Source organism: Epinephelus moara, chromosome 13, assembly GCF_006386435.1.
Source record: "Epinephelus moara isolate mb chromosome 13, YSFRI_EMoa_1.0, whole genome shotgun sequence".
NCBI lineage: Eukaryota > Metazoa > Chordata > Actinopteri > Perciformes > Serranidae > Epinephelus > Epinephelus moara.
This window is the reverse complement of record NC_065518.1, coordinates 25,872,712-26,016,890: the sequence shown is the minus strand read 5'-3', so window position 1 is coordinate 26,016,890 and position 144,179 is coordinate 25,872,712. Positions and strand designations below refer to the sequence as shown.

Here is a 144,179-nt window from a genome sequence, read left to right as displayed (position 1 = left end):
AGTTCTGCAGCGGTGAAACAGGCTACAACGTAACAACTCTGAGCAGAAGTGTACTGTTAATTTACATCCATAAACAGTGCTTGTTTTTGCCACTGACGGGCTCAGGTCTGACAACATTATGGACAGGATCCCTACAGAGATAGACCTTTTTGTTGAAGACTCAGATCCTTTTTGTTAACTAGAAACAGCCCTAAAATTGCCTTCGCCAAACCCACCAGCATCCATTAAAAAACAAAAACAAAAAAAAAACAACAGTGGCAAAAAGATCCTGTCAGTGGCAAAAACAAGCACTTTTAGTTGATGGTGCGCTTATGCCCTGAGTTGTTGCATTGCAGACTGTATTGTGGCTACTGACTGGAGCCCTCTCACTCAATAAATGACTAATTTCAGAAATTGTTCTTTCCATCAGTCACTCAGACACAAATCACAGGAAAATAGGGTCCAGACTGAAAAATACCAAAGTTACCTTTAAGTGTTGTTAAAGGTTGCTGGGTGCAAAATACAATGCATAGCTCTGTGAATGTAATAGTAACTAGAAAAGCACTCAGAGAGTGTAGACCTCCGCCAAGTAGGTGATATTCCCTCCCCCTCTGCATCAGATTTTGCCCACTTTGCTTCAACTGATCACCACCAAAATTTTATCATCTGTTCCTTGTCCCATTATCCACCTTTCCTGAAAATTTCATCAAAAGCCATTCATAACTTTTTGAGTTATTTTGCAGACAAACAAACAAACAAACAAACAAACAGACCAACGCCGGCAAAAACATAACCTCCTTGGCGGAGGTAATAGAAGCACAAACTGGGGCTATAGCTAGACATACAGTAAATGTGCCGTAATACCAAAGCAGTTCAAAGAAGCTAAAAAGCTAAGCTTAGCTACAGAGTTGGGTTCAGCAGTTTGACATACTGATTCAGTCTTAATACAAAAAAATATGGATATTCTTTTGTAACTTCTAATTTTGAGTTAAAATACCAAATATTTTAGTTGACACTTACTTAGATATGAGAATCTACAGCCTTTCTCTACATTATGTAATTATCCTACATCAGTGTGGCCTAATAACCTCGTTCCCTCTCTGCCAACAGAGCTTAAAGCTGCTTGATTACAAATGAAGTTTCAAATGAGAATAGTGATGTCATACACTGTATCACTGGTGTGTTATTCTACATTTATCCCCCTATTAATATACAGCTCCTTTGTAACCCAACACCGTGCTGTTCAGCTGCTCCTTATGTCCCAGTTCACACCCAGACAGGCCTGGTTATATTTCTGGCCTCCCGTCAAGCACACTAGTTAGACAGGCTGACCAGAGCAGACAGGGTGAGAATTAACCACAGGCTCACTGCTGCGTGGAGAGGAGGAACAGACTGTGTGGGAGGCAAAGAAACTCAGTCTGCAAATCATTCATGTACAGTACATACGTGTTCTGCTGATCCTTGATCCAGTAAACCCAAACCAAACAGCGCCCAACAGAAGCATCTATTTTTGAATTTCTGGGATAGATTGACAGCAAACTCTGATCACATTTCCCCAGTCAGGTACAGTGTACAGACACCAGGGTGAGAATTAACTGCAGGCCAAAGAAATGAGACACAGTAGGAGTAGGTGATACTTTGCGTGTCTGGGCTCAAGTGTGTAACTCATACAGTATAACATGGACAGACCACAGAGGTGGGCTGTCGTCTTTTCCAATTTCAGGAACAATATCTTGTTTCAAGAAGTGTTGCGAGATCTCCGAAGCCTACAGGGCTGAAAGGGAATGAAGACTTCCTGTCTCAGGATAGTGCTTCTTCCAATGATTATTGGCTGCATGAGAGATTTGAATAAAATGTTAAGAACAAGTAGTACGCTGTCCTTTCTGTAGCTCCACTCAATCAGTCTCGCTTGTGTGTTTTGGTGTGTCGTTATTTTAGGCTTCCCACAGCCCAGATTTTGCTTTAGAGCGGCCTTGAGTTTTAATCGTCACCCGTTCCCATGAGACAGACTCGAGGATGGAAATGTTGCTGTGTTTCTAATCGTTTTTCTTGTGTTCTGGTTCAAAAGGTTTGACTTTACCTCCTCCAAATGGCGCCCAGATGACCCGCCGTATGGCCTTGACCCAGTCATCCATGTCTGTCTGGGAGTTTGCCATGAGCAGGAAGGACTCATGGCTGATCGGTGCCCGGTCCTTCTCTCCTGTTCCACCTGGTGGGACAAATGAAGGAGAAAGGAGACAGAAATTAGGGGTGAGTACACCTGAGATTTCATATCTTGATTTGCCAGAACACTGGCATTTATCAAAGAACTAATCGAGTGGTATGTTGATTAGCAGACATATGATAAAGTGTAGTTAAGTCATGTTTCAACGGCTTGAATCGTTTCCAAAATTTCCCAGGTCCTAGCTTCTACTACACAGTGAGCTTCAATGTCAAGTACCTATATTTATTTATTACCTTACTGTCTGGGACCTCATTGAAAGGGCAGCAGTATATTTGCACCCTGTAGCAGGTTTCCGCTGTGGCAGATAATTTGGGTTTGTGCAAGCACTTGTGAACCAGCATGGTCTGGGCTGCCCAGGCTAGTGTTCACGGACCTTGAGCGGGCAAGTATTTTTTACAACAAGACATCAAATCATAAAAACACTATAAAGATGCAGTCCAGAGGGCCTGTAAATTAGATCAGCATATAATTCTGCAAGTTTTAAGATGCCATACTCACTTGTCACTCAGTTTGTGAGCTTTTAATATTCAAGACATATGAAAAATGAACTCAGAATCAAGAAAACATAGACACCATCCCAGGTCTGCCATGAGAAAATTATAAGCCTGCGATTTTACTGGTTATGGTTGCTTTTGAGTAACAGCAAGTGAGGGGTAAAAAAATACATTTAAGGTAAGAGCGCTCAGTATGTGTGTTTGTTCATGGTATGATTGTGTGTGCTTTAGATGTGCTGTTGTTTTGCTGGCAATGTGGTAAGGATTGCATCAGGATCAGAAGGTTTTGAGCTCTGCTGTTAATTGGTGCTTGTGTTTTTAATGCAGTTTGCTACTTTGATTAATTGTGGTTAATCTAACATTCATATGGAAGGTGTTGGGGAAGCTATTTTGAGAGCATATCTATGCAGGCGTCCAGTTACTTCATACAAGAAGCAGCTGGATTACAGCAAAGCTGGCCTAGGGAGAAATGTAGTTTGTTTAACTGAAGCTACTTAGAAAACGTAGTTCAATCTACTTAAAAAAAAAATAAAATAAAATAAAATCGACAACTTACATGCACTCTAAAAACTGATTCATGGGGTATGTGGATAAAAATAAAGGGGTTTTCAGTGTAAAAATGTGTTTGTTACATGTAAGTGTTTTAATCACTTGACACCTTATTTTAAGAAGTTGGTCAAATTTAAAAGCATTTGTGACATTTTTGAGTAGAGTGGATTTAAAATGAATAAGTTAGAATGTCTTAACTAAAATTAATTGACTCAAACACCACCACAACTTTGGGATAAATATTAAGTTGGTTCAACCTAATTATGTTTTTTGAGGTCAAAGCAAATCATGGTAGTTGCACTAAACTAATTGACTTTGTGGGGTTATAAAAGACTCATAGGACTGACTCAATAATGCCAGACTTGGAACTACTTAAAAAGATGCAATCAAATTGTTACCCTAGTTTTTTAAACCTGAACCAGTAGATTACTTTTTAGAGTGTGTGAAATAAAATTATAACAAAATATAATCCAAAAAAGTCACATGGCAGCAAAAAATGCCACTTAACTGAGTTTATTGCACAAAAGTGTCCACTTGTTTAGGGGTCATAAATCAAAAATAAATAAACACATAGATCCCCACCATTCATGGGAACGTGCAGTGAAAGTCAGCTTTGGTTTTGTATACAATGTCTATCAGTCAGACGCCTGCCTTCAGAAACTAGAGTCCAGGTGGGAGTACTGCACCAAGCAGGATTACTCAGTTAGCCAGGTAACTTCTAAAATAGCCTGTAACAACTTCTCTGAACATTTCAATCAATCAATTTTTATTCAGAGGGCTTTACAGCATACGACATTCCTCTGTCCTTAGGACCCTCACAGCAGATAAGGAAAAACTCCCCCCCAAAAAAAACCTTTAACGAGGAAAAGAAATTGTCAATAAATAGTAATAATCAATACCTCTCAATAGTTGACACAATCACGTTTTGTTTTACTAATTCTGCCTGACTAATGCATTGCCTGAAAATGCCATCACCGCTCAGGATGAAAAAAATGGAGGTGGCTGTACTGGTCTAAGGGGATTCAGTTTCTTTCATGGCCCAGAATTGTTTGTATTTTTAGTAGTTAACCATAAAAATGGCAAAAAGGTGATTAAACTATTTGAATCACTGTGCAAATGTGAATGCAGCTGAACTACCAGCAAGCTACTGCAAAATGGAGCTATCACCACTTCTCAACAATGCATATTGGACCCATGGTTTTGGCAACATTCAAGACTTTGTCAGGGAGATAATAACATCACAGCGAAGGTGTGGATCTTGCATCATCATCAGACAGGATAGCAGCCCAGTTCAATATTTATATCAATTCACCAGCTGATGCTTGAAGATAGTGCAAGAATGTTATTAGCTAATGTGTGAAAATTACTTTTAATGACGGTATAATAACTGATTTAGAAAAAATAAATCAGATGGGGTTGACATCAGATTAAATCCAACGTGCTGTAAAGGTTTCTCACCACTAGATGGCACAGTTGTCCTGTTATTCATTCTCTGTATTTCTACTCTAACCCTCCTGTAATTAAGGCACCAGTTCACATTTCATTTAAGTACTTAGCACTTAGACACTGTGATCCACAGCAGCTTTTAAGAGAGTGCGGAAGTAGAATGAGTCTCATTTCCCAAATTCATTCAACCTCCTAAAAATTTGTGAGGTGTGCCGCGAAAATAAACAGTGTGAAACATGACCAACTGCTACATAAAAACACATTAACACCATAAACTGCAAATATATCTTATAATCTTGACCCCACCACCTGCTGTGTTTAAACTCTTTTCTTCTGTCACACATGTAAATAACTTGGAGAATATGTCATCTGTTTCCCGTTTGTCTGAGCCATTAGTGTTGGATGGTGTTGTTGCCACAGTCACAGTCATTGTTGTCACAGTCATTTAGCTGCGAGGAGGGAATCCAAATATAAACAGTGGAGCCATAAAGCTAAGTGCCATTGTCACCCAGCTTTGCAAACTCACACTATCATGATGAACAACACTGCGGTCTCTCTTCAGATGTGCTCCAGTGTCCTGGAAATAGTGAGGATAACTCAGCAGTTCATAGTGTGTGCATTAATATGTGCCGTAGAATCTAAATGAGACCTCTAGTTTACCCTCAGGAAAAAAGAGGCCAATTAAAAGAGTGATTAAAACTACAGAGAGGACACTCAGACGTTAAGGAGCCTTGGCACATCCAATACTTCCTCTTCAATGTATCAGGCCCTGATAACACACACACACGCAGAGCCACTTAAAATCAATCCCAGCATAGCCGACAGACACCAAAACTATTGGAACATCCAAGCCTGGCTGGATGAGGAGTACAAAGATCCCTGCTGGGGCCAATTAAGATAACTCTGACTGCAGGCACACGTAAAACTGAGTTTCCCTCTCAGGGTCTCAGGATCAATCTGATTTCCACGTGGCGATCATCAGGCAGAGGTTGACATTTGAGCCTACAGGAAAGCCGAATGTTTACAGCGTGTGTGCCTTTTGAGTGCCTGACATTTAAGAACTGAAGCTATAATTCTTCACTATTATAGCCTCAGTTTTTAAATGTCAGACTGCTTGCTGACGCTGGTGAATGGGAGATGAGGAGAGGAAAAAGAACAGGTAATTCTTACAGGGCTGAAATCCTTTCTGATGTCATGGTGTGAGCTTTTTAAACCGTCAATATGGAGAGAGAGATATGTTTACTCAGCATGAGAAGAGTCAGGTGATGCAATGCGCCTTTGAACATGTTGGATCGTCTTCAGTTCTTCAGCATCAGTCATCTCACAAGGGCAGTCTGGGTCCTTTTCTACTTTTCACTGTTGTCAATTAGCTGATTTAAATGCTACACTTTGGACTGGCTGTCACACTTGGTCGTCAACCTTGTCATTTTAAGAAATATGAAAGTGGTCTTGGTTGGCGTTCAACAGCCGTCAAGTTACTCGAAAAATGTAATTAACGACTCTCTACATATCACCCATTAAAATACTAAGTACATATCTCAACAGTAAAAGTAATTCATTACATTATTTGTTACATTACTTTCGTTAGCAACCAGCCTATAATTCAGAGGTGTTTACTGAACATCAACAGCTAGTTTAATGCTAGCTAGCCCTGCTAATTTCATGTAGCACTACAGTCATTCCGTCCTCATACACGTCCACCAAAAACTATAAAACTAGGTTTGTGATGCTTGCCAATGGCGAATAATGTTAGCAAGCTAGCTAAGAACACCCATCATAGTAAATTAGCAAATTTTAGAGTAACTAAAATTTGAGTAGAATACAGTTGCCTTTCCACACCAAGCTAACATGCCCCGACCCAGTCTGTCTAACACTTCTGAGCACACAGAGATAAATATCAACCCTCATAAAAAACAGAAAACAAGCCGATATATATCAAAGTACCAAGTATTACTGGACAAAGTGGCTTAAGTGTGTTCATTTCTGTGTCATAGAGTGCTGCAAGAATGACCTTTTTTTTGTAGGCCGACATGGACATTAGCGTCACCCTGATTCCCTCGTCAAAAAGTGAATGAGATTTTTCCATTGTATTTTGGATTGTTGCAGAAAATAAGTTGAGGCAAAGTGATACTTAGACGTTTTATTCAGCAAGATTATCTTCATAAATTATTTTGACTTTTATGATTTTTTTAAGCGGGGCGGCACGGTGGTGTGGTGGTTAGCACTGTCGCCTCACAGCAAGAGGGTTCCTGGTTCGATCGCGGGTGTGGGAGCCCCTCTGTGCAGAGTTTGCATGTTCTCCCTGTGTCAGTGGGGGTTTTCTCCAGGTACTCCAGCTTCCTCCCACAGTCCAAAGACATGCCGGTTAATTGGTGACTCTAAATTGTCTGTAGGTGTGAATGTGAGTGTGAATGGTTGTCTGTCTCTATGTGTCAGCTCTGCGATAGTCTGGCATCCTGTCCAGGGTGTACCACGCCTCATGCCCAATGTCAGCTGGGATAGGCTCCAGCCCCCCCGCGACCCTCAAGAGGATAAGCTGTTAGAAAATGGATGGATGGATGGATTTTTTAAGCCTAAATGCAATCGCTAGAAGTAAAAAGCTAACAGTAGGCTAGAAACGAACTACACCAAGGTTGCATGACGTCAACATCGCCATCACAGCAAGGCTGTAAAGTCATGTTTGGCGTAATGACTTTGTGTCTCATTTGGCTACTTGTTTGCAACTGTGTTTTTTAAAGATCCATAAAGGCTACAGAATTTATGAGTGGGGTAATGACTAACGTATTTTATGTTGTAGAACAAAAAGTCTCTTCAGCCTGTGTTAACCACAGACCTTAGTTCAGATATCTAACTAAAAAACCCATTCAAAAAACCCAGTGACTTCAAGACGAGGGAACTGGGAGTGCTAAAATGCTAACTTCCGGTTCCTTTGTCTGGAAGTCAGTGGGTTTTTAGGACTTAGGAGAGGTTTAGGAGTTAGATGTGCACTCAGAAATTGAACCGTTCACAAATTCGGAGTACTGCTGCCATTCAGAACACCACACTCTCGGAGCAGCAGAGCACACTCTGGGCTCTCTGTCTATGGAGACGGAGCAGCAGAGCGCCAAGCAGAGTGAATGTGTGGTTAACTTAATGATTTGTTATTCGTGTAGAAATAGAATGCTCTGTTTCTTTGAACGACAGCCGGCTCATTTTGGTGAAGTGTGTCGGACTGGATTTACGAACACACCCTAGGTATCAATTTTGTTGTGAAGGGGAAAAAAAAGCCCCTTCAAAAAAATACACATTGACACAAACATTTACAAGTCAGCCTTCAGTGATGCTTTTTCCGCAGAAATTTTCTAAAAGGAGTAGTTTAGCATAAAGTCGCTAAGAGTTAGATGAGAAGATCAGTGCCATTCTCATGTCGGTATGGTAAATATAGCCATGAGACAGTTAGTTTAGCTCGATGTTAAGACTGGAAGCAGTTGGCCAATAAATGGTCCAGCACATAACCAACTTTTTGAACAGAACATACCAATGAGATAACATGTAACTTGGGAGCTGTTAGTGCTACTAAGGAAACCTTTCCTTTTTCATCTCTGGATCTGCAAGTTGCTGAAGTCACATGCTGGGAACAGATGTTTTTTTTCTCTACAGTTTATCATTTAGCAGCTTTATGGAAGCACAGGTCTAAACCACACAGTAACCACTCTTCTGGCCTAGCAGAGGTCATGCACTTCATACACTGTTTGGTGTGTTGGAGTGTCTTATGTCCCTCAGGCCACGTCCTCTATTAATAATGTGACTGATGATTGGGCGCTGTGAATGGGTTGGGGATTAACTTTATACGACCTCTGTGCTGCTTATTATTGGCATAATGTATGAAAGAGAGAACAGACAGAGAGAGAGACTGGCAGAAAATTGTGCATGTGTAGTTTCACAAGCATTGAGGAGGACCAGTCAGTGCAGCCATAGTATTATAGCTTCTGTGTTTGGGAGAATTCAAACATTGTTGCCACATTGTGTTGCCAGTTAATCGACAATCAGTTTTTCAGGGTTTCCACTCAGCACCCACTTCAGACTGTCGAATGCACACTGTCGTATGTAACACCTAAATCCTCAAGCTCACAAGTCACTATTACATTTTTGTGATTATAGTGCTAAACGATTTGCAAAAAACAAAAGAAACAGTATGAAATCATAAAAAAATACCAGATGAACAATGAAAAATACACATACAATACTGTCCAGACTACAGGTAAACCTCCCAGTGACTGCACTTAAACTAAACCACAACCAAAGACACATTACCATCCACCTGGCCTTACAGCTGCTTTTCAGATCTGACCTCATGTTTTCTATCCAGCATGCACTGCTGTAGACACAACAAGCCCCCACCACAATATATCTACTGCAAGCGTGGCTGACACACAGTACAGTAGACACTGAACCTGACATACTGTATCAGTAACTGTGTGCAGCTGACCGGTCAGTCATGCAACTACAGCAACTTCAAAGAAAAGTAATTATTAGCTGCTTAGAGCGAATCTGTAAGTCACCGGATGATAGTAGGTTTGGAATCAGGATACTTCCTGCTTTGCTAATTAGATACAAATCACAAAGTTGCAATACTTTTTTTTCAGTTGTAAATTGTTAAGTTGTTAGATTAATTCATCCACTTCTGCATTCAAACATTTCACAGAAATAGCTTGGTAACTACAAAACTTTGCACATAAAGTCAGTCTGCGTCTTGCTGATCCATAGAAAATTTAAAATAAATCGTCCTGTAAGAGTAGATTTTGTTCAAATGTTCAATAGTCTCATTATATGATGTATCTTGCAGGAATGGAGCAGGAACAAGAGTCAGTACCTTTAATTCTACGCAAAAAAAGCCATGAAGAAGAGGTTGTATATCTGTATATTCCATCAGTCTCAAACTCATGCGTGCCACTTCACCCTCCACTACACCGGTTTAAAATCTCCAGCATCTGTTTCCCGTTACCTTGGAGATGTTGTTTCTTCAGTCTGTCCGGCTTGCAGCACACCGGCCCCATGTCTGAGTGAGCTGGGACTGGCTCTGGCCTAAAGCTGCAGCATGAAGCGGCTTCTCCGTCACCACTGTGCCCGTTTGGAAGCAGATCAGTACGCAGGTAGCACTGACGGCCAGAACCTGCCAGTGAGGCATGCTCGATGCCAACGGACACAAAACCCGTCAAACGAGTCCTACTCCTTGCCCTTCACTCATTTATTCTGTCCATTCATTCACTCTTTTCTTCCCGTTCCTTTCATTCAGCAGTGTGGGTAGCAGGTCCGTTCCCTCAGCCCCCCTGGGGAGAAGCAAATCCCTGAGGAGGAGTGTAACAAGGCTCTCTCTCTCCCTCTGTCTCTCTCTGTTTGAGTGTGTGCGTGCAGTAGCAGGGAGATGGGCTGTCCTCGAATCTTTGCCAAACAAACTTGTATACACACACTACACACACACACACACACACACACACACACACACACACACACACACACACACACACACACACACACACACACACACACACACACAGGGAAAGCAGACAATGCCAATCAATCTCTGTGAGACACAGGCAGTGCAGACTTTGGATCCCTCCGGTAACAAAATCTGTTTTGCCACTTTCCCTAACTGATATCTCTGACTCAAAGGTGATCCTGCTGATTACAGGGAGTGTGTTTGTGGCTCCATCCATTTCTTCAAAATGCCACATAAGCTAATAGAGTACAAGCACGTAGCTGAGTGCGCTTCAGATAAACTCCGGAATGCACACTGTACACTTCAGCTGTTTACTGAAAAAGATTGTTCTTGAAAACTACAAAATGAGACATGGTATCAGCTCATTAAACATGGCTCCAGCTTCATCTGAACTGATTAACAAGCACAGACACAACTTTCTAAATATTAACCAAACAGAGGCAGGAGCTGCCTGAGGTTGTTAAAGGCTCTTGTTGAATAATCTACAATCTACAGCATACTGTAGACCTTGTTCTTAGTAGCACACTTAATGATACAGCAGATATTTTGTTTGCCAACCATCAGTGGAGGGTATAATATATCGGAGAGTATAACCACTTTCTCCATGGTAACCTACCCATCTATTTAGTAGTACACCCACCTCATTACTGTAACTACCACCACACCACTGCCCACCATACCCGAATAAACAAAGAAATTCTGTATGTTCCACTTATAGAAATCCAACATTCAAGAAAAGCCATGACAGTCTGTCCTTCTCTGTTAGATTGAGAGGTAATCTCAGGGTCACTTAGCAACAAAGATGGAGGCTGTTTAAATAGGGAATAGAAACCTTCAGAATACATATTCAGATAGGTGTTAAGCATCTCTTATGTAGTGATCTGCATTCTGCTTCATAGTCCATGATGTCATCTTTGGTTTGGTGTAACATCTTCACCACCATCCTCAGTGTATACATTATACAGTGTGCGTAAAGGTGTTGTATTAACAGCACTGTATGTTTATTATCCCACTAACTCATATTTAGGGTTTGAGGTTGGGACCTACAGGTGTTGACAGTATGGCTGTCAGTGTTTGTATAGACTTTAAACTGGAGAGGTTAAGGCAGGCTAAAGGAAATTTGTTTTACCGATGAGGGGGGGGGGGCCCTGTTCATTCTAATAAAAGTAGCTTAAAAGCCAAGCATTTTGACTTCCCAGGTATAGAATTACCCGGATTTTCTATATTGTTGGGCCCACAGTGCAAGCAAGACTTTTGCCGGCCGAGTGGCTAATTTCTGGTTTAGCCCTCCACTCACCTTGTGATCTAATTTATTTGTGCAGCTCTACGTACTTCTATAGGAAAGTCTTTTTGGGCCAGATGGCGTCAAGTTACAGACCCAGAAGTTGCAATAATGTAAAATTGGCCTCGAAGCCAGGAGCTGTTCTGGGGGCTTGTACCATTCTCATGTCTAGCCCGTTCTCTCTCCCAGCTCATCAAATCCTGCCACTTTGTCAGTAATGTTGACATCAGATACCGACGCACAGAGGCTCCTTTTGCAGCAGTATGATATGCACCAGGTGCATCAGTTTTAGATGCAGTGGGCGACAACCCAACTTGACAAATACCAGCGCTTTGTTAGCGGATGCCAGCATCAGATGTGGACGCACAGAGACACCCTTCTTGGTGGTGTGATACGCACTGGGCAGTGGCAGTTTGGAACGCTGCTGTCAACTAGCATCACTACGGACTTTCACCTGGGAGTTTGCGGGAGTCCGCTGTTTGTTTCCCATGTGAATTTTACACCAGCCCATTATGGGGTTTTTTTCTAAACCTAACCAGTTTTCTTGCCTCAACCTAAGGAACCAAACCAAAAAAGTGTTTTACCTATATTGTAAGTTTATTTTGAAAAAGACTGTATGCATGTAACGAGCAGGAACGGTTCATTTTCAGTTAAAACAGAGATGTATTTTGAAAAGACGCTATGATTGTAACAAGTGTAAATTGACACAGCGTTCCAGAACATCCAAAACTGAGGCAGGAGGGTACGTAGTGTGTCATATTTTGACATGTAGGTCCACTGACAAAGCAGCAGTATTTGACAAGATGGGAAGAGAATATGTTCTGATGTCTGTATGGTAAGCATGGAGCAAGAGCTAGCCAGCTTAGCTTAGTTAAGCACAAAGAGTGGAAGCAGGGAGGAACGCCAAGCCCACTATCAATATGCTAACATGTTCTCATCCCAAATCGTCACATATTGCTGCTTAATCAGTGGCTTTTCGCGTCTACATATTAAGTGCTAGGTATCTTTTTGCATCTGCTGTTGATGCTCCAGGATGCGCTACCAAGCCAGGACGTCAACATAAGCACATGGTTAGGTTCAGAAAAAAAAAAAATCTTTGTTTGGTATTCCGGAAGTGAACACCGAGCTCCTGGGTAAAAGTCCGTGGTTTGTGGATCCATCCACCACCACCATTCCCACCCACCCTATTGGGACTTTCCAGCTCCTTATATTACATCGTTACCGGCAGCATTTCAGTATCAATTTTCTTATCTAATTTTCAGCGAGAAAGGGAAAAGTCTCTCCCAACATTCTTAGAAAAAGTGAGAATCTGAATTCATCTTATCTAACAAGAGAGTCTCAATGTGACATTTCCCTTTAACTTCTATATGCATCTTGCAGTGCTCTTTGAAGGCCATGGATCCAACACTGGTTAAAAATCTGACCCAATGAGGATTAATGACATGGCCAACATACATTGTGTTCATGTCACAGAGGTCAAAGGGTAAAGGTTACAGTGACTGTGTGGACTCTGCTGTGAATTTGTTGTTGCTTCTTGATAAAATAGATTTTCTAAACACAGAATAATCCTGCATGTTTTTGTGCATGCATGGACAGGGTGCAAGTGTGTGGGCTGCCTTAAAGACTAGTCCACCATAATGAATTAGCAGAAGCCGTCAAGTTTGCACAGGCAAGAGTGTGTTTTGTGTGTGTGTGTGTGTGTGTGTGTGTGTGTGTGTGCGTGCATGCGCTGTTTTCCAGATGGCTTAATTGCTTCACACTACCACAACAGAGGGCTTATAGCCTTGAGTCAGCCGTTAAATACAAAGAATATTTTAAAATGCCCAGTTATTTGCACATTTCCTTCATGCCTCCAGGCTTTGAGACAAGCTCAATTCAGATTCTGGCACATGACTGTTGAATCGGCTTTGTTTGGGTGCACTGCTCGCTCTGTCTGGAGTACAAGAGATAAAAAAGCATGGTGGGAGTCCAGTTTTTAATTGCTTGCACGCTAAACTACTGCTGTTATTTCACTCAAATGCCAAAAGGAAATTACAAGGATAAGCAGGATGACTTTTGTGCTTCTTTTGCTTCCACTGAGCAACATTCAGAAAGATCTGTCTGCCAGCATAACTGCACTTTGAATGTGCTGAAGCAGTATACATGTACAGAAGGCCTTTGCTGTTTTCCAATTTTGTGCCTCCTCGATCCTCGATCCTCAATCCTCCAGCTTGTGACCCAGAATTGATCTCCGCACTCCATCTTGAAGGATGTTTCAATTCCTATAATGCACCTGAAGGGTCGAGGATCGAGAATCAAGGAGGCTGACCTGAGGAGCTATAAGCGAGGATACACCAGTGTATCCTCTGCGAAAGTGTTTTCGGCTCCTGAAGTATAAAAGAGCCGTGACACACAGCTGTACTTTGTTTAGATAGACAGACATGAGTGTGTTTGCGTAAATATATGTAACTCAATCATATATATACAGTATATATGTCCCTCTGTTTATGTATTACATTTCATACAGACATTCCTAATGCTTCACACACTAAAATAAGGCTATATACTGTATGTATCGGGATGTAGCCTATATTAGTGATGCGTGTATCGGCTCTCACGCCATCTGAATTTGCATGTGCACCACCCACCCGAATGAATTATTTTCTCTGATCTGGAGTCCCCCCATCCGCGTGGATATTTCATCCCGTCCATGTAGAGTATGTTGCTTTTTAATAAATGAACATTTAAAGTTCTGTGAGTGCATGTGTATGTCCGTTTGTGTGTGTTAAATAAAAAATGTATGGCATCCCTACATTCTTGTAACATTATGCCACATCGTCAGTTGAATTAAAAGTAAACATGCTCAGACAGAGATCATAATTACAGCGGTAGGTTATAATGAAACAATGGACAGATGATGACATCTTTTTAAAATGACCGCTCAAAGGTGAAGGTGTCTCATTTTGTTGAAGGCGTGTTGCCTTGACTCCTCTCTCCTCACGCTTCTGCCTCGACTCCTCTACTCGCATCTCCTGTGGGCGGGGCTAAGACGCGAGGAAAGGAACTGAGGAGAAGAATGGAGGAGGTACAAATTGGGAAATGGGAAAGGCATATGGAGATTTTTATACTGACTATGACCCTGAAATTGTGTGACCATAAAATATTTGTCCTGAATGATGACTTGTCTTTCCCATGATGCCAAGAGTCAGTTTATGAGAAACTATCTTCAATCTGCTTCTGTAAACATAGACAAGGCCTGAATGTAAAGCCAGACCCATGGATGAGGACATGCACATTTTGCACACTTGCAACAGGGTGAGTACTCCATATCGCCACAATAAACATGACCAATGGATTTACGCTGTGGCTGGACAGACACACACACACACACACACACACACACACACACATAGAGTCTGACAAAAACAAAGCCCATCAGTCAATGATATGACCCAGATGAACAGCCAAGGTCCCTGGGCTCCTTTGAAGGACAGGGCTTCTATTACAGTGGACAAAGGAGTGCTGAAAGTGAGAGAAAGCCAGCAGTTTCATTTCTGGGCTGGTCTGACCTCAAATTGAGGGTTTATCAGTCTGGGAGTTCTAATCTTTTATAAGTCTCGCCTCTCAGATGTGCAGTTTTCTACTATTTGTATGGCTGCAAGGGGGAAGCTGCTGTTCCAGGCATATATATGTTAGAAATTGATGGTGCCTGAACTTGTGTGTTTGTCCATGCTTTTAAAGCATAACATTTACTAAATCGTTTGCTGTTCTTAAAATGAATAATTGTGATTCTGCTCCTACGCTGCATGTTTTAAAAGCCTTGTATATATTTGTCTTGAAATACCAATGAATATAACTGAGTCAATATTCCAAATAAAAGTCCTCACTTATTCACTTATAACAGAGAAATATCAAAAGCTCCATAAACATATATCAAACATTACGACTTTACTCAAACTACTGCAGAACACATGCACACACACTGTCAAACCTTTCTAGTGAAACAGTTAGTTTCTCAGAGTTTCTAGCAAGAAATGACAATTAACAAAAAACTGTCTTGCAAGGACATATGGACAGGAGAAGCTGAGGATCAAACCCTGTGAGATCCTGTGCTTTTTTTAACCATTAAGAGTTGGACATGTCCCTTAAGAACAGCTCTCCTCTCTCATCTGTGTGGCAGCTTTGTCACAGCGAGGACTCATTATGGTCTTTACTTTCCTTTTAGACGTGAATAGAAGCAGAGTAAGAGCGGAAGGCATTTGTGTAAAAGAGCATCGGTGCTTGTTGAGCTCATTGCTGATTAGTGTTTTGCCAGAGCTGGCTGAGAGTTTCCAATAAGCCGCTGTCTCTCCGTTTGAAGCTGTAAAAATTGGCTGCGGTTGTGAGGAAAAGCTGCAGACATGACTGGACACCATAATGACTGTTTTAAAAATGAGGGGGAAGAACTGTCCTCTGCGAAGCATTACTTTTAACTCGACGTGAAGTCTAGAATCTCCATTCATTTCATACAACAGGAGTGAATAAAGCCTTCATCTCTCTAAGCCGATTACAGAGTGGAGAAAGGGCAGAGTAACTCGTGGTTCTCCCCGAGGAACCAACAAATCTAATATGGTGTGAACAGAAGATGCAGCAGTTAAGCAGCAGCTGTTTTCATCAGGTTAAAGTCAAAATTAAATGCATTAAGTTAATCTTTCACCCTTATAGTATCTGCAAGATCTTACATACATCTCTCATTTCTGCTGGCCTGCCTCCTTCTCTTCCTACCTGTCTCCTTGCATCTTTCCTTCACCTCACTACTCTCCTCTCTGGCTTCTCGCTTTTCCATCTGCCCTTCCTTCCCTCCACTCTCTCTCAGGGTGCAGGCCTGTCCGTAGAAACGCATCGGGGTTCTCACCCCTCTGTTATGTTGACCGGCCATAAACAAAACACACACAGGTTCACAAGCCTGTCGGCCATTCTAAACACAGGCAGAGACCTCTAAGCAAACACTCCCTTAATGATACAGAGAGCCAGAAGGATGGACTGTACGACCGCTGAGCTCAGCTGCTGTCCTGCAGGTTTAACAGCAGGACTTGATTGTGAGGTTAAACTTGGTTTTTAAATAGTGATGCCTTGACAACATGACATCTACGCACATAAAAATACACTTCAAGACACGTACAAGTGTTGTAGCAATTGAGTTCAGACTTGAAAGGCTACATGAGGTCAGCTGAACCAGATTGTTCAGCCGCAGGCAAAGTCTTCCGTGTGTTAGCGCGACATGTGAAGCATGACGGCCCACTAACAGTCCAGAGATCTACAGACACAGAGCAGATTGAAGCGATGGAGAGGCCGTTGTATTTTCCATTTATTTTACGGTTCTTTTTGCGGGAACTGACTTTCATAGTTCGTGATATAATACCTGTACCTGACATGTCACCAGCGCTGAGGCCATGCAGTGTGAGATGAGACTGACCACTGTAGGAAGTAATCCTTGGCTAATAGTGCTCTCTGCTGTCTCAATACAGAATAGCAACTAGAGAATAAAGGTGATTATACTGTTTAACAACTGTTTAAATTCAGATCCCAGAACAGTGATATTGTGTATCTCTTTCTTTTTCAAAGCTGGTTTGATTTTTGTTTCAGCTTTGATGTGTTTTTTTAGACACTTATTGAGTAAATATTGCACTTTGTATCATGCTCTTACTTAAAAGACACATTTTTGGAACATACCTCTTTTATAGCAGCTAGGGTACTTTTTTGGACCAAATATGGTGTCACCCGTGTCCATTATTAGGCGCAATCCTGGCCTCCCTATCAGTTCAGGAACGTGACTGGCCTGAAACCCTAAGACCATTTACCGGACGTATACATTTGCTGCTGCTATGTATTTATATGTACAGTATACGGTTGGTTGTCTTTTTTTACCTCTACTAACTCAAAATCCTGTCATACTGAATGTATAAATGTCCTTTGTAATATGTTGTATGATGATTATTGACAATGCTGGCAGGTCTTGGGTTTAACTAAGTTGATCTAGGGATACATTTACAGCCACCACCTCCATATTAATATTCCATATCAGAAGTTGCCAAGTTCACATCTTACTGGTGTAAGAGCTACCAATATATCATTTTTTGAAATTATAATCACAATATCAACTTGTGTGATAAGGACATCACCAAAAGACGGTAATATTTCTTTTTTTTTTTTTTGAGTTAGTCAAAAGAGAGTATTGGTAGAAAACTTATGGAGACAGATTTGTCTCAGTATTATTTGTGTGAGGAGATCCACAAACTGTTGGTGTGTTGATGCGTAATCTGTAAATATAAAATAAATAAATAAATAAAATAAAAAATATTTGAAATGCATGAAAATATTTTGCAAATATAAAACATATCTGGAAATACACAATAAACTTCCAAAAAATAAAAATACATAGAATTTAGATTCACAAATAAAAACTGGATTCACACATATCTGTTTGAAGGTTGTTTTTCATTTAGTTATAAAATAATTTCATGTATTCACAGATTTTTTTTAAATCTATTTGTAGAATTTGCACAACCATTTTATATTTGCCAAATAGTTTTTGAGTTAACAGATTTTATTTTTGTATTTGTGGAAGGTGTTTACACATATACACACAAATTGTCAGTCTTTTGACTCAAATAATATTAAGACAAATCTATTTCCATAAAAACTGCACTTTAAAATGTTACTATCCCTCTTTTTTTATTGGTGCCATTTGCGTACAGTTCAATGTACAATTTATTCAATTAAAAATGTTGGAAATAATTTATTTTTATTAAGTCAATTAATTTAGAAAATAATTTGTTGTATTTTAACTCTATACAGAATGCAGCACAAGGGCAGAACTGAGCACACTTTAATATGTGTATCACAAGTAAAGTCATTATCGGCATATTCAACAACATTATGGCATATTTTCCACACATCGCACAGCTCTGGCTTGAATTATTCATAATCTAATCAAACATGTACACAGTGAGAATACAAGATACGTTGACAGATGAAGAGGATGCATGCTCTGGGAACCAGAGAAGCAATTTGTAGTGAAGGATTTATAGTGAAGAAGTAAAGGAAGAGGAGGAGGAAGAGGAGTTTGTGGATCTCACCTGGTACAATCTCAAAAAGGTGTCTTCCTGGTTCGTCTGGATTAGCTGTGAGCTCATTGACCTGGCAGCCCTGCAGAGGTATACAGCCCTGAAACAGAGAGAGAGAGAGACATTCAGATGTCAGGTTTTTACTCTTCTTTGTTTTTAGCCTCTTTCCCTATATCAGGGCAGTCCTTTTGTCCTCTGTCTCTTCTTTCTGTTCTTTTTTCACTTTATCATTCAGTTCTTCTTCTTTATCTTTTCTATTGAAATGGCAATCTGAAAGAGTCCTGTTTCCATGTTTGATTTTACATGGTTTGTATTGACTTAAACCGAAAAGGATTTGTTCATTTACAGCTGCTTGATTTCATTTTCTCCCAGTTTATAGGTCACTAAGATTTCTTACCATCTGCTGAGCACGTATGTTCAACATCTGTATCTGTAGAAAATTTTATGAGCGGATCTGTGACTGAAAAGGTCAGAAAAATCATGATAAGATATTTTTTAGATGGTTAGCCCTGACTAAGTGTCCTTCCTGCATGCCTTCTGGCCTTTCTCCTTCCCTCCCCCTTCCTTCTTTCAGTCCTTCCCTCCCTCCTTCTTTCTTTCCTATCGCTACACTCTTAACCCCTCTAAAATTTTAAGCAGCTACTCCTGTGATTGAACAGGGACCCACACAGATTATCAGAATACATTATCCAGATCAATACCCATTTAGCCCGGAGAACTCGGGCCAAGTGAGCTGTGAAGAGGTGCCAGCGTCTGTGGGTCGCCCTCGTTAATCTGCACGCACGCTGGCATCCTCCATCAAACGGAGGAGAGGAGTCTTCCAGAGCGCCTCAACCAGAGGGCCGGGCTGTCGCCAACATTAGTCGCCATGGCAACAAATGGAAGGGGTGGGAGCTGTGGATGGATGGAGCACAGGGGCAGGGCAGGAACCGGGGGGGAGGGAGCGCTCCCAAGGGTGCTATGTGCTCGGAATAACACGAGTAGCTGGCCGGGGATGAATGAATAAGGAGGCAACACGTCGCCCGAGAACACAAATCACACAGTCAAGCAGTGTGAGATGGAAATGTAGGATAGATAGCAGAGTTTGTCCTTTTCTAAGAAGGGCTCAGGTTCACAGCTGTGCCTGTGTGCATGAGCCTTTAACCAGATGTGGACACGCCCAGTTTAACCTGGTTTGCACATTAATACCAATCATCATCCAAGCTCACAAATATTACACAGTGCTATTGGCATGTGTGTAGGCCTTAAATTGCGGCACATAACTTCCTCCCTTTAACACCTAGCCAAGCCTTTCAGCAGCTGTATCCTCACATATAAACCTGTGCTGATGATCAGTGGTGTGGTTGGTAGTTGATGAGGTGGGTTACTGAGGAGGAAGTGGGTGTACTCTCCTATATGTTCAAATGGCTTTTGGCTGATAGGTGGGTTTGGCTACTGTAAATGGCCAGAGAAAGGGGTGGATATACCACATATTCCTGTGTATACCTTCCACTACATCACTGCCGTTACTGGATCCCTGTCAAAGCAGCAGCAGTAAACCATCGACCAAACCTGACCACACCAGACTCAATGTTCAGAAGCATCATACGAGACAGCTAACTGCAATGCTCATAATTTTTAATCAAATCCCCTTATCTCCTTAAGGCTGTCCATTGACCACAGAACTACATTTGACATTTTAGTCAATATCCCAAGTTTCTTGAAATACGATGCAGTACATTGGCTCTGAATTCTATTGGAATTTTTCTTAAATCAAAATTCTAAATGTAACAGACAGAGTTGAAAATGTTACCCTTGGATTCGGTATGCTTTTTAGATCCATTATGCTATACAGGAAGTGACGTGTTTCTTGTTTCTAGCTTCTTTAGTATTCATAAAGAAAGAACTGTTTAAAGGGATAGTTCAGATTTTGTGAAATGGGGCTGTATGAGGTATTTATAGTCAGTGTATTACCTACAACAGATGTCAGTCAGCACGCCTTCAGTTTGCAGATTAGGCAGGGGTACTACCATCGAGGCTAAGCTATGTATGTGGATGGGGACAATAGTAAAGCTTATTTTAGCCACCTAAAAAGAACTATCACTTTAAGTGCAAGCTATGTTGAGAATATTTTTACCAGTTTACCCCTCAGACAGCAATTACAGATGGGTAACTGAAACGGTTATCTGTACCCACCTAAAAGCTACCTGACTCCTTTGATAAAAACAGTAATTTTACCTTACAGAACATGGGAGTTGCTGGTCCACTGCTGCCTATTTGTTTGTGTTTTAAAGTGTTAGTTAGGACCCACCAAATTCACACAATAACACAAACTAACCAGAATGAGTCTGGTGGTTTTGAAGAGAAAGTAAATGGATATACAAGCTTCAGGATACTCAAACTGATCCTGATTTTATTCAGGTGGGCCTTTTGTTTGTTGGCTAAAATACAGTATTTTACAGCTTCTGCCCCTGTCCACAGTAGGACAAATCTTATCTTCCATGGCTGCACTCAACTACATAGCCCCACTTCAATAAATCCCTTTAACATGAGCAGTTAGCCACCATTGCTGAACAAGAACAGTGAACCCCCAAAATAAAACCACATCAACAGGTAACTGAAGGGAGAAGATGTCAAAGTCTTGCCCATGCTGTTTGATTGACAGGTGGTCTTTGTGTCTTAACATCATTTTACCAGCATTTAGGCTCTGTATCCACCAAAGTGTTGTTTTCCCAGCTAAAAATGTCACATGCTCCTCAGGAAACACCCAGCTGGGAGTGTTTGAGAGCTCTTTGGAGGACCATGTTTTCTCAGCTGAGACGTTTTGGTTGCGTCTGGTTGCTATGATATGGAATATCTGCAGAAGTAAACATGTTTGCATGAGGTAGAGTAGTTGCTTTGGCTGAGATGAAGCTTGAAACAAGGACGGCCTCGGTCTGTATAGGTTCATGAGAGGAAACATATATACTTAAGCAATATCACATCAGAGGTCGTGCCTTGTACTGTATATTAGCACAACCTTGAATGTGATATTGCTTTTATACAATAGTTCTATAAGCGCCATTTATCAACAATAAAAAGTGGCAACAGGTCAGGCAACAAAAATTGTTCGGCAGCTGGGCCGGGACTGGACTGTTGCCAAGCAAGACACAAAACACTCCTGCACACTAGCTTGCTACTTGAGCTAAGTCTACACACTGGCACAGACCAGCTACTTTGTATCATGTATTCTTCATCTGTGTGTTTCCATTTATTTTGCAACCGGTGAAATAAGTACGCTGACAGTCGCTTTGGTGGCATACGTGTGATGCTGACGAATTAACAGCTTAATCAGTACGTTGCATCGTCTTCTGGTGTCATATTAGGATACCTGGAGATTTACAGTGAAGTATTCCAGCTTATCTCAGTCCCCTTGTCATTATCTGACCATTCATTATTTAACTCAGATGTTATTTGTGGTAATATGTTTTATTTTGCAGTGCAAAGTTTGTTACGACTACCCTTGATGTCAGCTAATATACGATTAACACCTGAAAAGCGGAGTGATACATGGATAGTCCCAGTGCTGTTATACTGTATATCAGTACTCATGGCATGCCTCCTGTCCAATCAAAATTCTCGGTTGGAACCAACTGTTGTATAAAGTATATTAACAGATTTCTCCTTTGTTGTTGTTGTTCAGCACTTGTACATGTAAGATGTGACGATTTGTCGTAGTAGTCACATTTCCCATGTGACTATTTTTCAACTCTCAGTGCTCAGAAAAAAAACCCTCAACTGGCATTTGTAGCCCAGCATAAACATGGCACTCCCATTGCAAAGCACTGAAAAAATAAGCTAGTGGAAGATGCTAGCAAAGCAACATGTCTCTCCGTTTAAAGAATTACAACCTATCCTGCGTGAAATGAATTGCAGCTGACGACTCATTTTGTATTCAGAGCACTAATGATCCCCTCCTCCTCCACCCACCACCACCATCACCTCCCATGTGTTTGTCTGTTGTCCGAAACAGAAATCGATTATCCGATAAGTGAAGTCCATTTGTTCTGCAGTGGATTTATCCCCACATGATGAAAAGGAGAAGAAAACCTGCATAGAGGCTGCGTCTGTATTGCCTTCCCCTTGACCAATTATCACATCTTTTCATCTCAGTAGGGGGGATGGTTTTGTTCTGTTGCTGTGATTTGCCTACATACCCCCTCCTTACCCATCAACCCCCCCCCCCCCCCACACACACACACACACACCACTCCCTGCCTCAAATTTCCTATCGATTAGAAGATGAGAGGGAGCAGAAAAAAAAAAAGGCTGAAGTGACACTTTCTCACACATCCTGCTCTCTGGGGTGTGTGTGTGTGTGTGCATAGATGTGCATTCATCTGAGTGTATATATGTGTGTGTGCATTCAACCACGTGTATGACTTGAATCCACTGGGAGTTGCAAATCAATATAGGCTGGATGAGTATTGGCAAGCTCTTATTAAAGACAGTCTGTCAAAGCCTTCAGTCAGTTGTTCTCCACAGAATGGGGATGTATGTGTATGTGTGTGTGTGTGCACGTGCTGATGACAGTGATGGCAGACGGCTGCTGCCTACATTAAATAAACAGCAGTCACGCAGAGTGAAGACGGAAGAGATCAATAAAAGTGTCAGGATTTCAGCTAGGAATGTAAAGAGATGATTATTATGCTCTAAAGAGTGTGTGTATGGATGTGTGTGTGTGTGTGTGTGTGTGTGTCACAGACCTGCCCCTTCTGTCTTTTGTTGTTAGATTACATCACCGCCTCATGTTCCGACTTTGTAAGCCTGTCAGCGAGGTTGACTGTCCATCCTTACATTGTTTGCGTGTATGTGTGTGTGTGTGTGTGTGTGAGGTCAGACCAGGCCAGGCTACCGTTTTGCTTGTCTTCAGTCAGAATCATAATGGGAAAATGTGAGTCAGCCACAAAAGACGTCCCTCACCAAAGAAGCACTGGGATCGATTAGGGATTTTACTGTGTAAATATTTTTATGATGGTGTTCTAATGGAGGAGGAAACCAGGCGTCCCACAATGCTCCCCTGTTTTGTACTAATGCACTTAGATGTCCTATGAATGTGGTGAGTCATCATTGCCACTGTGTTTCCATTGTTCTCACAAATAAAGCACATACTGTAGCATTGTTGTAGAGTTTACTTAACCTCCTGAGAGCTCTGGTTTGGTATGCATATTTAATTCCTTCTAGCTATTTGGGATTAGTAGGACCTGATGAGTATAAAAAGTAAGCATTGTCTCTAAACAGTAAGTAGTTTTATTGTTTTTTGTAAATGATGTCCTCACACTGGAACAATGGGTTTATTTTTAATAGTCATAAGTGTGTAATAAAGTATAAAACAGTTTATTTCATTTCCTGAACACTGTTGTGCAAAACCAAAATTACAAACTATGGAACATGTGTTGAGTGTTTTACAGCTCTGTGGGTTTGAGGTCAGTGTTCAAGTCTGAAACTGTTCATTTCAATGCCTGAAGACAGCTGTGCAAAGACAAATAATGCAACATACCTAAAAGCCATCATTTGTTTGTTTTGTAGTTCTGTATGAATTGTATCGAAGTCCTTCAACCCCCCCCCCCCCCCCCTAAAAGAATATATTTATATGTAACCCCTTTGTAATCACCACATTTGATTTAGTAACTGTAAATTAATTACACATTTTTTTCTCAGTAAGTGTAACAGATTACTCCATTACATATAACCAGTTACTCCCCAACACTGACTAAACATAAATAAATGAGTTTCAACCATAACATTTTATCAAGTCGTGTCCCTTGTCCACTTTTATTTTGTACTGCAGAATGACTTGGCAAAGATGGCCAATTATATACTTTTTTTTATATACTTATGTTAATCCCTGAGGGGAAATTCCATTTTTTCACTCTGTTTGTCAATTACACACAGGTCCAAACAGGACCTATACATTCACTAAGTGGAGAGATGTCAGAGTGGGGCTGCCCATGACAGGCGCTCTGAGCGGTTGGGGGGTTCGGTGCCTTGCTCAAGGGCACCTCAGCAGTGCCCAGGAGGTGAACTGGCACCTCTCCAGCTACCAGTCCACGCTCCATATTTTGTTCCAGACGGGGACTTGAACAGGCGACCCTCCGGTTCCCAACCCAGGTCCCTATGGACTGAGCTACTGCCGTCCATTTTCACAAGTGTATTGTGCATGTGACTAGTAGATATGGCTTTTGCTCCCACTACATGGCACATAAGTAAAAAAATAACAATAACAATAACAAATAATAACAATAACAATAACAAATAACAACAGATTCAAGTTAAGCAGAATGAAGTATAAGGTGCATAAAGCCCAGTTTGATGTTTGACTGGCACCTGGCCAGAGAATTTGCACTACCCACTGCTCATCTCGATGAACCAACATTCATCCTAGTACTCACATAACAGAAGTGGATGGAAATGCACTCTAATTTGCGCTGTCACTTTCGTTTTCGTTTTATTCGTACTTCCAGCTGCCCACAAACGTCATTTGGTAACATTTGGTTGACTTTAGTTTGTAACATCGGGTGACCAAAAATCTATGTCAGGATAACGTCTAATGCCAACATTAATTTGATGTAGACCACTTATGACAGATGACATTTTGCTGGTTTTAAGATGTGTTGTTAAGTGACCAAAATCCAACTTCTCCCAAACATCGAATGCCAACCCCATCTTGACGTAGAATAACGTTATTTAGTCATGTGGCATGGGGAACAAAACCCAACGTCTGCAAACAACGTCCACACAATGTGACGTTCTAATATCATTAGACAGTGTTCATACAACATTACACAGCTAAACATCAAGCCAGCCATACAAAGGTCAGTATAACAGACACGTCTGCTTCATATTTCAGAGCAATGAACGGCAAATGAACTTGTTACAGTTTCTGTTGCTGAACTTAAACTACTGTTTTTTGTTAATTTTTAAGTGTTCTTCACAGATTTAGTTTTGCTCTTCTATCACTGTTGGACAGTGGAAGAAGAAATGAATGGGGCACACAACCACAGATTTTTTATCGCAAGCATTTTTCTTCCTGTCCAGGCCTCGTCAAAGCCTACGTTTCCAACAATGCAACTTGACTGCCGACAGCTTGGTCAGAGATTTTGGCGTGATATAATAGAAGCAGCTAATGTAGCCTTGAGTCGCTAACCTTAAAGAAAGGCGCATGGAAGGGCAGAGAGGTGTGCTCTTTCTGCTGTAAGGCTGTCCACGAAGGCGCGCAGAAGGGCGGAGAGTTGCCCACCTTAGGCTTTCTGCGTACGCCTGGAAAAGGCAGAGGTCCCAGTACAGAGCCATACCCCCAAATACAATACTGCAAATGGAAATTAAGATTTCTTTGACTAAAGTGGTCCTGACTGAAATGTAATCATGGACTGCATCTCCCGCAGGACAGAAAGATAGTTTGGAGAACATAATTACCCTTCATATTGAAGATGAATCAGATAAAATTATTATTGAATTTCCACTTCCTGCTCCTGTCTTTTGCAGCCTTACATTAACATGAACACCGTCCAACTCGTTATCCTGTAAAATTCCATCAGTCCTCCAGAGAGTGGAAAACGGCACCAGGGGGGCAAAGATAAAACACTTCCATTTAATTGTGTAAATATAATCACACAAGCCAAATAACAGTGTATTCCCGTGTGTGCATACATGGCCGCAGTGTTACCTGTGGTTTGGTTTCTTCCTCGTCTTTGTAGAAGAAGAGCTGGTCTGAGCGCAGCACGAACCAGCGGAGCTGCCAATTCTTCATGATGCTGCGCTGCTTCTTCAGCCAGCCAGCTTTCAGCGCCCCCTCCTGCAGGCTGGGGGAGGCCGGCCGGCACGAGCCCCGCGACACCTCACCCATCACCATGCTCTTGGACCTGGCTGCAAACACACATACACACAGAAAGCATTTTCATTCAGTGTATACACTGCAGGCAGAAAGCGAGGGGTTAGGAGGGTCAAAGGGGGATTGATTGGGTCGTTCTGCTGGCAGTATTTTTTTTCCATTTCTTTGGCTCGTGTCTTTTCATTTTTTCCCTAATAGAGGCTTGTGTTATCCCTTATTGTGTATGCTGTATGCACACACATGCTCTGCCGAGCTCTTCAGCTATAAACACACACAACCTTCTGCCCCCAGCTGAGACGCCTTTAGATGAAGGGGGAATGGGTCTGAAGAGACACAGCAGGCACAAATAATAACAGAATGCAGATAACATAGAGACTCCGGCGGGGGAATACACACACACACACACACACGCACACACAAACACACACACACACACACACACATAGACATAGCCTCAGGTGACAGGGATCCCCCCTTCCATTTCATAGGTCCTTGGGAGAGACTTATTGTGACTTGCTGCAGCCCAATAGAATAGTAGCGGCTTTTGAGCTGAGATAATAGGACCACATGGGACTGAATGACTGGCTGGCTGACTGAATCGTTCTCAGCAAACGTGTGTAACCTGAGCTCAGTCAAGGACAGGTTTAAAAGGGAAAGGATGGCAGCTTTATTGCTGTGTCTTAACGTGACAGCAGGTTTGTCCTCAGTGGGCTGCTCACGTTGTCCTTGTGTGACATCAGCTGCAGAAAAAATAGATTTAAGAGCGTGTCGTGTGTCATTTTTGACAATAGTTAATAATAATACAACATCAGCTGACACTTGAGCGTGACTTGTGTAAACCTAAAGACCATTGCCAAATATACTGTGTGTTTCAGTGTTGTATTTTTCATTATGATCCACCAGATAGAACATGTGATTAAAAAGGGAAGCATCAATGTAGAGCATGTGTCATGAGTTGAGGCTAAAATGTTACTTGACAAACTGAGCTAAGATTTCGTGGTCTTATACAGATGAGAAGAGGCCACAGAGCTAAGATTAGAGCTATATTCTGGTCAGGCAAACAAGGCCTTGCTGATGATAATGTATAATTTATAGAAATCAATTGTGCAGACATCCTCCCTGCTGCTGTGCGTTTTGTGCCACACACACACACACACACACACACACACACACACACACACATACAGAAATGATCAATGTTAGATGGCACAGAGGGAAGAAGGGGACGGATGAATGGGGAGGGGGAAGAAAATCAATGTTTATTCTTTTTTATTGTTTCATCTCTCTCCAGCATATGCAGCCTAAAGGACGGGGCTCACGTCACGTCACAACCCTTCCTGGCAGCTGGTAGAGCCTGTTGATCCTCAGAGATTTGTTGAATGATGGATGGACTGATTAATTCCTGAAAAGGTGTAGATTTTTTGTTGGATTTTCATATATGACACCTTTATTTTCGTGTGAATGGCCTGAGAAACAAGATAAATTTTCATTTGTGAAACTAATATATCAGTTTGTCAGGTGAAAATTGTCACCTGGTTCTCTATGAAATAAACAATGATAAAAAGAAAAAATATATACTCAAAATGTGTGTTAGTCACAGCTGTATTTTATACCTTGGTCCCTACAGTGCTGGTTAGAATTCTGTTAACTCCTCACATCAGATAAAAAACATTATCAGTTAGCATCCGACATCAATATGACGTCAGACAGATGTCGGACTCTTAACCTCTGACGCGTTAAATTTTGGTTGGAATGAAAATTGGTTTAACGAGATTTAAAATGTCTAACAACATCGGAATTTCATGTTGTGTGGACATCAACATTGTGACATTTTGCAGATGTTGGGTTTCGGTCTTCATACCTTATGACTAAATGTCGTTATTGTAGGTCAAGATGAGGTTGGCATGAGACGTTTGGAAGACATTCGATTGTGGTTACTAAACAACACAACTTAAAACCAACAAAATGTCATCTGTAGTACGTGTTGACAACCTAAATTCAACCAAATATCAGCATCTAATGATGTTGGTGGCCAGCTGGGTACAGTGGCAGCTTTATTTAAACAGAGAGTGTAGCTAGTTTACCAATTTGTTAGCCAATTTGCTGTGGCTCAGAAGGTAGAAGGGGTTGTCCACTAATCAAAAGATCAGCCCTCTGATTCCTGGTTCCTCCAGTCTGCATGTCAAAGTACCCTTGAGCAAGATACTGAACCCCAAACTGCTCCCGCTGGCTGTTCCATCAGTGTATGATTGTGTTAAAAACTGGTGGCACCTTGTACGGTAGCCTCAGCCACCAGTGTATGAATGTGTTTGTGAATGGGTGAATGTGACTTGTAGTGTAAAAAGTGCTTAGAGTGGTTACTATACAAATGCAGGTCCAAGCTAATTATGTAGTTGGCTAGATGTATTACCCTAAAGTAATAGTAGTACATGTTTCTGGATTAACTTTGAGTCCAGTATTTGTTCTTGTAGCTCTGTTTTTGGTCGCTACCAACTCCTGAGGCAAATATCTGGCTCTATAGCAACAAAAGGCTCCACAGTGGCCCGAGCTAACAACCAACTTTTGCTCTCTTCTGTTTGGTGCTGGGTAGGCAGGGTACAGTAGGTTTGTCCGAGGTTTTAACTGCCGAGTGCTGTGACTGGAAACATGATGGAAGCAGTGAGAGTGAATCAAAACAGTGAAGTGGCAGATGTTAAAACCAAAACAGTTAGCTTAAAGTTGCTAAAATGCTCCGTAGAACTGAGGGGAACTCCAAAGGTGGGTAAAAAATCCATGGTGGTTCACTATTATGACCAACACCTTTAACATTACACATAGTCATTTAATACATTGTCGATATAAAAATATAGATTAATGCAGATTTAAAGTGTCACCTTGAATTTCCACAGATCAAGTAGACTAGTAAGTTTTTTATCAGATTCCCTGGGTTATAATGTGATTTTGTGTATTATCAGGTCTATATTGCTTTAATGAATGGTTGTTCAGTGTGGTTCCATGGAAACATTACTTTTTCATTTCGTATTTCTCCATAATTTACTGTAGATATCCTGCACAGTGGTTTAATCCAGGTTTCCATTGTTTGTTGACCTAATAGATTTAACTGTCTTTTAGTCTTTTCCCTACACCCTGTATCCATGTTTTAACAGCCAGAATTTCTTCCCTTTCATGTTGTTGCCCTCTCCTGCTTTCTCCTACACCTTGGCTTTCCTCATTTATCCATCTTGTGTTAATTCCCATGTTTTCCAGCTCAGTATTTTCTCCCACCCTTTCCCGTCTCCCTCCATTTCTCTTACTTTGACTCGCTCTGATTCTTTTCTCCCTCCTTACGTTCAGCACTGCTGGTCCTGTTGAATCAAAGCTCTGTTATTACTGGGAGCGCTCAGGGCACATGCAACACACAGACACACACAGACACACACAAAAGAGGATCCTTGTTCTCATCACCGGCACCTCATTTGAGTCGTTTTTATGGAATAAATTAGTCCTTGGATTAGAAGCACATTTCCATTAGCTATTTTTAAAATATAATCATTTCCATTAATTCTGAGAACAATGTTAATAATTTATGCATAGCAAAGCAGTCTTAATTACTTTTTGCCAATGGGTAATGCTTTATAATGGTTTTATTTCTGCCTGTTAGCCTAAAATACTGCATGTTTGAATAAAAAACACTAACAAAGCTCTACGATTTTGAAGCTGCTGTTGTTTTTTTTCAATGTACCAACCATATTAGCTATAATCACAAGCATTACTAATACATTAATTGTACATGTAATATCTAACTATAACATGGCTTTGCTAGTGATTGGACTCCAGTTTCAATGAACTGCACAATTCTTGGTTTTCCAAGGGTTTCCCAGGTCCTGCATCTTTAACGGTCCAGTGTGTAAGATTTAGGGTGATTTATTGGCATCTTTTGGTGAGGACTGCAGACTGCAACCACCCTAAACTTCTCCTGGTTAGAATTCCTAACAATTACAAATCAGTGTTCCTCCTACGCTGTTTGCCCAGCACCTGCAATATGTGCTCACCTTTTTTCTCGGGTAACTTAAGATCCAGACATTCAGGAGCTTCTGGCAGGCGCCATATTATCCACAGAGGTCTCTTCCTCTCCAAAACAAATGGACCCCGTTATTTAAATTGGTAAAAACACTCAATAAAGCTGTTTCATGTTTAAAAAAATTAATGTTTTTTCCAAGCTTTCATCGCCAATAGGCTGCTAACTACAATGGCCGATGCAAAAACACAAACGGCCCTATCTAGAGTCTTTGTTTGGTTTGTCTATTCTTGGCTACTGTAGAAACATGGCAATGCAACATGGTGATCACCATAGATGAGGACCCGCTCCCTATGTAGATATAAATGGTTCATACTAAGATAATAAAAACACAACAGTTCTTATTTTCAGGTGATTATACACTAAAGAAAACATACTTATTATATTCCCTTTCCGCCAACATGTCCTCCTAAATCCTACACGCTGGACCTTTAAGATAGCCTTTTTATGAATTTAGAATTTAAACATTGTACATCTTCATCCCACTGCTGTGTAAATATCAAGGACGCACAGGGTCTCACAGCAGTGTGAACCCAACCTCAGCAACCTGGGTGTCCTTACTCTTTCCATCATATTGCCAGCTAAAAATGGCACTCACCTTCCCCGTCCTCCTTGACCCCTCTGTTTTTCCTCACCACATCACATCCCTAATGTCTTTCCATCAGTCCTCACCCTGCCAGTGTTAGCATAAAAGAGCACCACTGTTTAACACATCAGCTGTCTGGATCACGGACTGAGTGGAACATACACTGGCCGATGATTCACGCCTGAGTCACAACAACTGATTTTTGAGTGTGTGTGTGTGTGTGTGTGTGTGTGTGTGTGTGCCAGGCTCGACTACCCACTGCGCCAATTTGGACCTTCTGCTCAGGGTGATTCAGACCTTCCTTGGCTTGGGTGGAGCTGCTCTGTGGTCACTTCTACAACTATCAACTACGACGCTGAAAAGAGGCTGTTTTACTGTAAAAGTGCATTTTGTGCATAATCACTGCAATTCACCGAAACAGAGAGCGCAATTGTGGCTCATTCATTTACAGTAGATGGTAGTTAGGGAAGGGCTGAGCTAAATAATAGGGGCTTGATCTCATGCCTGACTCTGTGTGCAGATGTACAGTATGCCCACGTTTGTTGATCATGGCGTACCCCAGTGATAATTTATGTAAATTGGTCGGTGTCTCATGTGATTTCAGGGTCATGGATGAATAATTCTGAGTATGGAGCTGAATATCCAGGAACACCAGATGGGCTGGCGACTCATTCGGACATGAGCTCATACATGATATCATGAATGTGTGTTGGTGGGGAGGAGGGTATGATAAGCAGACTGAATACTATAGAACTATGTAGAATATTATAAAGTTTGAACTCAATATTTGCAACAATGCGACATTTTTAATTGAATTATGTTGACCAGTGGATTCACTTATGATTTCAACTTTGGTGAACTTTGACATACAAATTTGGGCTGTTTACCAATAGTTGGCCATCTTGACAGTGCTGTTGTCCCTGTCAACATATAACGTTAGCATGTGCGTTTCAGCTACGTTAGCATCTTCATTTTTATCCCAACTGAAGCAGAAACCAAACTGACAAGACATTACGCATTTTGGCAGCAAACTTGCTCTGACTGAGGCATGACATCAGTTGGAACAAACGGTTTCATTGGTCAAATCCGCTGAAATCAAAGGCCATGTGAATGTTTTTTCTCCTACACGAATGTTACACAGGAGTGTGCAAGCATTCATCAAAACCCACAAAATCAGTTTTTATTCATTTCCATGGAAATTCTTGGACGAAAATTTGTGCCAGATGTGAAACGACTTTCAATCTCAGCTGCCTGAGTATTAAAAGGCATAGTTTGAGTCAGGAGTCATGGTACAATAACCTTTGGTATAAGTGAAAAACAGTATTATCCCATTAGAGATTGAACTAAAGAGTTGGCTAAATGACAGTCACCTGCTGATGGTGGATAGAATATTAAAGACAAATATCTCAAAACCTGGGCGAGTTCACTCTTAAAATGATTCATGGGGTTAGTGGATAACACTTACAGTAAAATAAATAAGTTTTTCCAGCATAAAAAAATTATGTTTGTTTCATTAGCATGTTTTAGTCAGTTTGCAACTTATTTGTAGGAGTTGATCAAATTCTAAAACAATTTTTCACATTTTTCAGTTGGATGGAATAATAAAAAAAAAAGTTAGAACATCTTTGATAAAATATCTTGCCCCCTAAATTTTAACACAACTTTCAGATAAATACTGGTTCAATTTAAGTTTTTCGAGGTCAAACAAATCATGTTGGTTTTACTAAACTTATTGAGTTTGTCGGATTATAAGACTCATCGGAATTACTCGGTAATACCAGAGTTTGAACTACTCAAAAAGATGCATGCAAGTTGTTACCTTATTTTTTTAAGCTGAACCAGTGTGTAATTTTTTAGAGTGCAACCAAAGCTATTAGCATATTCAGGCAGTACTCGGGGAAAATGTTTTGTAATTTGGGTAAACTAACCCATTAAAAAGGCTGCATTAAGCAACTACCTGAGATATTTTAGATACTGCTACTTTGTCTGAATGTAATATGGTTAGCAATGTTCATGCTTGTTCTGTCACAGGCAGATGAGGAGTGCAAATATTGAAATTCAGACAGTCCCCTAAGGCACTCAGTGCAGATAATGTTACAAAGTGAGCAAATGGTTGTCTCAAAACACAAGTAGTATAGCACATGAAGAGACATTACGCTCCATTCTCTCTCACACACACACACACACACACACACACACTCTAGGACTCTATGATGTCACTTAATGCAGTTCGGAGTCATGTATTTATCATCAGCAGGAAATGGATGTATGGCTCTTGTGCTCATCATAGAGGAGCCTATCCATTAGCATGGCGAGGCGGGTACTCCACTACTATAACTGCACAATACTACACTGATGGTTATATGACATACACACACATGTACACACAAGTTTTCACACAGGGCATGTTGGAGGAATTCAATTTCATTAATCTGGTTGTGTGTAGTGATTTATGGCTTATGGAAAACAGCAAAGAGAGTTACAGGTGCATCAGTGCATGGCTTCCAGTTAGCCTATCACTGTTGATTAATGTGTTAACCGTTTTGTGTGTGTGTGTGTGTGTGTGTGTGTGTGTGTGTGTGTGTGTGTGGCAGCCTTCCTTGACAGGCTGGAGGTGTGGCCAATAATATACAGCCTGTGTGTGGAAACTGCAGTGGAGCGGAAATGATCTGCATCAGTGGGGGGTGCGCATATCTGTGCATTTCTGTGCATGTTATCATCTCCACATGCTCATTACCTGAGTGTGTCAGGGTGTAAATGTTTTATCCATGCAGCACATTGTTGTTGCTCACAGTATCTAGTCGTGAGGGTGTTCATTCATATGCCTCAGAAAGGCAGGGTGTCAGGGTGTTGCTACAATGCAGGACTTTGATCACAAAACCATGGTAACGCAGATCAAAAAAACGCAGCCAGAGAATGAAGCAGCTGATATGTGGGCAATTAAAGCTGCTACTAGATTTCTGGTGCCAGCCAAAGAAAACTGCTCCCAGAGCCCTATTACAGCTTTAATATGTCACTGGTTGTAGCAGTTACTGAAGCACAGCAGTCAGGTTTTTCTTTTATGGAGCAAATATTGTTGATGAAGTGATTCCTAGTCTGCAGAATTATTCTAATGCCTTGAAGCAAATTAGCTTTTTACTTGCACAAGCATTTCCAAAGGAAGGGTAATAGTTTAATTAGACCTCAGGGGCAGATCCAAAGAATCAGTTGGGTAAATATGTTTGCAATAGTTCCACATTTTGGCAAATAAACTTAATTGCTTTTTTGGTTTGATGAGGAAATTGATACCACTCTCACGCCTTTATGCTAAATATGAAGCTAGAGCTAGCAGAAGATTAATTTAGATTAGCATAAAGACAGGGAGCCGGGGGAAACAGCCAGCCTAGCTAAAAGTAAAAGAAAAAATTCTGCCTTAAACTAAAACTTGTTGATTTTACAGTTAAATGTTTGTAGTTAATTAACAAAAAAGATATAATATGTTAATTAGAGAGCAAAAAGTGCCCCTAGCTTCTGGTCTTTATGCTAAGCTAAGGATTTTTAGCTTCATATTTAGTGCATAGACATGAGAATCTCCTCAACTAAATCTGCAAGAAAGTGTTTCCTAAAATGGTAAATTAGTCTTTAAAAGTGGAACTCAGTGAATAAAGAAGCAAGAGGGGCAGAGGACGACATAATGAAACCTAGTTAGCATGTCACAATGTAGCCATTTAAGCTAACTTTAGATAGAAGACACGCTAACCTCACAAAGTATGTGCTTATATGCAGTATATCATGTCTACACATCTCCACTAAGTCTGACTGTACAGAAAAAATGAAGCCAAAATATCCTGGCTACGACCGCTGCCATCTTGTGTTAGTGACATCAATTGGAGCCAGAGTCTGTAGCGGTAGCAGTAGCAATCTACACAGTATTAAATTCTCACCCATACACCCATCCAACCTATTGCGAGCAGTGCCTTTGATCACAACAACACAATGATGTGAGATCCCCTTTTTATAGCAACCAATAACAAGTAAAGCCAGATTTATTAGAGAAACAAAGATTTGAACACACAGCAGCGAGATAAGAACCACCTTAAATGATGGAAACCATCTTTGGCAAAAATTTATTTGACACGTACTTTGATCTTTTAGTTTAGCCAACTGACAAGCCCCCAGGAACAGCAGCTGGCTTTGAAGCCAATTTGACATAGTGGCGAAAACGTGAAATTACAACTGGGATCATCACATGATGCCGTTGGGCCCAAAAAGCCCTTTTTAGAGAGAGTTACATTGGGAAAAAAAACAGCTGTAAATCAGTGGATACTTTTTTTTGAGCGTCACAACCTCTGCATAATGACTCGTTTCACCATTGGGATTTAATCCATTCAGTCAGATAACATTTTAAAAGTCTAGAAGAGCAGCACAATTAAATCATTTTATCCATGTTCAAATTAGCGGAGGGCTAAATCAGAAGATAGCAGCACAAATGGCATAAGTCTCTAGTGCACTTGTTCTATGGATGGTTTCATTGCTCTTCTGTTGCTAGGGCAAAAGCTTTCCTGTTCACTTTTATCCTTCAGGAAATCCACTTGGACCCATTCAGAATGTTTATCTTGTCAAGTTTGAAGCAGTCTATGGGCCCCATGATTTGCAAGATCCCGGCTAATTTCATACCCAGAAAGTCTTACTTTTTTAGCCTCATGCGTCATTGAGCAACTTTCATAGGAAAGAACGGGGCTCCGCTTCCGACACTGTATCCAGGTCTCTTTATACATCCATGATCACTGATTTTCCAAATTCAAACTAAGGCCATGTCCACACAGAGACGAGATTAGGTGTATCCGCAAAGGTTTTTTTATCGTACAGACCTTTTGTAAACACAGAACCAGCGTTTTAGGAGCCCAAATACACCAACTTTTGAAACGGGTCCCAGAATGAAAAAATCTGGAGACGCCACCTTCGCGTTTCCGTATTTACAACACAGTATGCCTCTTTTCTGAAGCGATGACGCAATTACCTCACCTCTCCCTTAACCCGCATGCGCTAGGCGTAATGGCAGGACTCCCAGTCAAACTTCTCCTGCAATTTTGTAGTTCTGTAATCAAGTGTGACCCTAAGAAGCAGCTCTACCTCGTCGTCAGACCATACAAAGTGGGCTCCTCTGGCATTTGTATTTTCCGCCATCTTCTTCCTTCGTGTTTGAGTTTTATGCGCATGCTCCATTTCTTATTCTCTGTTTTTGGTGTACTAGCGTTGCAGCACCACTTACAGGCCTTGCATATATACTACAGTGTTTTCAGTGGCTTCATGTTTACGTACACATATCTTGAGACGATTCTGTGTTTATGGAAAACTTTTAAAAAATGAAATCGGTTCTGTCTTCATGTGGCTATGGCCTAAATATGTAATGTTACTTATGCCTAAGCTAGGTTGCTTGTCAACTGACCTTCCAACATAATGAATGTCGCAGCCACGAATGATCAATAAAAAAAAGTCAATGCCATTTATATTATTGATTCATATTTTGCGTGTCCTCTTTGACATTCCACTTTGCCAGCGAGACCGGGTTCAGCCATGTTAAATGTCAAAATTTGCTCACTGGTTAATGTTGTGTTCCTTTCTTGACCTGCTTTAACCTCAGCTGAGTATCTACTACACCACTACATCTGTCACATACCCGTTTATTCATGGGCTCCATACAACAAATGTGATGCTGTCAGCAGCGAAGCACCAATTTGCAGAAGGCATGCAGAGAATGCTTCTCATGCTGGATCGTAGGGTCATTTTAATCTCTTCAATTTTCACCGTCTTAACGGAAACGCAGCAAGGGTGAGCGGCATTTCCAACACCTTAACTGCAAATAGACAGTTGTGTTTTGCCTTTTTTATTATCTTCTGCGTATTTGGTTTTCTGTAAATGCCCATGAAACGTCCAGATGTACTTAATGTCAGTCATGTTCGTTATAAGTATTTGACGCAGCCTAAACGTGATGTAATTAATTAAGTGCTACTTTACAAGATGTACACAGTGAATCACATCAAGCCAGCTGAATCTGTTCTTAATATGCAAATACAGATTTAATCCACTTTGCTACCAATTTCACGCCGCTCCAGCGAGGAGGATTTACACATCACTCTCCCATTCTTGGGAAGTATTCATTTCATCTTAATCAGATCCAGCTGTATAATTGCAGTCATGGAGATTAGTGCCAAGGAAGGAAGGAAGGAAGGAAGGAAGGACACACACTCGCATACATGGACATATTAATAAATCCATCCACGCACACAGACATACACTGTACATGAGTGTGAGCACGCGTACACACAGCAGCACTGGCAGCAGCTGACGGCAGCCTGATAGCGCTGAGCGTTGCAGTGATGAAACTAGAGATGCTGCACGCTCCTCTTAATAGAATTCACACTGGCAGCATCGGCCAGCTGTAGTAGAATGATAATGTATGCTGGAGCTTTCTGAGCTTTCCAGAGCTGCGGCTTCATTCAGAAATATGTGACCCAAGCAGGGGAATAGAGGGAGAGGAGAAAAAGTGTTTCTGCCTTCATATTCTTGTTTAAAATCAAAATTATGAGAGGTAAAGCACTTCTTAAAATGCAGTATATTTGTATAAGTGCATGTCAAACATCAATGACACAACCTCTGATCTGACAAAGTGTCATCATAGTCTCTGTTAGATATGACCTGATGTGTCACTACAGAGTTCTGGATGAATGAGCATCTAATGCAGATGTGAAGGCAAACAAACAGAGTCCTACCTCTCCTGGTCTGTCTGATCTTTGGGCTCAGCATGGCTGTCATCGCTCGTCCACGCACTCTCCTCTCGGCATGTTCGTGTACATCCAAGCACCCCACCCCTTGTCTCTCCCTCTGCCTCTCTGTGTCTCAGCTTCTCTCCTCCTCTTCTCTCTCTGACCTTCTGCAGTGCGGCCAGCAGCTAGGGGGTTGGGTGAACAGGGGAGGGGAGGAGAATGGAAAGAGAAGGGGGTGGTGAACGAGGAGGAGCAACTACCCCTCTTTTTTTTCCTTGCGCACACGCCCAGTGGCCTCCACCCCTCCCTGATACATTATTCATAGCAGTACATCCGCCTGGGGTTGATGGAGGAGGAGGTTTTTGGGGTGGGTCTTCCAAACAGATGCTTGGTTCTAAGTGTTGTTATTTCCAGCAATGACTGCTTTTCCATAAAGATCTGTGTGTTTATAAGGGGGCGTATAAGAGGAGAGGCAGGTGTCTCCTCCTTCTGCACCTAATTAAGATGTAGAGGTCCTCAGCTTGTCTCCACCTCCTTCCATTAATCACTCATTTCCCCCCATCCTTCCTCGGCTTTCTCTCATTTTCTTCCTGCCTCTCTCTGTATCTCACTTGTGCTATCTCCTTTCTTTATCTTTTCCTTCCCTTCTCCACCCACCTCTCTCGCCACAGCTCCCTTCTAATTCTACTGCACATCCGTCAATCTCTCCTCTCTTGTCTTTTCCTCTTAATTACTTTCCTTCACCATTTTTGTCTTTGCCACTCTCGGCTGTCTAAGAACGATGTTGCTGTCAATTCAAAGTTAGACGTGGGAAATTCCCAGCTCGTACATTAGGTCGTAATTACATCCTCCAGGCATTCCAGTGGCACAACTCAGGAAAACCAGGGGAGAAAAAATACCGTTCCCCCTCTATCAGACAATGTCATGTCGCCTCGAGCTACACTGGCCTGTAATTGACACAAGAAAGTGTGTAGGAGTGTGGCGGTGTGGTAGCAAGAGAGATCTGCAGCCAAGAGGAAAAATGTCACCACTGTTGATTTTGGCACCAGATTTTGATTTGGTTGCAGTTCAAAAATGTGTATCACAGTATCAGACTGACTTTTGCTAGTTTTATTTTTTTGCAGTAAAATTTAAGTCTTGCCTTTGTTGTGCATTTTAAATTTTTTATCATGGACACAGTGATGTTCCCTCGGCAAACATTTACTTCAGAGAACAATTTAGATAGCCGACAGTCTATTTTAATGAGGCAGCAACCTCTGGGCCTGTGAAGGAAAAACCACCACAGAAGTGCCAAAAACTGCAGTTCCCCAAATAGCCACTTGAGGGTGTCTTTCGAGTCAATTCCCATAAACACCATGACCACAGGAATAGTGCTGGACATTGAGGACAATTTTACACAGTGGCCAAAAGTGGAATAACACACTCCAGGTCCGTCATGTGATGCTATGGGGCCCAAAAAGACTTTTCCCGCAGACTAACATTTCGAAAAAGAAGTCTGTAAATCAGTGGATAAGTTCTTTTTTTTTTTTCCGCATCAAAACCCTCAAGAAATTAGTCTTTTACTATCTGTATTTGATCCACTTGTTCCAATAACATTTCGAAAGTCTAGAAGAGCAGCAGGCTTTAATAATTTTTATCTCCTTTTCAGTTAGCGGAGTGCTAATAGGGAAGTTAGTTGCCCGGGTGCCATAAATCTCTAGTGTGCCTGCTCTTTGGACCCATGATGCAGAAGATCCACGTAATTTCATACTTTGGAAATTGAGCTTTTTTGGACTTATGCACCACTGAGGAACTTTCATAGGAATGAACGGGGCCCTGCCTCTACTGCTGTATCCAGTTTTATTTTTACATTCATGATAGACACCCATGTTAAAATGCCTAACTTTCCAGCAGAAATAAACATGTTTGAAGCCTGGTAAAAAAAAGAATTCTCTGATAATTTCCCTTTTTATGAAAACTACACAGACAGGAATTTTTGTATAACACCCCCATTTACATTGTATTAAGGCTTAAAGTTATGCATAATTAAGGGCATGGCTGTTGTGAGTGACAGCTTCACAGTTTCATTGAAATTTGGTCACCTCTAGCTCCAAAAATCCATTATGGCAACAGCCAAAATGCCAAACTCAAGTGTTCAAAAGGTGGGTCCACAAAGAAATGGGTAGGTCTACGATTATAATCCTGAACTCAAGATAGAAACACAGATGATAGCCAACAGAAGGCAAAGTTTTAATCACATCCACAGCTTTTTATAATGATTAGCATTAGCTTACCTTTTTGATGAATGTTAGCATGTTGGGCAGCACTGTTTGTCCAAACTGTTCTTGTCTCATTTTTAGTAGGCCTGAAGACTTATTTAGTCCTTGTTACTCTGCAAAGTCAAATATATTTTGTTTTTTACCACATTCAATTTATTATGCCATAGAAACAAGGTAAAACCAAACAACAGTGCAGTAAACCACAGCTGGTTAAGGCTAGCCATAGCTAGCCTTACTTAAGGCTAATTTACTGACTTTTTCCTTCTTATTTCCTGTAACTGAAAATCAATTTGTATGCTCCAACATCTTAGTAATTGAGTTTGTTATACCACATAAATAAATCTTGCCATGATGGTAAAATAAGTAACACAGATAAATTAGTCCCGCTAAAAGCTAAGTAGCCTTGCTTAAATGTCCTTTAGATTGTCCACTCCAAACAAGGGTGACGTTATCTCACGGTGTTTTTTTGTTGGGTGTAGTTATCCTAAAAAGCCACTAAATTAAGGTTTTACTACCTATAGCTACATAGTGGTTGTTACACACTTTGGTTTAAAACTTAAATTCCTCTTTTCTTAGTTTTAATGTATCTGAATGCTGTCTGCCATTGGCTGTTTTTTTTTTTCCTTCAAAAACCAGTATGGTTCGCTAACGTTAACCACGTTGTACAATGTGTGACTCCATGTTTCATTCAGGTTGTTGACCCAGACCTTGTATGAATTAGTTCATCTATTCATTCGTCCATCTTTCACTATTTAATTGACTGTTTAGTTCGTATTTGTTGACCAAAACACTCATAGGCTAAATTTAGTCATAGTTCTCATTTTCAATGGTTATCGGCTTTGTCTCGTTTTTCATGTTAAAAAAATGTCAACAAATATTTTACAACATAGTCTTTGTAGGCAATATTAACTTTGAATATAAACTTTAAATGTCACCATGCAAATCCTGGAATAATAAAACTTATACCTGTTGCGAACCAACAAGTGTTATTTGAAAAGCTAGGAATTTTTAACAACTGGATAAAAAGCATGAGCTGTTACCACACCACCTCTACTGGTTTAGATCTTTACAAAAACCAAAAAATGACCAGCTTTTAAATCACATTTTGTCCAGAGGAGAAGAGTAAACAACAAGAAGCATTTGTTCAGTTTTTAAATGGGTTGGATAGGCTTGACTTTTCTGTATGACATTCTGCTTTGAAGTGGCTGTTTCTGTGTCTGATGTAGAAATTTCCTGCCCTCCTCCTTCTCTGGAAGGCAGCATCAGACCTGTCGTTGTTTGCAGCTGTGCTACAGCAGCCGGGCTTCCCTCCTCCTCTAGTGTACAGAGGATAATAGCCTTAAGTCCTGCACTGCAATTGAATCAGAGCTGGCCTCACGTCAACCACAGCTGCTCTTATTACAGAGCAAAGAGAGAGACACAGAGGGGGTGGAGGAGTCAGTGTGTGTGTGTGTGTGTGCCCGCCCACACGTAACATACATGCACATGTACACACATGCTAACAAGCTATTAAAATGGAACAGTAAATGCAAAGGTAATTCTACCGTTCACGCGCACACACACACACACAGAGTGAACCAAAATGGAGCCAAAATGAGGCTGACAGAAACAGAGGTGGGGTCACACAAGCTGAAATGAAACAGAGAGAAAGAGGACACACACACACACACACACACACACACACACACACACATGCACACACACACTGACAAGAAACCAATATGAAGCAGAGCGAGGGAGGAGTGACACACACATACAAATACACCATGAAGTCAAAAATGAGACAGCAATAAAAGCCTTCAGTGCCAGTGTTTGGGTTAAGACTGGGGTTGGGTGAAAGCGATGTGGCCACACCATGCTGGGTGTGGCTCTGGATGTTGTTTCCCTCCGAATTTATAACTCAAATCATCCTCATATTGTTCTGTTATCACAGAACGAGATGTTGGACAAAAAGGGAACAGACAGGAGGGTGAGAAGAGGAGGAAACATGAACATTTGAAGCCACACAGTGAGATGAGTGGCAGTGTTGCAAACCACCCAGTGTTCAACCATAGCTTTCCTGTTTTTGTTTAGCCATAACCACCGGGCTGCTGTCTGTGTAAACTTCACTGGCACTGTAACCCTGGTATAAACAAGCCTCCACACATATTTCAGGGCACCACATTTGCTGATTGCAGGCGCAGTAGTGTTGGCGCCCATGTGGGCAAAAAGTTGGGATATGTTTGTGAAAATATTTTGCATTCATATTAATCACGTCTTTGAAATATAATTCAAATATGTTTTCACAGGGTTTAGTGTGAGCAGTGAACGTCTAACCTCTCCTGTCCTCAACAGATTGCCATTCTCAAGCGCCTGCAGTTCCAACATCCAGGCAAGCGTAAAATTGTAAGCTGTGAATGTAGCAGGTTTTACGTTGGTTAAAAACTGACAGCATGAGAGAAATTATTTTTAGACTTGCAGTTTTTCTGTTTCTCTTAGAACTCCTGAGATCCTGCCTCAGATGCCCTTCACAGAGACCATAGATATGTGGTTTAGTAGCCTTACATTAGCCTGGTGGTTGCCCTCTCTATGACATGCCCACATGTTGTTACTGTGTCGGCCAGTTGACCATCTGCTCAGTCAGAGACTAGGAAACACCTACTAATTCCACAAGCACAGGAAAAGTCAATAGCTTTGAAGGCTCAGGATATGGTCACTCATACCTCTTCTCCAGCTCTAGTTCTTTGAAACCTTGGTGCTTTCTAGCAAACCAGCCTGAGTTTCCACCATTTTACGCAAAACCATTGTAATCAAGGATGTGTCATCAACGGAGGGCATTGCACATGCACTATGAAGGTAAACAGTAGTAGGAAGATGGAAGGTCACATTGAATACCTTCAAACTTGTGTTTTCTTATTACAGATATTGTCTTTTGTCCAAAAACAAGCATGGACCAACTATTAATAAGACCGCTGCATGCTCTTGGTTTCTAATATTTCTTGCCAGACTTTTCCATTGATGCCTTCTTCCTGCACTCTTTCCAACTTTTAGAATATGACACCCGAACTTATGTTGCCATGGTTCACACTTGAGGTTAAGAAAAATCTGCAAATTTTATGGTTGTAGCTGAGAACCAAATTTTCAGGTTCCAAACCAATGTATTTTTGGTGGAAATGCTCCGAACGGGTCAAAATTAGGTGCGCTAATAGCAACAGAACCTATTTCATGTTGAGAGAAAAGGGGGTATGAGTCATATCCATCCATCCATCCATCCATCCATCCATCCATCCATCCATCCATCCATCCCATATTTAGGATCAATGATCTGTCTTCTAATTTTGTAGACCCCTGAGAACTCAAAGGTATACTATGCAGGAATTGTTGGCCATTGTTTCGAAGCTTTCCTCTTGGGTGCATGGTCTGGCACCTGGTCACTACCTTTTTTTTATATAAAATCCTGATTTCACCTGCACCTGCTCATAAAATGAAGTGAAGAAACCAAAAGGCTCCACCATCAGTTGACTTGACATCATTTTCCAGCCACGTACATTAGCAGATAGCAAATAATAGTTATAATCCTTCACTTATCTTTAAAGAACATTGCATCAGTATCTTAATCATCTTAAATGGGATCTCTGGACATTCAGGGCTGAGCAGAAGGTTGTCCTGTCAGTCTTAGTTTGTTCATCAGACAATGTGAGACTGACAGTTATTAACAGGATCACCTTAAATGATATCTGATATCTTCAACGTTAATTGTCAGAAGTGATCAGCAGGTTGTCATTATTAGGCTGCTGTGAGTAGACAACTACATAGCCGTCAATACTAAATGTAATCTGATGGACGGAAACATGTTGGCACCAACCACGGGCAGATTATAAATCACTGGGCCCCTTGGCACAGACATGCAGAAGGCCCTATCAATTTTCCTACATAATAGACACACAGATTTTATTGTTGTTTAGCCTCTTTTTGTTGTTGTTGTGCATATCTTTGTAGTTGTAACGCAGCTGTCTGTTGGTTTGTGTCTCTTTGTAGTCATTTTGAGTCTCTGTGGTCATTTTGAGTCTCTTTGTAGTTGTTTATGACTCTTTGTAGCCTCTTTGTGTTGGTTTGCCCCTTTTCTTGGTCTTTGTGGGTCTCTTTGTGTCTCTGCAAGTGTTTTGCTTCTCTTTATAGTTGTTTCAAGTCTGTTAGAGTCATGACATTTGGAGTTTCTTCCAGGTTAGTCCATGTCCCCTTAGGTGGCATTGTGCTGGGGAAGGCCAGTGGGAACCCCTGGCACTATTAGCCCCAATGGCTAAATGAGACCACAGAGCGTCATCAGGTCGACCATGGTTTTATAGCCACACTGTGGGGGTGACGTTAAGACATGCGAGTGTGGTTTAGTTCATCTATAGCCCAACATTAGCTTTTTACTTCTGGTGGTTGCATTTACGCTTCAAAAATTGTAAAAGTTTTATTTTGCTTAACAAAACATGTAAGTATCATAAACATTTGTTGACAGAGCGTATTTTCAGCAATACTCCAAAATTCAGTGGAAAAATCCCATTGGCTTTTTGACGAGGGAACCAGGGCAATGCTAACCTTCGTCTCTGCCTCCATAAAAACGTCATCCTTGGGGCACTGTATTTGAGAACCAATACAACAGCAGCGAAAAAAAATAGGAGAGCAAGAGCTCATCAATTGTGTTCTTGATGTCACCGAGTCCTACTGGACTAGATGACCTGGGTCAAAGGGTCAAATTACAGTCAGTAATCTACAGAGGAGCAGAAGTGCACAAATTCCCCTGTATTGAATTAATTGTGTTGCCCCATTCTGCTCTGCTGCTGCTCCACAACAGAGGCACGGTTTACAAAAACTTACCAGTCAGGGGTCGATGATAAAAGTCTGTCTCTTGAATAAACTTCGTAAATTTATGTTCAGTTAGCACCCATTAGTAAGCCAGCTAGCTCAGAAAGCATGGTCCCAGCTGCAGCGGTAGTATTCAACATGCCATCACATGGTCATTGTTCGGCAAACTGTAGAACAGCAAGAACCTTTGCACAGACATGCCACATGTTTAGCATGCAATGTTGAAAACGCTGCTATTGATGTTTCTGTTATCAATAATTGTGCTTTTCCTTCCCCTGTCACCTCTGAGGTCAAATAATGTCACTGGGTGAACTGTGCCTGGAATGCTAACAAGTCCTCAAAATCCAGTGTTTAGAAAACCTTCTAAAATATTAATGCTGAGGTTGATTAAAATTTCATATTGGTGGGGATGGGTGGCTGCTGAAGGTGTGACTGTTGACTTAGCATTACTTATTGATCGCCACTGGCTGGCTGTGACGGGCCACCAGTCAGTCACCAAGAGCTCTATTTATATTAACTGTGCCTCTCTCAATATTTACATTAAAATAAGATTTTATTTCCATATACTATTGGGCGGTGGGACACTGTATAGCCTTAGATAAGGAAATTTTGTCAATCAGAGATTATTCCATACCATTATACCGATACATGATGATAACTAGATCAACTTTGAATTAGTGTTATAAAGTCCACAAAAATGACTTTACAGTAACAAGAGTAAATGTATTTTTTACCTCCAGTCCTGTATCCAAGTCTTTCTTAATTATTTCCCTTATATTCTGTTAAATATTTGATTTGGTAACCTGCCCTACTTGCAGTAACAGAATAATGTGTACACGTGAGAATGCTAAAAGAAGAAAGGCTTTTGTACCTACATTGTGATCTTGAACCATGTGGGGAATTTGAAATATAATGTGGCTGATGTGCAAGGTAAAACACTGCAGTAGCAACACTGATCAAAGTGTTTCACACATTCTGCTCATTAAAACCCTCTCTCTCTAATAAGTAACAGTCCAGTGACAGAAGCTCTCGTTTCACATCCTTTAATTAGAAGACAGAAAATTAAATTGGTGCTCGTTAAGAGAAAAGTGTGACTGACTAAAGAGACACACAGAAGAGAGATGTGTTCCCATGAGGTCTGTCTGTCTGTCTTTATGTCTGTCTGTCTCTCTCTAACCTGCTCTCTGCCCCCATTACCCTCCCTCACTACTCTGTCACTGACAATTAGCACAGGGCCATGACTTCATCCACTAATGGTTATGAGAGGGGCTGACAGGACAGCAGACTGTAACGTATGCAATATGGATGGAAGCCTTCTGCCTGTCTGACTGTGTTTCTGTCTCTTTGTCTAAGTTGTCTTACTCAGTCCTTTTTTCATATTAGAGTTGTTGCACATAAGCATTTTTCAGGAGACGAGCAGCTCTGACAGTAAAATAAAATTACTTAGGAAGCTAGTAATAAAATTCTATAGAGAGACGAAGCCCTGATGTCAAATCCAGACTTGCTGCTGTTCCACTAGCTTCTAGCCATTAGCTGGTAACTCTAATGCAATCCATCATTGTTTTTTGTTTTAAAAAGCCTTTGACTTTACTGAGACAGTGAAACGTGTTTTGGGGGTTTTCTATCCACATTTTAAGAAGATAACTGCAGCACTTACTATTTGAGATGGAACCAGTAGCAATACTAAGTTAAACATCAGTTTATTTGTTTGAGCTCCCATGAATTGTTCTCAGCACAGCAGAGGGCTTAATATATGTCACTGTAATTGTTTTGTGCTTATCCATGTTATCCACCTATGCTCAATTCTAAAGTCTTTTTTTTTTTTTTTTTACTCTTTAGTCGCAATTTTTCCTGTCTAAAGAGCAACAGCATTTGGCTCTTGCTCTCCATCAACCCAGTCTCCAGAGTAAATGTTGGCATTGTATGTTTCTGCAAACCACAGATATGTAACATTTGTACATTATTATGTAGCAGACATGTTGAAACTTATCATTTCAACAATGCTTTGGTTAGGGTGTCCTTATGTTTAGGCATACAGTAACATCACTTGGTTATGGTTAGAAAAACATCCTGCTTTGGCTTAAAATGCCAACTTTAGGTACAACAATTGCCGCTAGAAATGCAGCAATGGCTAACCAACAAACACCTGCTTTTGGCCTTTTTGCCGGTGGCAACACAGCAATAGCTTGCTAAAAACCACAATCTCCACTGGACATCCAGCAATGGCTTCCAAAAATCACTTACTTTCGGTGGCACAATCTCTGCTGGAAATGCAGAGATGGCTTGCTAAAAAACACCCGCTTTTGGTAGCATAATCTCCACTGGAAATCCAGCAATGGCTTCAAAAATAACACTCACATTTGGTGGAACAACGCCACTGGAAACACAGCGATGTCTTGCTAAAAAAAACACCCACTTTTGGTGGTGCAGTCACCCTTGGAAACACAGCGATGTCTTGCTAAAAAAAAACACCCACTTTTGGTGGTACAGTCACCCTTGGAAACACAGCAATGTGTTGCTAAAAAACACCCGCTTTTGGTGGTACAGTCACCGCTGGAAACACAGCGATGCGTTGCTAAAAAACACCTGCTTTTGATCGTACAGTCACCGCTGGAAACACAGCAATGTGTTGCTAAAAAACACCTGCTTTTGATCGTACAGTCACCGTCGGAAACACAGTGATGTGTTGCTAAAAACACCCGCTTTTGATCGTACAGTCACCGTTGGAAACACAGCAATGTGTTGCTAAAAACATCCGCTTTTGATGATACAGTCACCGTTGGAAACACAGCAATGTGTTGCTAAAAAACACCTGCTTTTGATCGTACAGTCACCGTTGGAAATACAGCAATGTGTTGCTAAAAACACCCGCTTTTGATGATACAGTCACCGTTGGAAACACAGCAATGTGTTGCTAAAAAACACCCACTTTTGGTGGTACAGTCACCGCTGGAAACACAGCGATGTGTTGCTAAAAAACACCCGCTTTTGATCGTACAGTCACCGCTGGAAACACAGCGATGTGTTGCTAAAAAAAAAACCTGCTTTTGATCATACAGTTACCGCTGGAAACACAGTGATGTGTTGCTAAAAAACGCCTGCTTTTGATGATACAGTCACCGTTGGAAACACAGCGATGTGTTGCTAAAAAACACCCGCTTTTGATGATACAGTCAACGCTGGAAACACAGCGATGTGTTGCTAAAAAACACCCGCTTTTGATCATACAGTCAGCGTTGGAAACACAGTGATGTGTTGCTAAAAAACACCCGCTTTTGGTGGTACAGTCACCGCTGGAAACACAGTGATGTGTTGCTAAAAAAAAAAACCCTGCTTTTGATTATACAGTTACCGCTGGAAACACAGTGAAGTCTTGCTAAAAAAAACACCACAATCTCCGCTGGAAATCCAGCAATGGCTTCCAAAAATCACTTACTTTTGATGGCAAAGTCACTGCTGGAAATTCAGCGATGGCTTGCCAAAAAAAAACACTCACTTTCGATGGCACAATAGCCGCTGGAAAAGCAGTGATGTGTGGCAAAAAATACAGGTGTTGTTTTTTTGATTTTGTACAGTAGTCTGCCGTCCACCACCCTCTCCACCTGACAAACTTAGCTTACGTACTTGTAACCACAGCTACATCACTTGAGAAATGTCAGTATGATATATATGAAACATACAAATGTAACTTATAGCTGGTGACATTTAGTCCGTGACTGTCTTGGGTTTATAGGGAATAGTGTTTATTTAAGCCTGCTAAAAACAGAAATATTAAATTAATAGGAATATTCTCCTTTTTTTCTGCTTGATTTGTGATTCCTGTCTAGAAATATTAGACTAAATTGTGTGACATACTGGTGAGCAAGGTTTTTTTCAAGGCTGGATATTAAAGCTGCTACAATTAATTTTAATTTAATTAGATGTATTCACACATGTACTCAGGATATCACTGGATATCTGTAAAGTGATGCAGCTGAATCATCGAGATCACCTATAGCTGTCTCTGAATTAATGTTGCCATTATTTAATTTTACATTAAATGACATAAGTGGTCCCTTTGTTGCATAAAAATGTCAATGGTGGCAGAACCTTTAGCTAATGGAAAGCTCCACAATGCATTTTTAAGCTTCTGGTTTCATTTCTTATAATGTAACAAAGTCCAATTGCCCTCTCTGTCTGCCAATAAAGGAGCCAGGACCTTGCAATCCAAATTAATTAGATTCTATTTGTGGCCACATTGCTTTGCCTCCGCAGCAATTCTGTTCCATTCATTCTGCCTGCCTGTATGTGTTCGGGTGATTGATGTACAGAGCGAGCGAGAGGAAGGAGAGACTGATGGAATGGCTGAGGAAAAAAAGCAGGGTGAAACAAAAAGACAGCACATCTATATGTGTGTGCATGTGTGCGAATTGATTTTCAATAGCACAGACAGTGTCCGTGTGTCCGGGAGCGTTGCCCAAAAAGCATTAGACTGTTCAGCTGTAACGGGCCTCCAGCTGTAGCTGCAACCAAGCGATCATCAACCCAAAAATACCCAAAAAACAGATAAAAAGGTGTCAGTACACAAGGCTTTTACTTCTGGTTGTTGGGAGAAGATGAATAAATGAGTTAAAACCCTTTTTGCTCCTGTCGGCAGTAATGAATGGCTTTGATTTAGCAACATTTTTTTTCTTTATTTCAAATGTTTGAGCTGTCAATCCTGCTGTCTTTCCCTCATGCTTTACAGAAACATTGCTCTCACTATACGGCTGAGTCAATACCAAGCTGCTCGTCTCTTAATGACTCTATCTGCTGAAATCTTAATCCAGTCCACTCAGCACTCTTCAGCTCAGCGATGTGGTAAAAACTGGATGACGTGAGCCTCTGAGGTTATTCACTGTTTTCAGATTGCATTGATTGTTTGTAAGGACGTAGTGAGGACACCGAGAATGGGGTGAGAAAGAGGATTGATCTTCATCTGGTAATAAGATAGAGAGGAATAAACAGAGGACAGAGCTAGGGCCTTTATCTTGTTGAAGCGACGTTTTCTAAGACAACAGCTGTGTTGCGTGGTGATTTTTGAGGTATAATGGGAGCCATTTGCCTCTTAGCAAGAAGAGGCAGGCAGGTGTTTGTCAAGGTGCCCTTGGTGAGACACTTGACCCATAATATGTCCTGAAAAGTGACTCATTAGGTGACAGTAGAAGACTATTCTCTCAGAGTGTAAATCTAAACAGCAACTGACTTTTTTTATAAGCACCGTCATGCTTAGGACAAACTGTTAAACCTTCGAAGGTTGTTGAGTATTGGCAGACCATCTATGGACAACAAAGCAGGTAACATAAGCAGCTTACATTTTGTACAGGATTTGAAATAATGAACAGAACCATGTGTCTGCTTTTCTGAAGCAACAGCCTGGTTTTCAGTGTGATTGCAGTGTAATTTTAGATGTATTTCAGGGTTTCAAAAGCCCATATTTAAACATGAAAACTAGAATTACCTCCTTGCGATTGTATACCTCCGCCAACCACTCAAGTTACAGTTTACATCCATGTCTGTCCAGACTCACATGTAGACATGACATTTGACAATGTTGCAAATGCGGGTGTTGCTGCAAAAAAGCCACATATTCAAAACATGGAGGCTTCACACGCGTCTCCAACCCGACAGCACAGATCTATACAATCAGCACAGCTTCAAGGTGAACACCCAAGATTAGTGTCACCAATTCAGTATCTGACCAATTCTGTTATGGCGTTAAATAATAACAAGAAAAGTGTTTTTGCAGAACATTATGATATCACAGTGAAGCTGACCCTTGACCTTTTGGATACAAAATGTCATCACTTCATCATTTTATCTTATTAGAAATTTGTGTGAAATTTCGTCAGAATTAACATATGAATTATTGAGCTATGGCCAAAACCATGTTTCGTGAGGCCACCATCAGTTTCTGCTCAGTTCATCCTTGAGTCCAAGTGGACGTTTGTGCCAAATTTGAGGAACTTCTCAAGGCATTCTTGAGATATTGTGCTCATGAGAATAAGAAGGATGTACAGACATATGTCAGGATGAACAGACAGAAAACCAGTGTTGGGGAGTAGTTAACTACATGTAATTTAGTAGTTTAAGTACATTTTACAGTAGCTTTCTGGTAGTTCAACTACATTCATATTTGCATAGTGATTCAAGTAGTTCAATAACTTTTTTTTTTTTTTTTTGCCATTTTTAATAAGTTGTTTACTACTGAAACTCCAAACAATTTTGGGCCATAAAAGGAATGATTTTTTTTTACATTTTTATTTTACCATTGCTTCTCTACTGTTTTTTTAACCCACTTTTACCACAATTAGTCATAAATACTGATTATTGCTTTTAACAAATGTTCAGAGAAGGTGTTGCATGCTATTGTAGAAGTTACCTGGCTGACTGAGTTATCCTGCATGGTGTGAGTGTGTGACGAATGGAAATTTTTTACAAAAAAATAAAAAATCTGGCATGCCTTACATATTCCCATGGATACTGGGGTATTAAAATTTGTTTGGGTTCATGATCTGTGAATAAGTGGCACTTAACAGGCGTTTTTTGGCTGGCATGTGACTTTTTTTATTTTGTTATAATCCCGTACCACACGTACATTGTCAATTTGATCAATTATTTTACAAAATAGTTCAAACTACCTTTTCTAAGTAGCTTTACTCAAACAAACTAGATCTCTCCCTGGTGTAGCTTTGCTTTATTTTTCTTTTAAACAGTTTATCACACATTGCTGTGACCAAGTCTGTATCTTCATGTTCTACAGTGAAGATTACATGTGATGTTCAGAAATCAGCACTGCCTTATTTCAACACCTTTCAAATAAACACATAAGCATCCATGGTATTGCCTACAGTAATGTCCTGATAGACTACTTTTAATTAAATTAAAGCTAATTTAACATAGTTTATTGTTAGAACATTCAGAATCAATGACAAGAACGTGCTGTTTGATGAACGTACTGATGCTCAGTGAGTATTTGTGGCCTCTGTTAGTCTTTGCTGCCCTCTAGGCCAAAGATATTGTCAATACATGTAGCACAGAACAGTATTTACAGTGCAGTCACAACCTGCATGTTGTTCACAATTATACAGCTGTCATCACTGATCACAGTTTTCTTTATGCTGCTTTAGAACTGTATTTTTACACTTGTTTACCTGAAAAATCAAGTGAAACCAGATTAGGTTTCTGTCATCAAAGAGGATATGAATCTAATTCATTTTAACAATGTTACCCTTTACTCTGAAAATCGTGACCTTTTAGTTATAAATGCAGTTTGAATAGAAAACACAAGTTATAAAAGTGATGACTGTCTTTGACTAGAATGCATTATGGATACCAGCTCCACAAAAGTCAGTTTGTAACTATTCATAACAGCAGACTGTGCTATAGTACTGTGAAGGTACAAAAAGGAATAATACTTAAGTAATCAAACATTTATATGCATGTATTTTTAAGTGAAATCAATCTCTGCATCTCCCTGTCATCCTGAGTCATCAAATTGGGTACTCCCAATCTTGGTTTCCTTTCTCCACCTTCTTCCTCTCAGTTCGGCACCTCTTCAGGCAGTCCTCACACAGGAAGCTGTCCTTGACCAGGTAAAGTCTTTCTGTTAGTACAAGTGACTCGTGGCCCAGTGCCTCCTCAGTGCGGATGGGGTTCCTGTCCAGGTTGACCCACTCCAACTTTTTCAGCCTCGAAAGGCAGCCAGGGACACGGGTTAATCGGTTGTCAGAGAGGCCGAGGTGACGGAGCTCCTCCAGAGTGCCGATGGAGGGGGGAAGAGTTTCCAGCTGGTTGAGACCCAGGTTGAGGGTGTGGAGTTTCTTCAGCAGGCGGAGCTCTCTGGGGAGGCTCGTCAGATGGTTGTTACACAGGTTCAAAACCAGCAAGTTCTGGAGACGGCCGATAGTCTCGGGGAGCTGCTCCAGCTGCAATAAAAACATTGACACATTCTGTGATACACAGCATAATGCCAAACACCAATGACAACTGTTTCCTGGAGTTTGGGGTCTACTTTTTCTTTAATTTTTACTTCATGCTCTTTTGTTTTAGTGTGTTTATCAGACACAGTGGCGTCCAATCAGACACTTATCCATTATAAAAAGGCAATTTGGCTGTTAAATTACTCATTAAACACAGTAACATGGACACCGTCACCAGGGGCATTGAACAAAATTTTGGACCCTGTGCGTGGGTATTCTTTATGAAACCCTCCCTACACTGACAGCCATTCATTTTAATATGTTTGTAGGCCCTCTTCATATGGGCCCTATATATTCAGTCCCTCTTGGGGGGAATCCTACGCCCCCAACCCGTCACACAACAAAGCTTCTTACCAACTGGGCAAACTAAGCAACTCTCCCAGGGCACCATGGGGTGTTTGTGGTAATTTGAAAAAATGCTAACTTGTTTTTGTTTTTTTAATCGTGTACACCACAAAAAGCACAATATAAACAGAAAGCACAGAGGTAGATCATTCTGTGGCCCCATCCTGTACAGGGGCCATGAGTTAAAGTCTAGATTAAAACATTAATTAATTCAGTTTATCTTGTGCTTATACTGTATGGCACATATTTCTAATAGAATGTGTGTTTACAAACTAATAAATATCTAACATATACACATGGACAAAGAGTGGGAGAAACAGGGTCAATAGGGGCCCCTAGAGGGTTAATCCAGAACTGCACAAAGCATGCAGTGGCACATAAACACTTAACATACAAAAGTAAAAAGGAAAATATCACTGGACCATCAAAGGACCAAGATGACTTTCAATACTCAATGTAGGTCAACCTTCAAAACCGCCAGATCCTACACTTCCCACAATGCAACTTAGAACCTTCCCTGCATACAACACCCATGTCGTTTAAAGTCACAGCCGTAGTGGGCAGCACAGGCTCTTGGTATCCAAGCTCAAGTCGACATTACATCTATGACATCATAGAGCCACGCAGTGTATGAAACAGCTAGTTTGTGTCACTCGGTTAAGAAAGGAGTATGGTCAAATGAAGTAAAGATGCTTCTTGGAGCCTTTGTTTTCTGTCATACTCACACAGTTGCTGTGCAGATCCAAAACCTGAATGCTGATGAAACTTTCAATAAAGTCGGGGACCTTTCTGATCAGGTTCCTGCTCAGGTCCAGTTCATCCACATTACACAGCTTCTGGATGCACTTCGGCACCACGGCAACCTCCTTAAAACTGAGATTCAGACGATGTTTACCATCCAGCGTCAACTCCAGGCAGTTCTGAACAACTTTCAGGGTGATGGTTTTACTTTTACCCTGTTTGGTTTTCTTTCTTTTGGCCATCCTGCTGCAGGGAGACACAGGACAAGCAATGTTTTGATTTAAACACATTTCTTGCAAATAATTTCATGATCAAGAAACTCTTACCAGCTTTAACGAGTCTGTCTTCTTAGATCCAGCACACTGAATGCAACTGCAACTATAGTGTCACTTGACCTATTGATCTCTTTCTTCAGCCTAAAACTTACACTCTACATCAAGATGCCACAGTTGTTGTAGTCAGACAAGGAAAGCGCTGACATGTGCAGACTCACTTGGCCTCACGAGGGATTTGTTGTCTTTAGTTCCCAGGCAACTGCTGTTTGCTCTCAGGAGACTTTATGGCTGTGAGTCGCTCCAGCAGGACACTTCATTCTTTGAGTGAGTATATTTGGAGGAAATTTTCAGAACAGTGGGGTAACTGTTTCTAGGATTATCCCTTTTAAAAAATAATAAAATCGCATAGATCTTTATACTGCTTTTCTGTTGCTTAGGCAACAGCTTTGGTCCCTTTTTGTGTCAGCTTTCATTAATCCAGCAGGAAATACCATTTAAAGTGTTTTGATGTCAAGTCTGAAACGGAGTAATTCAGTGACGCTGAAAACCATTTTTTCAAAACAAGGAAATTTATGTCGATATTTTTATGTACAAATGTACTGTATAACCTCCTGCACTGTGTCGCAAATGTTCCTTTTTTTCTTCACATCATTTGCCAAAAAAAAAAAAAATGTTGACCTAACATTCCTTCCCTCCTCCCCCTGATGAAACTGATAATGTTTCACTCTTAACGTTAATTGTCAACCAGGCACATGCACAGATAACCCTAACCTACACAAACATTCATTCATTCATCTTCTAACCGCTTCATCCTCTTGAGGGTTGCGGGGGGGCTGGAGCCTATCACCGCTTCATCCTCTTGAGGGTTGCGGGGGGGCTGGAGCCTATCCCAGGTGACATCGGGCGAGAGGCAGGGTACACCCTGGACAGGTCGCCAGACTATCACAGGGCTGACACACAGAGACAAACAACCATTCATGCTCACATTCACACCTACGGACAATTTAGAGTTATCATTTAACCTAGTCCCCAATCTGCATGTCTTTGGACTGTGGGAGGAAGCCGGAGTGCCCGGAGAGAACCCACGCTGACACGGGGAGAACATGCAAACTCCGCACAGAAGGGCTCCCACACCCGGGATCGAACCGGCAACCCTCTTGCTGTGAGGCGACAGTGCTAACCACCACACTACCGTACCGCCCCCTACACAAACAAATATGCAAATATTTTCACCTTTTATTTCAAATCTTAAATAACACTCCAGAAATTGTTATGTTACGTTGTTACGTTATGATGTACATTAGCAAATCAGCTGTGAATGTTTGACAAAGAAACCAAAAGCTACTTGAGAGAGGAGCTGCTGAGGACAGAACTTAAGGAAGAACCACCACCAGCCTTGCCTGAGCAATGTTATAGACAAATTTTGTCATCTTGTTCTTGGTTTTTTCAACTAAGCTTCTGACAACATCAGTCATGTCAGAGGAGGAAAAAAAAATTCCTACAGCAAAACCATGCTGAAGGTGCAGAGCATCACCCTGAAGCCAGGAAGCTGCCCACAGAAGTCCATGGTTGGCTTCTCAGCTTGATCGTCCATTTTGACCTTCATATTAATAAGTTACATTTTTTCATCTTAACAGGTAAAAATATAATGTCTTAACACGTCAAGTGGATGTTAAGACAAAAGAATTGCCCTGTTTACAAGTACATTTCTGTCATCTTAAGACATTTAGAACATTAGCTTCCATGCCATTGGTTGGCGTCAACATACCTACTGCTTTTTGACGTAGCGTTGGACTCTACTATGCCCACATGGTCATGTGGACTGACTTGTTAGTGGGTACGATTTGGCTACGTACCTATCACCTGTTATCTACGCAACTGAAATTTGGTATTTGGGACAGTCCACTTTGTGTGTGTGTGTGTGGGGGGGGGGGGGGGTATAAATTATATAAAAAAATATTCATAAACACAAATGTGGTGTTTTACACAGGAAAACCGAGCTTGGTATCCACCTTAGTCCTAGCCCCCATGAAACCTTGCGTGAATTAAGGGCACAGCTTAACAGCTGAACTGGAACCAGCGTTTTCCTATGCTAACGGTACTGAGAATATGCTACGCCTTTTTTCTGGAGACACTTGGAAATAAAACATGTAGAACACACCACCTGTTACACCTCAAAGCATTAGTTGTTTTCCTTTCTAACCAAGTGTGTTAGCGATTAGCCTGCCTTGCTCTGTTAGCATATTGTGAAATTTAACAGAGCCCGAGCTAGCTTACGGGAAACATCTACTCCTTCTAAAAAATGATTAATGATTTGTTACGACTCATGAACAGACAGCCCCCATGAAACCTTGTGTGAATTAAGGGCACAGCTTAACAGCTGAACTGGAACCAGCATTTTCCTATGCTAACGGTACTGAACGGTACACAGAATATGCTACGCCTTTTTTCTGGAGACATTTGGAAATAAAACATGTAGAACACACCACCTGTTACACCTCAAAGCATTAGTTGTTTTCCTTTTTAACCAAGTGTGTTAGCGATTAGCCTGCCTTGCTCTGTTTGCATATTGTGAAATTTAACAGAGCCCGAGCTAGCTTACGGGAAACATCTACTCCTTCTAAAAAATGATTAATGATTTGTTACGACTCATGAACAGACAGCCCCCATGAAACCTTGCGTGAATTAAGGTCACAGCTTAACAGCTGAACTGGAACCAGCGTTTTCCTATGCTAACGGTACTGAACGGTACACAGAATATGCTACGCCTTTTTTCTGGAGACACTTAGAAATAAAACATGTAGAACACACCACCTGTTACACCTCAAAGCATTAGTTGTTTTCCTTTCTAACCAAGTGTGTTAGCGATTAGCCTGCCTTGCTCTGTTAGCATATTGTGAAATTTAACAGAGCCCGAGCTAGCTTACGGGAAACATCTACTCCTTCTAAAAAATGATTAATGATTTGTTACGACTCATGAACAGACAGCCCCCATGAAACCTTGCGTGAATAAAGGGCATGGCATGGTATTTGGTTGAACTTTCTGAGCTGTGACTCAAATGTTCCTTTTTCTTATTCACATCGTTTACCAGAAATAAATGTTGAGAGGTTAAGTTGACTTAACATTCCTTCCCTCCTCCCCCTGATGAAACTGACAATGTTTCACTTGTAACGTTAATTGTCAACCAGGCACATGCACTAAGAGACCCCAGGTGGTGCAAGCACCTGTCATTTTGCCCTCTGTCTAGATAAGTGCCCAAATAACTCTCACTTATTCTAACCCTAACCTACACAAAACAAATGTGCAAATATTTTTTCAACTCTCCAGAAATTGTTATTGTTACTTCTTTTATTATCTTTCATAGAAAATTAAAGGGTTAGAAAATTACATACACTGAGCCTACAGCTGTGAGTTCAGGAGGGATTGTTTTTCAGATGTCAGAGAGGATGTAGGCTGAAAATAAAAAAAAAATCAAGAGGAGACCAAATCAACAGGTTCCAGGCCGGCAGATAAGGATGAGATAATTAAAGAGTGACTTGGATGTTAACGTTTTGATTTGCAGACAGCCGTACTTTATGATGTGTATTACCAAATCAGCTGTCAATGTTTGACAAAGGACCTAAAACTATTTGAGAGAGGAGCTGCTGAGGACAGAACCAGGGAGAACCACCACCAGCCTTGCCTGAGCTATTTTACAGTCAGATTTTGGCTTCTTGTTCTTGGTTTTCTCGACTAAACTTCTGACCGAATCAGTTATGTCAGGGGAGGAAAACATTTTGTCCCACAACGAAGCCATGCAGAAGGCAGGCGACCCCAAACGCTTTCCTCTAATCCCAATCAGAGGAGTTCCTCTCAGGAGCTTGATTGCCAACAACTGGGACTCTATCTGGGCTTTCCGTCCTGACCCCTCAGACCTCCTCATCGCCACCTACCCCAAAGCAGGTACTTCAGTTCAGGTCTAAGTAGATAATCAGATTTGGACAGGACATATTTTGCATCATATGTATTTTACTGAAGTTGAGTTTGTGTTTGCACGGTTATACATTTCAGAGCATGTGACAATTTGTGTATTGTCAGTGATCAGCACCACATCTCATGGTATGCGTTACTTTTCTATATGAGCCTATGTAGTTTTCACACAGCCCAGATGGTAAAATGTAACTTCAGTACTGGTAAGCCTGTTCGACAATAGTACTGGTTTTGGAAGGGTTGGTTTGAGGAGTAAGTTATTAATTTTTAGAAACAAAATACCAACAATAATCTAACGTCCACATTCTCTTCCCCTCTCTCTGTCTCTCTCACGCAGAAAGCAGCCTTTTTTATCAGCGCTGCTGCACTCAGGCTTTCTGTTACTCGGCTTTTGATCTGGAAAATCCGTTGAAGCCCAGACATATTTAAATTTCTGTGCTCATGATGTCTGGTAAAAAATATTTTCCTCTGCAAATAGGTAGCCTCTGTCCAAGCTGAATTTGTTAAATATGCACTTGTGGAACCTCATGTGAACAAAGCCCTGTACTTGTCAGCTTTGCGCTCATGGAAACACACCACTTATGATATCTGCTGTGCGCTTGAGATCCTAGGTCTACTTAAGACATAATCACTTAAAAGATGGTCAAGTAGACTTGCTGTCCTTCTATGTTTGTAGCCTATTTTTTAAACAGAAACACATTTTATATTTAGATATTTACTGGAAATGACATGCAGCCAACAGCAAGTTCAATCAATCAAACTTATTAAGTTGGTCATTATTAGTTTGGTCATTGCCAGAAAATTTCAGCTCCGGTTTGCAGGTTTGTGGTTGGGTTTGGGTCAATGATTAACGCTTAGGGGTTGGGCTGGACAGACTGGCTCTCATAACAGGCTGGGTAAACGAGCTTTAAAAAACCCTGACCCTCACATTACTGCGACCCACGAATGACTACGTATGTACATGTAAAGATATGTACTTAATGTAAGGTTAAAGTAAAGTTAAGTAAAGTAAAGTTAAGTAGGTTAGATTTATGAAAAGAAACATGGTAATGACATAGGTTTAAATAACTTAAAAGTTCCCTTGGTTTTGTATGTGACACTATCACTGGTTTGTTGGGGAAATCATTGCATGGATTTTAGGTCTTCATACTACTTTCATCTTTACTCCTGTTAGCACACTCGTCACATGATCGCAGCCTCCTGATTATGAGGGTTTTGCACCAAAAACTGGCTCATGATTACGTGGGTGATATACAAATTGTTGGGCATCATACAAATGTTGCATGAGAACAGCCTGAGTATTTCCACAATTCGCAGTTGCTACTTCAAGGCAAAATGAGTGAGATTTTCCTAGGAAAAATAGAACAATGTATAAACTAATACAAACCAAATCCCTCTCAGTCTTCACTTTTGACCAACTAGAAGTGTGCAGCAGTGCTTGTATCTGCAGAGACCCTGCCCTCTTTCCTCTGCCTTTATTTTCTTAATTTGCTGTGTGTTGGACGCTTCTTGGCCGCTACTGAAAGAAAGCTAGTATAACAGATCTCGATGAGGCCATCATGTAGCAAAGCTGACAAAACAAGCTGAAAATCAATGAAAAAGTTCATAAACTAAATGAATTCAAGCAAACCAGTAGGCACTCTGGGCTAATCCTCTTCAAGAGTGAACACTAGCATTTAAATTAATAGAATTTCTATAACAGAAAAGCGATAAGTCCTCAAGTCTGTATTCTTTCAAGGTGGTCATTTCTGTAAAACTGTCATATAGCAGAAAATTATGGGACCTGAGTCAATGTCTTGCTTATTGTGTTGTGGGTGTGAGATGGGATTTCTCCTCAAACTGTTGAGATTCAATACAAAACTGTTGAGATTCAGTACATGGAAAGTATCCTTTCATTTAACTCAGTGTTCATTTGTATTTTTGGACAAAAGGGACCACCTGGGTCCAAGAAATAGTGGACCTGCTTCTTCACAATGGAGATGCTGAGGCCAGCAAACGAGCCCCCACACCTGAGCGCAGTCCTTTCCTAGAGATCTGCTACCCACCACCCGTCCCCTCAGGTGTGTATTTAGGTGGTTATGTCTGTATGTTTGATTGTGTTTAGAGTTTTCATTAAGTCAGTCTTTAAGTGCACTTTGTGTCAAGTAGCTTTGCTAAAACTTAAGTTTAGTCAGGACAACTTAAGTCAAAGAAAACTTTATGTCCATTTGCAGTATTATTTTTGGAGGTAGAGCTCCGTTTTTGGGCCTCTCTGCCTTTCCAAGGCCTATGCAGAAGGCCTCTTCCATGCAACTACCTATATGCCATTCTGCATGTCTACATGAGAAGTCTAAGGCAGACAGAGTACACCTCTGCACCCTTCCACGCGCTTATGTGGAAAGCCTTAAGGAAGAGAAATGACACCTCTCTGCCCTTCCACGCGCAAACAAGGGAAGCATTAGGCAGAGAAAGCAAACATCCCTGCCCTTTCATGCGCCTACATGGAAAGCCTAAGGCAGGTAGAGCAGCACCAAAGAAGACACAGCATGAAAAGGAGAAGCTGGGGTGGAGACGGGTTGCAAAGCAGCTTGTGGAGGAAGCAGCAACAGTAGGCTGGTTGCATAGAAAGGAATCATGTGATCTGTCGTCTGCTCCTCCAATTGATTGGGCTGTTTGAGATCAGCTGATGTAGCTGGGATATGAGCTGAGCTTGACATTGTGTCCTCCCTGAACTAACGCTATGCTCAATTTATAATTTCCAAACAGGGCTACATCCTCCCAATAGGTCACAAGACACAAGTGTGTGTATGTGTGTGTCAACTTTTTCAGATTTTTTAAAGTATCCTTTTCCCTGAACTTATGTTTCAGGTCTTGATCGTCTGAAAAACATGGATCCTCCAAGAATTATCAAGACACATCTTCCTGTTCAGTTGGTGCCTCTTGGATTTTGGGAAAACAAGTGCAAGGTAAGACCCAAACTTTCAGATTCAACTGAGAACAAAATCCTGCAGTGAGTTTTATTGCTTCAAACTGAACAATAAATGTATGTTGATGTTTGCCCTGAGGGACAAAACCCAACAACAGACAAGACATTTTCTGAGAGTTTTCTTCATCCATTTTATTACATTCATTATTCACTTGCCATGTGAATGGTTGCTGATTGAAGAGTTGTGCAAAGGAGTTTCACACAGGTGCATTAGAGATTTACATTATGCAAGTAATTTCTATCAGCTGTGAATAGATGTTTTCCTTTTTCTAACACAGTTAATTCAGTAGAGTTTTTGGATCTTTCTATAAGATCTGTGTTAATTCTTTTGAAAATGTGTGAAACCAATTAAAACCTGTTAAGACATTGTGAGAGAAGAGTTTCGCTGCGCTAAGAAGGTGGTGATGAAGATCAGATGGATCCCGGTTTCATTAAGCGTGTCTTAGCGAATGAGAAAAACAAAAAACAACAAGGGACATTGTCCAACAGTACCTATTTATTGCGATTTGAGTCTCTTGAGCCAAATATTGTTGTGTTTTGTAAAATGTAGTGTTTCCTGAAATGTCTTTGTGTTTTCTGAAATGTTGTTTTGTTTTGTAAAATATTGTAGTGTTTTGCTAAATGTTCTGTTTTGTGAATTATTTTTGTGTTTTCTGAAATGTTGTTGTGTTTTGACCCTCAGGGCCACCGTAGGTTCATGATGCAATGCACGTAACAACACAGTGCTATACAACTGCTTCATACCCTTGTCTGCATTATTGTTGTAAATTCCTTTTCATATTTCCCTGGTCATGTGTGAAGACTATCTACGTGGCACGCAACGCCAAAGACAACATGGTGAGCTACTACTACTTTGATCTTATGAATAAGTACCATCCTGATCCAGGGCCCTGGGAGTGCTTCATGCCCAAGTTCATGCAAGGAGAGTGTAAGTAGATTAAATCATGTTCTTTAATGTCATTTTACCTTTATTCAGACTGGTTGTGTCTGTTTATAAAAGCTTCTAACCGAACCGAAATACTACCACCACACTGTAAATTTACGCGCTCCGCTCCAGAAATTCATATGTATTCTAATAAATTTACATTTGCCAAAGTGGTTGGTGACTTCTGCAATCCATGACACCTTAGAAAAAAAAGTTTCCTTACCCTGCTGGTTTTCCCAGTGAGAAACTTAGTATGCCTCATTGTTATGACGGATTAGCAGCACCCTGTACGACTTGGGGGAAGGTATCAAGTATTTCTAAGTCAAAAGGTTCATGTCCAAGAGAAGTCACAACTCAATGTTGTTTATGTCCAAGGCAATTTGCAAGTCTTTTTTGATTTTGTCCTGTCAAGTCTAAAGTCATTGAAACTTGTGACGCAAGTTTAAGAGAGTCCACACATCTGGTAAAAGTTATTAAGATGTTAATGATGTCTATATAGACTCTCTGTTCATCAGAGAGTCCTCTTGACAAATTAAAGAGCTTGAGAGCCAATGGGGCTTTTTACAACCTGGCAACCCAAAAGTCAATGACTTATAATTTGTCTATAAAGATAGTTACAATTATTAACATTATTTAAACATTTGTTAGAACTTACAAACCATCTAAAATTTGACATAAACCTTTTACTGAACTGATAGTGGTGTTTCTGTAAAAGATGCTCATTAAATTCTGTCTCTACAGTGTCATGGGGCTCCTGGTATGACCATGTGAAAGGTTACTGGATGGAGAGAGAGAAGAAGAATATCCTTTACCTCTTCTACGAGGACATGAAAGAGGTACAAAGCACAAATGGACTCGGTATTACCCAAAGCATATTGTACATACTCTTACCATAATATGTAATCCCCCAGAATCCGCGGTGTGAAGTGGAACGCATCATGAGGTACCTGGACTTGTCAGTCTCCGATGAGGTCATCAGCCGGATTGTGGAGCTCACGTCCTTTAAGAACATGAAGGAGAACCCGATGACCAACTATTCTTGCATGCCAACACATGTGTTTGATCAGTCCGTCTCCCCCTTCATGAGAAAAGGTGCATCAGTCTGCTTCTACTCTTGTCCAGAAGCAAAATATTGATCAGAATGATTAAAAAGTAGCAGGGCAGGGCATGTACCAGTTCCAAAGACCCAGGTTTCAAAATTAGGTCAAAAATACCCTAAATATCTTATTATGTAATGTGGTTAAATCAACAATATAAGCTTGACAAGGACAGGACACATAACTAGATTGTGTCACATTTTGGCTTCTTCCTGCACAGTGTCAATACTCAATACCTAATAGATCAGGAACAGAATATCCACAAGTGTGGATCACATATTGTTGCATATTGTTACAATGAAATTTTCACTATTTCATTTTAATTTTATAAATATCAGGGCGAATCTCATCTATGGTCTTATTTTATGAGTCAAATGTCAGTATATTATGTTTTCTAGTCCTCCCCTGCACGGTGCCCATGTATTATTCTATGAATAGTTTAAAAAAGACAAACCATAATTCTACCATCATTACTTTAACAATTCAATCACATTTTTCTTAGCTAGGGACCTTTATGTTCGTTATGGCCAATGTTATGTTGAGCAACCGTAATTTAGAGAGACATGCTAGCTGTTAGCCCAATGCTTTTTAGCTTCACAGTTTTTTAAAAGGCACCAAAATGAGACTCCCAGATAACTGTTGTTTTGTAACTCACATTTTCTAATATGCTTGTCATGGTATTTACGATAAAGGATAGGCCTGACATTGACGCTACTGATGTGCTAACATTACCCGGATCTCATGTAATTTAGCAGCTCATCACCTATCTTCCAGCTAGCTAGCCAGCTAGCTTATTTGCTAACCTGTGTGTTTTGTACTCCTTGGAAAAGTGTTAGTGTCTGTCACTGACTGAGATGCTTGGCGAAGTTGTTCAAGGGGCCAAACACATGCCACATCTTTAACCACCTGGAAAACGTGGGGTTATGTGCTGGGTGCTACTCTTGCACCTTTTTTTGCAGCAGGTTACATCTGAGGTTGCTAAGCAACCTTAACAAGTACCATATCATAGCCTATTTACCTGAAATCTTGAGTGCAGAGCTAGTCTAGGGCCATTTAGTGGCCATTTTGGTAAGGAACCGGAACCAGGGCGAGAGAGACAGGATCCGGAATTCGATGGATGCGCCTTTCCGTCAAAATAAAAGCACCAAGCTAATAAAAATGCAGTGAAACTTTTTAATTTAAAGAATATAATTTACAAGAAAAGCCCCAAGCCATTAAGTTAACCTTTTTCTTTTATTATAAATCGATGGTGGGCCAGAATTTAAAGTTTTACTTTGGTGAACACTTTTACTTTGGTGAATTTGGTGAATTCCGGATCCGCTCTCTAGACCGGAACCAGAATGCAGACAAAATTCAGAGTGAATGGAAACCAGGCTCTTCCCCATACGTGAAGAGTCTGGTGACGTGAGGCTAGTGCAGAGCTGATCTTCCTCCAGGCACTGTTTATAAGTGTATAGGCCAGTTGTCTGTGGGACAGATGTAAAGCCCTGGGTAGCCCTGCACGAAAATGATCAACTTATCCATATTTATCACAGACAGATATTTATGGAAGAAGGGAAAGATATTTGTCAGCTGCGATTAGTTGGTCCTTATCACATGACATGCAGTGTGCGCTGCTGAGTTCCAAAAGTTGAACTCGGTTTATCTTAGGGCACATCTGTTGCACCCTGAAAAACAGGTGCTCGGGAATACGTGCAAGCCGTGACGGTGGCGCTCTGCCATTTGAGGGAGCCTGCTACACATCTACATAAAGTGTTTCCTCTCTTGCACAAAACTGTTTTGTAGCCATCAGCGTTAGCACTGTAGTGTTAAACAAAGTACTGCAGTCCCACAGTCGACTTCAGCAGCCCATTTTGTTAATCAGTAGAAAGCATGGAGGTATTGTGTCTGAAGATGACACTGTGTTTTTGTCAGTAGTAGGCAAAATGAGGCAGAGGCATTGCTTCTTTCTCTGTATTAACGGGGATGAATGCACAGCCGTATGTCTTTCGACCATTAGACCGTACAAACGCCTGACGTGGTTACCTTCCTAGTACCGCTACCTTTAAACATTAGTTAAACATTTCATCCTCTCAACATGAGACACACAGTTAATACATGTTAGGAAATGTCAGGACTGAATCGTTTTTACAAAAAAGTATCTACATTTCGGAATATCTTGCAACACTGCCCCCTACTGTTCAGCAATACATGATTTTAGTGACAATGATTTAAGAGCTTGCATCTCAATACAAGTATAGCCTACAGTGATCGTTACTAAATCTAACACTTCTGCATTTTCTCTCTTTACAGGTGAAGTAGGTGATTGGAGAAACCATTTCACATTGGATCAATTAAAGACATTTGAAGAAGACTATGAAAAGCAAATGAAGGAAGTCAACATACCATTCAGGAGTCTCATCTAACAGATTGGGTTTTTCAAACTGATGCAGAAAGGAAAGACCGATGAGTTGCTACTGTGCAGCGCTCAAAACAGAGGGATACTGTCCAACTATTTGAGATGAGCTATATACCAAAACAAAACATCAATAAATTTGCTTGAGCCTGGATGATGAACACTATGATGATTGAGCCTCCTGATATGTAGATACGTTTGAAGGGGCAATAAAAATGTGCTCGACAATACAAATCCATTGGTCATTTGATGTCATGAAACCACCAACAGAGTCTCCTGACTGTATGAAGCCTATAGAGAGTGCTCAGAGAATGAGGTAACAACAGAGTCGTAAGTGCTATATCATAGGCAACTGGACTTACTAACGTTTCTTGAAGACATTTCGCCTCTCATCCAAGAAGCTTCTTCAGTTCTAAATGACTGGTATGAAGTTGCAGGCTATAAACCCTGTGTGGGTGGGAACCCCTGCATTTAGAACTGAAGAAGCTTCTTGGATGAGAGGTGAAATGTCTTCAAGAAACGCAAGCAAGTCCAGTTGCCTACGATATAGCACTTACGATTACCATGACCTGAATGACTGAGAATCTTCACCTGCAAGTAACAAGAGAGCTGTCAATAAGTTGTGGGCACCTTTCCTAAACTACCTTCCAAATAGCACAGCAGACCTAGTAAGCAGGGGACATAGCATTGTAAACTGGCGTCCTTTGACTACCTGTCTGTCTGTCCTTGAAGTATTTGATGCTCTGAACTTGCTCCCCCTGACCTGTGCAAGATATCCAGGCTCTGAGATCTCTATATAATGCTTTCCTATGTAATGTATATGCCAACATGCAATGCTGCTTCTTTCTGTTTGTTTCTTTTTACCAATCCCATAAGGTCTGTGATGTGCTCTTTTCTATCTCTGCTGTCATATGTTTTTGTTTTTTTTGGCTGTTGTTGTGTCATGTTCTGTTATTAAAACAACTGGGTGTAGACTGTTCTTCTTTAGATGAGATTATAGCGCACTTGAGAGAAGCAGGGAAAATGCCAGTCTGCATGGAGCTATAACTTTTTCTTCTATGTTATTTATGAAGCAATGGAAGACAGACTTAAACAATTTGGTGGGGATGGGATCAAGAGACCAGGTGGGAGACTTTAGGTGCTGAAGGAATGATGCATTATCCTGATTCTGATGTCATGACCTTTCCTTCTCTTAGGTTACTTTTTAGAAACCAGGAAGTGAGACAATGCCTATAAGGAGCTTCTTATGACAGATTAAATTTTGTTTTTGTAGAAATCTGATCTAGTTAACAAAAATCCAAGACACAACTTTAAAGAGCCAACATTATAAATAAATAAATCATGCATTCATACATTACATAAAAAGTACATTTAAAAAAAAAAAGAAGATTATTTTAGTACATTTTACATCGGTAGTATAGGTATTGTTAGTTCAAGATTTTAAAGTCTTTAAAAACGTTTTTTTCCAATATATAAATTTGTGAATTATTTTCTGGGACCAGGATGTTTTCTGGCAAAGGGCAAATTTAGAAGTTAAAAGAAATGAAAGCATATCAAAACATTTTACAAATCATGTTACTTTCATTTCTTATTTATAAATTCTTTAAAAAAATAAATGTTTGCCAACAAAAAAAGTTTATTTATTATTCTATATCCATTCACCTCTAGAATGTATTCATTATTCAACATACAATGCACAGAACTGTACATATTTCTTATGTTTACTCTTATTCTATTCTTGTTTTTTCTACTGATGTACATCTTGGGGGTAAATTTTCACACTCAGCCTCAGCACAGTGACAATATATATTATATTTTTGATATTTTTAATGTCTTAAGTACTAGCATTAAACACGGTAGCATAATGCACATTTATTTTTATTTTAATGCACATTTCATTTCTATTTTATTTCTTTATATTTACATACTTCTATTTCATACTTTTGTTCTTACTTATAATTCTCTATTCTTAACATTGGAGCGACTGTAACAAATCACAATTTGCCCTCTGATTATTTACTTATTTATTTTTGGTGGCACATGATTCATCCCAGTTTATAAGAAAGGGTTAAGATGATCAGTAATAGAGGCAGGTACATGAAGTTTAGGTTACATCTATGTAGTTCCCCTGAACTTGCCTCCTGCATTACATGTAGTTGGACACTAGATGGAGACAGAGACTGTGCAGGTGGATGCGTGTACTTGTATGCGCTGCATGTACCTGCCTATAATGTGTTTTTTCTGTGTTTCTTAAAGTTAAATGCTGTTTATGTTCTTTTAAGAGTGTTGTGTTTGACATATTATGCAGACATGCCTCTGCTGTACTGTCTCCTGTCGCAGAGCAGTAGTAGTAAAGTGGTTGTAAAAGTGTTGTATAGGAAGTGGGTCTGTGCGTCCCACGCAGAGGAGGGTTTTCCGGTCAAAGTTTCCTTTGTGATTCGGAAGTGGCGGTGTGATGCCAAAGCCGTTTATCCTTACTGACACAGCACACAAGTGGCGACCATGAAAAGTAAGCCTAAATACATACATTAAATAGACAGTGTGTCAGCATTAGCTAGCTTTCCCATCAGAGAGGAGTGTACGCTGAGCAGCTAGCTAGCGGTTAGTTGTAATGCCTGGCAGATAGCATGCTAACGGTAACATTAGCTAGCTAACTTGGGGTGTCTGGCTGTCTGTAGTCAACAGGGATGCCGAACAGCTTTCAGATGTAGCCAGCGACAGTAATAAGTACGATACTTTGTATTTTGTGACCGTTCACGTTCATTGTGTCGTTGGTGTGAGATTTAGCGTAGTAGCCTTAGTTTAACTTGCGTTTAGACTTCAGGTTAACTCCCACCCAGACATGCTAACAATAGCTTAGCATGTCTGTGTTTTGGACAGTGACAGCTGTAGGCTGCTGCCCCATGACATATGTGGAAAGGCCTCCTACAACGTGGATTCGTTTAGCCTCTATTACGAGTTTTCATTTTTCTTTTTAAACGTCTTTTACTCCATTAGGCTTTTTTGCACATGGCCTGGTTACACTGATACCGAAACTGCTGCTCATAATCCGCAGAGTAATGGACCAGTATAGAGAAAGGGTTTGGCTGGATAGAGATAAGATATCAGCTACTCTCTGCTGAAGCTCTGCTTTTTTATTTTCCTTTACAGAACAGTCTAAAGCTCCGTCCTGCTGAAATGGGAAAACGCCCCTCCAGGATTTAGATACACAGGTAAGCAACAAGCCTAGTTTCTGACAGGCCAGGTGGAGACCACATCCTTTACCTTGCTGCTGCAAACTGAGATGATGTGGTAATTGTTGGTGTTGGTTTTCCTGTGTCTGATGGTGAAACAAAGCGTGGTTGTCGGGACGTGTGTGCCTCTGTGTGCACCTGTCATACATATCTGAGAGGCTAGTGTGGGCGTGTAGAGAGGAATTGGTGTCTCTCTTCGATGCATTGCACCAGAACAGTACACACTGCATGTCTGAACAGCAGCCCTCTGTCGGGAAGGTAAGGATGAAGCAACTGATGTTGCAGTAAGCATCTCTGGAAAAACACCCATATGAGAAGGTGGGGTTGATTTACTGTGTAACCTGTAATATCCAGGTCACTGTGGAGTACTGGGCCCTGAAGATTGAAGCGTCACTGCATACACTGTAGATACATAAAACCACATTTACTTCCTGATTTCTTGTGAACAGAAGATAAGCATCTCTAAGTGATGTGTCACTGAGACAGTGATTGCATGTTGTCTTGAAGCCCCTACAAATGTCAAATCACTGTGGCTTGCACCCTCGTTGAGTATACAGTGTGTTAGTTAAGTTACTGGCTAATATCTCTCCAGAAATGTTTTGCCATACTGCAGCATTCTGACCCTTAATTCTTGATCACTCTCTGAAATCTAAGCACCACTGAATTTCACTGTCATGTTATTCCCTTTTCTTTCTAAACCAGTTTCAGTGTTTGTTTCTCTCAGCCTGAGTGGAAAAGCTTGTGACTCCCTTTGCTAGACCTGTTTTGGCTGTTAACAACTATAACATGTGATTTTGAGGTTGTAATATGATCAGGCTAAAATGAACATGCAAAACTAAGTGCACCTCGTTTGAAAACATTCAAGCGGTGCTAGCGGCCTCGCACCAGGCTGATAAGGATAAGCAGCCAAGAAAAAGACAGTGAGAATATTTGCTGACATCGTGTCAGATCGATCTCAGACCCCTGAATCTAATCAAATCGAAATCGAATCGTGGCAGACTTTGTGATGTCAGCAAATATCATATTGTTATCAATATGATATTGAACGTGTGGTTTACACCCCTGATTTCACCATCATGTCCTTATAATCAGTTAAAATCTTCTTTATCTCATAATTATGCTACTCTCAGATCCATAGAAAGAATTACTTTGGGACTAAACAAGCTCACAGAGGGCAGTACAGCTGGGTATTGAATCTCACTACTTGTTATGTCCTGTATGTAACATTAAGTAACAGAAAGTGTCAAGTTGGTATCAGATATCCACTATTTGAAATCATAATTTTGCCACCTGTACATTATTTATTATTCAGGGCAATGTTCTTATATGACACATTTGAAAAGTTTGACTTTTTTGTTAAATTAAAAATAGTTTTCTAATAAAAGCTGAACTCGTGTCAAAAACGCTCCAACAATTCCCTATAAGTCCAGAAAAGATTGCCTTAAATGTTTTAAATCTGACGTGCTAAAACTTGCAGACACCCCGAGGCCAGCATCATCAAGTATACATTTAGTGTGTCATGTGGTTAGTGTGCCGCTATTCAGACGTGTGCACGCTGGCATTTGATTGTGAGAGAGGAGAGTGACATCTCAGACAACACTGCCTCATTGTTTTGAGGCCCGCTGTGCACTAACGACAGAATCCCCATCAGAACCCCACGGATTGAAAACACATATTTGCCGAGAGAGCAAGAGAGGGAGATCAACACACACAACCCAGCAGCAGGCCCGCCTTTGTAAACAGCCATTAGGGATGTGCTGCCCAAGTTACAGGGCCTTTCAGTCCAGAGGAGTGTTTCAGAAAGGAAGATAACCAGTTACACCAGACGCACTCCGGTAAATCAGGACAGCCTGTTCTATAAAAGAGGTGTATATGGATTTGACCTGGGTTACAATAGAAACGTCTCCTTTCACACAAGTCTCAGACAGGTCTGTGTTCAGGCTTAGCTTCACTTCAAGCTAAATCAGTTTGTATTACAAATGTACCGACTGGTCTGAAACACAAAGGTCGTCCGCAGCAGTCCTTCATTACTGCTGCACTGTTAACACAAGTTTATGTCAAACTGCAACATGTTGAATTTTGACACAGCTGGTGTCATTTTCATGTTGTATAAACAGGGCTGGGCGATAATTCAAAATTAAAGGGTATCAAATTTCTGAACATGTTATTGCTTAACAATGTCATGTCCGCCAAAATTAATAACAGGCCTTTCTCACAGCTCACAGAGGACATTTGGACATGTTACAGCAGGGAAAGCATATAAAATGAATGATAGTTGATTCCCATTTAGCTGCTTCAGTTTCAGGGTTTGGGTATGGTGCATGCTGGCTCACTCTCACACAGTCATGCCTGGCTAGGACACTTGAATAGTACAGAGCCACTGTTAATGTTGTTAGTAACACCTGTGGCTATGACGATGCAAAATGTCTGCTGTAGTTGTGCCTATTCTGAGTAAGCTACTGTATCATGTAAAACTAACACAATTAGCTCTTTAAAGCTGATGTACGCAGAGATCTGGAAAAGGCTGTAGGTTGTCTGTAGCAGCGGGGAGTGAATTGGAGGAGACACTGATTTGGGGCTCTAGCTAATGTTAGCCACATTAAGGTGAACTTGATACTGCAGCTATGAGCTGGTTAGCAGAAGGCTAAACAGTTAGCAACATATTCTCTCCATCTCTGAAACACTGTGCTGATATTGACGCATTTTATTTCATTATTGTCGGGCTCTCTTTTTGATAGGGCCGTCTTCCTTTTTTGGGTTGCTTTGCAGCTTAGGCAGTTGTGGCCAATGCTAGAATAGCGACTTTCTCTGCAGGATTCTGGGCCATTGAATCAGACTTTTACCGAATGATGTGCATGCACATTTGCGATCGTAAAACCGCTAATAGGAACGCCATCTCTCTGAAATGACCTGTGATTGGCCAGAGTCTTTTTTTTTTAAGCATGAGAACAACACAAGATGAGGTGCAGAAGTCTAGTTTTCTCTCAGACCATTTATTTTACAATATGCTTAATTTTAATCATGGGATTCTTGCCCGTTTTAGCCAAAATTAAACTGCCTACACCAGCTTTAAATTTATGTGCGACACATACAAAGAGCTTGAGCTCACCAATTCTCTTACACTGGAGCACAGTTTATTGCTTTAAACATCAATTTATGTATGATTTTGCATGAATTTGTCAGATAGCAATATCAGAAGACATCCACATTTATATTGTGATAATGAAGTCTATTTTATCATTGTATGGAGGCTGTTATGTAACTTGTGTAAACCAAGTAGCCTGAGCTAAACCAAATGCAAATAATTTTGCTAACAGCATGTGTTGTGTGGTAGGGATCCCTTTTCAAAGTTGTTTAATTTCATGTTGGATCTTACACGTGTACATTAATGTAGGGTACAGAGGAAACTTCACATTACTTATTTTGCACTTGAGAAGAGAATGTCATTATAGAAGAGGGCTGTAACAAACTAAGAGTCTGTACTCACTAGTGGTCTATAACGTGCTGCTGAAGGCTCTCTGTGGCTTTGTTTATGTCAGTGGTTTGGTCATCTTACCTTCAATATTTTAGTCTTCATGTGTGGGTAAAATGTGCTGCTGTGTGATCATCAGCATCTTAACTTTAAGTGTCTGTTTTGACGCATGAGTTAGTCTGAACAGTAAACGCCATTTCAACTTTCAACTTGACCTTAATTGTCCTCAGCGGGGAAATTTGTCCTGCAGCTGGATGCAAAACAGAACATGCACAGACACAAACATGCACATCTTTTACAGCTTACTTCATGAAATACCTCCAGCTCTGAGGCTTTGAGGGTGAGTTGTTACATGGTTTAAATGTATGGAAATCACACTGAGGTTGCTAAGAAGTAGAAGGGGGAAAAATCCATAGACAGAGTCCTGCCTGTCTAAAGCAGCGGCCACAGCAACAGTTGTAAAAGCTCAAACATGCAAATTCTTCCCTGATGGCTGATTTAATCCCCTAGCCGACAGCCCTGCAGAGACACACACACAGACAGAGAGGAATAGAGACGTGCTCAGTTGTGTGGGAATAACTTTTTGACTTGTTGTAGCCTGTGAAAGTGCCCCAAGTACCATTTCTTTTTCTTTTTATTTCATGGTTTTATTGATTACTCAAGTCTGATAGGCCCCATTAATACAATCTGATGTAGCAGATTTACGATACTGTTTACTGATTAAGTGGCAAAACAAACCCTTTGTGGGAAAACGCATCAAATGGAACAAAGGAGCTCCTAAGGCTTCAGAGAATAGCCCCAAGGGTATATTTCCTAAACGTTACCACATTTTACACTGGAAAGCACTGTACATAGCTACAAACCGACTCGTGTGGTAGCGCCACACTGCTTAAGCTTGTGGTAAAAGTTTTATTCCTGTGAACTGCCAAAGGGTTGCACAGACACTACACAATGTAAATGCATAGAATAACTACAGAATGCTATTACGTGTGAGACAGTGATGACCTGATATTTGCTATTTTGCATCCAAGACAAACATTTGCCTGCAGGCTTGTGCGCTCACTAGCGAGATCATAAGCTGCTTACCTGAAAGATAATAAAATGCTGCATCAGTGCTAAAGTTTTTGAAAGTTAAAAGTCCCTTCATGCTGATGTTTAAATTAGATATTTAGATAAAACTAAACCAAATCCATAGCATGTGGTGGAGTTTCTATTTTAAAGTTTATTTTGGAAGAAGCAGTGCATCTCTGGATCAACAATGCCCGTTTTATTCTTGGTAGTTGTTGTCTTCATAACACATGGAGCCTTTCTGATGAGTCATTAAACTATTATTAACGTCCTATTTTTTGCTACAGGTCTCTCCATCACCATGGCAACGCTACACCCACAGAGAAGGGAGGAGCCAAGTCCCGGTAGCATGGAAGTCACCGGGACACCAGGCTTGGCCCCGAGCCCTCAGAGCGAGGCGGTGACCAATGAGCTACAGGAGCTGTCCCTTCAGCCCGCACAAGCCCCGCGACCTCTGCAGGAGAGGAAGAATGGTGAGACTGTGGTGCACACACACTTTCTGATCGTTCAGTCGCCAGCACTTTAATCCCACATTTTGGTAGGCATCACCCTGGCTCAATATGTGTGGCAGAATAGCCTGATCTCATCTGTCAAGCACTGTGATGACCAAAGAAATAGTGCAAGCGCATGTTTTTTCGGCTTCCAAAATAACACGTCAACAAAAGAACATGTTTTTGACCCTTTGCCTGTTCACTTATTTTACATGTTTACATCTCGATATACTGTCTATTATATACTATTTCTCAATGATGTGAAGATAGGATGATTTAACATTGTATTTATAGATTTTTTTCCTGGCTTTGGGGCCAGTGTTTGTCTGAGCTGCTGGGTGAATGTTCAGCAAACACTGCCATCACTCTGCAGACCTCGTAGGCCAGCGCTCTTGCTTCCAGCTCAAGTGAATATTTTGGTGTAGTACTAGTCATTCTTACAGAGGTGGCTCAAATCCAACATAAATTCCTCCAAGTTTGAAAAGTGAGCACGGAGAACATGTTACATAAGTTGAGGGTAAGTAGAAAGTGGAAAAAAACACTTAATCTGAGAAGCAGAAGTTAAATGTCAGACGTGTCTGTACGTCTTGTTCATTTGTCAGTGGAGAGCCTACCTCACTGCAGAGGGTGTTTTTCGGGAGGGAGACATGAAGATTTAAGTGCTTTGGTGAAACTGTGTGTGTGTGTACAAAACTGTGCAGTATCTCCTGAACGAACAGAGGGAAGAAGCTGCTGTGCGTAATTGGCTTGCTCCTCTGCTATGACCTCTTGTTACAGTAGATTAGAGTGTGCTGCACATTTGCTGTGTGGACTTAAGACTCCGTAGGCCTTTTTTGTTTCTGGAGTTAGCGTAGAGCTTAGAGCACCTGGCTCTCTGTGCATCAGCTTCCTTCGACTTGACTTATCGTGGAAATGTTTGACTCGCTGCATTTATGTATTAGGTTTGTTTAGGTTCACACTGCCAAATTACAAGTGAATCAGAGTGTATAAATTAAAGTCACAAGCACTCAAAGGTTTTTATTGGACAGTGTTGTTAATAAGTCTAACACTGGTGACAGGTTTGAATAAATCTGGTTCAAGTCTTTGTAAGTTACGCATAATATCCTTTTTTTGCTACTAAGAAGGAGTAGCAGAATATGGGCATATGGAGCTAGACCAATAAATCAATTTAGTCAATCAGCTATAACTATTTTGATAAACCACTAAATGTTTGTTGAAGTCATTCCTCAATCAGAAATGCAAACATTTGCTGACTCCAGCTTTGCAAATGATTGGTTTTCCTGCTTTTCTCTGGTTCTGGTCTGTCTGTCGCCCCAGTTTTTGTGGTGTGTCCTGCACTGTTGGCATTAGGCGGCTCTTGTCAGTCCTTTGACGGCCCTTGCCGCCTGTTTTTTGGCTGTGTGTTGAATCAGTGTCAGACCCAGTGGAGCTCATGAGCGAGTGAAATAACTCTGACTTGCAGTTCAGCTCATTGGACAAGAAGAAATATGAAGGTGATGAAAGCAAACATTCTGCTAAAGTCAAGAAGGCGTGAGATAAAAAGAACTTGTTACATAAAGTAAGATTATTTTTTCAGCCACTGAGCTCTTTAACAGAAACGGTTTGTCATTGTTTATGTTATTGTTGGCAAGTGTACGGTAAATATCATGTGTTCTTTCAATATCGGGTGGTAGGGCTCTCAAGTTTTGATCTCAGTTCAGAGTGAGATCTTACCCAGATACAGCAATGCTATTTCTGATTGGCTGATAGGTAGCTGTGTGTTATTTTTTGATTGGCTGATGGGTAGCTGTGTCTTATTTTTATTGGATGGAACGTGGCAATGTCTTGATGAGCTCTATGTTACCCACTGCGTCTTGCAACACATTCCACTGCATATACAGCGATGTAACTAGGTGGGCGTTGTTATTATAATTTTTTTTTATGCGTGAGAAATACCAGGTGTGGCGGGTGAGAGTGTGAAAAGCTTAAAATGTGTTTGTCACACTCTCAAAGCGTGAGACTTGAGAGCCCTGGGGTGGTGTTGTCAATGTGCTAACTGGCTAACTAGCATCTTGAATCCATCCTTTTGGTCTTCCAGTTTCCCTTTTTTAGTAATGACTATAGGTTACCACCACCTACTGGTATGGGGAGTTGTTCTCTCTCACTCAGGCGCAGAACGTACGTGCTAGTTGGCCGTTGACTGTAGTCTTTGCGGTGTGTTTAAGTGCAACATTATGGGTTTCTTGACAGTTGAAGATTAAGGCCTTACTTTGAGAAACAACCATGCAGTCCATGGTTCATGTTTTATTTTCTTTCCCCAAGTACCAGGCACTGCTGGCCTACATATGTAAATATCTGTCAACTTTATACCCATAAAACCTGTTTTGAGGTTGTATCCTGTTGTATGTTCTGATTATGTCATCACATCTTAAAAAAAAGACACCACAGCTGCGTTGACTTGGTGCAGCTATGTAATGCCATGTAAGATTAACTAGCATCTTTATCACCAGAGCAACTTCTACTAAACTGATGGGCTTTTAAGCCAAAACTATTACAGGTACATAGTTGCACGTTGGCATGTGCTACTTAACGTCTTCAGTGTAACAAAGCATCCAAATGTTTCTGCCACCAAGTCAGACACAGTCTGTTTGTTAAGTAGAGATTTCGGAGCGTTGGTCAGACTTGGGATCGCGTAACTGCTTCTTGCACACACACACTCACCTTGCATTATCAGAAGAGTCGGCCACAGTGGCTATTGTTCCTAGCTGGGTGTTGGTCACCCGGTTTTGTGGAGGCGCAGTGTGTTGACCTGCTGTTGATTTGTCAGGAGAGGAAGGTAAGGCAAGGTTGGACCAGTAAATCATTTACCATCCTAAGGGGGGTCCAACAGTGGCAGAGAATAATAACACACACAGTAGAAATGAACGGTAGGAAAAGACGTAGAGGCACAGTCCAGCTAACTTCAACCATAGACTGCAATAAAAGTGATTAAAAAAACATGAGAAACTTAATTTATGTTACATAAAAATAGTTCAAGTTATGTTTACATCATTTAAAGAATGTTTAAGAACGGTCCTGTGACTATTTGTCACAGGACCATGTTTACCTCACAGAAGCACACAAAGGCACAGACACTCTCACACAGCCTGAGGCCACCACTCCCGAATTTAAACAACCCCTGCTCTTGTTGGCCTCTTTCTTACACATTTCATTCTGCTAGCCAGAAGCAGGCATGTTGCTGCAGGCACTCCTGTAGCTAATCCTACATGAAGATGCTTTCAGAGCACTGGAGAGATGTGTTGCATGTGACTGCATATACAATTCCATGTGCATACATTTGTGGCAGTGAAACAGAATGGAATGCCCGCATAGTACAGCTTATCAAAGCTTTATCACTGACACCGGTTATGCAATCTGTTTATTGCACAAGGTTCCTTCCTCAGTCAGGGACATGCGCTGGGAGATTTATTGTTAAACACTCGTGTGTTTATATGCATGTGTGTATAGAGAGAGAGGTGACATGTTTTTCAAGATGAGGATCAGAGACAGATGTTAAAGTCCATATGCACATAGTGTGCTCGAGTGTATGTGTGTGTGTGTGTGTGTGTGTTAGAGAGAGTCTGCTTTGACTCAAGACATTAAAGGGCTGACACAACAGAGAAAAGCAATCAACATTTCCCATCATGTCTTTCCATCACAGACTTGCTTCCTAAATTGTTCCACGGCAAACCAAAGCGGTCATGCTATGATCATGAGCCTGAGATCATTCAAAACTTTGAGGCGGAGAAGCAAGTGTGGGAGTGTGGGCCGCAGCAGCAGCAGAAGACGGAGGAAAGGGAAGAGAAGAGAGAAGGGGGAGGTCATGTCTGAAATGGCAGTATTGCATAACTTCTCACAGAGGGAACAGAAGGAAAGCGAGGGGAAAGGGAAAGCAAGATAGTAGGGGGGGTGTTGCTTGTGCTCGAGGAGGTGAGGCTTGGCACCGGCTTGTTTTTGTTCTTTCGTTTTTACCTCTTAAACTTTCTGAGAGAGTGCAGAGGAGCGATCAAAAGTTCTTATTTTTTAATTACCCAGGAGCAGGAGTGAAACGAAGGTGTTGCTACAGAGAGAACAGAAACCTTTGGGTGGACCATACTGTTAGCCAAGGAGCAAAAAGGAGCAGACACGCAGACCTACACACGCCCTCTCTGCCGGGGCGTGCACACACTTGTAGACAGACAATCTAAGGAAAGGGAATGTGAGGTGCACTGCTACCTGTGGAGTACTAGCTGCCGGTGAGAGGAAAACGTGTTCAGTGTGGCTTTTTCTTTTTCTGGACTTCTCTTCAAGCTTCTACCGCTGTTGTGGTTTCTTTTTTACACTGTTATTCATTGTGCTTGTGTCGGGAGTATGAATCGTTAATCTTGCCGGGAGGGTGAAGCTTCCCTTCAGCATGGTCCAGAGGGATATGACTATCACGTCAGGTAAAGTACATTTGAGTACACTGCTTTCATGTCACTGTGTGTCTTTAAAAAGTGATGACAACGACTGAAAGTTACCTGTGAAGTCTACCTTAAGCTGAGCTTTGCTGACTACAGGTGTGGTGTGAGTGCTTGCATGTATCAGTAAATGCTAGCTAAGTGTTTGTGTACTGTACTTGTTTGTATAAGAATAGCTGCTTTGCATTGAGAGCTGCAAAAATGTACTTGCTAACCCTAGACATTCTTCTGTTCTTAAACACGTACTATTATTATCAAGCAAATGTGATACTGGATAAGGTTGGAAGCTGATAAACTTTATCAGTTTTATTGGAGGCTTGCATAATGAGGTGTATATTTTAACGGCAGGTTCAAATTCTGGTAAAGGAATAAATAGACTGCAGAACATCCAGATGTTACCAGTTAATGACGAAGAGTCTGAGTTAGTGGCAAATTGGCCAGACAGCATGTAGCGTGTAAAAGTAGTTTTAAGGGTGTTACCTCAGAGGGTCCCCAGAACAAAAGGGAACAGGCGTGGCATTGAGGCCGGCAGGTTTGCGAGGAACACCCCTGAGCCAAACTGGATGGCTGAGGGTGTCGAGGGGTCGAAAGGTGTGGTTGATGACTTGGGCTTTTCTCAGAAAGTGAGCCCCCCTACTTCCCTCAAAGCAGCTGTCAACTGTCCAATCAAGCCACCGCTGCTCCCTGAGGACGACTACAGGCCAGGGGCCAGTATCCTGACCGGGCTGGAGAGTTTAGGGGTTAGCAGAGGGAGGGAGGAGGAGCAGAGAATACAGCCTGGACTCACTGATGGAGACTGGAGCTGGGAGGAGGGGGAAGTAGGTTAGAGGCGTCACAGACACTGCTCCAGATTTAAGTGGAAATGACCCAGTCATTTCAGTCAGAACAGATTGTTCCAGATCATGACACGGACCACGGCTACTACTACAAAGACCAGAGAGTGGATTGTAAATGATAAATGCAAGCAGACAGTGTTTTATGCGTGCCAGCAGTGTCCTCAGGAAGCCTGGACAGTGATTTTTAATCGTGTGCCACTTGCAGCTCGAGAGTCTGCGGGGCTTTCTTCTAACCAAACACTATGGCAGCTGATTTCACTGATTATCGCACCTACTGTACAGGCAGTGAGAGGGAGTAATCAAAGAAATTGGCTGCTGTAGTAGTGCAGCTTGAATTGATTCTTCTAACTAGAAATGTGAGCAGAGACTGGGATTCAGACTTCATGGCAGTGAGGAGCTGGTGGACACTAGGTAAAATTCCGTCATTGAAATTTGGGAATTGTCTGATGACATCATCCAGGCTTGTAAACACACGAAGAGATAAAGATCACAACCCTCCCTGTCCCCACCCTTGCATAATGGTAATAGATAGACCGTAGCTCGCAGCCATGTTGTGTCATTAGCGCCTCACTCTGCTCAACAGGAGCCAGAAACGGTCTGTTTGCCATCAGAAATTAAAAATACTAAAGTAACCTGAACCCACAGAGACAGATGATTTGCTGCTGGGCAGTATTTAAGATAAAATAGCAAGATATATAGACTGGCTAAGGCTAGCCTAGCTCAGCAGTGATTCAGGGAGGCTGATGGTACTGTTATGTAACCGATTGGGAGGCTGCCAGCAGCAGAGGCCCAACAGCACTCTGTCAGGCCGAGAGTAGGAGGGGAGGAGAGAGGGAAGAATGAGATAGAGAGATGGATAGGTGGCAAGAAAGAGGAGGAATAAGCATGAGAGAAGGGAAGAGAATGAAAAAAGCAACTAAATAATTGAAAGATAAGACCATAAAAAGTACAGTCGAACTTGTAGAAGTGTAGGACACAGGGAAGGAAGGAAGGGGGGAGTTGTTTCAACCTAATCCAAACACAGCAGCTGCAGCAAACACAATCCAGCTGCATGTCTCCCCGCCTCTCTGCCAGCGACTCTGTCATGGCATTAGATAATCTCCATATTCCCAAGACGATCGAAGACATGACAAGGCGTTGTAACGACAGCAGCATGTTTTCGAGCCAGGGTAATTCTAGTTAAGTACATGCATGTCATTGAAAAAATTGTAACGTGTATTTTTCGATGTCTGCGTGTTGGAGCACATTAACTAGCAGCTCAGATCTCAGTTTTCCAGTGACATTACGAAACAGGCTGAATCTAAACAACAGGAGAGAAAATGTCATCCTTTCCTGTGAATGTAAACAACTTTCCGTCTAATAAACAGACATATTTATGCAACCGAGGCAAGTTTTGCGAGAGGCTTAAATCTTAGATGTGTCCAGCACTCCAACACACATACACACACCCACAGACTATGCATGAGTCACCAGTACACACAGACACACACTTCACAGCTCATGTCACTGCTGAGACCTGGACATGCACTCACAGGCTTTGGGAGCTGTCTTATTTTCACAGTGTGCCCTGTCAGCACGGTATTCCAGCAAGCACTAACACACTCGAATCTTTGATTTGCGATCCAGTAAATTCCTGTTAGATAATGAGAACGCAACCAAAAAGCCCCGCTCAGATCTGTAGCCTAAAGCCAAAGAAAAGAGCTTTATCAGCTCCGTAGGTCTGCTTGTAGCAACAGGAACGTGGTGCCTGCACCACCCACAGGTACAAGCCCACTCATGTAGCTCAGTGATCTTTAAAGACACACAGAAAAGCACACACACACACACACACACACACTTATCTTATAACATGCAAGCTTTGCAACAGTCATAAAACATACAGTATAGAGCAGCTGAGCATGCACACACATGTTCTTACTGCATTTCTAGATCTGTAAACATCAACTGTACACACATTTTTCTAAATGCACATGTGGTGGGTGGTTCGGGCACAGCTGCAGCAAACATTATGCACATTTATAATCAGCACTGTGGGTAGCAAAACTTAAAATTCATGCAGCATCTTGCACAGAAGATATGCTACAACATGATGTGCTGTTTTAAAATCACAGCAGTCATCTTGAGTTGCATTGTATGGAGGGCTACAGCTTGTTTGTGAGGGGAGTAATGGGAAAATACTGGACTTACAACTTGTTACTTTCAATAAAGGGTGATTTTGTGACATAAACATCTACTACTCTGCTTTTAAAACTAACAACCCAGCATTACCCGCAACAAACCCTCTACTTCTAGAATATGTGAATGAGGGTTTCAGAGGTTTGGTCATGTGCACACAGAAGCACAAACATGGTGCAGCAGGAACGCTGAAACACACAACCACACACACACAAACACACACAGAAGACATGTATCCTCCAGTTGGTTTACTCTGTGCCTTGTCTCAAACTCAACATGCTCTGGTGTTTCTGAATAATAGAACAGCCATTAAGCCTGTGACTCACCTGCTTACACCAAGTAAGGCGCACTTAACGTTAGCTGGTGAATGTAGCAGAGGTCACTGGGAGCTCGTTGTGCCGTCGGAGTGACTCAGACACCAAGCCATGTGCAGGAGGAAATTCAGTGTCGATGACAGCATGAAGTGGGAGCAATGTGGTGTTACAGCTATCATACACTTATCAGTGATGTAAACACAACACTTTTGTTTTTGCTACCATTTTTCACAGGTTTAAGTTAAAGATCTGAGACCTTTGTCATGCACTCGATATTTCACGGTCACAGATGTTGGAAGCCGATAACAGTAGATACCATCGACAGTGTCACCAGCCTCCAGAGATTCCATGGAAAACTCTGGGGGCTCGACTCTTGTCTCATCAGTTTGTCACTCTCGTACTCTGGGAACATGGCCACCAGTGTATGCCCACTGTCAGACCAGACTGAAGAACACAGCTGTTTGTGCCTCGATTGAAATGCTCATGGTCATCGGGGATTCGTCATGGTCACTAAATACCTCTTCACTCTCATGTTCTCTTTCCAATGTGTTTTGAATGGCTCTCTTTGCTGTGTGTTTGTTTTTAGCTTCAGTTATGTGGTGGCTTAGTGAAAACAAGTCAACTTTCCTGTTTTGTGTCATATGACGTGGCTACTGTGAGAACAGTCGTACACTAAGATACAATAGGTTATCGGTAAGATGCATCAGAAAGTGAAAGACAGATCTTTATATCAGCAGTAAACCAGATCTGCACACACCATAAACAGTCATAGTGTTTTAATACTCGAGATTGATCTTGGTCTTGAGACCTGCTTTTTTTAAGATCTCGTCTTCGACACATTTTCACTCGGTCTCATACAAAGAGGACTCTGGGTTTTATTGTAACACCAGTCAAGACCACAACTGCGGGGATATTACTAAATTGCCTGTGCAGTTGGTAATAAAAGAGGTGAATGAAGAGGAATCGTCATTTGTTTTCTGTGGGTGTTTTTATGGAACAGTGGATCTTTCAGATCAATTTGACGACTGCCTATGGTTTTCAAATTCCACATTTCATCCTAAGTCCGTCCTGCAGTGTGGGACTTGCACTGGTCTGGGCTTGGTCTTGACTCGGTCTCAACCCCTCAACATCTTGGTCTTGTCTCTGTCTGGATACGCTCTGGTTTCGGCCATGACTTGATCTCGGTTTAGGTGGTCTTGACCACAACGCTGCCGAGAGTCTTGTTTGAGGCAGAGATAGGGATCAAAGGCGTGCACAATCTCTTTGAAAAGATTCATTTTGAGTAGTTTTCTGTAAACAGACAGAATCAATGAACATGACAGAGAATGTCTTTTGAATCCTTTCTTCTTTCTGTGTCATTTTGTCTCTTATTAGCGTCAACATCTCACTTAAACACTCCGATAAAATAGAAACCTGTGTCCCCGTTAAAGATCGGTGTCTAATAAAAACCCTGTCATTTTGGTCGCTGAAGCAAATTAACAGCAAGGCTTTTATTAGATGTTATATACAGAAACAGAAAGAGGAGAGGAGGGGAAGGCAGGAAGAAGAGGCCTATAAAACCCCAAAAGAGCAGCCTGAAGGAAAAACACTTGCAAGAACACACACATACAGTATCAGTCTTCTATCCCCATGCTGTACACAAGCTATGACCCTCACTTCAACTTTGAAGTTAATGTCTTTGTGTCTGTTTTCTCTCAATCATGGTAATTGGCTTTCTTTGCTGCCAGTCTGCCCAAGAGTCTGTTGTTGTAGGACTGAAATGGAAACCAGTCTTAAAAGAGAAAAGAGGGCCGTGTTTCCTCTGTAAGTGGGGTAGGAGGTTAGGGGGTTCGTCACAATAAAAAACGATTTTCAGATGTTGGAGTTATGTAACAGTCTGTTACAAAGCCATCATCACTGGACAGGGAACACCCCTCTTCGACTCTGGCACTCTGTTTTTCTTCTCTCTCAGCCTCTGTTCCTTTCTGAAAACCTCCTCTGCTGAACACAACCTCCCCTCCCCCTCCTCCACCCCCATTCCTCCGTCAGTCCTTTCTGCTTTACAGTGAAGGTTTATGTTACCAGATGCTAACAGCTGCCAGCTGGCCTGTGCCTCTGTTTTTTATTCAACAGTTGTGCCCTTATAGACGCTTCTCTCTCCTTCAACAGTTAACAATTAGACCATGGTTGGACTGCTTTTTATTAACAAGGTGTGAGATGGTGAGGGGTGCCGCTTCACACTGGTCAATGGCTACCCAACAAAGACCCTTTGACCATGTAGAAAGCACTCTGCTACTTTGCTCAATACCTTTTTATTCTTTACCACAAGAAAGTTTACCAGTGTTCATATGGCTTCAATTTCCCATAGTGCTTTGTATCTGGGTGTGCACGTATGCTGAAGGCTCAGTTGTTATTGATGTGTTTTTAGAAACCTTAAAATCCCTGTGAACTTTCCCAGCAACAGTCTTGGCCAGAGGCAATGATTTTGTGCGTCTCATTCTCATGAAAGCTATATCTGAGATTTGCCTTAAGGGAATATCTTCAAATTTGGCATAAACATCCACTTGGACTCAACAGTGAACTGATAAGAATTTGGTGGTCATAGGTCAAGGTTACTGTGAACTCATAAAACACATTTTTGGCCATAACTTTATAAATTTATGTGGAAATTATGACAAAGGTCCCACAAAGGTGTCATAGGATAAAATGATGAAGTGATGAAATTTGTATCCTAAAGGTCAAGAGTCAGCTTCACTGTGACACCATAATGTTCAGCAAAAACACTTTTCTGGCCGTTATTCAACACCATATCTCAGGAACTGAAGGGGAGACATTTGGTTGGACACTGAACTGGTGACACTTATTTTAGTGGCCAACTTGAAGACTTGAAGATTTTTTTTAAAGAAAACTATTTTGTTACAATTTAACGTTGATTTCTGAGGCTTGGGTTTTCAACACTTTTGTAGGTTACGATATAAAACTGTACACACCAAAGCTATTGCTGAGACCTATTAACGTGGCACAAAATATAGGTTCAGCATGAGTGTGAGCAGTCAGGTGATCATATGAGTGCATGCATATGCAGTTTTTCTGTACAATGAGGGATTATAAGCAACATTACTGGTAAGATCACTTTGAGTTTTCTAAAGAGGTAGCTAATCTGGCAAAACTATCAGCTTGTTAACAATCTGTCTGATAGTGCTTATTGCCACATGTGACTTATTTTAGATATGTCTCTGCTCTCAGAGATCTTGGCAAGTACAATCTTATGATATACAATGGAACTGATAGCCCAAGATATGAAAATAGGATTAATAAAGTATATCTTCCTTTACTGATAGACACCCTGGACCTCTAATAATGAAGTGAGATTGAGTACTCCTCCCAGTTTGTGTTTGCACTCTTAGCCATTGTACAGTTTCCCAATCATTCATTTTTCCTGCATATGTGACAACTTTTTTTCTTGAAGAAATTGCTGTGTTAATAAATCTGTAGGTAGTAGACCATTCTGTGTCAACTCTGACAGCTGAAAAGAGAATAAAATTAATGAAAAAGAGATTCCTCTTGGAAGCAAAACTAAAGGGTAGTATTAGGTCAGCTAGGGATTATACAGCCAATATCCTAAAAGGACCTGTACAATTGCTTCATCTGCAAACACATGCAAAGTTGGCTTACAAGCTCCTGGCGGTGAGTTTACCTCTTTCCAGTACAAGCACAGAGTGAGAACAGTACAGAAAGTGATTAAGTGCCAGCTCACCATAGCACCGTTTAGATAAGGGTTTTGTTCCAGACTCCAACTTCTCTCCCTATGACTACACACATGGCTGCCTTGCAGCTACCAGTCTCTTCAGTCTGAGGGCCTTGGTTCAGATATTATCAACTAGTTTCCTCAGGCTGTGTCTCTGTGCAGTTCAGTGGAAGCACCAGTAAGAAATCCCAGGCCTGATGTCAGTGTTGAGTCACAGCCAAATGCAAACAGTGCTGGTAAATTCCACAACAGAGCGGGCGGGGGGAACCAGGAAGTTAAGGAAAAAACACCTTCTGTTTTCCCTGCCTGAATGTTAATGGCCGGTCTGACCTGCGGTGGACTGGTGCATGGTCTGGTTGTTTTTCTTGGCAGGTCAGGTTATGTTAGGTGTGTGCTTTGCCCATTTGTCTTGTTGGTAACCTTGCTTGTGACCAGAGTATTAGTGGGTGTAGTGCGATTATGTTACCCAAGTCTAACAAAACAATACCTATTCTGACACTTCAGTTTTAACCCTTAACAGATGCTCTGTGCGTCAGTGTTAAATGGAGAACCATGGCTAAATAGAATTGGCATAGTCTAAAGTTAAAAGTTTCCTCATTTAGATGAGGAAATATCAGGTCACATTTTGGTCAGAACTGAGTAAGGGGAATGAATATGTAATGTTTTCACTTCTTTTAAAGGTGATGTCATGGTACTCATTGGTCTCATATTGAAAGAGAGAGATGGTGCTGGTTTCCAAAGTACTTAATCCTTGATTCTGCTTATGTTATAGACTACCAAGTGCAAATATACTGTATGTGTCCAGGACACATCAGTAGTAAACTTTCCTTTAGCAAGTAATAAAAAACAACTGCTTGGTGGTCTATTCACTCAGATCAGGTTTTGACTAATAGAAACAAACATACTGGTCAGTAATTTAATGAAGGACATAAATTGTGTTACTGTACTATAGGGCTGGGCGATATGGAGAAAAATTCATATCTTGGTACTTTCAAGGCCGAATGGCAATACAAGATATATATCTCTATATTTTCCACAAACAGGGCTACATGTTTATTTGCAAGTCAAAGCCACATTTGAGATGTCACAAGCACTTCTCTGAAAATAGACTGTGATCAAAATAAAATGCAAAGACGGGGATTTTTTTTTTCCTGTTTGAAAATATATAACTGCCCAACATGTAAATGAAAAATTACAAGAAACACATAGCAGGGCTGTGCGTTGACTTTTTGCATACAGCACTGGAGCTACAGAGATTTAAAGGTTTGCAGCACAGGCCACAAAACTACAACATGACTGTAAAAGTCTTGTCTTGTATGTCATTTGTCACCTGCATCCAGGCGCTGTCTAAATGTCACACAACAGACTACAACTACCAAGAAGGATAGCGATGTACTATGATCCACCTCACACACAAACTAGCAAACAAAACATTCACCTTACACAATCAAGCAGCTCTGTCTCCCACACATACAGCGCAGCGCTGTACTGCACGTGTGCTACTGCGGTAATTTAATTCATCTCACAGACTCATTTAGCGTAGCACCTGCAACATATAGACCAACATCGCACTGTAGGCTAATTAACAGACAGATTAAACAGAGTAGCAGCTCTGTGTCTCTCTTAGTGTTGCTGGAGAACAGAGTGTGAGAGGGGCGGAGCTGTGCGGAGAGTGTGAGAAAGGAGAGATGCACACTGGCATGGCTTTTCGGAAAAACAGCGTTACGTAACGCAACCTGACCCAATATTGATATAAATGGTATAAAATGTTTATCTTGCTAAAAAATATATAAATATACAGTACATAGTTGTTATGTGGCCCAGCCCTACTGTACCAGCATCATTCTGCTGCAGCCCTACATAAACAGGAAGTAAAGAAGAGAAATTGATTGCGATATTACTTTTCACAGGATATTGACGTCAGACAGCATCTTTGATTTCCTGTTATTTATATTGCGGGGGATGAAGTATGATAAAAAGCGTGGAGGTGTTGAAAGATAATTACAGACATTCACTGATGGGAATACACCAGGAGTCCCACATTGATCTGGAAAGAGTTCACAGAGCATATTGTTCAGTTGCAGTGCCAATTATGACTTAAATTCCCGGTCAGATTGTTTCATTCCTGAGAGTTTTCCTCACAGGCTTTTCATGTGTGGTTCACCTGAATCAGACCTGCCTGGTCTTGTTGGTTAGGGATGATTGTGGGCGGTTGGCGGAAACTACTAATTGTTGTGGGCAGGTAAATGGAATGTGGTGGGGTGATTGTTTTGGGCAGGTCCTGCTGAAGGGCAGTCTGTGCCAAGAGGGTCATGATGTTCCCACCACCAGGGTAGAAAAATAAAAATCATTTAGGCTCTAGTCACTTTATCCCCTCAACATCAGCCAAAAATAAAAACAAAAGCATTGTTTTAAGGTCATGTTGTATTTTTGCAGCTGTGGCTGATGTTTGGGATGCTGTAGCAAGTAGTGTAGAATAAGTCATAATCTGCTGCCCTGCACACAGTTCAGCTTCAGGTCATGTCTGTTTCTGATAGTCCTACTGTCCTAGTCAACCCATGTCTTTCAGTTATGTCCTTAGTTATTATATACAACAGTATGTTCTGATTGAAGAAATGACAGTGCGCAAGGAGCCAGTGCAGAGATGCTCACTGCATCCCATGCTCACTGGTGGTTGTTTGCATTTTACTCTGCTGTTTTGTCTGCAGCGTTTTATCTAGAACCAGTGTAGATAGCACTTTTAAATATCTGGTTCTCTTGATGCATTTGTATTTGCCTGTTGCTTGTCAAAATAGGATTGGACTTGAATAGATTTCCTCCCAAACAGTAAAAAGGAAAAAAATCAATCTCAGTACCAAAACGCAGCATGATTTGATGCCATTTTACAAGAAAACAACTAATGTTTTAGCTGTTTGTGCCCCCGGTGGTCCAGGTTATAATGACCGACTGGAAGCTGTGGGGGAGTTTTCCTTTCATTTACACATCCACAGGAAGTCTTTGAGTCACTGCTTCTGCAAGACCTTCATACTGTAATTATATCCTGCCTGCTTGCCCCAAAAGCAGTGTTTTCATTTTTGTTTAATTCCCAGAAATGTTTTTCAGTGACGGATAAAGAAAGACCCAGATAAGGATGTCCAAGGCCGAATAGCCTCACTGGAATGTTCCCGAAGCCAGAACTATGACAGCAAATTTCTCTTGCTAAAGGTTAACATCCCCACCCAGTGTAATGATTGTGAGGAGAGTACTGTACACAAACAGCATGCTGAAGCGTTATATAGTGGTAGCACTGGTATACATTTTAAACATTGGCAACCCTCCTGGGACTCAGGCTTATCATACTTAATAGTTCAGATGTTTTGTGCTGCTTTTAGCCAAGCTGAAAGCACAGAGGATGGCAATGTTGGTTCAGACTGAAGTATTTTAATGTTTAAATGGGTTGCCATGAAACTTCAGAATATCTGTGGTGCCAAGAGGAGAAATATACATGCTAGACATCAGCATGTTTGAACTATCATTGGGAGCATGGTGCTAAGCGTTAGCATTTAGCTTAAGTTTTTAAGTTTAAGTTTATTTACTTTATTAATCCCCTGAGGGGAAAGTCAATGTTTTCACTCTTGCTTGTCAATTACACACAGGTCTGAAAGACACACACACATGCACAAACAGGACCTATACATGCACAAAGTGGAGAGATGTCAGAGTGAGGGGGCTGCCCTTTGGTCAGGCGCCCCAAGCGGTTGGGGGGTTCGGTGCCTTGCTCAAGGGCACCTCGGCAGTGCCCAGGAGGTGAACTGGCACCTCTCCAGCCACCAGTCCACGCTCCATATTTTGGTCCGGACAGGGACTCGAACGGGCGACCCTCCGGTTCCCAACCCAAGTCCCTATGGACTGAGCTACTGCCGCCCCTAAATCCCCACTGTGGCTACATGCAGCCTCACAGAGCTGCTCGCATGGCTTAGTGTTTAAGCTACGTCAATAGTTTTTAGTTACTTAGTCCTGCATCTCTGCTTGGTACTTATTCAGGTGTAGGCAAGTGATTGGAAATAACATAACTGCACCTCCCACACACAATGGCCACTAAGCCCTAAAACCATAAAAACTCCCCTGCAATCTGCTGCCTTGCCCTGTTGCTCAAGGTTACAATGACAATAATCAAACAGAATTTATACGTTACTGTTAAGCTGTAAATTGTCATCCTCTCATGATGTTTATATTGCCGTAGGAATCAGAGCCCAATGTGTTTTGTTATGTAGAAAACACGGATTAGATCACAGAAGTTCAAAATGACAAGAAAATGAAAGTAAAAATAAGAATGGATTTAGGATTTTGAGCCATGAAGATGAAATGTAGTTGACATGTTTGGCATGCTGTGTGTCAGTCGATGATGTGTCGTGTGTCGCTGAGATTGGCTCAACCCACACGGCGACATCCTAATCCCTGTGTGTGTTATCATCTCTGCGTTTCCTGCCCAGACTGTGAATCATAACAGCAGGTGGACTTTAATCACACACTCATAACAGACAGTTATTGTAGGTACCAGTCACCGTTTGTTCAAGGAGGTGTCGGCTGTGTTTTCAAGTACAGCGCGGTCGTGTGTGTGTCACCTGTTTGACAGAGGTGGTCTGCACTGGTCAGCCATGATGTCACATGGTGTGCTGAGTTTTCATATTTGATATTTCTACTCAGGCCTTTAGTTTATTAATAGATGGACTTCTCTCTGTGCTGTCTGTATTATGAAATGAAAGGTATGGAAGCAGTGTATCTCCCTTTGTGTCACGCCTCATGAAACATTGATTCAGTGCAGGGAAATGCGACTTAAAAGTTTGCGTGTGTGTATTTGCAGGCAGTGATGTGTGTGCCACAGAGTAACTTTACCCTGCAAGCGCACAGGTGATACCAAGCTGAATATAGCCCCCTTATGGCCAGCTGCCCTTGCTATTTAAAACAGTGGAGAGAGGGGGGAAGGGGGTGCGGCCGGGGACGGGGTTTACCATCAGCATTCTGCGGGAGCCAGAGACAGTTTGGTGGTAGGACTGGACCGCAAAAAAATCTATCTAGCTATCTGACAGGATTAGGATGCATTGGCTTTGATTCTGCGGTTGCACCAGTCCAATCAGAGTCTCACTCCCTCTGATAACATTTTTTACAGAGTTCCTGTCTTAACGAGACGCCTTGCCTCAAGGGCAGACGGTTCAAAAAACATTTTAGAATTGCAGTGGTGATTGGGTATCAATCAATCACTCTAAAAGTCAATGTGAGTGTGTGATTCATCTCAGTATCAGATTTACCGGAGTATCTTTGACAAAGGTCGATTATGTCGGATGAGGTCATCACTGAAAACAGTCTCTGGCATTTGTCCGCGAAAAAGTGTTCATACATTAACTGAGTCATCATTTTTGAGGGCAAGCCTGTGTAGTCTAGAAAGTGTTCAAGAACAGATTGTCTCATCCATAGTACTGTGATTTTGTCCTGTACGCTGTGTTTGTGCGTTTGACAGGGACGAGTTTGCATGTGGCAGCCCCCCTCAGCCTGTAACAGTGAATGAATGGCAACAGCTGAGCAGGAGAACTTTATCGGCAGCACTCCCTGCTTGTGTGTGTCTGTGTGTGTATGTGTGTGTGTGTGAGAGAGAGAGAGAGAGAGGGAGAGATTCAGGAGGAGCTGCAACCAGAGCAGTCTCTCTGGGCACTCTCCCTGCCGAGCTCACTGCTGTCCTCTCTTCCTCCGCCGCTGGCCTGTTTTCAGTTTCCTCCCCTCCGCTCCCTTGTTCTTTTCATCCGCGACTCGCCCTGTGGATTTCTTTCCCCCTCGTCTCTCTGGGAAACCTTCGCAGAGCCAGCGCCGTCGTGACTCGCCGGCTGCCACTGCAAGGGAAGGAGAGAGCAGGAGGAAGACAAGAAAGAGAGAGAGAGAAGCTGAGACAGACCAATCGATTACTGTGATACAGAAGAGAGAGGCACTTGGAGAGGAGAGGAAGTAGCAGCATTTTTCCTCCACGTTTTGGTTTAAAAGGAGATTTTCTTCGACTTGTATGAGGCTCCTCTGAAGCATTTGATTCACGTCCTTCCCTTGGAGAGAGAGGACAGCTATTTGAAGGGACAGCTGGTGCAGTTTTGTCACATTAAGGACTCTTCTTTCCTCCCCTCTTCAGTCAGAACAGCCAACATTGGGGACTCAGGAGGAGGACCGCTTTTGACTGACAAGATCAATGTTTACCAAATAATTTATCTCCATTCTGAATGATAATGCTGGACACCAACCATTGCCTGTCCTTTGAGCCCTCCCCCCCGGGCTCTCCTCCAATGGGGGATGACATGGAGAAGACAGGGCTGACGATGGATCATGACAGACTTGTCTATCACAGCCTGAAAGAAGGTGGGCGATCCGGAGCTGCACACAGTCAGTAGAGACTCAAGACACCTGATATGATTTGTGTTTATGTGACTCAGTGTACAGGTTCATATCAGTACTTTATGGCTTCACATAAATGGTTGATGGGGCTTTTCTAAAGATAAGCAATTTGGTCGACTGGTCTGCGTAGGAAGGAAATAGAAGTGGTGATCTGTTCCCTCTGATAAACCTGTGTCACGGAGCAGACCTGGCCACTAAGTTAAATTAAGGAAGTGTGGGCGACCACAGGTGTAAAAATTTGAGCCTGTGATGTTAAAGTCACATGGCATCTTCTTCCTCATATAACATTTGCAAAACAATTTTCATTTTTAACCTCCATGGTGTGCTCATGTTTACTTGCTAGCAGTCTTCTTCTTCTTTGCCTTTGCTGGCACATTACCGCCGCCTGTAGATCAGTGGAATAGTGTGAAACCACTGGCAGAGACATGTATCATGTCACCTGCATGCCTGTTCACGATAACAAACAAAACAGAAAAGCATTGCTCCATAGCATTTTTGTCAAAAGCTCCATCATTCAGAGCATTAATACAGCAGCAAACAACTGTTTGCAGTGTACAGATTTAGTGGAGCAATGCCAACCTGAGCAGAGAATTGAGTCAAGCCACCTTTATGGGTGTTGCAACCCGAGCTCCTCTGTGGTTTGTTGTGGTAAGCCAGTCTGGCCACGAGTGCATATTAGTGCATATGTGTATCCCACTGGCTAGCTCTTTATTGCTGCTTTGCACTGTGCTCATATGGCAGTTACCGCTGATATTGGGACAGTGTCATGACTGTCAACACCGTTAGCTCTGTCAGCACTGTTGCCATTGTTTAGCACTGTTTATGGAGTTAGCATTGTTAGCTGCTAGCTCAGCCACCTCCATGCTGAAAATGGTGTGCAGACAACTCATACGCTGTGAATTTTACTAATTTCACATAGAGCTTTTTTAAGTTATGTTCCAACTGGAGGTACTAGCAAATATTTAGTACATATAAAATCTTTTTTTCAGCCAGATTGTAAGTTGATGCTGTCATGTTTTTGTTTTTTGTAGTGGTAGTAGTTGTAGTAGTAGTAGTAGTAGTAGTAGTAGTATTTTAGTCTCTATCAAATGTGATAATGTGACACTTACTGACACTGCACATTTTTGGATTTAAATTTGATGTGCACAAACACAGAGGAAAACAAACACTGCCCAGCGGACTTAAAAACCATATTTCTCCACTGAAAGGGAAAACATAAAACAGCCAGCAGTGACTTAATGTTAGATATTGGGGATATAGCCTAATTTGGAATGGTTTGGTCAGGGCTGCAGTAAAATAAGCTTCAGTTTGTTTATAACCAACATTACAAGCATTACAAGCAAGGGTCAGTCTCAGATGACTGACTACAGATGAAACAAAACATTCCTGTGAGGTTCAAATGGCTGAAGATGGAGAATGTCCAGAAAAAAAAGGAAGGGGAAAGGATAAAAAACAGGTGGAAGGAATTTCTATTGTACCATAAAAAGGACTGGCATGTTACAGTGTCGCTGTGCACATGACACTGCAGCTGTCAGTTATTATTCCAGGTGCTTTTTTTGCTAACCGCTACCTTTGCTAATCGTGCATCATGTCTAGAGAAAGTGTGAGTGACAGGTACTGCATAAAGCCATGAAAGCTCTGGGAGCCTGACTTGCCCTTCTTGAACTTTAAGATAATTAGTATTCACCACGACCCCTCATGTTGTCATCTGGCTTCCCGGCACAGTGCGGCAGTGCAAAGGCAATGGGAGTGATTGCAAGGTGTGAATGGCCTTAACCTTGTATTGTTTCTGCCCTCTAGCCTCTTTCCATTCTCACTGATGTGTGAAACATTTGCTGTGGTCAGACGCTGCCTTCATTTCTCTGTTCAACAGATGCAATGAAACCACTGCTACTGTGCAAATGATGAGCTCAAGCAGGAGAACATTAACAGGCTTTCTAAATAGAACATTTCCAATGCCGATGCCAAGCGTAACGTCCGCGCAGAGCGTCTGTGAGGTCTGTGTTCGTTAGCCGAGTGAGTGGCAGTGTGATCACACATGTTTCCGTCCTCATGTGCCCACTATTTTACTTAGTTTTGGCTCGCATTATTCTGCCTTCATGTGTGTTGCTATTGTCGGTGTGTGCAGGCTTAGCTGTGCCAAGCCTGGGGGTCTTTGGGGACAGTGACGAACTCAGACATGTTTAAACAGATCTAATGACGAATGAGCACAGCAGGATTAGCCCAGTTGGCCACCAAGAAGTTGGCAATACCTCACTGACCTCCTCCTTCTGCCTCTCTGACGCCACTGGAACCTTAACTCTTGGATTCCTCTTCCCCCACTACTTTTACGTTACCAAACGTCTTGTGCTGAAATGGACAGTCATGTATGTGACCTCTGTGTCAGTTTATGCACACAGAATCCCCTAACTTCTATGGCTTACTACCATAAGTCTGGAAGCTTTTTCCTCTGCTGTATGACATAGTTTGTAGCTGTGAGACGGCTGTGTTTAGATACTGGACTTGTCTAAGATCATTACCTGATTAACTCATTTAATCAACAGAAACTTTATCAGCTGCAGATTTGTTTGTTTGTTACACATTTGTTACATCCATGAGAAATAAGTAATATTGTGCTTTTCACCATTGTTCCCTCTGCTTCATCTAAAAACTGCTCTCCTTCTGTCTCTCCCTCTCTCTGTTCCTTGGCTCTTGCTTTTTATGAGTGCGGAGGCCAGTTTTGGCTGTGGCCTAGTATCCCAATAAAACTGCCCTGCCTTTTCATCCTTTTCTTAAATTAACCAAAATGGCCCTCAAACCTGATTTAGATGATGGCATTGTCATATTTAATCGTCATTTTTTTTTCAAATACGAATCCATTAACAATTAAAAAAAACATCAGCATCACTGTTGACTATGTTTGCATGCACTTGTGAAACCCGGTTACCATGGGAAAATCATGTTAAGGCAGGGGATAAGAGAACATGTTCACATGCACTGTAATAACCTAATTATATTATAGCAGAAGTTGACTGTGTCAGTCAGGTTTCTCTTAATCCTTAACCACAGTTAAGGAAGTCTAGGTTTATACACCATTTGAAGGTGCTGTATTTGGCATTTAAAGCATTAATGTAGCAGCAAACAACTATTTGCTCTTTAAAGACATAGCGGAGTCGTTGTATTCCGAGCTTCTCTGTTATTTGTTTTGGTAGACCGTCCTGCCACGCATGCTTGTAATTCCATGTGAGTCCCTGTGTGTGTATCCCAGTGGCTAGCCAATTGCCACCACTCTGCATTGTGCTTATACAGCAGTTGCCACTGATAATGTCCTAACCCAAAGTGGCAGAACGCCATTGTTGCAGAAGCGTTATCCCTCCCCCAACCAGGTTAACACCATTGGCTCTGTCAGTACTGTTGCCATGTTAGCTGCTCAGCCACCCCCACACTGATGCCATGTGCACACAACCTCGAATTAAACTATGGAAATTTAGATTAATGCTGATATGTGACAATAGCTAGGTTTCTTACCTGCATGTAAACACACTCACTATCAGTATAAAACTTTTCATATACATTTTGGCACCAGTGCACAGCTTACTTTATGGTTATGATTCCTTTACTAACAATTACTGGCTTCCATATTTGTTTAGTATGTGTTTTATTCGTAGGTAGTGCAGTAATAACAACTAAATTGTCATATGATTTGGTTTCCCCACCTCAGCCTACAGTTTTAACACAACTGCAGCTTTTCACACGTAGCACCATCTCCAGCATGCATGAGGTGTCACTGTGAGACTTCTGCTTCTCTTTGTCAGACCACAAAGAAAATTATGGCTGACACTTTGTTATTTTTTTAAGTCTTTTTAGCCTTTATACTAACGTCTCTGGCAATTCATTTGGTTGATAAACTGGCGATAACAGCTATAACAACCCACTGTGGCCACTGGACTAAACCGCTAATGCAAGGATTTCCAGTTCGCTTACTGCCAGAGATGAGGAATAAACAGAGGAATGAGAGAGAGAGTGCAGGGGAGAATAAATAAGTTAACTGGAGTGCCCTGTCTGTGTGAAAGAATATGAGGAGGGAGCATGGAGATGTGAGGCTGAGATAGAGGGAAAGTGTAAGATTCTCTTTCCCAGAATAAACCTCTTCCCTAGAAGTGCCAAGTGGCTTGGCGTCTTATCCTGCATTCGGCCGTGGCACGGTCAGTGTGTGTCCGTGTGTGTGTGTGGGTCAAGCAACACGTGAGTCTCTTAAGTGTTTGCCCGTGTGTTTGGCACTGTGGGAAAATGAATCTCTTAGCTGCTAGTGCAACACATACATGAGCATGCCTGGCTGTGTTTAGGTCTCTGTGTTTACGTCTCTGAATGTGAACTGACATGTTATTGCTTCCAGAGGGGAGTCTCTAGTGCTAGCCTCATCCCTCACGAAGGAGAGCATGCACACTTGTAAATATAACAGAGGGGAGCTGGGATCGCCAGCGAGCATTTAGAGCCAAGGAATGACATTTAGTTGCACAGGCTGTGATGTTAATTCATGGAACTGGCAGTGTTTCTGTCCAGGCCTGGATTGTTTGTCATAACAGCAGCAGCAGCAGCAGCTACGCAGGACGGCTAACAGGTTAGCTAGCCTGCAAGCACCAATGATGTCACTTTGTTAGTGGGGAGGAACAGGTGCTGCTTGTGTAGCAGACACAACTCTCGGCACAGAAATGCTCGCGAAGCTTCAGTGGCGCATTACACTTCGTGCACACACACGTACCCCTTCAACAGGGACAGCTGGTACATATAAAACAAGAGTCTCAGCTGAGGGGAGCTGAGCTGAATGTCAGTGAAAATAGTATTTGGCGTAATAAACTCATTCCTTCCTCGGATTCTGTCAAACTAGCGAGCTTAAAACCAACACGAACTGCAAGTGTGTGTCACATCTTCAGTTTTAAAATGGAAACAGGCCATTGCCAAGAAGCACAGTGGAAGTATAGTGCAGTATCAGTTACTTATCGACCTCAGAAACCCCAACGCACCACAGGCAAGTGTCAGCAGTGACCCTGTAGCTGTTCTGTACATTCTTGTCATGGTTGGTGATGTGTTTGTAATCAGTTAGTTTGCTGTGTGACTGACTGAAGGGTCACTTCTCTAAACTCTGTGTGTTGCAGTGAAACTGCAGCAAATGATGAAATGCAGTGCATGATCCTGCAGATGTCCATGTTTAAATTGTCATTCTGTAAAATTATTCATCATGTCTTGATCTAATTTGTTTTTACTTTAACATTTATTTAAGACAATAGGGCCAGAATGAGCTTTCAGCCTGAGAGTTGATTTGTAAAAGCTACCGAGATGAGAACGACTGTGCAGAAAGGTCAACCATGGTCCTGCTTCTTTTGTCCAGTGCTGTGTTCCTTAAAACTCTCTCTCGCAGCCCCTGCATTATGTAACAAGTGCTTCCTGTTTTGAAATGACGGCGCAATCGGCCCTCATGCACTTTTTTTCAACTCCTCTCTAATCGAGGCCAGTCTTGTTTCAGTCTACATTCTACATCTAATTGTTCCTTTTTCCTTCCTTTGCTGGTTTCTTTTATCTGTTTTGCTGCGCTTGCTCTCGCTCTCTCTCTTACTGATTTCTTCCTATGATGGCTGTTCTTTTACACACAACTGCACACACTTTGCACACATAAAAAAATAGTCTAGAAACAGGAAGTGTGTAGTACGCTGCTCACGCCCTCTTGGTACCCGCCTCCTCTGCCTCCTAGCTTCAAAAAAAGCACAAAAGAAGGGGGAAATGGGAGGATGTATTGGGTGCCAGAGAGTGCAGGTCCTCTTCATGTCAGTTGGGTTCTCGTGTGTGGTTATTTATGTGAACGAGGCAGATGGACCGCTGATCAGAGGACAATAAGAAACAATAAGGAAGCTTTAAGAGCTCAGAGCTCCATCGCTGCAGTTTCTTCTTCTCGCCGGCTGTACTGACTCTTCTCCTCTGTCTCCCCCCCCTCACCTCCTCTGTCTCCATGCAGTCCTCCAGCTCAAACTCCAGCAGAGACGTACACGAGAGGAACTGGTCAGCCAAGGGATCATGCCACGTAAGTCTCTGATTTAAGTCTCTGAATTGAAATGTATTCTATTCGGCAAACATGTATTGTCAGTGTGGGTAGTTCCATTTTAACACACATGCATATGGCATCTACAGGGATGCACATGCACAGTACACACCACAGAAAAAGCTCAAACTGACTCGGTCTCTTTCGTGTTGTCTGTTTAGTGTTGCTGTGTAGTAATGTAGTTTTTATTTAGCGTGTGAAGATCTTAGTGTTATGTAACGTAAAAGAAACTTATACTGACAACCAGAGCACTGTATCTGTGTCTTTGAGCCGATGTCAGAGTGTTAACCCTTTCCCTGTCCTACAGCATCAGACAGAGTGTCAGACTCTGTCAGAGATTGATTGGGTCGTCACATAATATTAACACTTAGCTATATGCGCACAGTCAATTGATTCATAAGTTAAATGTGCTATCTGATTATCCTCATGTGCTATACAGGATATGTTAACAGTGTATCTTTCTGAGTGTTATCTTCAGGTAACACAAAATCATGAGGGTTGAGACATCTTTGCATCTTGGTTTTTACTGAAAGTGTCAGCTCTGTTATCTGTATGAGCGTTCAGCGTGTGTCACATTTGGTGGCGTTTTTGCACCACTTGGTGTTATCAAATAGGGCAGCTTCCTCTTCTTCTGTATCCACTTCCTGTTTCAGAGTTCCTCTCATCACAAGAGGCCTTTTTTTATTTTACTCTTTCTTCATTAAAACGTAGCAATGCACAGTAAGTACGAGGCTTTTTTCAAGAAGGCTCTTTGTAATAAAAAAATGACCCAGCATTCAGCCTCATACAATATGTACGGTAGATAATCCTCTATGACCAAGTGATTGAAGAGTAGAAGGTCTCCAAATGAAAGTAGGAAACCTGAATGGTGACTGTTAATCCCCATTAAAGACAGGGGAACTTAAGATGCACTGAATATTTTTGTGAGTCTCAAGATGAAAAGATGGAGAGGTTATTTGCATTTGTCCAAAATGAAGACAAAGCAGGTGTGAATGAAAACTGCACTCACTGCTGTGACAGGTAAAGAAACCAAAATGTGCTTTGTGTCAGAAAGCGTTGGACTGTTTTTCAGGTGTTGTATATTGTGGTAATATAACCCTGGATGAATCCTTTGGCATATCAGTTCAACAACAATGCACTTAAAAGTAACACACCTGGCTCAGTTTGCATTAAAAGGGGGTTAGGCATGAAAGAATGCGCTGGAGAGGACACTCTGACCAGGTACTTGTTGTAGTGGGCAGAGAGCAGATTTAATAGTTGCAGTAAATCTGTCCGTTTCCTCCTTATGCAACAGGCCTCAGGCCTGACCGTTGAATCGGGATCAACGTGTACTGGTAGAATATTTCGCTCTCAGGCTACTCCTCTGTGGAGAAACAAAGAGACAAATACCTAAGGAGGGAGAAAGAGAAAGAATAGGCTTATAAGAGATTCACCTAAGACTGTGTTTGCTCTCAAGTGGATGTTTTCCTCGAACATAGGATTTTACAAAGAGCCATTATTTTTGACTGTTGCCAGGAGACACAGCAAGGTAGAGCAAAGGCTGCTCAGCTGTCAAGGCCCCTGTTGAATTATAGGACAGTGAAGATTATATTAACTGCTAAAGAGCAAGCAGGGTGCATCATTTATCGAATTTTAGCAGAATCGTATAATAATATGTACAAATTGTGATCTGTATGGTGGAATATTCTTAAAGGTCCAGTGTGTAGGATTTAGGGGCATTTATTGGCAGTAGTGGTATATAATATTCATAACTATTTATTCATCAGATTAGAATCGCCTGAAAAAAGAAGCATTGTGTTTTTGTTACCTTAGAATGAGCCGTTTATATCTACAAATGGAGCAGGTCCTCTTCCACGGAGTCCACCATGTTGTTCTACAGAAGCCCAGAACAGACAAATCAAACACTACCCACACAGATAGGTCCATTCGTGCTTTCACATTGGCTACCATTATTCTCCTACACGCTTGGCACACAGTGGAAGTTTCGGTTCTGCAACCTCACTGCTAGATGCCACTAAATCCTACACACTGGACTTTTAATATTGTAATATGTTTTCAACCATGTGGCGCAGCTGTAGAGGAGACAGTGGGTGCTTGGAACTGATGAAGGGTCAGTGTTGCTGCAGGATGTAATCCTCACACTGGTTTTTGCAGCTGTAGGTGGTGTGAATGAGTAACTTTCCACCCTCCCTCTCTGAGTAACCATGGTCTGGGTGTTCTTGAAGAAAGCACTTGGCCTCGCACTTAAATCAGTGACACTACAAAGTTAGAAACGCCATTGCCGAATACAGTGTCGTAGCAAACTTTTACCTGTTTCCACCGTTGGCATCTTTCTCTGCTTCATGATGATTGCATTAATTTGTCTTCGTCTCCATTCAGCATGAAACATGGCCAATACTAGCTGACCTGAAAGAACACTTAAAACTTGACCAGCTGAAACAAATACCTGAAGACCTCTCTCTATTTTGCTCTCATAGATGGGTTAGATGACGAGGCCACTTATTTTGTTTCTAGTTAGCAACCTCTACTTCTTCTACTCTGTTCACTGGCCATGCGTAAAGCTTAGCCACCACCAACGTCTGACTAAACTACGCTTTGCAGCCTAGTTTATTTGTTCCAAACCAGTAGTTGGAAATGTGCTTGATTCCCATTCCTTGTTTGTGACATGTCAAAAGTTAGCTAAAATTTGAGAATTGAATGGAAACATGACTATTGCACTAGATTAGGAAAGGCATAGATATATGAGTTAACAAGCAATAACAATGCTCCTGTGTCTAGAGCTCAGCCATGTTTGTCATTTGGTATAGTAATTCAACCAAAAATCAGAATATGTCTGAGCTGCTGGCTGATACGTTTGGCCACTTTAAAGCTGATTATTGAACCACACTTTCTTCATCAGCATCTGAGATTTTCAGTAGAGATTGTAGGCTCTGTGTCAGGGTCATGTTCCCTCTAGTGAAAACAGATTTGAAAAAGGTGTGTGCGCTAAAAGATTTCATTTCCACTTTGTATGTTCAGATCATATTTTGCCTTTTTTCCAGTATTCCACCTAGTTTGTTTGAGGTTGTACAACAATGAAATTGTGTATTACGAGCGTTGTTGAATCAATAGATCATATTGAGAAATGTGGCCAAGTACACGACTCTGCTCTGTTCTCGGATTGTTGTTTCTCTGTTTCAGAATAGCCTGATACACAGTACAGCTGGTGTTTTTTTTATCGTTTCTGACTTGCACAAGTATAAAATAGAGATTGATTTGGCAGTCATAAAAGGGCAGCTGTTCAAACATACAATTACATTTCATACTTGCTGCTGAAAACGAATCAAATGTCAATTAGAGCGACATTACGAGATGTATTACATTAGTTCTGTTTGTCCAGAACAAAGGGTTCATTGCTGCCAAGATTTTTGTTCAAATGATGTCACAAAAACATTACCTTTCACAGTTCTCTATTAATGTTAGCGGACACGTTGCCTGCCTGACACCTGATCTCAATTAAAGGCCAGTATGACTCTGCTATATCGACAAACTGACATCAGTCAAACCCTCAGTCCATGGACAAGACATTTTTTGTTGACTCTCAGCAGATGATAGTAACAGGATCATCTGACTGAGTTCTTGACCGTTGGTTATGTCACAACTGGCATGTAGGTCTCCTTGTGAACTTCAGGGGTTGTGACACGAGGAATGCCTCCCACCCCCACCCAGTCGTCTGTGACACACATACAGTGGACGCCCCATGTCACACACCTTTTGGCAGGGATTTCACCAGCTCTTGACCAATCTAATGAATGTTGTGTTGCATCATTATAACTGCCAGTGTCCTCCCAATATCCTTCCCCAACTACTGTACAAAAACATCTCTGTTTGTCTGTTTAGTTGTGCTATTTCTTTTATTCAGTCTAAGTACTGTTAAAAAAGTCCTAGTTTTTAGGATATTTAGTCAACCCCAGTCCATTTTTAATGCAAGTTTTAGTTGGCTAAAAATCTGGGCATTTTAGTTTTATCTCATTCAAAGAAAATCGTAACTATCTTAGACTAGTTTCAATCAATGAAGGTTGTTGACATTTTTGTCTTTTTGTGGCTTCAGATTATTGAACATTTTACTCAATCTAGTAAACTCAAACCCAAAAATGTGGTCTTTTTTTGTTTTGTTTTTTTTGGTCAAGTTATTAACCGACACTTGCTACACACTCTGATATACACGCGCACACACGCTCTCTTTCTCTTACCTCAATTAACTCATACTCGTATTGGCTAACTAGTCTACAGTATTTCATCTCCTCTTTTTTTGTCAATTAAAATCAAGACATTTTAGCAAAGTTTTTGTTTTTTGCTGCCACATTTTAGTCTCGTCTTTTGTCGTCAATGATATTGCATGTTAATATTGTCACAGTTAGTGTTCACTGTTCAGTAAAAGTGTGGTGCTGTCTCGTCATGGTCTCATCTTAGTCATGGAATAAAAGGTTGTTGCCAAACATTAATCATAGTTTTTGTTTATGAAATTATCACTGCTGCTCATATTTAAAATGTTTAAGACTACTATTCAGTTTGGCTATTCATGATTTTAAAGGTATGCTCTGCAGGATTGTCGGTTACTGTTTGTAAACACGTACGCCCGCCAAAGTGAAAGTAAGAGCAAGCCCCAGATTCACTCTCGTCTTGATTTCATCATGCTATATTTGCGTTTTTTTTCGGGGCTTTGTCTCTTGAATGCCTGCTGCTTCCTGCTGCCTGCTGGCACCTGGTCACTACCTTTTAATAAAGCTGTGGGGAACACGCCCATAAACATCTGGAACACAGAAAATAAGATGTACAAGCAGAGGGCAGAGTTTCTGCAGATAAATACACCACCACAAACTTCCAGTGGGTCATGAGTGATGTTTAAGAGGGATTCCTTTTGTATGAGTCTGTACATTGTTTTTAGGAAAATCCTGCATAGTATAATTGGAAACCGTCCTCTTTGCCCACTATCTTAATGTGACCATTCCATTTTAGGCATAGACTTAACTTGAAAGCATGAATGAGGTGGAAAAATTTGTCAAACATTTTTCTAATTGCTTGGATCTGGAATATGATTCTCGCACATTAAAAAATTATCATTTTAAAAATGTAAACTTCTGTTTTTTGGTTTCTCCTTAATGGTCATACTCTCATTTGCTTTTGAGGCTGTGACTAGCTGGCTAAAATGCAGAAATATGTATTTACACACACACACACACACACACACACCACAAATACTTTCACACCCCCACCCATGTACTTAAAACGTTGCAGACAGTCATGGCTGAGTGCAGTGATGAACATATATTTCCTTTGTGTGCATCGGTCCACACTCTCCTCTGTCTCCGCGCTTTCCTTTTAACGATCCACTCCAGACTACTCGTCATCAAGGATTTATTACCGTCAGACTCCCAGTTACTGTCCATCTCTCACATAGCACAGACAGTTGGCCTTTGAAATAGTTCTGGAAGTCTGCTATCTACAAAATGCACCACACAAGTCAGCGCACATCAGTAGCGTTTTCGGTGTAAAATAGCCATAAAACTATCACAGAGCGGGGCTATTGTGCTGATTTATGAAAGGTATGTAAGAGTTTAATCTGGATATATGTGTGAGTACTTGGCACATGGAAAGGTTTTTGCTACATTGAACAGGTTTTGTGTGTTGGAGGTTTGCGATTCACTCAAAGTTCAATTAGCGTCTGCTTTGGTGTGAAAAATCACAGACAAAAATGTCCAAATGTAGATTCAAACAACTTCTATTCTCAGTTCAAACATGATAGAATACACGGGATACTTTTATAGAGTAAATTTATTGAATAAGGTGACAAACTGAGCATATGAAACTGCTTAGTGATGGTTTAGGAAAGCTCATGGTCATGGTTATAGTCATGTGATTCCCTGAGGTTTGCCTGAATATTTGCTCCCATAATGCCTAACTTACCTACGCTGCTTCAATGTAAAAGCCCCAGTGAGCACAATGATAACATGACTGGGATCTGAACAGCACAGTAATTGGCCAAAGAAATCGATTGCAGGTACAATTCTCTTTGTGATAACCAAGGAAGCTTTCACTGCAGAAAAACTGTGCTGTATTCCTGCACACACAGCACGCTGCAGCGGCCCATCAGCCTCCTGAGCTGTCATCAGTGTGTGTGGTTAGAATAGCACTCCTGACCCTCTCGTCCTGCAGCCACTTCTGCTTTGAGTTTGTCTTCTTCTATAGCAGTGACTGTTCTCACATTGTCACTTACTGCAAGGAGCATCACGACTCCCATCACAGTCCTTGTGAGCTGTATTCATCTCTCTCTCTTTCTTTCCTCCCCCCTTCTTCGTCCCTCTATCCATGCAGCACTGAAGAGTCCGGCAGCCTTTCATGAACAGCGCAAAAGTCTGGAGCGAGCAAGGGTGAGTGTCTTAAATTCAGTGAGTTTGAATCTCTGCAGGACAAAACATTACCCGTAAATATTAACAGCATAATCTGCAAAGCATTATTTGTAATTTAATTTACCGTCAGTATAGACACCTCAAACTCTGCTGACAGGAAATAACAAATCGAAACTTAAGATGCCATACAGATAGTAGTAAGGTGGCCCTCTTCGTTTTAGGAGCTGCACAAAGCAACAGGGTAGCTCGGCATCATTATCATGTTTTTTAATAACCCAAGGTCAGATCTACCTCTCGCTGCCATCTGGAGCTGCCATCATGCAAAGTTGCTTAGAGAAGATTTAAATGCGTAATTTGCATCTAGTCTGTTACTCTGTTACTGATTGGAATAGTAATTCAAGCAATACCTGGTTTGTGGATGGTTTTAGTTGTAGCATAGATAGCATTAGCAACGAGAACCAAAGAAAAAAGCACCGACTGCAGATGTAAACCCACAAAGAAAATTCAATGAGAGTGATGTCACAGTATTGGACACTGGCACTGTAACAAAGATGGCAGGTGAAGAATACATGTAGCAGGTTATTGCAGTGTAACAAGTGTCCATTAAAGGGCTTATTTGAGTGTTGTCGCTATAGTATGGGTTGATTACAGGCTTGTTTCTCATGTCTGTGTTTGTGATCCTCCTCCTTACACACGTGTATTCCCCAGACCGAGGACTATCTGAAGAGGAAGATCCGGAGTCGTCCTGAGCGCTCTGAACTGGTCAGGATGCACATTCTGGAAGGTGAGTTTTTAACCTACAAGTGGTAAATGCACTTTCAGACTCAAAAGACTTCCCTCTGTAATCTCAAAAGAATACAATGAAAGGTTTGAGTCACTCTGTCTGAGTCTGTTTGAAAAACACAAAACCGAATTAAAAAGGAACCACACAGTGAACAAAACGGAACTAGTTCCCATGTGATAAGGTTAACCTGTGGTTCCTGTTTCATATTTATATGTGGACTAAGTTTAACTGTATTTCTTAGAAGTTGACGGCACTGCATAAGCCCTGTGAACTCATTGCCTGATTCTGCCACGTAGATCAAGTCTTCTGTTACGTTAGAATGAGTCTGAAATAATCTGAGGGGTCTATGCTCAATTTTATCTGCTGGTGTATTGTTTGTTTTACACATATAAGGGCTTTATGACGTGGCATGTTTGTTTGCATCACATATATTAATGTTCTGTATATCAGCTTGACTTGATGCTGTCCCTTAATTAATTTCCTTGTTAAACTAGCAGCAAGTAGCAGCTTAAATTTGAGTTTAAATTTAAATCCAGGAAGTGCTACAAGGGCCTTAAAACACCAAATCTATGATCTTTAGAAATTCAACTTCCTGTCTGTAAGAATGCGCTGAAATTATGACATATACAGCACCTCTTGTGCATTTACAAAACACGTACCTGGTTGTATCTCGTAGATCGAACTGAATCACATGATTACTGAATTTGCATGCATGCACGTTGTCTTGCTGTGTCCACCACAGAGACGTCGGCAGAGCCGTCCCTGCAGGCCAAGCAGCTGCAGCTGAAGCGAGCACGACTGGCCGACGACCTCAACGACAAGATCTCCCACAGACCAGGTCCCATCGAGCTGGTTCACAAGAACATCCTGTCTGTCGACTGCCCCGTGCACTCACCACTGGGTAACTACACGCACAGTTTGCACACTGCTCACTATCATTCAGATGTTGCAGTAAAGGACAAAAATCAAACTCACAGTTACATTTGCAACCATTAACACACATTATAGTCACACACAGATAAATAAATGGACAATAAGGAGCAACAGAAAGCATACAGACAGCACAGTATGCATACACACAAATTTAATATAATGTATCCAGATTACATTTAAAAAAACATACAACAGCATACAACCATGCAGGCACAGGGTTGCACACTTGAGCAACATATAGTAAGACTCGCAATCACACGAGCATGATTCATAATGGCTTATAAACACATAACACCGGGTGCTTTAAGGTGCATTCAGACTGAACGCAAACTGAATTAATTCGCCTCATTTACTAACTTGCTGAATTTATTGGAGGCACAAAGCTGAGGGATGAGTGCAGGTGTTGCAGTCAAGTTGAAACATGTTCACCTGTATTATTGAGTTACCATTATGCTACTGACTGTGTGCAGTTGCGCCACCTCTGAAATCTCATTTGCATTCAGTCTGAACACACCTTCAGCCAAGTGATTACGATATCCAGTTATCTACACACACTTGTAATACAGCACTGTAAAGGTGAGTGTGTAAACACACACACTTATTAGTAACTACAGGTTGCATCACCGTACTCTGTTACAGATATGACACAACAACAATGTTTGGACATAGTCCTGTTTTGAAATATGGCGGAAGGGGACATACAGTGTTGTATAACTTCTCTAAAATTAGTCATGGCTGTGTAGCAATCAGAAGGTGATGACTGTGTTTGACTGCGTGACACACTGTGAGGAAGCCAGGTCTTTGTCAGTTGTTTTGTCCACAGGCTACAGAGTCTGGGAAGATTCCCACCTTCATGAGCCGTTTTCAGGCCACAGAGATTTATAACGCACCACCAGGAGATGCTGCAATAACTGTTGGGTCACTGAATTTGAAAAGGTTTGTTCTCTCCGTCACAGATTCTCCAAAGGGAGAGAGCTCATCTTTGGATGAAGACAGCAGTGACGCTCTGTCACCAGACCAGCTAACCAATCACGACTCTCCGCTGAGTGCCGTCCCTCAGCTGTCCCCCTCGGACATGGTTACCCAGAACGGGGATGTGTCACCATCACAGGTATCATCACAAGATGTCTTTTAAGTCAAAAGAAGGTCACTTGAACTTGCAATGATTCAAACATAACAAAATTTAATTAGATGACTTTGCCATGAAACTGTAGTGATGGGCGGAACGATTCTTTTCACAGCATCTGTTCCTTTGAGTCGATACATGTAGATGTATAATACTTTTTGAGTTTTGATACTTTTTTGAAAAAATTGGTGTCAGTTTCGCCATGACACTCCGTTAAAGTTCATAAATGTTCAACAGCTACTGCGGCATTGTGCTACATTCATTTGATATAATCTGAAAAATGAGTCTAACATATTTTATGGCTCATATGATTCGTTTCTTTTGCTTTTTTTTACTTTTTTTTTTGTTGTTTAAACACTCCTACCAGTAATATACAACACACCTTTGTAGCATCCATGTTGTTTCCTCATTTTAACTTGAAGCTCATGAACACACCAAAGTCAGAGGAACGACCATCCGGGGAGCACGCTAAAGGACTGTTGGTCCTAACCTGGCAGAGGTTTGGACTCGAGTCTGATTCAGTCGGTCCTTGCTTGTTCACTCACAGTAGCAGGCAGTGTTAGCATTGCCCTACGATAACAGTGAGTGGGCGAATGGGAAAAGTCGGGGACTCATGAGCACTCAGACATTCAACAGGCTGACCCAGTAAATAATGGACACTAAAAAAAGAGTCGTTCAAAAAGAATCATTCGTTCATTATCGCCCATCACTACATGAAACATAGCCACTGGTGATTAACTTTATCACACCATTAACCAGAGTAATATCTTCTCAGTTTATTACACAGTCCCCTCCTCCTCCACCACCTCCACCACCACCTCCTCCTCCCCAGGTGAATGGGTCAGACTCCTCCCCATTCCCGAAAGTGACAAATGGGACGACGCTGACCTTAACAAACTCCCGCCCCTCTACTGGACATGTGAAGGTGCGGTAATGCTGGTTATTTTCCTCCCTTTCATAGAACCACAAAACATGTCTGTTTCGAGTTGAACATCCTGCAGATTTGATGACTTATGAATAAATCTGACCTTAATCTCTATTTGTGGAGCAGCTATAACTGGCTAACCCTCCCTCATCTCTTCATTTCCTTGCTTCCTCCTCCCCGACCCCGTTTCTCACGGTTTCTGTCAGCAGTCTCAGGCTAAGGCGAGTTCAGACCGTCCTCCACAGAGACCTAAGAAACCAAAGGACAGCAAACCCAAGGTCAGCAAGCTCTTTGTTTTGTTTTCACTTTAACAGGCGCTGACGCTGGAGTTACGGGTCTGATTGAGTGCAGAAAATACTAATCCACAACAGTCACCGCAGGGAAGTTGTCAGCATATATTTTTAGGCTGCTCCATGACAGTAGTTCTTCTTTTAAGAATTAAGAATGTGGAGTTCATCCCTCATCCATCAGGTTTCCTTCCCTGTGGTTTTGGTGTCAGTTCTCTCAGAATAAGAGAGGCAGGGCTTCTGTCTAGACTCAGTGTGAAGACATTTAACAATCATACAAAGAGAAATTCATTGTGCAAGAGCAAGAGATACCATTTTCCGCATCAGCGGTATCATCAATACACAAGAACACAAACCTTCTTTTTCTGAACTGGAAATACGTGCTCTTTCACTGTAGTTATGTTATTACTGTTGATCTTCCCACCTACGTGTCCTGAAGGCACATACTTTTTTTTGACTGTTTAAAATGTCCAGAATGCTTTTTGAGAGTCAGAAATACAAACAAAAAACAATCTAAATCTATAAAAAGCACTACAGGCAAGAGGGAGAATATTTGGTTTTGCTTTTAGGGTGAACTGTCCCTTCAAAGAGTCCACTTGCATCTTAACCCTTTGGTCTCCTGGCTGTAGGTGAAGAAGCTGAAGTACCACCAGTACATCCCTCCAGACCAGAAGGCAGACAAAGAGCGTCCACCCCAGATGGACTCGTCCTATGCGAAGCTCCTCCACCAGCAGCAGCTCTTCCTGCAGCTGCAGATTCTCAACCAGCAACAGCAGCACTACAACTACCACACCATACTGCCCGCCCCACCCAAGTGAGTGTCAAGCATGACAGTGTGTGTATGTGGGTGTGTGTGTGTGTTTGTGGTGTGGAAGTGAGGTTGACTGACTGCAGTGGTTTTATTCAAAGAGTCAACTACTTTGCCACCCACTTTTTTTCTCCCTCCTATTGAACCAGTAGTTATTACCCATAGTTCACTGGTGCAGCACAGCCTGTAGGCCGTTTTCATTATTACTTCCTGTGTGCTCCCAACTTTTTCTGCTGTGGTTTGTTGCTTCCATCTTAGTGGTTTATGAGTGAGTCCATAGAGCCTGGAGTTAAAGCAGAAGTAATCACTGAAGGTCTGTCCCAGCTTAGCTTCAGTGCTTTGACAGTAACAACGTGTGACTTATGGAATATGCTTTTCAGATGAAACCTATATGGTATATATGGTATAGTTTTTGGTTTTGAAGGACTTTATGTTTACCATCAACACATTTGCGTGACCCTGCAATCGGGTCCAAATCACAACATTCCCTGCAGTGTCAAAGCAGGACAAGCCATATTCATACTTCACTGTTTTCTGCCTCCCCTCAGGCCTCCAACAGAGCAGCCTCCCACAACCAACTCTGGCCCTTCCCCCTCCCGCAGCGTTCCCACGACGACCACCCCAACCCCCTCCAATCAGAGCGGGACTGCCCGTCAGAGCCAAACTGCAGTGGGAGGAGCCAAACCAGGCACTCTGCCAGCCAACCTGGACGAGTTCAAAGTGAGTTACACAGACCATTTCAGCCAGGATCAGAATTGTACCTGCCAAGAACATAACACAACCAAAAGAAAGTATTTCCAGATATGTTGTAGCTGCCATTTGTATTAAGTTTTGAACTTTTTTGCTGAATAAAACAAGTGAGTCATTCAGTCAGCAAAAGATCATTTGATGCTTTGAATGTGTGCACCATGAGTGTTTTAAAGGTATACTGTGCTGAAATTGGGTTACTGTTTGTAAACATGCCAGCCAGAATGAAAGTAAAAGCCAACGCCAGACTCTCGTTTGGTGTCCTGCCTCATAGCATTTGCATTTTTGGGCACTGTGTCTCGTGGATGTGTGCTGTTTACAGTCTGGCACCTGGTCACTATAAAGCATCAACCTCACCTGAGCACTGTGATGTACACGTCCACAAACATCCCAGACACAGAAAATAAGTAAATACAGGCAGAGGGCAGAGTCTCTGCAGAAAAATACACCACCACACACTTGTAATGGGTCATGATTGAGTGAGAGGGATTACTTTTGATTGAATCTACATGTTGTTTCTTTAGGAAAATCCTGCGTCTTATATCTTTAATGCATGATCTCAAACGGTACCGCTAAATTTAGCAACTGACTATTGTTGATGTCCTTGCAAAGTACAGTTTTAATGTCCCATCACATCTAAATACCCTCCAAAAAAATCAACTAAATAAGTAGTTCCCAACCTTGTGATTTTTTGAGAAATTTTTGTCACATTCTTGTTTAATGTTAAAAATGAGTAGAGGCCTGAAGAGGTCAAAGTGTCCAATATTCATCAAGTGAAAAGGGAAAAAGCTGAAAAGAATATTGTAATGTGTCATTTTAAATCATTTTGTGACCCCTCAGGTTAATCTAAGGACATTTTGGGGATTCCCTGCCCCCTTGTTTTGAACCACTGAACTTAATTATGCGTAACTCACCACTTGTCTTGTCTCTTACACATCATCAGTTATTCTCTTTTCTTTCACTCTGAGTCAACGCCTGCTAAGTGAATACCGGTCTGGTTTCTCATCCTCCAGGTCGCCGAGTTGAAACAGGAACTGAAATTACGTGGTTTGACTGTCTCAGGCACAAAGAACGATCTCATCGAGAGGCTCCGCAACTATCAGGAGCAAAATGGTGGCACCACAGCGGTTGTGAAAAACAGCATATCACAGCCCAGCCAACAGGGCACGACCTCATCCGCTGGCACCGTCACATCCTCTCCAACCACAACAACAACCCCCGACCACCAACCAGGAGAGGCGGGCTTTAAGTTAGATTTGTCATCGTTGGCTCAGGTGATTCCAGGGCGGGTCATGCGGTTTGGCAGCACCAGCTCCAGCCCTCCAGTGTCTCCTACTCCATCTGAGAGGTCGCTGGCCGGGATGAGTCCAGATGAGACGAGCTGTAATGGAGACATGTTTGGAGAGATGGTGAGAGCTAGATATGTGTTTATTGGATAAAATTACTGGACACTGGCAAAAAATGTAACCTCTTCCTTCAGACTTTTCCATAAATTCTCTTCGTGTTTCGTCCCTCAGGTAAGCTCTCCCCTGACCCAGCTCACCCTTCACCCATCTCCTCAGCACCCACCAAACGTCTCTCCGCTCTCCAAGGTCAAAGAGGAGATCCAGAGCTCCTGCAGCCTCTCCAGGCCTTCACCTGCCTCATGTCAGGCTCCAGAACCCCTGTCTGGAACAGCCATGGACACTTCCTGTTATGACAAGGACCAGATGCTCCAGGAGAAGGACAAGCAGATCGAGGAGTTGACCAGGATGCTGAGACAGAAGCAGAGGCTGGTGGAGACGCTCAGGTCCCAGCTGGAGCAGGGTAAGATGACAGGAGTAGGTGGGGTAGTGTTGGAGAAGGAAAGAGGTGAAAAGAGCAAAACATCCCCAGAGGTTAAACTTCAAACTCTGATAAAAGCCTCGGCCATCCAGCCCCCCACTCTCCCCAACGGCATCGTGGTGAGGGTGAAGAAGGAGGTGGAGTCTGAGGAAGGGATGGAGGGGGTGACGGAGGCGAAGAAAGCGGCCCAGCCGATGCAGTGCTCTCAGGAGACTCTGCTCCGGCTGCAGCAGATTCATCGGCTGCAGATCCAACAAGCCGAACAGCAGAAACAGACGCTGCAGCCCAAACAGCAGCAGAGTCAGGTGCAGCTGCAGAGAGTAACAGAGGCGATGTCGAGCCCGCAGAAGCTACAGCAGCAGAAGAAAGAAGCCCAGATCCTGCTCCATCAGCAGCAGCAACTGCAGCAGCTCATCATACAGCAAACCCAACAGAAACAGCTCCAGGCGCAGCAGAAGTTAGCACAGCAGAAACTGGCCCAGCAGAAACTCAGCCAACAGAAGCTGGTGCAGCAGAACCAGCTCAAACAAACTCAAGGTCAAGTTCAGCAGAACCAGCAGAAGAACCAGGTTCAGCTGAAGCAGGTTCAGGTGCAGGTCCAGAAGCCTGCACTGAACCTAACCCAGCAGAGGAAGCAGCAGAGGGCTCTGCAGAGGCAGCAGCAGAAACAGCAGACGGCAGCTGTCACCACCCAACAGGTAACGTCATCATCAGCCCTCTTAAAGTGGATAACATGTTGAAATAAAGTGCATCAGAGTTTTAATTAAAAATCTTAATTTCACTGAAACATGTTTGGTTCACAGGTGACCCCAGTCTTTATCAACCAACAGAACGGCACTCAGATCCACACTCAGGCCATTTCATTAGACCTCCTCAAGGCGAATGGCACACCGACACTGGTCACCGACAGCAACGGCAACCACTACCTGATCGCACTCACCAGTCAAACCACAGAGGGACAGAACGGAGTGTCCTCATTGGCCAAACCCAATGGACGCATCACACTGCAGGTACAGTAAAGCTGATAAAAAATATTCTGTAGTTGGCTGCACACGGTTAATAATCTGTAATGAAATATTTATGTGCAATTTTTCTCTGCTTGTTGTCTTTCAGAGGTTGCAGTCGACTCCAAGTAAACTCCCCAGCACTGACAGCCAATCAAAAGAGCCGCCAGAGGCCGAGCCAAACAAAAAGGTACAAAAAAGATGTCTTTTTTTATATATAAAATTTATGTATGGTTATTTATTAAATAAATCTTTTATAGGGACAGGTATACAGCGTGGGCCAGTGTCAAGGTTGATACTCTGAAAACAAAATTGCAAAGGGCTTTATAAGTGTGTTTTAAATGTATTTATATGCATAATGTATAATAATACTACTACAACCACACAGGAAATATTTTGAATCTGGAGACGAGGCTGTAAAAATGAGAACAGGCTGACTAAAATGAATGGAAAATAAACTTGCAATATATAGGCATATTCAGACCAAACCATTCTGGGGAGCTCCCCATAGAGCTACATACCTTCAAGGGCTTTTTCTGTTCGCACTTGCACAGCCAAAGTAATGTACTGTAAGCTGACCAGTGGTTGGTACAGAAATTTTACTTTGACTTATGCTTATATGCTCAGTAAAGCCTGGACTTCACTGTCAGTCCATTTGTCCGCGTTTTTTTTCTCCATTTCTTTTCCGTTACAAGCAGTTGTTTGTGTTTTGTGTCAACTGTTGTTTACGTGGCTAACAGGTTTTTAAAAATGGCAGTTGCTGTTGCTGCATTGGCTGTTTTAAACCAGTCATGGTACACTTCTGTCAGTCATGTTTCCTCTTGTGCTAAGAGAGCACCTACTCTGAAATAGGAGCTGAAAAAAGTATCTCAAACCTGCTTTCTAAGAACTGCGATAGTTCCTAGTTCTTGTGGTACAGAACACAAAAAAGGGGAGGTTCTTAGAATTTTGAAAAAGTTCCACTTATGCCTCATGATTGTAACTCATCCATGACATGGCAACGTGAAAATTGATCTAGCCTTTTAATAGTTTTACTGTAGTTTGAATAATATAACATACATTGATGCACAAGTTTAAATTTTAAAATGATCAAAAAAAGCCATCCACAACTGAGGAAATCATCTCAAAAATATTATTAGTTATTGGTTACTGTTATTGGTTTGTATATAAGTAAGTTTTTTTTACTTGTAATTTGTGGCCAGGCTACTTCCCCCCACATTTTAAAGTAAGTAAGACCTGAACTGAGTATTTTTGTTACTTATGACAGACAATAAAGGCTTATCTTATCTTATCTTATCTTATCTTAGTACATAGGGGGGAAAAAAGTGAGTCGCTTTGGACAAAAATGTTCTTCAAATAATTACAATGTAATGAACTGTGTAGTGCAGCAGGGTTTTCTGCATCTTCTAAGCAGTAACATCTTCCTGCCACAAGGTGTCGCCACTGACACAGTTTAAAATTATCAAATCAAACAGACTGCATTAAATGTGAACCAGCAGGCTGTTATTCAGGGATGAAATGTAATTAACCAATCACAACTGAGGATTCAACATATTGACGTCCATTGTTACACAGTCTAAACATGTCTCTGTCCCTGTCCTCCCTCAGGGACAGAAGGTGGGGCTGCACCTGGACACCAATGGCGCGCCACAGCCCAACCTGTCAGTCACCGCTCCACCCAACCTGCAGCCTTTCTTCGACGACATGTCAGACAGCGAGAGCCAAAGCAACTTAATCTCATCTCTTAAGGTAGCACCACCTCCTCCTCCTCCTCCTCCTCCGCTCCCATCATCATGTCGTCTCTACTGCTCAGCCTCCTCCACGTTTTTGTAGACTTCATTAACTTTTTTCTCCTTGTTTCTTCTCTTTTCTTTTCATTCCATCACTCCATCCTTGCAGAGAGAGGAGGTGTGTCCGCCTTACGACCGGCACACACTGTTCACCCCTCCCTCTCCCAAACGCAACACCTCCCTTCCTACTCAGCGCTCCAAAGTATGTCCTCCAGCACGTCTTTGTTTCCATCTGTCCTTTGGCGTCGTTCTGTTTCTGTCTGTTCCTCCATTTTCCATCTTAGATTCTCACGCTGAGCCGTGCGCTCGTGTTACTGAGCTCAGACGGCAGTTGGAAAATGTTGGGCAGAGAGGTTGCAGTGGTGTGACTTGATTTACTGTGTGATAATGTTCAACTGTGAATGTGTTTCCAATTAGTGTCTGACTGAAAGGAAAATGCTCTAATGTTTACATTTTCGATGTTGCCTAGTCTCAGTCTCTGCTTTTATGTAATCGTCTACGCACTCAAAGCATTATGGGAATAGTGTCAGTTTCTCAGAGTTGTTGCTGCATTCAGATGTAAGATATGTGTGGTAGAAAAAGTGGCTGGTGGTCAGTCACGTTGTCACATTTGTTGCGTAATACACAACACATTGTTTTCCGGTCTGTTAAGACTTAATGAAGCATTTCTATCTGCCACTGCTTTAGATTCCAAGCTAATAGCAAAGCCTTATTTCAGTTTGAACAACATGAAACTGTGAAAAAAAATTGCTAAGCAACGTTTTTGGGTGTTTTAAGATGGAGTTTGTGTTGTGGCACAAGATTTTCTGTTGTGGAGAATCCAGTGGTGTTTCAGTGTGTAATTGGAGGCTGACTGAAATACTCTTCCTCTCTGTTAGCAGGAGAATGGCGTCAACAGTCAGCAGATGGATGATCTGTTTGACATCCTGCTCAAGAGCGGAGGTAATAAACTCTAAATATTAATAAGAGAAAGACATTATGAGTCTGTCGTTTCCTGTGCTGATGATATTTTTTTTTCTCTCCAACCTTCTTTAGAAATCCCCGGCTTCAAAGCCAACCCGGACCCTTCACTCGCCCCTCTCCACTCTGACCCGCCTTCCCCATCTTCTCCCCCATCTCCTCTCCACCTCTCCCCTCCTACCCCCACAGAGCCCCTCATCTCCCCTCAGCCTCCTGCAGGAGAGCCCTGCACAGGCAGCGGACGCCTGGAAGACTTCCTGGAAAGCACCACAGGCGCCCCGCTGCTGGGCGTGGAGCCCGACGGCGGCCTGACGCTGATCGACGACCTTCACAGCCAAATGCTGAGCACTCCCAGCATCCTGGACCACCCTCCCTCCCCCATGGACACATCTGACTTGGGCTTCTCCCCCCACTCCACAGGGCTGGACTTTGGCGACCCCACCCTGGACAGCATGGACTGGCTGGATATCTCCATGGTGGGGAGCGGCGGCGGAGGCAGCGGGGGCAGCGGAGGGGGTAGAGGAGGAGAAGGGGGAGCCGGGGACGGAGACGGGGGGACGAGCCTGGCCCCGCTTGTGCCGCACACTCCGCCGAGCGTCTTCTCAACCGATTTCCTGGACAGCACGGACCTGCAGCTGCACTGGGAGTCGTGTCTGTAGCCCTGCGCACAGATGGACACGCACTCGCTCACACTGTGTACAGGCGCCGTCTTTATTTCATGCACATATAGAAACCTTTTCTATGCTGTCTCTACCACTGCGGGGGTCACTGGCACATGCAAACGCACACACACATTTACGCAGTTCGCCCTGTCTTTCACTGGCTGTTACTGTATGCAGGGTGAGGTGAAATGAGAATAAACATAGAAGTTAAATTCATAGAAAGGACTTGGACTTGGTGGAACTGAAGTGGACTTTTTGAAATTTAATTCTATGGGGATCCATGCAGCAGACTGTTCACATCCAAGCTGATAAAATCCCATTTTCATGTGTCCTGACCTGCATTACAAAGGGTAAAGAGTACAGCAGGATACTGTAGGTCACTGTAATGCAACATTTCAACCCTTGGAAACGGTTTGACAGAGTAGAGCCAAGGATGGACTGTCAGTGACCTTTACTCGGGCTCCTCCTGAAAACAGAGTGTGTGTCAGTGCCTCCATAACTTTGCACTTATGCTGAATCTGATTGGTTTGAAGGGGGGGACGTTCAGGTCAGCAGCCGAATCTTAACGCTGTTCTGAGGCTAAGCAAGAGCCGCCACGTGTTTTGTCAATCAGCTGAGCCGTTGATGGTGTGACCTCGTCGCCTCACCGCGGCAACCTGAACCCCACCCACACTAGTCAAAAAACACAGCTGTTATTGGCTGGCAGTTGCTTTTGAAATGAACCATATCAGTGGCAACAGTTTGAATTGAAGCCTCATTGGAGGTCGCGTATTATTGGTAACATTATGGTAGACCACTATGTATTGCTGTATATGGGGTGTATATTATCAATTGTCCATATGACTATTTTTCTTTGCTGGTTGCTTTAGAGTCGAGCTAGCCGGCTGGGGAACATAGGGTGAGGGCGGGGCTTCCAAAATACTTGGACCTTGTCATTTTTTAAAGAAAAAAAAGTTGAAAAAAAAAATAAACATACTAAAAAAAGTCAAAAGATGTGTCTGTTTTTCTTTTATATGGTCACAAAAAACAGTTATTTTACAAAGAGCTCCATCTGAGCTTACTTTATTCACATTGATTGATTACTCCATCATTTATAATTAACTATTATCAAATCATTTGTCCTGTGTTACTGTATGGTCAAAGTATTCCTGGTGATAATGAGAAAAACCACAAGAGGGCGCCATTGTAAAGAAAGCTGCTGCCTCAACATCATTGAGAGGCCATCTGGATACCAACAAGTGACGTTAAGCTACTGCCACTGGGGAGTGTTGTTGCCATGAGGAGGTTTGCTTGGTTGGCAGTGGTGTTTGGGTGGATGGTACGTGTCAAGTGGCATCCACATATATGCCAGGACCCCAGGTTTCCTAGCAGAACATAGCAGTGCAACAAGATGATCAATTCACTTCACCTGTCAATGGTTTTAATGTTTCGGCTGATTTGTGTATTTACCCTTTTCTGGATTTTTGTCAGCATTTCATCCTTTGTAATTAAATGTAGAGAAACAACAACAAAGGTTGGATGTGAATTTTGCATCTAGAGAAACTGGAATGGCTGCCATGATCTTACTCCGTCAGATATTTCATACTCTGTCAGAACCAAACACAAACACACTTGCTCTTACCCAAAAAGGGTATGAGGAACCCTAGGGGTACTTTGGGGTACTGCAGGGGCTACAGAGTTTTTTTTGTTTGTTTGTTTGTTTGCTTTTTCAAGTGTTAATTTAAAAATTGCACTCATGCAAAATTCCTCAAACATTTATGATATAACTCCAATGAATTATTATAGTACATTATATTATATAAATCAAATATTTGAATTTGAATGCAATAAAGAATGTGTTGACACTGTCAGTGTTTTTGGGGTGCCATCTTGTGAGGATCGTTCACTGTGAGCCAGTTTTGATGCTTAATGAAAGACAAGAAAATGGAAAATGTTGTTGTAATGAAGAATATGTTTTGATCATTACAGCTGTCTCCCTGCCACAGAGAATGACAAAGACCCTCAATGAAGCACATGTCCACTTCTTCACTAAATTTCAAGTGCAGTTCAGTACAGCTACAATTCAAGACTTAGTGTTGTTGCATGATAACAAATGGTTTTCCCCGAAAGTATTGACAGATTCTCAACATTTGAAATGTAGTATTTGGGTTTTTCAGTGATGGGGTCATCAAATCTCACAGACAGCACAGCACTGTATGTGGGTGTGGGTGTTTTATGTTTCTGATATTTCAGTGTGGATTTTATTTTAAAAACTGCAGAACAAACAATTCAAGTCAGTTTAGTCTTTCATACTTGACTTTCCTTTGTCTCTGCTCTGCTGACTGACTAGTGTTCCCTGTTAATGACTCCATTTATCCTCAGTGATGGATGAGATTGTGATGTGTAGTGAAGCGGAGAACTGCAGTCAAAACACACTTAAGGAAAATAACAATCTCCACTCCATTACTTGTTATACTATACTGTGACCTTTTTTCAGGATTTTTGACGACATAGTATACTACGACTTTCCCTACGATTTTCCACAACATACAACACTATACAGTTTTTATGATTTTTGTCATGACTTACTATAGTATAACATTTTCTTGTGAAAATTCTGATGATATACCCAGGGGCGATTCTAGGATCAGAGGTTTGGGGGTGCTGAGCACCCAGAGAGCTGCCTGGCCAGGCAAGATAAATTTCACTGTTTTGTACATTTTAACTCAATTTCATTCCCACATTTGTGAAAGTAAAGCACAACACTTTTTGGGAAAGTCTGTGACTAAACCATCAAATCTGATAAAGGTTATTTAAATGCTGAGCCACAGCAAAAGAGGAATGGATTGGAATCATAAAAGAAACATATCGTAACCCTAATTTCTGGGGGAAGACAACTCATTTTGATACAGCAGCTCCTCAACATACACATAAACAGTATGTATGTTTCTGGAGTAAACCAGCCCCCTACAGTGAGTACCAAAAATACCAAAAATGGACATTGGACTTATTTTTTGGACTTTTATTTGAAATGCAATGCACAACATGTAACATTAACACATTAACAGTGATTGATTTTTCAGTGTTTGTCTCTGCCTTTTTCCTTCTTGTCTGTATTATATAATACAAATACATAAATAAAAATACACTTCAAAAAAGAAAAGTGCTTGAAATCTACAAAATAATAATAATAATAATAATAATAATAATAGTGCTGTATTTTTGTTGTTAAAATATTATGTTGCAACCAAGTACTGTATGGTTTTGACACTTTTCTAGCTTGTTAAAAAGGGAAACAAGCCCCAAAATGGGCTAGAAACGCCTATGGGTATACCAGTTATGACATTTTTCTTGATTTTTTTGTTGTTTTTGACAAAATGCTATGTCATGAATTTTTTTCATGATGTTAAACGATATACTTTTCTATTACATTGTTCATGAAAATTCTGATGACATACTATACTATGACTTTTTTCATGTTTTTTGACAACATACTATACTATGACATTTTTATCGTGATTTCTGAAAACATACTTTATTATGTGTTTTTTTAATGTCGGACGACATATACTGTGATGTTTTTTCATGATTTTTGAAGACATACCGTACTATGACATATTTTCCTGATTTTTTAAGACAGACTCAACTATGACGTTTGTTCATGATTTTTGACGACATGCTGTACGATGACGTTTTTCTTAATTATTCCAGATGACATACTAAACTACGATGTTTTGTCATGAGTTTTAACAACATGCTGTGCTATGACGTTCTTTCATGATTTTGAAGACATACTATACAATGACGTTTGTTCATGATTTCAGATGACATACTAAACTATGACGTATTTTCATGATTTTGGACACATTGCTATACGATGATGTTTTTTTCATGATTTTTGAAGACATACTCTACCGTGACGTGTTTTCATAACTTTTGAAGACATTTTGGACGACATACTATACTATGACATTTTTTCATGGCTTTGGACGACATGCTATACGATAACATTTTTTCATGATTTTGGACGACATACTATACTATGACGTTTTTTCATGATTTCGGACGACATGCTATACTGTGGGGGGTGTTTTCATATTTTTTGATGACATACTATACTATGACTTTTTTTTCAGGAGTTGTGATTCCATACTATACTCTGACTGTTTTTCATGGTTTTGGATGACATACTATACTATTCCATCTTGTTGTACTGGAACACGATCAACTTGAGTACAGCGTCATTCGTAGCTCCGACCTCCAACTTCTGAGGTAAATAGAATGCAGAATCATGCTAATTAGTTAGCATGCTAGGTGGGGAAACTGTGTCAGTTGTAAGACGGCTGTTTTGTTGGTAAACCTTGTGAATTATAATGGAGCCAAATTTTGTAACATAACCTTTGTTGCTGTTGTTCTCAGCTTCATAGGAGTAACGTTGGTAGCAAATTTTGCTATCTGCTAAGATAATTTATGCAATTCAAAATGCCAGTGAATTATGCTAATAATGTTAGCATGTTAGCTTTGTAGGGGAGACGTGTCTAGCAAATGCAGTTGTTTTGTCTTTGAACCCTGTAAGTTAAAATGGAGCTGAATTTTGTACTTTTGTTTAATGTTGTCGCTGTTAAGCCATGTTTTATGTGTGTTTTAGGTGTCCTAGCAACAGTCTGTGACTGAGTGAATGCCGCCAGGTGTTGACCTAGTCTTGTTTTTCTTGTTTTCCAGGTTGTCTTCTGTACTTAGCCTATTTCCTGCAGGTACCGTTGGGTATATCAACAAAAATCCAAAACATCAGAGGTGAATGTTAGGGTTGGTAAAAAAAAAGGGCGTCTTTCTAGAACCGCAGTTTTGCTCCTGTGCACTCCTGCGGAGAGAAATCCCTGAATGAAAAGAGACTAATTTCTACTCACAGACCAGAATTAAGGGAAGACGTGTAGTAATTAGAGAGCTCTTGTTTTGCCCAGTGAGGGTAAAGTGACCTCTTCATCATCTCCTACTCTTTCGTTTCTTTGCAGCACCATATTGAATCGAGCACTAATGCCCTGTTTGACTCACTCACTCCCTTCTCTCAGCCTTTCAAGTCCCACTCAGCCAACCCCTCATCATCTCTCAAAGACCCTGATGAGCCCTCTGTAGCTCTCTCACACACACACACACACACACACACACACGAATATTCAATGCACAGCACGCAAACATGCAACCAGCTCAGTACGCTCTTACGGATTCACTTCACACATACGTACACACACACACAGGTCACAGCAGCTCCCCAGTGCCGCATCAGCACCATCTCTCTGTCTCCAATACACAGAGCAGATAAAAGTCCCGAGGCCATGCCACTAATTAACTACAGTGAGCTCCAAAGGGCCGCAGCGCCACGAGGGCTAAAGATCTCCTCTGTATTTCACATCCCACTGACAGGAGCCCGCCACCCTCCAGCCCGCAGACGCACATGACTGTTAATCACATGTGCTCAGAACAGCTTTGATCACCAGAAAGTGAACGTTGGGACAATTAAAGAAAACAGCATTTTGCTCAAAAAGCCTGCCAGATTTTTATTGATTTTCTTCTTCCCATAAACCTGTAGTTGGTAACTTTTATAAAAATAACTTGGTCATATTTGCTGAAACTCTCACTATGGATAATATGTGAAAAAAAAAAAAAACTTCTTCCTCTTCTTCCGAGTAGTGCTTTTAATGGCATTTGCAAGACTCCACTGAATTGTGAACGTAAACAACTAGAGCTGCAGAGTTTCTAACACAACATGTCACTGCTTGTGACCTGCAGTCAAAACTGTCAAACTGGGCATCACTGTTTAAATATGAATCAGTATTTTGTTACTGCATTGTCGATTTCTCACCTCAAATGTTTTCAGAAACATATTTTAGTGTACTGTTTAGCTGTCAAATAAGAACGCTTGAAATGCTGTTTTATCTGGACTCAAAAGCAAAAAACATGTTACACCTGCACACAAACAAAAGTTAAAATGATGAAGATGTGTTTTCACACTGAACATTAAAGGGTTACTCCAGTGATTTTTGCGTTTCCATATAGTTGAGGGATAGACAGATTACAGATCAAAATGAGAACGTCTGAAGCCGACATATCCTGACTCTTCGTCTCTATAGTATGGGTCAAATGCAAAAAACGTCTAGCTCCTACATGTCCCACAATGCAACGTGATAGCATCTTATCATTAGACCCACCCTGGACAGTAAAAGACCAGACAAGATCTTGCTGTGACACCACCAGACAAACACACTGAGGTGGATTAGATGGTCACCATCTTACAGTAACACCTGTGCTAGTGTATCATATTGTTGGTAATGACAGTGACAGTGGGTCAGAAGGTGAAGCTATTGACGTGCAGGTTTGAATCTTGTGTGTTTGACCAATCAGATCCTGTATTGGACATTACTGAGCAAAAAGTTGCACAAACCAAACATGCATGTTTCTGTACCCGTTTGTTTAACTGAGCCACTCTGCGTTTCAGGGAGAGCAAACGTTTCTCGTCGTGCCTCCGTCTTCCTCTCCCTGTGAAGTTGTATGATGTGAGAGGAGCAGTCAGGTTTGGGTGGATCCTGCTGCGACCGAGGTGCCTTTGATAGCAGAGGATGTGAAGGCTGACATTTGCACGGGCAGGGGGAGACGAAGGGGGGGATCAGGGAGAGAGGTGGGAGGCAAAGAGTGAGGAGGGCGCTGAGAGAATAGCACGAGTGTTTTGTTCTACACCTGTTTGTTTGAAAGACGAGAGTACGTGGGCAAAAAAGACGAGACAGTCACAGAGGAGGGCGTGCAAACAGTGCAGACAAAACACAGGCACAAACTAAATGCTCTGATCCACACACTGACTATCATTCAGAGTAATTACAGCCCCCCATTATGTGTTGTGACAATTTGTGGTGTGGCTGTGAGGGGGATGAACACAATAAACAACTTGATATAAACAGCTTCAGAACAATAACTCTCCTTCGCCTTTGGGAGCATTTTAGCATCTTTCAGCTGTTTTGTTTTTATGACCTGCAGCTTTACTGTTTTAGTTGACTCTCACAGCTCTCATCAATCCTATTTCTAGAAGCAGGCAGCAGTTTTCAGCAGAGAAGCTCTGATTAAGCCATTATGCTCAATGGTTAGATATGTATGTGGACATACGTACTTTATGTTTATTTTTTTCATATTGGTGCAACTTTTCTGAAAGCTTATGGATACACACAAAATGGAGCCGTACTAACAGAGATCTCTGGGGCAGTGTGGTGTAGTAGCGTAGTTCAAGCGAGACACAACCAAAGGAGACAACAAAGACATATTAAAAAATGACAGAACAGAATGAATCAGTAATACAGTGAAAAGAATTCTCCATCTACATGTCTTGATGTATTTAATGGCTGCATACCTCTGTTAAAAGGTAGATCATTACGACCTCCTCTACCATCACCATGTTGTCAAAATTTTGACTCTGCCCTCTAGTACCTCTTGGCTGTATCTATGCCATCATAAAGGATGCATTGAAGAATGAGGGCAGTGACTGTCACAACGTTTAAAATGAATGCATCTATTTTCAAAGGGCCAGATATGTCTCTCAGTGGTGGTGGTGGAGACCAAATACAGAGCCAATAGGAGAGAAAATATTGGACTTACATTTGCCAGGTGGCCAGAAACAAGACTGAAACAAACGTTTATGTTGCTAGGTGTTTGCTGGATGCGTAAATAGGCAACAGCTCACCAACACTTGCTATATTAATGTTATGCAGTCATAAATGTTGTGTTTACAGCTTGTTGCACTGCCCCTGAGAGGCTAAAAACAGTTAATGCAGGCTTAACTTTAAAAACTTTGGAGGCACTAGCTACTTAAAATTGCACATGGGACGATAAGAAAATTTCATGTCACAACTATACTGGAGAAAATAATTGATATTCATAGTATTATCCCAATGATCATCAACATATGCCCAAAACTCTTAAAATGGCACTCAAACATACTGGAATCACTTAACCTTACATTTTGTTAAGAAAAAAACATTTTTAATTCCATCACAGATGGGACACACATCTTTTTAAGTCAACATCCTTTTCAGTGGGAAAAAAAAATGTCAGGCTTGTCAGCTATTTAAAATGGCATCATATCTTTCTATAAGAAATATGCCAATGCGTCCATCCATTTAAATTTGCTTATCCTGGGCCGGGTCGCGGGGGCAGCAGGCCAAGCAAAGCACCCCAGACATCCCTCTCCCCAGAAACACTTTCCAGCTCCTCCTGGGGGACCCCAAGGCGTTCCCAGGCCAGATGAGATATGTAATCTCTCCAGCGTATTCTGGGTCTACCCTGGGGCCTCCTACCAGTGGGACATACCCGGAACACCTCTTACGGAAGGCACCCAGGAGGCATCCTGATCAGATGGTCGAACCATTGACCCCTTTCGATGCAAAGGAGCGGCAGCTCTCCTCTGAGCTCCCTCCAGATGTCTGAGCTCCTTACCCTATCTCTAAGGCTGAGCCCAGCCACCCCATGGAGGAAACTAATTTCAGCCACTTGTATTCAGTCGCTACCCAGAACTCATGACCATAGGTGAGGGTTGGGACGTAGATGGACCAGTAAATCAAAAGCTTCCACACAAGTCATATTATAACAATAAAACAACATAATGATGTGTTTACAGCTTGTTGCATTATCACTAAGTGGCCAAAAATCAGTTAATGCAGGCTTAACTTAATTCAACTTAAAGCTGTCCTTGGAGTCATTGTTCACTTCAAATATTTAACATAAAAACTAGACTTGGTAAAGTTCATACAGTGCTGCTGTCTTTTTGTCATGTTGGAAAAACAAAAAGCACATTATATTTTATTGCTACTACCTATTGTTGTGATTCTATGCTCATATGTTCTGTTCATGTATTAAACTCAAAAAGAGAAAACTTTCCAAAATATCTCACACTCTGCTCGTTTGACGCATAAAGGTCAAAGCACCAAGAGTTTCTTCATGTAAGTGTGCTGGTTTGTTGCTCTGTTGCCAAATGAAAGATATTAAGTGATGCAAATACAGCATTAAAAGTTAAAAAAATATTTTTGTGTTTGTGATCTACATTTTGTATTTATAATCAAACTCAATATGAAACAACTGGATTTTATTTTGATCAACTTGACATATTGACCTGGGTGGATCACACTGGCCTCTGGGAGGGTCAGCTACACTCATAGATGACTGATCATTATGTAAGTGAGGTCTTTTAACATAACCTTGGGACAGCTAAACTCTGTTAGGGAGAGTTATGCAATAGACCCATGTTGGCCTGGTTAAGGGGGTTTTGTTTGGATCTCCACAGAGAGGGAGAGTGTAGAAACACAGAGAAAAATGTTGGTTTACCTGTTCATTAAATGTGTAATATTGGAGTTCGGGTGAAGCTGCAGAGGAGGCTTGTGTATGAAAAAACCATGTTGACTATGAACAATGACGCATGAATGTCGAATTCAGCACAGTCGCCCTCTGTGTCAATTTCATTCTAGATCAGTGGATTTTCATTAGCGTACAAGAGGTGTCAGACAGTTTGACACGTAGCGTTGGCCCATTTTAGCTAAGCAGTGTCAAAATACGGATATTAGACGAGAGGTTTGATCAGAGACTTACACAACATAAAAAATGAATAAGGAGAAGTATATGTGTGTTTATCTGCTGGTCAGTTCATCACAATAAATAGGTTTAGTAGTTCATGTTTCTGTGTCTGTGTCATTGATCTGACACGAGATCAGCCCATAATACTCAATGGACGTGATGAGAACACAACATGAAAGTAGGTTCATCACAATGGAAGCATCAATTAATTGACCACTTCAGCCCAAACAGCCCTGAGCTCTCAGTTTAATTGGAGGGAAGCATTAGTTCAGACGCTTGATAAGAGTGACGGAGCAGATCAGACCGATTGTACTGGGAATCAGTTACATTCATCAGAACAGTGGTGTTTCTGGGACAGTGGGTATAGGAACAGTAGAGAACGTCTTGTATTACTGTAAAGCATGGTTCACAAGGTCATCTGTCAAACTGAGGATTCTGTTGTCTTTGAATTATAAGATGAACACACTCACACACATTCAGTGGTTGTACTGTATATTATCTGAGAGATACTTCATATGATGCAGTCTGAAATCTGGAAGAACTATTTCATGCTGACGGATTGTTCTTGTTTTGTGTGTTTGTGTTATCGTAGTAGCAAAGATTTAGTATTCTCGTCAGTGGGACTAACAGGGTTATAACTAGGCTTGAATTATAGATTTAAACTGTAACCGACCCCGCCAGCTGGAGAATGAAAGAATAAGCAACTAATCTAAAGTTAAGGCAAAAAAAAGAGTTTTGAAATTGGCAACAATATTAGACTGTCTGATGTCCACAAGGGAGGTTCTTCCAGAAGACAAGGCCCAGGCAGCTGTCTTCTTCTTAACTTTGGAGACAGACAGGAGCCCTGTATTCTGAGAGCGGAGACCCCTGGTTGGATATAAGGTTAAAGGACATTAGACCAGTAGGAAGGGGCATGGCCATGTACAGTTTTGTAAAACATTAAAGCCATCTTAAAGTCTGATCTGATGTGGGTCAGGAACCAAGGGAGGGAAGCTGATGGGATATATGGTCAGATTTTCTAGTCAGGATTCTAGCTTTACTTATCCTTTATTTAGCCAGGAGGGTTCCTCCGTGCTACAAGATCTCTTCTTCCTGGGAGTCCTGGTCAAGATGGCGGCACAATCAGCTCTCAGTAAAATAAATAAATAAACGTCACATATAAAAAGACATTCAATACATTAAAGCAACAGAAGGGAAAAACAATAAGAGAGAAGCGATATACAGGCCATACCAGTGACGTCCATACACAAACCACCAAGGTTAACGACTATATTAAGCAGCGACATGTGTCCTTCAAGGCAGTTTTTAAAGGACCTTTAAGTGTTCATGAAAGGGAGTGTTTCTAAGGTGACAACATTTTGGAGCTCATTCCATACCTGGGGTACATAAGAAGAGAAAATTATTACTTTAACAGTCCTTCATTCAGCTTTGATCAAACCAATTTATTGCCTCAGTTTAATGTATGATGAGGTACTATTACAGGCATTACAGAGGTTCCCAACTGATGGCTTCTGGTCCAAAAGTGGGTCCCAGGTCCGTTCTGAATGGGCCACAAGTGACTTCATTTTGAAGTACAATGAAATTCCGGCACAGAGCTTTTACTTTTAAGTGCCGTTTCGTGCTGTGGAGTGAGTGACTAATGGACAGCTACATGACAGAAACAGCAAACTAGTTCAACGACATGGCCATAGGAAGTATGACACTGAATAAACTGAACCGCATGGACCTTAAACAAATGACTAAGGAGAAATCTGGACCCCATGGCTGGATCAGTATGGAATCACTGGTTTAGATGAACTGGCTAAACTGCTGGTTAGTTTCCAGTCTAACTGATGGTGGTGGCCCGTCTTACTTCATTTGTCGTAATGATGCAAGTAATTTGCTGAATGCAATAATGTAACTGATAGAACTGATGGGCAAAATGGAGTGTCCCAGTAGCCAATGGTGCAATGTTTGCATGACAAATTGTGTGGCCAGTTTATGCCTGGCCAGGGACCTTTGACACAGGTCACACCCCTCTCTGACCCACTTGTTTCCTGTCTGCCTATTTATTGTCAACTGTCAAAGGCAAAAGTGCCAAAAAATAAGAGATAAGAAAGAAGGAAATCAAAGCAATGAAAATAAAACTAAATTATTTTACTAAATTCATTGAAATTATCCAAGTGAACATATTTCACAGAAAGAGATATTTGATTCCTGATATGTGTAGCTTTTGATGGACATCATACAAAAGTTCCCTAGTCAGGAATCTCTCAGTTCATTTTCTTTTTCCAAGGGGGCTTTATCAACACGTGACAGAGCGTTGAGTGACCAGTGACCAGGTCCATCCAGTGTAGACAGCCAATCACAGCACAATAGGGCAGGACTTGGCAGCAATGGAAAAATGTAAACAGACTACAGCGCGCAGACAGAGATGAACTGGTATATTATTTAGCCAAATTCCGTCCAAAGTACAGCCAACACATCTTTCTTCTCAAGAAAAGCTTTAAGCGCAGTTGATTGATGTTCTTGTCGCGAAAATATACTTGCGGGTTTGTTCAATACTGACACAATTGTGACCTCAACAGAAAGTTCCACGTCATCTGCAACCTTCTTAGTTGTTTACGGAAATGCCACAACGGCACTTCTCTTTACGGTCATCATCTTAAACACGCCCCATATTGGATTAACGGTGAGTGAGGTGGGACCAGGAGCATCTGCCAGAGCAAATTGAACATGAGCTCACAGATGAATCTGGTTCCCAGGCAAAAAGTTCCTCAACTCATCTGTTCAAAATGGTCGCTGCATGAATACGATCCAAAGCTATGATGATGGATAGAGTAAGACAGAGGCAGTGTAACAGTGATTGTTTCAGGATTAGTGGAGGAAAGATGGCTCTTTAAAAAGACACAGTTCTGGGTGGAACTGGACTGGCGGCCTGGGAGCGATGAGGGGTAATTAGTATTGTTACCATGCGGCCGATATAATGACATTCAACCCCAACATCCCTGAGAGACTCTGGATTAAGTGAGAAAAGTGGAGAAAGCAGAGAGGAGCTTGAGATGTAGACGAGACGAGGGGAAGGAGATACAGATGTAGATATAAATAAAAACAAGGAGCAGCAGCGAAAGGGAGTGAGGGAGCGAGGGAGAAGACAAGAGTGGAGCCAGAAGAAAAGGGAGAGCCAGTGGAGACCCCAGAGAGGAGGAGAGAGGAGCTGCAGCATTGTGGTGTGTGTTGTTCAGTGTGATTAACTCCAGAGAAAGAAGCCTGCTGGAGGACTTACCGAAATAGCTGCTCCCTATTAAAATCAACTACTGCGACTGCCACTCACCTGGCTGCTGCTTAGCATTGCAAATGTACACGACAAGACGGTACATCACAGCGCCTATAGGAAGCCTGACGTGCAGTCAGGAAGAGTTTGTCCTTGTTCCAGTGAGGTGGTGGACACAAAGGGGAACATGTCTTTGATTTAAAGCCGGTATATGTAGAATTTTAACAGTGCTCTTTCACGAGATTTATCTTCAGTCATTAGTGTCTCTGCTGAGGAAAAAAAACATTTCTGCTCAGCCTCTATTGTTGCGTTTTACATTGTGAATCAGATTTGGGGGAAAGTCTGAGGGATTACTTTAGGCAGTTCTTCCAGATTTGGTTTGTAATGATGGAGGCAGGAGGCTGATGAAAAATTTATTGAATAGAAAGTAAAGACACATTTTATTAATGATCATCTGAGTATAAAGAAACAGCATAGTTTGAGGGAATGTGGTCGTAAAGGCCAGATCTGTTGTTTTATGAAGACGTAAAACAACAGATGTATCTCCCCTCAGTCTCTCTGACTGAACCAGCAAATCAATGGAGCAAAAGTTCTACTACTTCTCTATTTGTAATGCTGCTCACACCAAATTCCTATCCTACCTATGTTAAGGCTTGGACACTCTTTCCACACTGAACTTTGGTCATGCAGATGTGCATGCGCTTCTATTTGTAGTACAATTGATAGTCATCGTCACCCCAGGCAGTAAATAGAGGGCTGGGAGGTGAGCTTACCATCCTTCTTTGGCCAGCATTGGGTAAAAGTGAAACTAAGAACATGCTGTTGGGTCTGAAGTGAATGTTTGTCAAATATCCAACTTAAAACTAACTTCACCGTGGTGAGGCCGCTGAATTGACAGCAGTGTTTTGGACTGGACTGCAGTTTGAAACCAAAGATTGGAGGTCAGCCAACTCGACTAGGGTGTAAGCAGGTGCTGTGGATGAGTGACTGCCAGCTGACTCTTACACAAGGTTGCTTACTTACTTACTTACACCCTCTTACTTACACCTACAGTCCGCATGGTTACAAAAAAAAAACATCTGGTGGAGGTCTGCACAGGGGTCCGTGCAGACCCTCGCAAATATGGGTGGATGACGACATCTACGTCACACGGACCAAAGCGGACCCTCACAGACACATGGACACAGTATGAATTAGCCCTCATGTACTTTAAAAATAGAGCATCAGACCAGTTTTTTTTGCCAGGATTTTTTCCAGCAGCAGTGCAGAAGTGCGTGATTTTAATTTTGCGCTGTTGGAAGATATTTAGTGTGTCCGCTGACAGGAGGAAGGCTTCAGACACATATTTTTACACAGCTGTAGATGTTTACATTTTTCACATTTAATAAAATGCCTCACAGCAAGATGGTTCAGGGTTTGACCTTGCCAGCCAGCTGAGGTTTACATGTTCTCCTCATGTCAGCATGGATTTTCACTGGATTCCTTGCTTCCCCCTCACAGTCCAAAGACATGCAGGTTAGGTTAATTGCCCATAGGTGTGGATGTGTGCATGAATGGTTGTCTGTAGTTATGTTTAAGCCCTGTGATAGTCTGGTGATCTGTACAGGGTGTACCCAGCCACCCAATGTCAGCTGGGGTAAGCTCCAGTCCCCCCACGAATAGATGGAAATGCTTCCCATCCCCCATTTGGTGTCACAGTCACTCCTGCATGTGGGGGACATCGAGTGTTTCAATCAATATTGTGATTCTAACGTTGCTTGTAAAAACAACTGAGCACAGATAGAAGTCACCTACATAGAAACTGTAACAGAATAATTCAAGAGTTTTGTTTGTTTTTTTAATAATGACATCAAAACAAAAAATTGTTACAATTGTCCCCAGTCTCCCCTAATCAATCCTGTGTTACCAATGGCAGAGACACAGCAAATCAAATCCTGGAGAAATGCAGATGAGAAAGAGCTGATATACACAAAGATGTCGGTTATGTGGGCACAATACAGAACAAAAAAAAGCTAAATGTATAAATGTAATGAGTGTGTTGAGGCAGCAGCAAGCGAGAAGACAGAAACAGTATGTCTGCATTCGAGACAGTTGGATAACAATTGGATACAAAATAGGATGACAAGATGATTTTTTCCTTAGCAACTACCATGGTTTTCCCAAATGACGTACAGATTTTAGGCTTTCTGTGATCTGAAGTGGCTTAAAAAATAGTGCATATAGCTGCCAAAATTGGGGAAAAAATCTCTGCAACCCCTATAGATTTGGTCCTGAATGTTAACAGCGTCTGGCTCCGCCCCTGTCAGGCACCGATGTTTAGGTTAGAAAAGACAGGCTGTAATCCTTCCTTCTGTTCATATTGGCTGTGAAGAAATCCCCTCATTACATGATTCCAATATAAGAGATAGGGGACAAAATCCACAGTTCTGTGTAAAAATGAAATGTTGCCTTCAGCCGCAGCTCATACAAGGCTTTGACAGTCGGAGTTACACAAATCAAGGGAATATCTTTTAATGTTACTATCTTTTTAGTGCAAAAGTCCCTCTTTCTGTCTCCCCTGACAGTTTCCTCGCTGAGCCGTAGTGGGGGGATTGTAACACATGTAGGGAATTTCTCACTGAGAAAAATATGCTTTTGAAGATACCCATTTTATTTTAACTAACTCGGCCTGCTGAGGCCTCATAGTGACTCTGGCTGAACTTCCGAAAGCATTTGGATTTTGAACTTTGGATTTTGCCCCCATCTTTTACACTGTTATGAAGGTAGCTCCTCACAGCCAGTACACACAGGGGGAATAATCAATGCGTTACACATCAAGGTTTGTTTACAGGTCTTGGGGAGTACTACTGCTGCACGTGTGAAAAAAGCTGAATAAAAACTTTTGTGGCTTGAGAGGGAGCTGTGTGGAGCTGAAGAGTACACGTTTGACCTCCGTAGCCTCTTCTCTGCTTTGAAGTTAGCTGCTGACCACATTGAGAATGCCCGGCTACAACTGAATCTAACATGAAATTTCTACTGCTGAACATTTGACTGTTCGTATCATTCAAACACAATGGAAAGGAAGGAAAAGTTGTTCTGTATCGCATGACTACTGCAGTAAAAAAAAAAAAGAAGAAGAAGAAAAAAAGTAATGCTTCCAAACAAGTCCTCAAAATCACGCAACCACATTGGCTATTTGTTCCTACACTTTAATATGACCCAAAGGAGCGATTCCTAACATTGTTAGGTAAGTTAGGTTTAGTTAAATAAAGAAATATTGGTTAGGTTCAGGAAAGGAATCATAGTTGGTCATCACATGACATACATTACATAAGGTTACGTGCTTAACATAAAGTTAGGCTAGGTTTAGGAAAAGAAACATGGTGAGAACGCAGCTTAAAATAACTCAGAGTTCACGTGGTTTCACACAGGACACAAGCAGTGGTCTACTGAATGAAAGTCCTACGCTTGTTTGACATATGTTACCATATTCCATACGGGACGGAAGTTAAATACGCTAAGTAAGTTAAACTGTGTACATAAGTTAAAATAACTCAATGTTGTTATGGCATTTCGGTTTAGGGAAGTAAAATAACATAGGCTAGACTCGGGAAAGGAATCACGATCGGGCAGCATCAAGATATGTGTATTAAGCAAAGTTACATACTTAACATAAAGTTATGTAGGTTATGTTTAGGTAAGGAATCATGGTTGGGTGTTGTCATGTCATGTACTTAATATGAATTTACGTAGGTTAGGTTTAGAAAAAAAAAGATGGTGACGACATACCTTCAAATAACTCAGAAGCACATGGTTTCACATGGGACACAAACAGTGGTCCACTGGGTGAAAGTCCTACGCTTGTTTGACATATGTTACCATGTAATGTACGTAAAGTTACGTAGGTTATGTTTAGATAAAACATGGAATGTGGAAATTGTATGTCTGTATTGTCTCTGTGCTGTCCACTGTTCATCTGTGTTTTAGGTTTCTCCTTTGTATTTTAGATTGCGGTCTGTGTCTATTGTGAAATATATGTTGGGACTACAGATGGAAATTAGCAGTTATAGCTAAATCTGGTGCAACCATCTCCTCATTTCTTGTAAAATTAATTAATGCTATTGCACACTGTCCCTTGATAAATTAAATAAACTAAACTAAACTAAAATGTGACATAAGATAAATATGTAAATTAAGTTAAATTACGTACTTTAGTTAAAATAACTCAAAGTTGCTACATCAGTTTTAGGCTACATCGGTTTAGGAAGGTAAAGTAACATAGGTTAGGTTCAGGAAAGAATCATGGTGGGCAACATCACATTACATACATTACACAAGGTTACATACATAACGAAAAAGTTACGTTGGTTATGTTTAGGAATCATAGGGACGACGTACCGTTTAAATAATTCAAAGTTCACTTGGTGTCACAAGGGACACAAACAGTGGTCTCCTGGGTGAAATTCCTGTGTTTGTTTGACCTATCCTTCCACCCCGACCTTCTCCCTCTACTGACTTTGTCACTCTTAATACATTACCATACTTCCTCTTTTGTTCCTGCCATAATTACCATGACCACTAGAGGCCGCTGCCTAACAGTAAATGTAAATACAGGTAATAAACTTGTCCAAATGACCTATGGCGTCGTGTTTTTCTTCCAAAATAAGGCCAGGAGAGAAATCTAATCACTTACAATTACCTGCTTTCTTGGGTGCATGTAAACTTACTGCATTAAATACTGATAATGTCATGCTCACACACAACACACACACATACGGCGTGAGAACATTTCTGCACAGGTTATGTTTTCAGAGTTTTAAACAGAAGCTGCAAATCTCTGGAGTTTCTGAAGGCTTTAAGGTTCCTGCTTCTTCACTTTTTCACTCCTCATCACAATGTGCTCCGTCACAGATATCAAAGCTTTGCACTCATCCGCTAAGCCATGCCTCATTCTTCTGTTATATTTTCTCTCATGCACAGAATTTCAACGTCCTCCCACGAGTGGCATTCAGTCGCTGCTGCGTGTTTGTGTTCCTTTTTACCTCTATCGTTGTGAGGACGAGATTTAATTTAAGACTGTCCGATGGGTGCACGTGGTGTAGATGAGGCCCCCTCCTGATGTTCCCATTAAATTTTCCCTTTAACAGTTTACACTCTGAATAACATTGTCACATGTAAATTATGCATGTGTTTTCTTCTAATCCGAGATGATTTTTATATGACCGCACCATCACATCAAACTTCTCTGACCGTCTAACACACACTGGCCTGTCTGTGCTGCCTGATGACGAAACGTTTTTCTGCTCTGACAAAGACAAGCCCTGTGATTGGCTGATGTGATGAGGAGCATTGACACCGTGACCTTTCACAGCTACAGGTCAGAAAAGTCTCTGGCTGAGTAGAAATCAATGGCTTGACTTCATCAATGGATTTTATGTCTCATGTTGTAAGGTTGACTTGTTCAACTTATTTCCCCTCTGACATTCAAGATTAAACTTTTGTTGATCCACGTGGGGAAACTCTGCGGCTTGAGCAGCGTCTAATTTATTCATCTCTGTCTTACACAAACACGCGCACACACACACACACACACACACACATACACACGCTAGAGACCTCCAGCTCAATTACATCACTGAATATGCATACTATGTATGGTGCAATGTGTGTGTTTGTTAACAATGTATTTCCTGCAGAACTGTAAAGCAGCTGAAATGCAGTTAACACCCAGCTTTCACAATAGCTCCATACACGTCTAGCACCTGCAGACGAGTCCTCCCAGCCCATTAAAATGTATTTTTATGACTTTTCTTTACTCCTTGCTGTTTTTTTCTCTTGTGCATGTGCTTCTAAAATTAATCAGATGAACAGAATCTGAGGGAAATCACTGGCATAAAGTAAACAACTCACTGACTGACTGCAAGTAGACATAGCTTTGTTTTCTTTGACTAAAAAGTAACGATAGCTGTGATATACTGAAAATACTATATATCATACACCGCATCGGATCCATAATGTTACGTTTTTCATGGTTCAGAGAGTGGAGCTGCTGCCAAAATGAGTTAATTAAGCTTTGTTACATAAAACAAGATCAGGAAGAAGCATGGCTCATTAACATTACCGTCACCACATTCACTTCATAATCTTGTTAGACTTTACTGTCGTCTTCCAAAATGTGACTTAGTGAAGTAAATCAGCCAGCCAGTGTGTTTGGCCAGCAGCCTGCACTCAGTGAGCCCTCTGAATTTTTGGGTTATTTCCATCATTGCTGAATCTTTTCTAGAGAGAACCATGATGCATAGTAGAATATATTATTTTAACACCAGTAGATCAGGATTTGTTTCAACATTTGTGGGGGATACATAATAAGCAGGGAGACTGGGAGTCCCAGGAAATTTTGAGCATTAAAAAACTTTGTTTTTCTGCATTCTAGTGAATTTTAAGGCACCAATGTACCAATACCACAAATGTCATGGTACTTCCTGCTTTAACCATGCATAGTTGCTTTACCTTATTTCTGTTTTACAGCAGATTGCAATCATCTACTTTACTGGAGTAACTGTTGTATCTATGAGTTGTGTTCTAGCAGTTTCTTTCATGTTTTTATAAGGGGGAACCAATGAGCATGTTTTAAATATTGAGGGGGATATGTCCCCAGCATCCCCTTTATAATCTATGTCTACATGCGGCCTGGCTGTAACGTCGGGTGGTCAGTCCTTTGGTCCAGTACTGTGGTCCACACTAAAATATCTCAACAAGTATTGGATGGAATGCCATGAAAGGTTTTACATTTGTGTCTCGCGTTAGCATGGTAACATTTGTGGTGAACTCAAAGCTTGTCTTGTTAACATGAAATACATGGTTGTTGGTTAAAATTTAAATAAGTCCGTAAAAGTATGCATTCACAGTAGCAAAAACATTGAAATATGTGGTATGGGCGTGGTGTGATGTAAGATACAATGTAAGGCAGAGTCCTGCACTGGTTGGATTTTCAAGACCTGCTCCCAAACTGGCACCATGATGTGCAATAATGCAACCATCCTGCCACCCACACATACAACCAATTCTGACCAGTTCCACAACCCAACCTGACCCACCAATGCAAGATCTGCTGACTGACCCGAAACCACAAATCGTATAACCATGTGCTTTTCAAAAAATTCAGTTCAGCAACACATTTAAAGTGATAATTTTCTCAAACATTAAATTAATATTATTCTCCTTTTATTTTAATATGTTTATTTATCCAACTGCCCCTCGATCTGACCCGCATGTTCTATTTTTTCACCCAGAAAATACCACCCGGGAACCACCCTTATTAATTGCAGGTCACCCACCAGGTGCCCAACCTGATGCAGGACTCTGATGTAAAGCTTTTAATTTGAATTGTGCAAGAAACGCCCAAAAATGCACTTATAATTCAAAGTCAATGATATGGGGTGTTGTTATGCACATCCATTGTGTTATATTTAAATTTATGGTGATAAAAGGAACTGATATGTAGATTTATGATGATATAGTAGGTTTATGTCTGGTGCTGTGTGCTGGTCATTGTGACTGTGGCCTTGTAGGACATTATTATATTCAAAGTGGCAAGATATTACCTGCTGAAATTAATTTTCTACTTACATTTGGCAGGTCTTCTTTTCATATTCTCTTTATGATACTCATAAGACTATGGTTACATCATTAAAAGTTTTGGCTAATGTATTAAAATGACAAAAAATGCATGTAGCACCTGTAAAGTCACAGTACACATACAGTAAACGGCTACTCAGGAAGTCATGAGTGTCTTCTATGGTGTCGCCTATATTTTTGGTAGAAACACGCTTCAGCTATGAGGGAGGAGAGAGAAACAGGGCGGGAAGCCACAAAGACTGTGGGGAAATGAGATTCATTACAATTCTCCCTAGAAACGATGCCAGTAATGAACGAGGCAGCGTCAGGGCTGATTTGTATCTGTTGAGGAGAGTCGGGCCGGGGGCCGAGGCCCTTCAAATTGCTAATCAAAGCTGGACGTGAAGACTGACAGCTATTCTCACTGGGTGTCTGCACAGAGCTCATTCACTTCTATAAGTCGCTGTGTGTGGAGTTGTAATAGGCCCAAATGAAGCTGGATATTTGCATCCTTTGATTTGGTAAAGGTCATTGCTGACAGGGAGGTCCAGAGGGGACTGAGCAGACGCACACACACACACACACACACACACACACACACACACACACACACACACACACACACACAGTGTCCTGATTGGAGACAATACTGTTACTGTTTGCTTCCCCTGTCTAGTGTCTAAATCATCCAACCTGAGACACTTCATTGCTTTTATACTCTTTGTGCCTTTCGGTTTCTAAATAGCATACAATAACAGTGTTTGTGTGCGTCAGGGGATGTTGTGGGTGGTAGTCCTGCTCTATGATTCAGGCCCTCTGGGCTCTGCTGCCCTCTTTGTCTTTGCTTTTCTAATTGGCTGACTGAGTGCAGCCAAACAGGCAGAGGAACATCACTAATCATTCACCTAACCGACTCTAATAACTCTGCTGTCCCTCTCTGTCACTGTGTCTCAGTCGACACCTTTTTCTCTTCTGTCTTTCCAGACGTGCAGGAACGCTATGGTAGCAATGCTGGGAAGCCAGGCTTCTGTGTCACCTAGCTTCTGCATCACTGGAAAAAAAATGTTCGGAAAAATATCAAGACTAGTGGAAATCCTGAGAGGCTTTAAAGTAGACTTTGTTGTTCAATTTTGGCTCTACTCATGAATCGCACTTCATGCACTTCAGGTTATGAATTGAGTAGTGCAAGTCGGACTGGTATCAGCTGTTTCATCCATGCTTCATATCCACTGGCTCAATGACCAGCTGTGTGGCTACTAGCCAACAGTTCTCCATGTATTCTTTACATAGCGAGAACCCCAGTACTCAATCAGATTGGGGGTCAACAAACCTCGGTGTCATGGCTCAAACATTGAAACCATTCTTCTCTAAAAATAAAGATATGAGCTCACCCCAGTCTTTGTAAACAGGATACAGCTTACATGCACCAACCTTTACTTCAATACCAGGGTAAATGCACTCAGCAAAAACAATCAATGTCGCAGTTGTTTTATGGATTGTGTGCAGCTGTTCGCCTTGTTGTGCCTGGTATTAACCAACAAGTGAGAGACATATGAGCCAGTCAGGAATCAATATGGAGTTGGGTTACCCTCAACTTAAAGGTCATTGTGGACCAATTAATGTCTGATGATAGGGTAATAAAACTATACGTGTCATACAATATGCTGATGATGAAGCCAAATAACTGTATAAGTCTACCGCTGCAGTCCTTCAAACGTTTTCACTTATAGTTGCCTCAGTTGGATGTTTGAGCTTCACTGTGCAGAATATTAGTGCAGTTTGACATTAGAAAGCTGTTGGAAACTTTCTCTTTGTTTTCACCATAAATCTTGATTTAAAATGTGTGTATGAGCATGATTTATAACAACTCAACTAGTTTGGAAGCTAATCCTGTGTGATGTGGAAGCTTGAAACTTCCAGTTCACATAAGCGCACTTAGAATTGACTTTTTAGTGAAGTAGGAGAAATCTTGTGTTGAGTAGTTAAACAAAATTTGAACAATATTTACATATTCATTGATTCTGGATTTTTAAATGAAGTCACAGGAGCAGTTGTGATTTGAATATTTTTTCTAAAAAGGTATTTTAGCAAAATAAATGAGCAATGTGGAGGATTTAATGGTATCTAGCAATGAGAAGAGCAGACTGCAACCAGCTCAAACTTCTCCCATGTGCCAAGTGTTAACTCCCTGTTAGGATTCCCTCAGTGTTCATTGTTCAGGAGGTTTTTACTGGTAGCCAAATTATCTGCAGAGGTCTCCTCCTCTTCAAAACAAACCAGATTATTAATAACAGTAACAACATCCATCTATCCATTTTCATCTATTTATGCTGGGTTTTCTTTCTTGCAATTTATAAGACTAGCGTGATTTTAACATGAAATCTTGCCTTGTTGGCGAATTTTGTTTTACAATATCCTAATTTTCAGGGATTCCTACAATGACCACCTTTTTCATTTTCGTGCACAATGAGCAAAACATAAAAGCAACGTACCCCCTCAGCCTCCCTCATTAAAGCAGCAGCCAACACATGACCTTATATGTTCTCTGCTGCTGTTAATGCATGAGGGAACAGACAGCGACAGAGGGAGTTTTAAATTATTCTCCAGGCAAACAAAATGGAGCCGAAGCAAACATTTCCCAACGTCACATCTCATATCAACAAATCAAAGCCCACCACCCGAAGGAGTGCTGTGAAGTCAGCAACATTTACTCTGGTCAAAGCATGTGGAGCGCTAAATGTCTTTGACTCTAAACATTGTGTCAGCCCGTCAGATTCTCTGCTGCGCTGTGGTGTGGATATGGAGTCAAACGGGTTCAGTCCTGCAGCATCGGAAACATCAGACTCACTCATTAGCTTTGTGCTGCGAACTCGCAACGTGGGCTGTCAGGGTGAACACAAACACGCACACATACACACACACACATAGACTGTGTGAGCAGATAAGAGAGGGAGGGTTGACAGCTGACGCCTCAGAATCAAGCCTTTACTGTATGCAAGAGAGATAAGAAAATAAACCCCCCACACACACAAACATCCCCATACTGCAGCATCACCACAACACTGCAAGTCACACTGTTTCAACAGAGCTGGAAGAAGTTCTCAGGTAAACTTAAAGGTGCAGTGTGTAGGATTCATGACCACGTATCTGCAGTAATGGTATATAATATTCATAACTATGTTTTCTTTACTTTATAATATCCTTAAAGTAAGAGTCATTGTGTTTTCATTAACTTAGAATGAGCAATTTAATATCTACAAATAGAGTGGGTCCTCTTCCCAGGAGTCCACCATGTTGTTTCAACAGTAGCCCAAAACAGCCAAACTAAACACTGGCTCTAGATTAGGCCAATCACTTTTTCGCATGAGGTACCGTAGTTCTCCTACACGCTTGGCACACAGCACATGGTTGCAATCTGCAACCTTATGCTGCGTTCGTTTTGTACTCGGAGGTCAGAAGTCGGAAGTGGGAATGACGTCACCTCCGAGTTGACAACAGTTTTTGCATTCTAGTTGACGACGGTGGACAAGTCGGAAAAAAACATGGACGCCCGCAAAAAAGCCTTTGTTCTCCTTGCACTTTCGGAGTATAGACAGCTTCAAAACCATCATGCACTCCAACTGATGAAAGCCGCAGATGAGGCTGACCTAATGTAAAACAAATAAGATAAAATTTCTATAAACAGTACTTTAGCAGAATGTTTGCGCACTATGTATGTGACGGACAGCCATCTTGAATTCGTGAATTCGGTTGATGCGGTTGCTCCGAGTTTCCGAGTTGGAAATCTGATCTCAGGGTGCGTTTGAGTTTTAACCTCCGACTGGGAACTGGGAATTTCCGACCTCCGAGTACAAAACGAACGCACCATCACTGCTAGATGCCACTAAATCCTACACACTGGACCTTTAAGTAAAAGTAGTAATACTAATAGTGTGGAAATATTCTGTTACGAGTAAAAGTCTGCATTCAAATTTCTACTTAAGTAAAAGAACAGAAGTATCAGCATCAAAAATAAAACTAAAGCAGCTGTATGCGACATTCAAAGCATATCTACAATTCAGAGTCAGAGCCTGGATTGTCATGGAAGCTAACAGCCCAACAGTGCTGACAGACCTAACATTTTTTATGTTTATTTTGGGGGGTTTTTATTTTCTATTTCACAGTAATTAGTATCTAGTTCCTAAAATGTTGAGGCAGAGGGTACTTGCTGTAGCTCTGGTTGAGAGTAAGGGGCTGTCAGCAAATAGTTTGTTGGGCACAGGGAAACAGAGCTCTGTGTGGGTACATGAGACCCTAAAAAAGAGGGTGGATCACAGGGAGTACCACCAGTTGGTCCAGGAGCTTCACCTCCATGATGGCCGTTGTCAGGCAAATTTTAGGATGACCCTGGGGCAGTTTGACAACCTGCTGTGTATCGTTGGGCCGTATAGCTCTGGGTTTCAAGCAACTGCTACCACCAGTTTCTCCTCCACTGTTTACCAACTGTAAACTTGTTGTCGTGACCGCCACAGAAGGCCCGCCTCTCATATCATCCGATTGGACAATGGGAAAAAAGATGAGGAAAAAAGAGATGACTGGGGGTGCTTTTCCTCTCTGAGTTGAAGTTTTTTCAACCCAAGGAGTTCAGAGCGCTCTGGCAAAAACGCCAGGTGCCTAGAGCGCAGAAACGCGATACAAAAACAGCGAGCAAAAAGCTTATTTAAAAATAAACAAATAAATAAATTACAAAAAGCTGCTTCCAGCTCCAAAACGCTTGATCAGGGCCTAAAAGTGCAGTGAAGAGCAGCAGCGATTAGCTAGCCAGTGGAATACACACACAGGGACTCACATGACACTAACGTGCACAGGCGGCCGGACCTTCTACCACAACAAAAAAACAGAGAAGCTCACATGATGTGACTTCATTCTCTGCTCAGGACGCAATTACTCCACTATATCTTAACATAGCAAATAGTGATTTGCTGCTATATTAATGCCCTGATTGTCATATACAGAACCTTTAAAGTACCATAAGTAAAAGTATAATAACTCATCCCAGAATTATACATATATGATCACATCAAATCAGAGTATTTCCAAATTCATGTGTTCATCACTTCATTGTTAAAGCTGGTAAATATGGAACTATGTATATGCTGCTGGGTAAGTTGTTAATTTCTTACATGGGATCAACAAAGTTTTATTTTACATTTATAATATTACATCATAATTTCTTTGATGATTATTTTTGGTATTATCTTACCCAAAAGCAAAAAGTACAATACTTGCCTCTGAAATGTAGTGGAGTAGTAAAGATTAAAGCAGCATAAAATAGAAATACTACAGTAATATTTCTAAGTAAGTATTTCAAAATGTACTTCTGTACAGTTCTTGAATAAATGTACATAGATACCTTCCACCACTGCATATGAAAATGACAAGACACACATACACACAGACACACACACACTCACTGAACCCTCCTCACAAGGTGATTTTAATTTGTAATTACCTTTTCCAGCTCCCTGGAGTATAAACTCTTTATATTAGAATGTGGTCCATTGAGACCTGAACTAATGAGAGCACACACACGCATACACACACACCCTGCACCTTGAGAAAAACACAGACTCCCGTGTGCACTCGTGACCATATAAATGCAGATAAAGCATTGCCTGAATTAACGTATGTAATTGGTATTCATTAAAAGGCACTTGCATGGGCAAAGGCTTGATCAAACGGAGTCTGTCAGAATATCATCATTGGAATTCTGGTTTTACCGAGCAGTGAAATGAGTCCTCTGATGTTTGGTTGCACACAATACTCAGTAATATATTACAATATATTTCTATATAACACAAATAGATCAATAAATGTGGCTTTGGAGACAATGATTTATGTCCGTAAGAAGCTTCTGTGTTTTTACATTTCAACACAGTCCGAGTTCGGGTGGTCAAAGGAGGGAATGGATAGAGTGAAATATCACCTCCAAACTCATTAGGTCAAACAAGTGCAAAGGTTACCAGCTGCATGCCATCAAGGCTGCAGATCATCTCCACTGTGGCCTCATTCGTTTACAGTCATTGTCATTCATAGACCCCCATCATTCGATACACTTTAAAAACATGTAACTGTATCACCCAGGACAGTCACACAAGCCCTCAGTGTATATACTGATACATTAATCCACACACAGGCACGCATGCAGAGCTCCTGTCATGATGCAGTTGCATGACATTATGCGTCTATAAGCAGAGATCGATGGGCTGATGTTTGTGATCCATCGGCTTCCTGTTTGAAGTGTACAGCCAGTCTGTTTGTCCTGGAGGAGCTGACCTTATAATCGCCTGACCCAAAGCCCTGCACCCTGTCAGGAGACACGAATGGAAGTGTGTGTGTGTAAAGTATGTTATATGCTGGTAACAACACTGATACTGCACCAAATTGGACCTATAGCATGTTGCTGATAAATTCATCAAATCTGACTGTTCAGTTTTAGGTTGCTAAGGATTAGCTGCATATACAGGATTCTAGAAATATTACATAGATATTCATATGACAGCCTGCAGGAACACTGATGAATAGAGAGCAAAATGAGAGAAGAGAGAACATCTAAAGGTGCTAATAATTGCTTAATTGTTTTGTGGAATTGAAGCCAAAATGTCTTCCTTAATAAAGGATCGGTATGCAATATTCAGAGTATTAAAATTCCAGTGTGTAGGATTTAGGGGGATATAATGGCTGAAACTAAATATATTATAATCAGTATATTTTCTTTAGTGTATAATCACCTAAAAAAAAAGAATCAGCGTGTTTTGACATTAGTGATGAGCTACGGAGATTGCCATGTTGCACTGCCATGTTTCTACAGTAGCCCACAAAGGACAAACCAAAGACTGGCTCTAAATAGGTCCATTTTTTTTTTTTTTTTGTTTTGCTTTGTTTTGTTTTTTGCATTTTTGCATCAGTGTAGTTAGAAGCCCCTCCGCGATAAGCAGTGTCGGGAAAACACTGATTTTTATACTGTAAAACTGATTTATTTAGTGTTTTAAAGGGTTTAAATCATTGGGTCATTCTGTTTTGGAGAGGAGGAGACATCTGCAGGGAATTTGGGTCCTGGTAAAAACCTCTTAAGCATCTGTATCTTAAGTTAACAGAGAAAAAAGGTGAGCATACATTAATAGGTGCTAGGCTAACGGCATGTCTCCAACATGTCAAACAGTGTCAAAGAAACATTGACTTGTAACGTGAAACTGCTTTATTCGAATGTCTGGATCAGGAATAAGGTAAGCACACATTCATGTATGCGACATGCCAAACAGCGTGGGAGAAACATTAATTTGTAACGTGAAAATGCTTTATTCAGTGTTTTTACTGGTTTTTAAAGGAAGGTGTGTGTAGGATTTAGGGAGATTTAGTAACGTCTAGCAGTGAGGATTGCAGATTGCAACCAGCTTTCCAGTTCCCCCTGGTTAACACAATTAGCTCTGTCAACACTGCTTAGCGCTGTTTATGAAGTTAGCACCACTGGCTGCTAGCTGACAACTTAGCCATCGCCATGTTGAGAACTATGTCCAGACAACTCATACACTCTGAATTTCCCCTTTTAAAAACTTAAAAGTTCAAGATTTTTCATGAAAAAACATGACAATTTGAATTCTTGAACTTGCGTGTATGCAATCCTCAAATA

General features: G+C 41.5%; 4 protein-coding genes across 17 annotated transcripts in view; 2 read left to right on the top strand and 2 right to left on the bottom strand.

Moving 5' to 3' along the window:
* si:dkey-191m6.4 (rho GTPase-activating protein 22) overlaps positions 1 to 37,939 on the bottom strand; it is a 51,004-nt gene extending 13,065 nt beyond the window's left edge. The window contains exons 1-4 of one of the 2 annotated variants that reach the window (XM_050059145.1): positions 37,783 to 37,939; positions 26,223 to 26,422; positions 18,551 to 18,638; positions 2,060 to 2,188 (exon numbers count right to left, since the gene is read on the bottom strand). In XM_050059145.1, the coding sequence (XP_049915102.1) occupies positions 2,060 to 2,188; positions 18,551 to 18,638; positions 26,223 to 26,422; positions 37,783 to 37,825 (460 nt within the window). In that variant the 5' untranslated portion in view covers positions 37,826 to 37,939. Of the gene's footprint in view, positions 1 to 2,059; positions 2,189 to 9,676; positions 10,073 to 18,550; positions 18,639 to 26,222; positions 26,423 to 37,782 lie in introns of those variants that run through there. The other variant, XM_050059146.1, reaches the window with a different exon arrangement.
* Positions 37,940 to 51,441: 13,502 nt separating this feature from the next.
* LOC126400124 (leucine-rich repeat-containing protein 18-like) lies at positions 51,442 to 54,468 on the bottom strand. 5 transcript variants are annotated; one of them, XM_050060613.1, is made up of 3 exons: positions 54,447 to 54,468; positions 53,938 to 54,199; positions 51,442 to 52,813 (listed from the first exon to the last, which is right to left on the bottom strand). In XM_050060613.1, exons 2-3 carry the CDS (start codon positions 54,193 to 54,195, stop codon positions 52,379 to 52,381), a joined length of 693 nt encoding a protein of 230 aa, XP_049916570.1. In that variant the 5' UTR covers positions 54,196 to 54,199; positions 54,447 to 54,468; the 3' UTR covers positions 51,442 to 52,378. The 5 variants fall into 5 exon arrangements, with proteins under 5 accessions (XP_049916570.1, XP_049916569.1, XP_049916567.1 ...); XM_050060612.1 differs by having other exon boundaries at positions 54,381 to 54,455; XM_050060610.1 differs by lacking the exon at positions 54,447 to 54,468 and adding an exon at positions 54,280 to 54,439.
* On the top strand, positions 54,428 to 66,552 carry LOC126400123 (sulfotransferase 1 family member D1-like). Of its 2 annotated transcripts, none has more exons than XM_050060608.1 (7): positions 54,428 to 54,552; positions 60,130 to 60,258; positions 61,046 to 61,143; positions 61,965 to 62,091; positions 62,830 to 62,924; positions 63,000 to 63,180; positions 65,478 to 66,552. In XM_050060608.1, the coding sequence occupies exons 1-7, from the start codon at positions 54,513 to 54,515 to the stop codon at positions 65,588 to 65,590; spliced, it is 783 nt and encodes a 260-aa protein (XP_049916565.1). In that variant the 5' UTR covers positions 54,428 to 54,512; the 3' UTR covers positions 65,591 to 66,552. The 2 variants fall into 2 exon arrangements, with proteins under 2 accessions (XP_049916565.1, XP_049916564.1); XM_050060607.1 differs by lacking the exon at positions 54,428 to 54,552 and adding an exon at positions 57,803 to 58,171.
* A 1,442-nt stretch (positions 66,553 to 67,994) lies between these two features.
* On the top strand, positions 67,995 to 117,066 carry mrtfab (myocardin related transcription factor Ab). Of its 8 annotated transcripts, none has more exons than XM_050059785.1 (20): positions 67,995 to 68,089; positions 68,731 to 68,792; positions 73,641 to 73,826; positions 97,754 to 97,819; positions 104,192 to 104,247; positions 104,935 to 105,010; positions 105,753 to 105,911; positions 106,900 to 107,054; positions 107,845 to 107,994; positions 108,201 to 108,272; positions 108,911 to 109,095; positions 109,638 to 109,809; positions 110,850 to 111,245; positions 111,354 to 112,358; positions 112,464 to 112,670; positions 112,774 to 112,854; positions 114,273 to 114,413; positions 114,564 to 114,656; positions 115,336 to 115,396; positions 115,490 to 117,066. In XM_050059785.1, exons 3-20 carry the CDS (start codon positions 73,655 to 73,657, stop codon positions 116,071 to 116,073), a joined length of 3,831 nt encoding a protein of 1,276 aa, XP_049915742.1. In that variant the 5' UTR covers positions 67,995 to 68,089; positions 68,731 to 68,792; positions 73,641 to 73,654; the 3' UTR covers positions 116,074 to 117,066. The 8 variants fall into 8 exon arrangements, with proteins under 8 accessions (XP_049915742.1, XP_049915743.1, XP_049915741.1 ...); XM_050059786.1 differs by having other exon boundaries at positions 108,204 to 108,272; positions 115,333 to 115,396; positions 115,490 to 117,065; XM_050059784.1 differs by having other exon boundaries at positions 115,333 to 115,396; positions 115,490 to 117,065.
* The last annotated feature ends 27,113 nt before the right edge of the window (positions 117,067 to 144,179 follow it).

Coding starts and splice junctions, on each gene's coding strand:
- LOC126400124 (XM_050060609.1), bottom strand. CDS start 54,243: ATGTGTTTAAATCAAAACATTGCTTGTCCTGTGTCTCCCTGCAGCAGG. Junction 52,814..53,937: donor TGGATCTGCACAGCAACTGT/GTGAGTATGACA, acceptor TTTTTATTGCAG/CTGGAGCAGCTCCCCGAGAC.
- LOC126400123 (XM_050060607.1), top strand. CDS start 57,985: ATGTCAGGGGAGGAAAACATTTTGTCCCACAACGAAGCCATGCAGAAG. Junction 61,144..61,964: donor TTTGGGAAAACAAGTGCAAG/GTAAGACCCAAA, acceptor TCATGTGTGAAG/ACTATCTACGTGGCACGCAA. Junction 62,925..62,999: donor TCTACGAGGACATGAAAGAG/GTACAAAGCACA, acceptor GTAATCCCCCAG/AATCCGCGGTGTGAAGTGGA.
- mrtfab (XM_050059784.1), top strand. CDS start 73,655: ATGGCAACGCTACACCCACAGAGAAGGGAGGAGCCAAGTCCCGGTAGC. Junction 73,827..97,753: donor TCTGCAGGAGAGGAAGAATG/GTGAGACTGTGG, acceptor GTCTCCATGCAG/TCCTCCAGCTCAAACTCCAG. Junction 109,810..110,849: donor CCAACCTGGACGAGTTCAAA/GTGAGTTACACA, acceptor CTCATCCTCCAG/GTCGCCGAGTTGAAACAGGA.